We start from the raw sequence: 141,813 nt of genomic DNA, 5'->3' as shown, positions 1-141,813 counted from the left end.
AACGTTCATTTCTTTACCACCCTTTCTGGTTTGCAGTTAAATGACTGGGATTTGAAATCAATCAGGCTCCTTCTCAGAAGTTGTTCAGCACTAGTTAGGTCACGTTCCTTGTGCATAATAAGGCACTGAAACAAGTTAAGGTTAAATGGATTTTTTAATCAATACATACAGACCAAGAACCAACTCAATGTAACTATTTTTCCTTTCACACCTTCCTTTTTAGAACAATTATTGATGAGAAGCATTTCAGTAATCATTTCTTATGGCTCACATAATTTTTTCATGCTCGTTTAACAGTTATTTTATTCCACCATTTGCCTTAGGATACAAGTTCTTTGGGATAAACCCCTAAGCATAGATATTACTGGTATGTGTGCTAAAAGCAGCGTTGCCACTCAAATAGCGAAATGATAAAATGCACCAAAGGAGCTGCAGCTTCAGAAAGCGGAGTGGAAAACTTACTGCAGATTTACAACCACTGTATGGGCAAAAAGAACAAGATTTAGATCACAGGATAGAATCCCAGAATCATTGGGAAAAGCCCTCCCAGCCCATGGAGTCCAAACCATGCCTGACACCCACCTTGCCCCCAGCCCAGAGCACTGAGTGCCACAGCCAGTCCTGCCTTGGACACCTCAGGGCTGGGGACTCCAAACCTCCCTGGGCAGCCCCTGCCAGTGCCTGACCACCCTTTCCATGGAGAAATTCCTCCTGATGTCCAACCTGCCCCTCCCCTGGCACAGCTGAGGCCGTTCCCTCTCCTCCTGTCCCTGTTCCCTGGGAGTAGAGTCTGACCTGCCCCCCCCCCCAGCTCCACCCTCTATGATTATTTATTTTTAATTTAAGATTTGTTTGGAAACAACACTACATGGCACTACATTAGCACACTCTGAATTTGGTGACCACGAAATAATTAAAGGTAAAACAGGCATTGTGCTTCGAGAAGTAAAATGATTCCCAAGATGCACTTTACTTTCTTATACCCACTGCAGAGAGTTCCAACTGTGTTGATTTCCTGCCAGCAGTGCTTTTGCCATTTCAGCATCTGGAAGCCTGGCTGTTAAATAATCAATATTTATTATTAAACATGGAGAAACATTTACTAAACTTCCCTTGGAGATTTTTCCTGACATACCTTTGACATCCCTTTGTTAATGAAAACTCTCTGAACCACTCTTCAAAATTGTTCAATGTATTTGCAGAAAGAAGGGCAGGAGAAGAGACTTTTCTAGTTCCAAACATCTCAAAAATAGCCAGATACAACAAACAGTGCTCAGCAAGTAAAAAACTTTAAATTAGCATAAGACATTATGATATTACCTGTCTTAATAGTCTTATATTCTGAGGAATATCATTTGAATTCCATGGGAAAAGTCCCAGTTCTTTTATTGAGAAGCAGAGTCTCATAAGCATTTATTTTTTCCTTCCAAGGTATTCTGAGTGGTTCTGAGTTTTTTCTCTGTTCTTTGCTGTAGATTATTAAACTGTTTAAACCTTTCTTGCTGCGATCTGATATTTCTTAGCCTGGTATTAAAAGACTTGTCATTCCTTCAAATTTCACAACACGAGTGAAACATTTCATCTTTTCATCTTTTTTTCATACACAAAAAGATTTTACTTATTAAAAAGGAAAAGGATCATATTCTAGATATCTGCTATCAAGGGCAGATCAGCGACTTTTTAGTGTCACACAAATATTAATCAAAACCTGGGCTTTTGTGAAATCTTACCCCAAAACATGTTAATAGCATGTGCAATGTTCATTTCTTTTATGAAACTGGAAAAGTATGGGTTTTATAACGCTGGAAAAATATGGATTTTTCTGCACAATCAAAGGAGACACACAGAATATCCCAATGGTGTGTGCTGCTGTGAGACTCTTTTGTCTATCCAGTTAAATATTTCATTGGGTTTGGGCAAATTTTGGGCTTGATTTTAATTATAGGGAAAAAACATGCAACAGGCAGTTCTTTAACCTATGAAAAAAAACCTTTTGACTTCAGTCCAGGTTTCTCTGCTTGTATGTTGTTTATAATTATGTAAATAAAAACGACTTCCTATATACAGAGACATAAATACATATATATATCAGGAGCTAAATTTGTGATGTATGTGAGTCAGCACTTAGACTTGTTTTGTCACGTATTGCAATGCCGAGGCTCCTGAAGAATCCCATTTTTATCACTAAATAAAGGTAATTTAGATAATTAAAGTCCAGCTAGACATGTGGAATTCTTGAATAAGCTCCTTTTTTAACCAGCACCTCTCAGCCCATTGCTGTGAAGACCCTTTTCCCTCTACTTTTCCCCCCTGGCTCAGATGAAGCAGTTCAGTGCTCTGGCCTGCCAGGACATGAGCAGTGGTGGAATCCTGAGGAATTCATTGGAGATCCCATTCTATTCATGCTGAATGTGGAAGGAACCCATCAGCTAATAATCTACCTAATGTTGTGGGGTGGGAGGAAGAAACAAACTGATTCTTTGAGCTTTCTCCTGAATCGGCATCAGGAGAAGCTTCGGTGGGCAAAGATTTTTGCCATCCAGCAGAGTAAAGCTCACCCATTGTGCACATCCCCTTGGCATCAGGGACCTGCTGGGATTCCTGCAGACAAACCCTACAGAGATAACCCAGCCAAGAGCCCAGCAAACTTCCTAAATGCCTGAGTGACAGGCAAGGCTGACACCACCTCCTGACACAGGCTCTGACTCCTCTTTGCAACAGGGGAGTTTTTAAGGTGAGAAATGTGGCATTTGCTGCAAACAGCAGAGAGAGAAGGTCAGGAGTGAGTGACTGTGTATTTACTGAGAATCCAAAGGCTTCAGTAACTTCACTGAGATATGAAACTTTCAGAATTTCCCTGGCTCTGCAGTGATCAAGATAACCTGCAAGTCAGTCTTGCAGAACTATCACGAACGTTACCAGCTGAGGCAGAAAGTTTGCCCATCTCTGCTGTGCTGTGGCAGCTGATGGATTCTGAAGAAGAGGAAAATCCCTCTTGATATTTTATTTAGCTCTTAGAAGGAAATCAGTTACTCAGCTCAGTCGTGAGGGCAGAGTGTTTGCAGAGTCATCACAGAATGATTTGGGTTGGAAGGGACCTTAAATCTCATCTTGTTCCACCCTCTGCCATGGGCAGGGACACTTTCCACTAGCCCAGGTTGCTCCAAGCCCTGTCCAGCCTGGCCTGGGACACTTCCAGGGATCCAGGGGCAGCCACAGCTTCTCTGGGCAAACTGGGCACTTTGCAGTGCCCTTGTTTGCATCTGTGAGATACTTTCTTGTTTGTGAAAGGGAAGAGGAAGGATTCCAATACCCACTGATCTGCTTGGGTTCTTTGGTTGCCTTTTCATGACCATGGGATGTAAGTTTTCTTCAGCTGGCAAAGCAGGGCTGTTGGGACAGTGTAAAATCCTATCTTGAATCACAAAGCTTCAGCAAACACTCTTCCTGGATGGGGAACGTTATGACTGGAGAGGCATTTCACAGTTTTTTCAAACACTTCACTGTAGGAACATTTGTTGCCTTCTTTTCCAGTCACAAGGGTAGAATCCTGGGATTAATCATTCTTAGCCTAAATCCTCTAGTCACAGTCTCCTCCTTTAAAGCTGTGCTTCCTCAACAGTCCCAATTGATTTTGCCACAAGTAGGAAAATTTCCTTTGGGAGCTCTTGCTAATTCAAGTGACTCAAAACAGCTCGTTCAAAACAACTGTGCTGTTTATTCACCCAGAAGAACACAGGAAGGCCTTTTCCTCTGGGGTTTACATTAACTTTCCCACTTTTCTGAAAGTTTAAGCTCGTGCTTGACCCAGATACCTTGAGTTCAGAGCTGGGAGACACAGCATCTCTCCATCCATAAAATATCACTGTGCATCCCACTCTTCCCTTCTCAGTTTGGGATAGCTCTGCCTCAGAGTCTGTCATCCCTGTGAGATGAACCACAATCCATTTCCTCCAACTTGATCAAAAGTAGATTAATTTAGCATAGGGAAGTCAACAGTAGTTGAAAAAAGAAGTGGTCAGTTTTAATTTCTTATCAGGATATTTATTAGCAACCTAAATTTAGAATTAGGAGTAAGTGTAAACTGAAAAGATGTCTCAGACACAGGATTTAATCTGCTCTGATTGCTGAAATGATGTTTATTTTAGTGACGAGAAGGCAGAGGCACATGTCAGGATACTTCTCAAGTATTTTAATTAGAAGCTGCTGAAACATTTCTAGGCATTTTTATTACACCTTTGTGTAACATAAGGGCTTAGATAGAAGCCAAGATAGCAGTCTGCTCTTTGCCCAGCATTCAGAAATGTCAGGACATGTGTCCCTCTTCATTCAAGGGTCTGTGAGGCTTAGTTTGTGTTCTCTTGGGAAGTCAGGACCCCTCCCCTCTGGCAACTTCAGTTTTTCCAGTGTTTGAGTCATCTTGTCATCATCCTGTGCCATCACATCAATCCATCTCCTGCTACCATGTGGGGGGTTTGTGTCATCCTTAATATACATTCCTTGACTCCACCATTACTCTTGTTTTTTTGATTTGATTTGATTTTGAGGCCCTAAAGTGTTAAAGATGCCCAATTTCAAAGTATGACTGGCATTAGCAAGCGTAAACTCTTTATAAATGTTGTTTCTCGTAGGGGCTCCTTTTTGATGTCAAATAGATCTTACACCACCACCTGCTTTTCTTTCTCATTTTGGCTAAAATCAACATTATTTTAAAGGTAGTGCTTTTAAAGTTTGGCAGTGAAAGATGATTTTATTTTACTAATTTTTATTATTATTTTTAAATTTTAAAAAAAAAAAGTCTTTATCCTTTCTTCTGCCTTCCCCAGCCAAATCTAGTGCCAAACACAGGCAGGGAAACAGGATTTCAAATACTGTATCCAGACTTACTCTACCGAAAAAATAAATATTTTCTATTTGAAGTGGTGAATTTGTTTAACTTAACTTGATAAAAGCTAGAATTGGTGACAAGATGATTTAATACAGCCCTTGCTAACAACTTGCAGACATTACTAGTGTGTCAAAACAACATTGCTGGAGGCACTCTGGCATCGGGCTGGACTGATAACTACAATGCAGGGAAACAGCTTTTTGGCAGCCCTTTTATTCCTGACTGCTGCTGATTAAAGGGAGCTTCAGCTACTATTCCTTTTTTTTATTTTTGTCCCCTGATATTTTCACTCAGGTGCACATTTATTTTTGTTTACGGATAGAAAGGCAAACATTTGAAAATTAATACAAATACAAAAAGGCAAAGCCAGAAGCCTGTGTCTTGAGCAGATGTGAACTGGAATTTCAGGTTTAGTTTCTCTGTTACAGCCAGACTGCTGTGCCTCTGCTGGGATCTGCAGCTCAGGGATACTTTGCAGCTAAAGAATTTTTGGTTGTTTACCTTTTGCCTTTGGCCACCTCCGTCAGGAGATGTGTATATGATCAACAAGCCTAGACTTGATACAGGAATAATTATTCTTGTCATTTTAATAGATATAAAGTGACATTTGCTGATATGCATACATATAAATAGTTTTTTGGATGACGCTGGACTTGAATCTTCTTCCTTTGATTTTAGGAACCCATCGGGCTCAACCACAAATGCTATGGAAAACCTTCAGTTGTGATGTGAAATAGAAATGCCATTGAATTTTAAACTCTATTTTATCCTTTCCCAGTTCTGTTCAGTGCGTTGATAATGTCCAAGGATTTCTCCTGGAAACAAAGAATTTGAAATTGGAACTTTCCTCTTTGCTTTTCATCTTCTGTTCACAAAGGAAACCCCTTGCCTTTTAGTTTCCATGCTTTCTGTTAGGTTTGCCAATTATGACAGCATCACACATCAGAAGTGTGAGGTCGAATTTTACTCATAAAATGTGCTATTTTGGTTATTTTTTTAAAATTGTTTTGCATATCTTGTGTACAGGCAAATGCGTGAGAGAGATTTGTGTAAGGTGGGATGGGAGGTTGTGGGTTCTAGAAACTGAAGCTCGAAACTCCACGCCCTGGGATTGCTGAGAGGGGGATTTGTTTGTGTTCTTCTCTTCCCCAGCACGGCATAGACAGGTAAGCAGTAAATTTTGGGAATGTATTATGTGCTTGACATCTGTTGTTCATGGTGCTACAGCCCCTTCTCCTGGTGAGCTCCGATGGGCAATACAGACACAATGCTGTCCTACCTCTACTGGCTTCTTTGAAGTGCTGCTTTTAAAACACAACAGAACTGCTTGCTAAAACTGAGAACAGCTGCTTTTGGCCAGTGCTGTGTTTGTGTGTGTTGGGGTCCAGGTAGCTGAGCACAGGTACCCATTGCTGGTGTGACCAGGACACCCCGAGCAGCCACGGCAGGGGCAGTGTGGGTGGATCACACTGTTCTGGAGCAGCAACTGGATATTTATGTACACAAGGTGTCACTAGATACCTACCTTAGTAATCTGAATTATTTCCCAAAGCTCGTTCACAACTAACTCAGGAATGTGCATTAGACAGGTCTGTAAAACATATTAAAAATATCGCTGAGTCCTGAGCCTGTTCTGGGCCCCTCAAGACATCAAAGACATTGAGAGGCTGAGGAAGGGAACGGATGCTGGGAAGGGGCTGGAGCAGCAGGAGGGGCTGAGGGAGCTGGGGGGGCTCAGCCTGGAGAAAAGGAGGCTCAGGGGGGACCTTCTGGCTCTGCAATCCCTGACAGGAGGGGGAAGCCAGGGGTGGGTCGGGCTCTGCTCCCAGAGAACAGGGACAGGAGGAGAGGGAACGGCCTCAGCTGTGCCAGGGGAGGGGCAGGTTGGACATCAGGAGGAATTTCTCGCATGGAAAGGGTGGTCAGGCACTGGCAGGGACTGCCCAGGGAGGTTTGGAGTCCCCAGCCCTGGAGATGTCCTAGGAAGGACTGGCTGTGGCACTCAGTGCTCTGGGCTGGGGGACAAGGTTGGATTCGATGGTCTTGGAGATCTTTTCCAGCATTAATAATGCTGTGATTCTAAGATGCCTCAGTGGAGTGAAATGCAAGAAGTACTAAAAACTGATGAAGAAATGAAATCACAGAGGAAACACTGTAGATAACACGTGGCAGCTCTTATTTTGCTGTGCCTTGTTTTCAGGTGAACAGGTCTTTGTGTTTTAAATTGTAGGGACTCTAGTAATAACTGATTATATGGTTCCAGATGTTGCATCAGTAGTCATAGATTTATAGATAACTCTTCATATTGTCTAAGGGCTAAATTGTCTTCATTTTCCATTCTCATTACTATTTATATGTATGTGAAATGTCCCATCTCAACACTGCACCTCACATTTACATTCTGAAGTCTGATATACGTTGAGTTACAGAACAAAATGCAAAAGATGTGTCAGTTCTGTGGCACATAAAAAAGGAGAAGTGAAATGGGCCCTTTACTTGTACTCTTGACTTATCCATTCAAGCATTTTAACTGGCAGACTCCTTCTAATCCCCTGACAGCACCTGGAGGGGTGCTGGTAGAACACCAAAGGGATGGTGGGAGGATATGACATATGACACCAGGGCAAGATCTGAACTCAGACAAATGAAATCTGTCAGCCAGCTCCTCAAAGCCTGCCACAGTCCTTATCACTGCTTGGTTGAGCTGGCTTGATACACAGGCTTATTGTATTATTCAGCTGGTTTGATTTTCCTTTTCATGACAACCTTACCCTGGAGACCATCCATCTCCTTGCAGTGTTGGAGAGCGACTCGAACTGAATGATATTTCAATATAATTTATAATCCTGTGGTGTAAACAGAAGTGATGGTTGCTTCTAACCACTGTGAAGAATTCCAATAGGTGCATTTGGACTCCTGTTTCTTGAAGGGTCGGAAATACTTTGGATTTGGGGAATTTTTCATAGCTTGGGATTGCAGGTCTTACAGCAGGAAAGCTGTGAAACACCCTGAAAAAGGCAGGATTTTTTTCCCAATGTGCCCAGGCAGTTAATGGTGCATGTGAACAACTACAGCTGCAACAAGTTGTTTGCCAAAAAGCCAAATGGTAGTTATTATTACCTAAAGCTTAAGTTCTTAGCTTTCTGGATAATGTACTGAAGAGAAGGGCTTAGCAGAAAAAGTTGAGCTCAAGTGAAAGATCTGAAAGAAATCAGACAGGGATGTCTTCTGTAAAACAAGCATTGACTGAGGAGCTATTTCAGTTTTCACTCCTCCCATGAGCAACATCATATTTTTGTTCTGGTTACCTTTGGGTCAGGCCAATAATGATATTTCCCACAAATTTGCTCGATCCATCTTTCTTAACTACAGAGCACAAAAACAGGAGCCAGATTTACTGTTTATATAAGCTGTGGCTGCCCCATCCCTGGAAGGCCAGGTTGGACAGGGCTTGGAGCAACCTGGGATACTGGAAGGTGTCCCTGCCCATGGCAGGGGGTGGAATGAGATGGTTTTCAAGGTCCCTTCCAAGCCAAACCATTCCATGAGTCTGTGAAATAATTACAAATAAACTTTCTCGTGTGGAGCCTTGTTTAACCATAATTGGTTAAGTTTCTGTATATTTTTGAAATACACCATATAAAATTCTTCAGTGAAGCAGCCTGCAATTCAGTGTTTTATTTTTCTTTTTATTAACACAGTTACATGTGTAAAGTACAAAGAGAGGCAATGTACAAAGGCTGTAACTGAAATGGAGGTGTACAATATAGCTCAATCTTAATCCTGTTAAGTAATTCTATTTGCTGATGCAATACAAGGCAAGTCAAGAACAGACAGTCCTTTTTGTACACATGTCAAATGGCTCTATAATAATTCAAATGCTGACAACTGGCATTGTTCTCTGACTGGCAAACAAAGCAACTATTTTGGTGTTTGATCCATTTTTTTTTATTATTGTGACTGTGTAAAATGACATAGTGCATCAAACATTTACAAAAGAGAGGGGAAAAGTTTTTCTTCTGTGTTCAAATGAACTAACAAGCGCTGGCAGATTCACATTTAGCAACACCCAATCAACAAACAACATTAAAAATAAATCCCCTTACTGCCTGGCCTGGTGAGAGGTGCACTGTTTTCTGGATCCTATCACCAGCACCCCTAGGGTCTTTCCCAGTTTTCCAGCCCCTCTGTCCCATCCTGGAGCTCTACATGGGTTGTGGTGGCCCAAGGGCAGGACCCGGCACTTGGCCCTGTTGACCCTCACCCCGCTGACCTCAGCCCATGGATCCAGCCTGTCCATGTCCCTCTGCAGAGCCTTCCTGCCCTCCAGCTAAACACCCCCCTGCTCAATTTAGTGTCATCCCTGAACTCAGTGAGGGTGCCCTCAACCCCCTCATCCAGATCATCCATAAAATATTAAACAGGACCAGCCCTGGCACTGAGCCCTGGGGGACCCCCCCAGTGACCACTCCCTGGATGTGGCTCCATTCACTCCTGTGTCCCTTAAGCTCATGCTGTGATTAGAGAAAAATAATTGGCAAATTCCCTGCTTTTAAAAGAACAAAATGCTGCTAAGAGAGATTTCTGGGGAAAGGACAGTTGCTGAATGCTACAGGGAGATATTCCAGCAGCACTCACAGTAGGTTTTGCACTGACACCACTCAGGTTCGGAGAAGTTAACTCAGAGGCAAACAAGGGAGACAGATCTCTTGATTATTTGACATTTGTGTGTATTTGGATGGCAAAGCTCAGCTGTTGGTAACTGTTACGTGTTCATGCATTTGTCTGGTGAGTGTAAACCTTCTTTACAACCTTGCTTAGTTTTATGCTGGGTTTTTTTCTCAGAATACAGTCAGTCTCAGCAACAGTCAGATTTCAGGATAACTGGTTTTAGAGTTAAAATAATTAATTGGTAAAGCAGAGACAAAATCAACAGGACTCAGAGTTGCTTACAGAAGAAGATTTTGATTCAGTCTTTCCTCTTACTCTGCCTTAGATTGACTTCTTGAGCCAGCAATAAAATGTAACCTGTGTTTCATCTACCTAGAGTATGAAAATTTAACCTCTCTGTTTTCCTTTGTTTTTCAAAGGGCTCCCTGAAACAAAAACAGCTCATTTCAGATTGCAAATCAAAATAAATTAAACTTCCAAAGTTCTAGAATTGATGAGGGAGAAGTGGCAAGTTTTAGTTTTAATTTGATCTGCATCATTTTTCTTAGGTTTTATTGTCCGGTTCAGCAGTTGAATCAAAAAGTAAATTATTCAAACAGCTCTAATGATACTCTCCTTCAGAACAAAGATTAAGCCATGCTGTTCCCTGAAGGGGTACTAATAACTGTGCTGCCCAGGAATGGCAGTAAGCCTCGTAGCACATAAGCAAAAAATTAGGTATATAGTCTATATTATTAGAGAAAATAATATGTTAAAGGGACCCACCCCCTGGTTCATTTGTCTGGAGAACAAAATCTGTAGAAAAATAATTGTTTTGCTTATCAAACACAACCTGGCAAAGGGAAAGGCTATGTGTTTTGTCTTTTCCATAAAAATTCACATATCATAAAACACCTCTTGTGAGGAAAGCTGTGCCCATCTTGTCTAGGTGCATTTTGGCATGAACATTCCATCCCCATGAATAAACAGAAGCTTCCATAGCCTGGAGTGACATCATAGCAGAATATGTGTGGAATAGAGCAAATAAATCTGATTTTATCTCAGTTTTTGGGAGCATTTGGCTGCATCATTTTATTGCTATGAGAGCTTTATCTCTGAAACATATCTGAAACAGTTATATGCATGGAAAACTATCATGTGAAGGGCTGCTTTTATATAGAATAGCACCTAATTGTGGCTTTCCCGTGCCTGAAAGGAGCTGACAGGAAAGATGGAGAGAGACCATTGACAAGGGCCTGGAGTGCCAGGACAAGGGGGAATGGCTTCACACTGACAGAGGGCAGGGTTAGATGGGATATTAGGAAGAAATTCTTCCCTGTGAGGGTGGGGAGGCCCTGGCACAGGTTGCCCAGAGAAGCTGTGGCTGCCCCATCCCTGGAAGTGTCCAAGGCCAGGTTGGACGGGGCTTGGAGCAACCTGGGCTGGTGGAAGGTGTCCCTGCCCATGGCAGGGGATGGGACTGGATGGGCTTTAAGGTCCCTCCCAACCTGAATCTCCAGCCTGGGAATGCAAGAGTAGGAGAAGGATGAACAGAGCAGTGGGAAAAGGAGTTCTATAGGGGAGGGTGCAGCAGGAGGGGAACATGGGGTTGGCTGTTAGTTTGAGAGCAGAGGTGTCATACAAAGGCATGAGTGTAAACTCCTATTTCAAGGATTAATCTTCCTAAAAATAGACCAGTACTCCCACTTTGTCCTTGGTTTTGGAGTCTGGTGGAAGGGGGCCCAGCTGTGGGGGTGCATCCCCCCCTTACCCACCCATGGCAGGGAGCTGGAACAAGAGGAGCTTTAAGGTCCTTTCCAACCCCAACCGTTCTGTGACTCTGTGATTCTTGCAGAGCTTTGCTGCTTCCAGTTCTGCAGACTGGCATAAGTTATCTTGGACATGGTGGCTCCTGAGAAAGTTACACTGATAAGCAACCAACAGGCTTTCCTTCCTCCTTACCTCAGCAGAAATTCTTCTCTGTCCTCTGACATCACCAGTTAGTTCTCTCTCCTCTCTTTTCCTCATCAGATTTTAAATTCTCGAGGCAGGGATCATCCCTTTTTCCAGTGCTCCTCTCTTTTCTTCCCTTTCCTCCCCAAAACTGAGAACACTGTCAGAACATTAAAAAAAAGAAAAAGGCAAGAAAGAATGCAGCGGCAAATATTCCCTTTTCAAATAGAATCATTACCATGGCACAGCTATCCTTCAGCTACCAGCAGCTGCAAATGGAACAGGGAGATGTTAGTGTTCACTTCTACTGATCTCATTATACAAACCACTAATAAGAGCAAGGGAATACATTTGGAGAGCTTTCATGTGGTTAAAGCGACTGGGGAAATTCAGGCTTTGATATCCCCTTGTTCAGTGTATCTGCCTCACTTTGTGCCTGCCCCTCAAAAGGCAAGGCTGAAAAAATATTAGAGGATTGTTGAAAGGGATTGGAAAAATGAGAAAAGGCTCTAATTAAAAGGACAAAAATATACTTGGAAAGTGTTTCTCTGTGTTTTTAAGTTCAAAACCAGACCACCTATCCAAATCTCCTCATTAAAAGTCAGGTTCAGTTTTCATGCTGAGAGCTTGATCCCAGGTTTCTCCCCAGCCAGACAAATACTTATTACTTTGATTCCTACATTACCAAGGTGCCGAACAGCCACTGATTGCTACCTGTGTTTGGGAGCTGATGGTCTGGGCAGGCAAAAGTCAGCATCCCCACTTGTTAGATTGGCAATGAAAGCTCAGAGGTCGAGAGGTTTGCCCACAGTTGCCTGGAATGCAAGGCACAGTCCCTGTCTCTGGAATTCCATGTCACTCAATATAAACTCAAGAACTTTTCCTTCATCTTTTCTATCTTTTTTTATCTTATTTTTGATTTTCAACCCCGTGGTCTCCGTGCCTCGCTGACTCCCTCTTCTACTGGCAGGCCCACAGTGTTAGATGAGAACTATGGAAAATTTAGGATAAAAAGCAAAGTTGATATCAGCCAAAGTTTTTCTTGAGTAGCTGTGGCAGATGGTAAGGCTTGAGGAAAAAAAAAAAATGTACCAAAACCTGACAGAATTTGTGTGCAGTCCAGCAAAAGAAGTGGCAAAACCCCCAATGGCTCTGTATAATTCATTGCCTTCAGAGTATGACAGTTTATACAACATGGTGTATAAAGATGAAATGCAGCCCTTTACATTTCAGGCTGCTGGAGAAATGTATTTCCTTTAGGTTTTGTTTTCTCTCTTCATTAGAAGAGTTTGTGAAGTCCCTGCACAATTCGTTCTTGCTCTCCAGAGAATTCAGCTGCACAGTATTTCCTTCTCCAGTGTTTCCAACCTGGGGGGATGTGCTCAAATGTGACAGCAGAAGGAGATGTGTGCGTGGCCACTTTGATGGGAACTCCAAGTTATCATCATAAATAGCTGTGTGGTTCCCTTAAGAATTTAATTAGTCATTCCATTTGAATTATTCACTTGGAAAAAGATGCACTGGGTAGCTTTTAATCTAATTAGGCTATTAGCTAGCAGTAGAAGATGAACATATCTAAATAGAAGGTGAATATGATATTTCAGTCAATCAGTCTGTGAGGTAAAGCACAAAGTTTTGTAGTTCTCCCCATGTCCATTAAACCAGAGTCATCTTAAACCCAAAAAACAATCCTGGGGGTTAAGCTATGTTTTGTGGACTTTAGCTACAAGTAGCATAATTGAATGAAAAACTTTATAGGGGGCAGAATTGATCTGTATATGTAAAAATTATATATATATATATATGGAAAATATTCAGAGAGAATATATAAAAATATATTTATTTATGCACTGCCTGAAAACATCTCCTCTAAATGAAGTGCAGTTGTCAGCTCTCACATGATAAAAATAAGTACACCTGCTTGGAAATTTTGTAATGACTACAATAACAGGGCTATGTTTTAATTTCACTAAATTATTGGGAATGGATGTAAAGATTTATTTCACAGAACAAAAGCATTTAAGCAGGACTTAATATTACTGCTCTGCATCAGTGATAGTAACACTGGGACTTCAGTCTGCATTACTACAATGATTAATTAAAGGCCTTGTTCAGGATGAGTGAACATCATTATTGTTTTTAAATAGGAAAGGCAGATAACCATTACTGATTACTCCTCAATTCCCAGTCTCGCTTGTTAAAGACTAAAGAATACTAAAGCAGGTCGTATAGTTTTCAGGAAGCTGAAAACTGAGCCAAGAATAATACTGTTAATATTCAACACATACAAAGGTAAAGAGTGAGAGCTGGGTGAGCTTAAAAATTAAAGTGACAAAAATGCTGCACCGCTCTCAGTGCCAATATTGCTGCCAGTTTTAGTAATATGAAAGAAATGTAGGCTAGAGCTTTCATTTAAACAACTTTTGGTAACTGCACAACAGTTTTTAGAGTGCATTCAGCAGCAGTGTTTGAAACCTGTATATAAGCACACACAAACAACCTGGCCTAAAGAAAACACAGAAATTCTGCAATCTTAAGTGTTTTAAATACATCCATAAGAATACTGAAAGGCAAACCTGTCTGCTAATTAACTGAGGTTAAAATCTACACACGTTGTTTGATATATTTTAAATCGTTATTTAAATATATTTAAATTAATATTTTAAATAATTTAAAAATCACTGAAAAATGTTATTGTTGACTTGGCTGAAATTAGGAGTTACACCCCTAAAAAGTTTACAGTAAGGCTTTAAGTGGGTACATTAATTTTTAGGATGGATTTCTAGGGAAATATGAAAGCAGAACTGCAAATTTTTTTTTTCCAGACTCATCTTGCAGAGGACACTTTATTTTGCACGTCTGAGTGGCTGGCTTTGGTTTCCAGGTAAGAGAACAGAGAGTAGCTTTCTTAGCTCAGTCAACTGTATAAGCAGGTGCAAATTGTTCTGGCCTTACAGCACAGCAAAAAAATGTATAGAGCTTTTAATGTCATGATGCCCAGAATGGAGCTGGAAAGCAGGAAGTATTGGATGAGCACCTGGGCAATGCCAGGGATTAGAAAGGAATGTTGGGCAATGGGAGTCAAATCAGCCAAGACAAAGCTGATAGATTTAACCTTCAGGGAAATTAGAAAGCTGGGGAAACATACATTTCTGGTTGGGAGAGGCTTCATATTTCATTTTTTCATGCAAAGGGTGGTCAGGGTTTGGAAGGAGCTGCCCAGTGAAGTCCTGGATCTCTGGAGGTGTCCAAGGAAGCACTGGAGGTGGCACTCAGTGCTCTGGGCTGGGGGACAAGGTGGGGATGGGGCACAGGGTGGACTCAGTGGTCTTGGAGGTCTTTTCCAACCTCAGTGATTCTGTGGTTCTGTGCAAGTCTGTGGGGTCTTGCTCGGGCTCTGTTTTACTGAAGAAGGTATTTATTCCCTTCTTTCAGGGAAGAAATGTGGAACAGGCAATAGTCTGAGCTTTAGCAGGGCATCACATGGTTAAAGAGTGGTCAGAAAGGAAGAATAATGTCAATGCTGTGTTCTTCTCTGGCAGTTCTTTGACAACAGACCTTAAAATCTCATTGTCCAGGCTCTCAGCCTCCTTAAGTGCTCTGATTCAGTAATATAATTGTGTCCTGCTGTATCCCTTCACCTGAGTCTTGTACCATGTTCCTCCCCTGCACAGTCATGATTTCCTTGTGGCACAGAAATCCCAAATAGTGCAGGGATGGAGTGACTGTAACAGCTACAGAGGGAGTAGCCCCCAACAGCCCCTGCCCCAAAAGGAGCCCAATAAAAGCAGCTGCTTTGCTTGGCCCCAGCCATTTTTGCATTATGGAAAGGAGTAGATATTGATGAACATGCTCCTGGGAGAGTCATCTGTCCAAGACAAATCTTTCATATCACCACAACTGGCAGTACTATTCACACTTAGAGCGGTGCAGCATTGTTGTAACTTTAATTTTTAAGCTCACCCAGCTCTCTCTTTACCTTTGTACGTGTGTCCTTGTAAAGCAACAAGAGCAAGAGCACAGCTCTCCTCTCCAAGCTGCCCTCTGGGCACAGCCTCCCAGACAAATCACAAAAGCACGGGAGGTCAGAGCCATTTGTAGTTATTATAGTGTTAATTTACAGGCATCAATAAGTCAGGAAAATGCTTTCTGAATGAAGCCTTTTAAAGCACACATGGGCTGAAAAGATGAAACCTCTATTATGGGAAATGCAAGCAGGAACAACAAAGCCTCTCAAATCAGCTTTTAAACAAAGTATTTTAGAGAAGACTTTTTGGGCACGTGTTGCAAAGAACAGAAAACAACCTTTGTGGTTCACTCTGGACCATTATGTTCTGTAACCTGTCCTTCAGAAAAATATAATCAGCTTCAGCAGCTGGGTTGAAGCTCCATCATAACAGTCTCAGTGACTAAGAATTCAGATTCAAAAGGAGATGCAAGGAAACAAAAATATCATCAAAAGTCATAAGCTGACAAATAAGCAAAAAATAGGCAAGTATGAGAGAAAATGTGTTTTCTGCTGAAGAAAAGATTTCAGGCACCATAAAGTGGAAGATTCTGGTGGTAAAATGGTTCCTCTAATAGCACACCAAGAATTAAGAAGTATCTAAATCAGAGCAACTAATAGTTGATCTAAGAGAACATTTTTCAAAAGCCCCTTAGCATTTAGGACCCCACCTGGCTACTCAAAACTTGCACAAATATAACTGCAAGTGAAACCATGAAGTTGCCATTTCAGTGTTCTCTCTCCTTCCTTTAAATGGAAAAGACTTGCATCCTTCAGCAGCACTGAAGGACTAGAAAATGCACAATATGGATAAAATTCAGAAATATATCACCATAGAAGAATGGAATCTTTCAGATATCTGATGTGGTGCAGGTAAGGACATTCAGCAGCTAAGGGGTGATGTCAGAGAATGAACCACACTGTTGTTGGTTATGAGTTTGGCAGCAGATGCAGTCATCATCCAGTTCTTTTATTTAATATTAATGAAAACAGAGCTGAAACAGGATTTGATGCAAAGGGGAAAGATCAAGGTCTGCCTCCTGGCTGGGTTTTGTGGTGTGTGTCTTCCTACTGGCCTGTGAGAAAAGCTGAATTTTGACCCTTCCTCCGAGTTTCATGGGGAGTTCAATTAATTTTATGGGTTTTGTGTCTGATCTGTGGGGCCACCTCAGGAGGGCAGGGTATGACACGTGTCTCCATGTGTGGTTACTCAAAACTTCACTTAAATCCTTAAAAGGAATGTTTTTCTGCCTTTTTCTCCTCATTTGGAAGATCCACACTTAGATTCCACAACTGGTCTCTCAAGACCTCAGAGAATCAGAGAATTATGGAATCCCAGGATGGTTTGGATTGGAAGGCACCTCAAAGCCCATCCAGTCCCACCCCTGCCATGGGCAGGGACACCTTCCACCAGCCCAGGTTGCTCCAAGCCCCATCCAACCTGGCCTTGGACACTTCCAGGGATCCAGGGGCAGCCACAGCTTCTCTGGACAACCTGTGCCAGGGCCTGCCCACCCTCCCAGCCAGGAATTTCTTCCTAATAACTAATCTAATAAGGAATCTAACTAATCTAACCCTGTCAGTTTGAAGCCACTCCCTCATGTCCTATCTTTACAAGGAACACGTCTCTAATTATTTATTATACATGTCTGTAAAATCTTTATGAAAATTTGTGGTTTATGTTTGGCTTTTTATTAGAAAGGTGTAGCAGTTATATGTAAATGGGTTTTTCAGTGTCCAGTGAAGTCACTGACAGTCGTACATAGAATCAGGTTTAGTTTTCGGAGGTTTTTTTTCCTAGGTGTTTTGTCTTGAGTCTGTTCTCTGTTATGATACAGTTGTTCTTTCCAAGGTGAGTTTCATTGCCACCATAGTAGAAATTTATACAATTTGGAGAAATTTTCCGTGCTCTGCCTCCACCCCCTGAAATGTTGGTGAAGGTGATCTGTCATTCCAGGATTGTGTCGTTTGTCTCCAGCAGCATTAAAAGAAGATTTCCCATTAGACTCCAAGGTAATGCCTGGCACATACAAATCTGGTGGGTTTTTGTCTTTAGAGTAAACAAAAATCCTTTACATTTCATTATTGGAAGATTAGGACATTCAAGATTGTTTTCGTGGATTTCTTCTGCCTTTAAACAAGCTCATATTCTGTTGGCACATCAATCAATTCTATAAAGAAAACATATAAAGGTCAAAATTATCGAGCTTATACAAAGATTGAAAAGCTGGAAGCTGAAAAATGTAAATTCAAAGCCATTTAGCTCAGTGACATCAGCTGACTGTAAGGTAAATCTTTTATATATCATTTATATATAACCTGCATCTTACATATATACAATATGTATAAATCTCCAACCATATTCATCACTCCTCCCAATTTTTCCTGCTCCTAAATAAGCAGGAAATGTTTAGTGCCTTTATATCAAAATTAGTAACAAGAGATTAGTGTTTTATCATTGTCTGTTTCAGAGTGAAATACTGTATGAAAAATCACCTCTTAAATTTAAATATTTCTTCATTTCTTCCCCAAACAGCATTTTTCAGTGTTTTTGCATGAAATACTTTATTTTTTGGTAAGAGATGCATTGCAGGCTGCCCCAAGCAAGGGTTGTTTTTTCCCCCACCACTCTCTCTCTCCTTTTCCATCCTCAAGTTCTGCTAAAAGTCAATCACGCCACTCTCTGTTTTTGAAAGTTGGGCACAGAACTGAAACATCCCCCTTTTCTTCCCACCTGTAGTAAATGTTCATTCTGGAAAACCAAGCTGGAGCCGCAGACAAACAGGTTCGTTAAACGCTATTTGCACAATAATGCACCGAGAACAACTTCTTATTCTATATTTAAATTACTGTAAATTAGAGAAGAAATGGAATAAAAATATTCAGAACAGCTGCCTGAAATTGTTTCGGCTCTTCATTGAGGGTGACAAAACGAGGCGTTCGAGTCGAGGCTGCCGCGGGGGGTTCGGGCTGCGGGAAGGTTTTGTGTGCCATCAGTACCATCTTCAGGCGAGTCAGGGCACGACACGGGAATTTCCAAAAATTAAAGGCCGGAGGGTAAATCGGTCTGAAAATCATTGATTTCACCTCGTTCAGGCGTCAAGCTATGACACAGTAAGAAATTTTGTCTGAACCTACGAAAGCTTGCACGATAATAGCAGGTTTTTAAACACACGCACAGATGTGCAGCCTTAATATTCAGGGTGGGGGAAAAAGTGGGTTAATTTTCTGTTTTAAAGTACAGACCAAATGCAGACAGACTGAGGGGACAGAAGCGCAAATTAGTAGTCAGTACTCATGTATTAATTTAAAATGTCATAAAATTTACCACTGACCTCGCTGAGCAGTGAAATTCCCCACTGCAGGATGTACAGCAGCTAAGAATTTATTTGGACTTTTATGTGACTCAAAATGATGGAGAAGAAACCCATTAAGAACTGGGAAGTAAAACCACACCTGGCTGAGGAATCCCCTCAGTGTAAATTGCTGAGAGAGGACTTTGCAGCCACTTGTCCTTTCTTGATACTCTTTCCTAAACAACCAGTTGGAACTATGAGAGCTGAACAACTAAAGCAAAGTTGGTTTTCACCTGAGGCAGCCTAAATATTCTCATTTATGTTGGAAATGTTGTTGCTAACCAGGTTTTTGGACAGCACTTGGTTAATGTGGTGATTTATGCATTTTTAGAAGAATAATTGGACAATACATTAATATTGGAAAACTATCCTACCTCATTTTCCCCAGGACACACCAGGTTTAATTCTGTCAATTCAAATTTTTCAAATCAATTGCAGAATCAATTTTGTTTTCATGCTCCCTGAGAGAAAAGCCTTCTTCTACTTAAGTCTTGTTTTCTTTCTTAACACTCTGTTGTCCCTTGACTTCGCAATCTTTTTCAAGTTTCACTAAAATCAGTGTTTCAGTGCTGCTTCTAGAAACAGTCTGACCTTGCCAATCACTTCTTTGTTCTTGGATAATGTGTGGTACCTTCCAACTTCTACTTCTGACCTGCCTTTGAAATGGTCACTGGGGAGTGTTACTACAGATTTTTATCCTTCACCCCTCAAATTCAGTATTTATTATCAGTGTGTTGTATGTTTGGGACATTTAGCACTCTGTATATTAAAATGCAGTAGAGTAATTTCTGAATATCATTTTTTGAAGATTACAGTAATGGTAAAAAAGGTTGCACATAAAGCATGGTCTATTTTATCTGGCTAAGGCTGTATTTTAATGAAGAATTATGGGTATGATGGCTGTTATTGCTGTATAAAACTGCACTGTGGTTCCCAGGAGATTTAGGGAAGCTTTTCAACAGTTGGATCTTGAAGTTTTATTTTCTGTTTCAGAAAGGGAAAACTCATTTGAGGCTTTCAGGGTTCAGTGATTTTGAAATTAAGCTGCTATACAGAGCTATCACAGCACTTCTTATCCATGTGGAAGGCCAAGCCAGATGATCCAAGACAGAATTGTGTGTCTATAGGTCCCATTCCTCAAGCTCCCGGTACGTGGATTAATATGTTAGAGAGAAACTGTAGCATCACTATGAAATGCCTTTGTAAAAATATTTGCCAGCCCTCCCCACTGCCCATCTAAAGCAGTTTGGTTCCTGAAATCCTCATTCATTTTTCCTGGGCACCTGGGAACGTTCTGGAGCACTTCCATGGGAGCAGACTGGGAGTGCTTCTGCAAAGTTTTCAGGTGTCAGAGCTCTGCTGGGGGCAGATCCTGCTTCTCTTTGCTTACCCAGCTTTGTATTTGAGCTCTGCTGAGGAAGAAGAGGAATTTTGTTGTCTCTGTGATCCTCTGGAATTTGTTGGGTTTGGCAGCCTGGTAACCTGCTCTTCCCTGCTGGAACTGCTTCTCCTTCTGCAGGAATTTGGTGCAAATATTTTTAATTGGGAAAATATTAAGGATGACTATATTCTATTCATGGTTCAAATCGAGTTCTTCAGCCACACTGCAGCAGCAACTAAATGCAGTGCAGGGCAATTTTCTCTAAAACAAAGTTCTCAGAGAAGTATTGAATGCAGCAGAACTGCACTTGTAGCTCTGCACTGTGATCTGAACCTGTTCAAGTATCAGAACAGTTCAGAAAAGCCTGTCCTTTGCTTTGGGTCAGTAGAAATGAGTGCCCAGTGCTGGCTGTGCCCCAGAGCCCGTGGGAAATACATGGATAACAGTGGGAATAGCTGGACAGCAAGGGCTGTCAGAATTTATTTGCCAGCAACATTTTGTATTGCCCTGGATCACTAAGACAGCAGAGGACACATTAGAGCTCTAAGTGGCATTCTGGTTTAAACAGGGCTATAAACATGACCCTTTCTCTCAGATCTACAAAAGAATTGCCTTTGGTCAAATAAAAAGGCCTAATTTGGGTAAGGAGCCTTCTTAGATGGAAACCAGCAAAAAGAATTAAGGTGTGGACTGATGCAAACCAGGAATTTTTCTTTGCTGCTCTACATTTAAGTTTATCCAAAGTCCCCTAATTCTGGGGGACATTTATTCACTCAACAAGGATGGGGACAGGCAGTAACTTGATTCAGGGTGTCCCCAAGTGCCATCAGTGTCACACAGTTGTCTTGGGACTCCTGGACTCAAGCCTTGGCTTCGTGTTCTGAACAGGGAGAGACCATCAGAACTCCTGTAAAGGGGCAGGTGAACAATCCGGTTTAATTATCAGATCTGCTTTTATCATAAACACCGGTTTGAAGGATAACAGCTGGAGTTTAAATTTGTTGATCTGATGCTGAACATTTTCTTTATGTCAAGTTTGTCTTACAGATGATAGAAAATCACCTGCAAAGCTCTTTGAAATCACTGGAGTTTTCTGTTGATGTCAAAACTTTTTGGACCAAGCACTTGAGAGTCGAACACATTTGCACTCATTTGTGTAAAGACACACTAAATCTGTGTTAATGGATAAGCAGAGCAGATTGTGTGATAACTCTGTGGGGTTTATATCAATATATACTCCCATGACTTAACGTGTCTTTGCATTAATATAAATCTTCTTTAACAGCACTTCTAATCCAGTCATCAGGAGTTCCAGTAATGTCCAAAGACAGACAAAAAGCAGTCAGGTATCTGGCTGTGTTAGTTATATGCTTACTGCAGTCCTTGAACATGAAGGTATCTTAATTAAAACCAGCCCTAATTCAAACAAATATTCTCTGGATATATTATGAAAGCTCTGATTAATCTAGCAATGCAATGTTTGTTTAATCAAGATATTGCAGAGATACTTTTATAAAGCCTGATAAATTACACTGCAATCCAAGGTGGCAGCAGATATAGATAATAGCTACCTAAATATTCACATCCTTTTAGAAGATATGTGTATACACAAAATAGGCAGAATTGTTTACTTTTTAAAGTCACTAAAACTGTCATTTAATGCAAATGAAATAAACAAAGTTCCCAAATGCAAAACTAAATTATTTTATGAATATATATTTTTAATCATGAGAAAAAAAAACTGTCTAGACTAAAGCTCATTGTGATGAATATTATGATGATACAGAGAACAGAAGTGATGACACTTGCTATAAGTACCTTTGAAGAAATGCTGAAATTCAAAGTTTTAGTGTCATGTGCCAGGGTAGTGATTTTTTTTAATCAAACTTTTAAAATGCAGACTTGCACTTGAACTTTAACTCATTATGTGAATTTTTCAGGGCTTCTGATGCAAATATTCTGCTTTCTTTGCAGCCTGTACAATGCAGCTCTGTGGTAATTATTGCTCTTGCCCTGCCTTTTCTAATAACCCTACTGCAGTTCTGCAAAGTAAACTTAGAATAAGTGAAGACTTATCAGGAGAGTTAAGGAAAATAATTTTGCTAAGTAGCTCAGGATTCTGTCAGTCACACAACTTTTCCAGGCTGGCTTTGGAATGAGATGTGCATATTCCTGTTGTTATCTACCAACATCATTCCTGCCTGTTCTTTCTTAAGAGGAAGAAGGAACATGGAGCTGCTGGAGCGAGTCCAGAGGAGGCACCAGGATGATCAGAGGGATGGAGCAGCTCTGCTGGGAGGAAAGGCTGGGAGAGCTGGGATTGTTCAGCCTGGAGAAGAGAAGCTTTGGGGTGAGCTGACTGTGGCCTTGCAGTGCCTGAAAGTACCTGCAGGAAAGATGGAGAGACACTATTGACAAGGCAGAATGGCTTCACAGTGACAGAGGGCAGGGTTAGATGGGATATTGGGAAGAAATTGTTCCCTGTGAGGGTGGTGAGGCCCTGGCACAGGTTGGGCAGAAAAGTTGTGGCTGCCCCATCCCTGGAAGTGTCCAAGGCCAGGCTGGATGGGGCTTGGAGCAACCTGGGCTGGTGGGAGGTGTCCCTGCCCATGGCAGGGAGTGGGATGGGATGAGCTTTGAGGTGTCTTCCAACCCAAACCATCCTGTGATTCTATGGCAGGAAGTTGAAAATGGAAAATGAAGCCAAAAGCCATGAGTGATATTGGATTTGGTACCATCTTGGAAAAAAAGTCCCTTCCAGCTTTATCCAGTGTGTGATTCTGTGGTGCCACCTCCAGTGGGTGCTTTCCTACCTGTTAACAGCAGCACAGAAATAAAAGTAAATGTAGTGCCTACAATTAATGCAGGGCAATGCCACTAATGTCCATAAAAAGCCATCTGAAAATGCCTGAAATGATGGCTTTTGAAAATAACTTGCACTCCAATCACCCAACTGCAGACAGTTTTAATAAAAACATCGCTGAGCTGATATGTGGGTTGGTGGTGTTTCCATTGGATATGGTTTGCAAACCTCCTATTAATTTCCCAGCTGAAGCTGCATAGTCATTCATCTTCAGAAAAGCTATTCCAAAGATTTATGGAAGCATAATATGAAAATAAGACTAATGTATTATCTGAAAAGGGCATTAATGTTCATGGTACTCCCACCATAAATTAGAGGTCAAATGGTCATTCACATCAGAATGGGGAAGGTTCCCTCAAGCCCACTAGAATGTAATTCATGTTACCTGCATTAAGAAATGAGCCAAAGTACAGAATCCTGTGGCCTGAACCTACAAATATAATCAGAAATAACACCTCACAGAAAGACTGGAACAGAGAAAGGCAAATATACTCAAGAGAACACCTCCTGTCTTCCTCTGGGTTTGATCATTTGCAGTTAAATGCTTTTCTTGTGCTCAGCAGAGTTGGGTTAAGAATTAAGAAATGCTTTTTGGTCTGAGACAGGGGAGCAGCAAGAGTTTTTACATAGTGGCTACTAGGAATGTTTTGCATTCCTTGGAAACAACTAAAATAGAGAACACAGCTGGGAGGAGTGCCATGGTTGTAGAAATGGGATTAAGCACCCCAAATCCCAGTTAGGTGAATCACAAGAAACTCCTGAAGCAGAGTTTATTCCAGGTCTGCTGCACATGAAACAGTTGTAGTTATGCTGGGTTTATGCTTTGTAGGATGACAAGAATGAAAACACTTTGAGTGTGTGTTTTACAGGGGTGAAAAACCACCTTCCAATTTTATGACTGTTTTCCTTTGAACATTTTGAGGTTTGTTTTTGCTTTGTGGGTCCACCAAGGGAAAACTGTCCCCAGCACTACAGAAATCAAGGTGAAATGCAGCCACCAGAACAGTGACCAGCAAAGCTACAGAGTGATTGTTGGTAGGGATATTAAGGGTACCATTAAAAAATTCTATTGGTGAAGTGGCACTTGATAATAGATACCTCAATTGGAATGAGAGCCAAGAAGTCCAGGAACTTACTGAGCAGGCTTCAGTTTTCATATTTCCTGTGAGAAAAAGACCTTTATAAAGAATCTGTTAGGTGTGGGACATCCAGGGTGAGAAGTGTCAGCAACTCTCCATGGCCCTTGTATTTAAACTGAACTATTAGTTTTCTTCTTGGAAAATAAATAGTGAATAAATACTGGTTATTTTTATTTCCAGAAATTTCCTCAGAGTCCTCATCTTAATGTTCTGGAAACTTCCAGCTGGCTTTGTTCATTTGCTATAAATCCACACACAGATCCAGAGCTGTCCTGACTTAGGAGTGTTTTGTTCTAAATCCAGGACCAGTACTCGGCCAAAGTGAGCTTAGTTGATTATTCTTTTGGCTGTCACGTGGAGATGAATTCAATTTTGGAGTCAAGGAGTGACACTGGGAGCAGTGGGAGGGAACTGGGAGCACTGAAGGCAGAGTCACCTGTGCCGCGGGACAGCCCCAGGTGTGAACAATGAGGGTGATGAGGGGGTGGGGCTCCTCAGGGATCACCTGGGCTCAGGTGCCGGAGGGAGTGGCCAGGAGACCAGCCCGGTGGGATATCTGCAGGACTGATGGTGAGAGCACCTGGAGATGGAGTTTTACCCGAGGAAGGATGCCGAGGGGTGAGCTCTGTGCCGAGCGGGAGGGCAGGAGAGCGGACCAGCACCTGAGGGAAGGAGAGGTGGGCAGTGCGTGTGGGAGCAGGGAAGGGCTTTCTCCTTTCCAGTTCCTCTTCCCAGTCCCCTCCCAGTGCATCCCAATAGCAATAAAAAAAAGAAAAGGGGGAGGTTGGAAGGAAAAGTGGTTTAAATTGTGGGAAAAACCTCCTCTGCCATCACTGTCTGTGTTCAAACTGAGAGGGAACCCACCTCCCCTGCGATTTTAAATGAAGGAAAACCTGCCTTTTGTATGGTTTTAGGGGTTTCAATTGACAGGGAAGTCCTGATTTTCTGTTACTTTCAGGTTTAAATGGAAGGAGAAACCCTTGCGATGTCATTTTCTGGCTTTGAATTGAGGGTAAAATCCACATTTTCATTATCTTAAGGTTTAAGTTGAAGGGGAATCCGTGTTGTCCTGCATTTTTAAGGGTTTAAATTGAGAGGACCCTGGTTATGTGCCGTTTGGGACTTAGAGGTCGATGTGGGATGGGGGTTCAGGGGCAGATGAGGCTTTTTGGGGGGGCCTTGGAACCCTGTAAGTGAAAGACAGCCTTTTCCCCCACGGAAGAAATGCCATAGCCTCAGGTGCAGATGATGGGCTGCCCAGGGCAGAAATAACCAGTAAGACCTTCTTGCCCTGGGAGCAAGCCTGGGACACATTTCATTTTGGAGTTGGAAACCAAGCTTTGGTGGTGGTTTCTCATATGTGAGTTTATGGTTCTTTCCCTTAGGAAGGAAAGCACATTGCCCCATAACAGTGTTCCAGCATCAGTCCTTGGATATTTTCTATTTTTGAGTGGGGGAAGAAGGGTTTCATATTTCTTTTGAGTTGTGGTGTTATAGTTCCTCTCCGTGGCAAGGAAACCAATTTTGGATCCACACTTTGGGTGGTCTTGGTGTATTTAATTGTTTTTCCTAGTTTACAATGCTATTGGTTAGAGTTTTGATCCACTACAGAGGGAATGCAAAAACCAAGCTGTTGAGCTTTTTGTCCTGTTTTTTCACTACCTGAGCTGTTTGTGGTGGGGTTCAGTTTAGGATCCTGACCTTGTGAGACTGAAGGATTATGATGGAATGTAGAGCTCAAAAGGAAAGTGCAGATACCAGGGTCTGTGGTGCTCTTCAGTGGGTGCACTTGCAGGTGACCCAGCACCAGTTTGCTCCCCTGGCAATTCTGTGAGCTCTATTTTTGCAGGCTTTGTTTAATTTTGTAATTAGACTCTGCAAGAGGGGAAAAAATTATTAGTCCATATAGCTGGGAAGGAGCTCGTGTTGCTGTTTGAGTGTGGTGCAAATAAGAGCTTGCACGTGGAAGGGGTGAAGGTCAGCCAGACCTTTCCGTCCTGCCACACGTCGTTTGAGGCTGGTGACTAAAACGCTTCCACCTTCGGATCCGCACTTTGGGGGGTTGTTTTCCGTGCGGTGGATCGGGGACAGCGGGGACAGCCCGCCAGATAGCGCTGTGTGCCTGAGAGAGGCGGCAGCGCATTCTCCAAACCACCCAGCAGGACGATCCGAAGCTAAAAACACCCTGCACGGCTCTCCAGGGACACGCACGGGCACAGAAGATGCCGGTGCCTTCCCCTCGGGGCGCGGAACCCACAGCAAACCCGCCGGTGCCCCGCGTTTGCTTCTCGGCTCTGCCTGCCGCGACCTTCCCTCCATCTCACGGAGTTCAAAACTTAACCAATGTCCAGCTACAGCTGTCTCAGAGAAACGTGCCAGGACAGAGAGCTTTTGCTGACCTTCCCCCGGTGCTGGGCACACTCTTCCCGTGCAGCCTGAGACTGCTCAACACCCTTTGGTGTTGTGCTTTTTTTTCCAGCTTTAATGCACTTTTACATTTTGGCTCTCTCGCTGAGCCCAGCTCCGTGATTTTAACCTGAAAGCCAAAGGGGAGGAAACAGTTACTGGGTTTCACAGTCACATCGAAGGGTATCAACATCACCACGTGCCCCGGGGCTACCAACTTTCCTTTCAAACTACAGGTACCACCACAGACTTTCAATCTGGCAGGAATCCTGAACTAACTGTATCAAGTGTAAATAGGTGCCTGCTGAGCCAGCTGTTGTTCCCTCCACATTTAACTCGCATCCTTTGAAAAAAAACCTCGCCCCCTGTAGTTGAGTACTTCCCTGCTCAGTTGCAGGTACCACCTCCATCGTATTCTTTCCCCCTTCCAAACTTATCCACCAATTGTTCCCATACCAAAAGTCTTGGAACAAAAAGTCAGCTCTGGCCTTCGCCTTCAGCTGTCAGGTTATAAACAGCACCACACGGCCTGCTCTATGTGCTCAGCTCTGCGTACTCTCAAACACTTTCAGTCTCACAGGGCCCAGTTACAAAACTGAAAACGATCCTCAGAAAAGGTTCTGGAAGAAAGAACCGAGTGCTGGGATTCTTTTGCAGCCCATAAACTGCACAGCCAACAATGAGGCGACTGTGCAGGGTCACATCCTTCCAGCCATGAGGAGCCGGGATCCAAAACTGAACCCGTACTCTGCTCCCACGCTGCTGGTGCCAGGACAAAAAGCTCTTGGCTTTTTCCTGTGCGCTGTCCCCGCTCACAGGAACACCACGCGATGGCGATGTGGACTTGCATAAACTCCTCGGAAGAGCCTCCCTGTGTCTCGGGGTTGTGCTGTCCCTCTTGTGGCTGCGTGGTCCTGCCGAAGAGGAGGACCAACAGCAAGCGATTCCTGTGCTTTGGAATGCATCGGGCTATGTTTTCCACCTGACCGTTCAGTCAGCTGAAAAATTAGGTGGAAGGAGAAAATCCACTGAAGTCGTTCTCTTCAGTAGCTCCGTTTCCCGAGTGGTGTATCTCAACCTTTAGCCAATTTCTAGGCTTTTGTTTTTCTTACCGTGCCCCCCTCCCAGCAGTTTTATTGTGGTTTGGATGTCGGAGTTATCTAAGGATGTGATGCGTATTTTGGCAGTCACTGGCATGAGCAGGGCTGGGATTGTTTTACTTCACTGCCGTCTTGGTTCTGTTAGACAGGACGAGCTACTAATTACTTGAGCAACTACCCTAGTGAAAAAGATGGTGAGACTTTCAAAGCAATTAAACCTGGGTAGGTTCCTGCTTTGAAAAAATCAGAGAAAACTAATTACCTATAAATAAATAGATAGGGCTGCGTGTAAATACAAGGGCCGTGTTTAAAGTGTTTCTTAACGAACAGCTTTGAGTTGGAGAGAGAGTATTTAAGAACTGTGGTTTCCATCTATCGCGTTGTGTAATTCAAAGTCGGGGCTACCAACCTTTCCAGGATGAAGGTGTAGATCAATAAATACAATAGGAGATCTTACCCACGGGTCTGGGAACTCTCCAGAACATTTAGCAGAAATTCAGAAGTTGTGCTGGCTGACAAGAAGTTGTGCTGGTTGTTGCAAGCACTTTTGAAAGTCCTTGCAAATCTTTTTATCAGCGTACACTTCAGTAAGACAAAAAAAATTGTTTTATTTGGACTGAATATTTCTATGATTACCGGCAGGGACAGGAGTGTTTGTGGTGCATCTGCTTTCCTGTAACTGTTCTTTAGCCGCTAAAGTGTTGAGGAACACACCTGGTCCAGGCAGCTCGGCCTGCGAGCTGCAGATTGAGAGGTAAATTGAGATGCAGATTCAGCTGTGGGTAGGAGGAGACAAGGGGCCGAACTGCCAACTTTTGGGTAACAAAGGGTATGACGATGGGTGATGCCAGCCGGGTGGAGTGGACACAGAGACACAGCAGGAGCCCGGAATTGCCGAGCTTTTGAATAACAAAGGAGATAAAGACTTGTTACCCAGCGAGGTGGATTGACACGGAGAAGGAGCCAAAGACTTCAGAGGAAGTGCCTAAAAGCTTCTTACATATATATGTTAATGTAGGATCTATTTCTTGGGTGTTTTTTTTTTCCATCATCTATCAAGTGGGGGGTTTCCACAACGATAGTTACCTCTGTAACATCACATTCATGCTAAGGGTAAATTCTGTGGCATTTACTTGTTCCATACCTTGGATGGTGTTGGGAAAACACACCTGAAAAATGAAGCTTTAGTTGACTTATCTTGTTTGAATTTAACTACAAACAAACAAACCAACCAACCCATGAAAAATAGCCTGTCAATTGTGCTTTACATTTTTACTTGATTCCCACTTCCTGAGTCTTTAACTTTTTGACAGCTGGTCTGAGAACCTGCAGATAGAGCTGCTCTGGTGTTATGTGATATCTGTGCTTTCTGTGGTGCTGTTGATAAGGGCTGTGTTGTTCTTTCCACAGTGCCATCAAAAGCATCTTGACACTGTCGCTGCTAAATTTTGCCACCTTCATAACTGAAAAGTTCCTCCTATGTATTTTGGGTAATTTCCATGCAGAAAACAACACTATAACATCCTAGCAAACAATGAAAACAGCTTTGCTGGACACTGTAATCTCTCTTAGAAGTCTTTTTTTATTATATATATTTAATGTTTTCAAGTACTAAAGGGCTGCAAAAATAACACACCAGTAAGAACATAACAATTTAGCAAGAATATGTATCTGCCAAACTAAATTGAGTCTGCTTCAACCAGTACAGCACTTAAAAGCAACCTGGTAGGAAGGAAACATTTCATGTGGCAACTTCTTCTGCTGGAACAACTTCCAAAAGCATCTGGAGGTGCATAGTGATGGGATCTGAGGAAAAAGGTTCTTGTTAGAGGCTTTACAAGAGAACAATATCTCATTTCAGACTATTAAGTGAGAAAATTACCCTTCCAAGTAGTTGTCTTTTTTTATTCCTATTTCAAACTTTAAAAATAACAGGTGGGGAATATAAACAGCCTTAAGATCCAAGCTACAGCATTTCAGGTTTCCAAACTTGCTCTTATTAGAGTACAATGCTTTTAATTGCATAAGTGCATTATAATTAATAATCCCAGGGGAAGGGAGAGACAGCTGATGGATTGTTTGAATGTCTGCAGAACTCCTGATCCTGTTCCATTCAGCCATTTCCAATTAACCTCTTACCTGTGTATCCTGTCTTCCTTGAGATAATTACAAGGAGTTTCTTTGGAGACTACACAAAAAAATCAGTTTATAACAGTCACTGGGTTCTTGCAGCTTTCACTGTACTCAGCACTGTGATTATTTTTTTATCTTAATGCTGTTAATGTTTACTTTAGTAAGTATAATAAAAACTAAGTGTTTGGTGGCAGAATTTATGTCTGCTAATCTCTAGCTAATGGCTAAAGCAGCGTTTTGAAAAACAAACAAAAAACTAACTTTGCAGATGAAATAGTTCTGTTAAGTTTAAAATTCAGTTTCTTTGTGCTACTACAATTCTTTTTTTGTGAATTAAATTTAATTTCTTCTCAAGTCAGAGCTTTCTTTCACAGGAAGGAGTAAAATAGAGCCTTCAGTAAAGCTCAATACACGTTTGGGAAATTGCTTCCCTTCCCAGGACCAGACAAGGAGCTTCATCAAAGTAATTAACCTTGAGCTTAGAAAACATTCTCTTGAGTTCTGGAGCTGCCTGCCTGAGGGATGTACTTACTTGATATTTTCTGGGCCCAGCTGAATTTAAAATGAACAAAAAGTGCATAAACTATAAGTCCACTGAGGATAAATAAAATACAGTACAAATAGGCCAGTTCAGGGGCGCTGATGATTGGTGCCAACACCAGGACAATGGAGACCAGAGTCACTATGACGGGAATGATGATGGGCACCTGCAAGGACAGAACACACAGTCACTTCTCCACTCCTTTGCTGGTCTGGCACAAGTTGCCTGTATGAAATAAATATTCTCATTGCCTCATGCATTTTATTTTTTCCTTTTAAAATGTCAGGAGTCAGATGGGGGTGATTGAAAGAGTAGCAAGAATATGGATGGAGAAAACTCTTCTGCTAATTTGCTGAGATCTCTTTGTCAATATTGCAAATTGCAGTGCAAAAATGGGCATTTTAATGAGTCTGGGACCAAACCCCAGTGGAATGACCAAGGCTCTTATCTGGGATAATCTTGCAGTGTAGTCTGCAGACTGCAGGTTCCCATTCCCAGAAATTTGGCTCGTGCCCTGTGGTTTGTGCAAGTGAAAATCAGCATTATGCACTCTTTTCTCAGTCCTAGTGCATAACTACAGGTAAATGGCTACACTTCAGCTGAGGGGAGAAAAAAAACCAGGGAGTCTGCCCGAGGATGCTGTTTAAATATCCAGATGATTAGGATGAGTTCATCTACAGCATTTTTAGGAATGGAGGAAAAGCCACATGGAATGATGAGCTTACCCTGATAGGCCTTTCAAGGTGCTTCCTTGTAAACCTCATGACAATGAGTGCAAACACGGTCAGACCATAAAATATCCAGACGGCGAAACTGAAATAATTTATGAGCGTTTCGATGTCACCAGGGATAATATAAATAATAGCAATGGCCCCCTAAAAAGGAAAACAAAAATTAGTGTAGTCTATTGTAGAACAAGGCTGAATTTTACTTATGTGCTATTACAGGTGCTTAGTGTTCCAAAGTGTGAATGGTTTTGCTTTAACACTTGAGTGTGAGGGTCTTGCAGCAACTTTAAAGGCTGTGAGCCCGTCCTGTCAGCACATGGTTATTCTGTGTGCAGTCTTCTTCCAATTTAATTCAAGAGACTTATGATTTCTATGCATTGATCTGTTTTATTGTTGACTGCTTATCTTGAAGTGAAGATACTAAATGTGTGTTAAGGTTTTTAATGTTCCTGGGATTTGAATATATCTTGTTATGCCCTGAAGATAAATGGGTAAAATAAAAACCCCCAAGATGCTCTGGATTTATTTTTAAACGCGTTTACAGACTGGAATCTGCTTTAGTGAGATGTAAGTGCATTCCTACATGGAGGAAACAGGGTGGGGAGGAATTTTTGTTGGTAATTTCTCTGTGCTCAGAATATAAACTTACATAAAACATGATGGCAGGGGCTGGTGTTAAGCGTTTAACACTGATGTAAGACAACAGCTTCAGCATGTGCCCCTCCCGGCCTGCAACATAAACAAGTCTGACAAAAGAAAAGCAAGGAGATGTCGTTAGTGTGGCACCCCGATTTTAAGTGGTATTACTGAAAAATAGGTGAGTACCATTCATTTTCAGGATTTGGTTTATTGTGTGGCTACAATCTGGCTATAATTCTGTCAGTATTTTCTTTTTAAGTAGTTTTGCAGTGGTTTGAAGTAAGGGAAATGGCTGGTATTAAAGCAGTGAGCTAGAAACTGATTCTTAACCAGTATTAAAATAGTAAACTTGAAACTAATTTCAGAATCATTAGTTTTCACATTTAATAGAAAATTATTTGGTGGAAACGTTACTTACTGTGTCCCTTTTAATTAAGTAATTCCTTTTTCATTTGCTTCTTATCAAAAAGCTACCTCGACAGCCTTTTGTCACAAAATGGTTTTTACAGCTCTATTGCTTTCAGCTGGATTTGAAATTTTAAAATATTTGTAATAGTAAATGGAAACATTGAACAACTGATAGAAAGGAATAGCTTCTCATTTCAGTTTCCTTTATCTTTACTGGTGTGGTCACGTTCTTACTTGTAATTTTTAACTGTTTGATTCTCAGCTTAAAAACTGATGAGAGGTGAGAAAAGCCTTCTGTACTGTACCTGCTTTGAATTAAGAATGGGACCTTATTTTCTAATTTGTGAAACCTGACTAGCCACTGTTTCTTTCTGAAAACTAAACAATACAGCTAGAGTTACAGGTACTTTTAAATTACATTTTGTATAATGTGGATGGGAAGAATGTCATTATGTGTGTGGGTACATAAATGCGAATATAACTTTTTCCATCCTTCAAAAACTGTCCTTTTGTTATAAGTTAGTATAAGAATTTAGACAACTCCATTCCAATTAAACATTGATAAATTTATTAAGCAAGCGATAATAAAGCAAAACAGCGCTGGGTGGCCTGGAGGGCAGTGCCCTGCCGAAGCACACACCGAAATGAAGTCAGTGTCTCTTTTTATACACGTTGGTGGTTGTTAAGTACATGTTAAGTGGTGTCTGGCATTGGCTTTTCGGATGTAAATTTGTTTGTTGCTTGAGTTCGGTGTCTGGGTAAGTGGTAGTCTGGTATTTGTCAGAGATGAAAAGGTGCAGTTCTTATCAGTTGTGTATTGACACTTGCTTGATTAGCAAGCTGTCTGTGAAACTCCTCTTGTTTAATTACAACAGAAAGTTTCTGAGTCCCTCATACACATAACATTTTATGAACAAAATTAACCCTTCTATTACACTTTGAAGATATTTAGAATGGGAACTTACCTGCCTGCAGTAAAACAGGTCCCATTGGCAGATCCAATTGTAGAAAACACCACAAAGAGAGGAACTATCCACGAGGCTGGATAAAGGACCCTGTCTCCAAATGTCTGGGTTATGGGAGGAAAATGAGTCACTTTTGTCATTTTAATAACCTATACTTAGATATATTTTTATATATATATAGTGTGTGTATATATATTATATATAATATAGTTAGGTATATTATATATATAGTGTATGTGTATATACTATATATATAACATAGTTAGGTATATTATATATATAAATACACACCTTTACTTTAGGTGTATTCAGTAATGTTGGAGCCTCTCTGTAAGTGAAGTAAATGGGTATCTATGCTACCAATAAAAACAGGTTGTATATTTTGTGTAGCTGTTAAAGAATGCTTTGCCAAATGAAGACCTGGATTAACTGATGGAGCACTCTGTAAAATGGAGTGGAGTACTGTTGGTATGATGTTTAAGAGGCAGCACCTGCAGGAAACACTGGAAGACACTGAGCCCGGGGGGAGCCAAGGAAGAACAAACTCCCTCTGGTCCTTCACTACACGGAGCTTTCACCTGTGCCGTGGTGTGTGAGTGGTTGCTGCAGGATAGATTAGATCTCATCTAGGTACGTTGCTCTACTGCAAATGAGTTTGAATTTAAATGTTTTTGACAGGAAGATTATGGGGGTTTGGGGAGGGGGGGTAGTTAATTTTTTTTTATTTTTAGTAAGTCAGGTATAAAAAGAGCTTTGTTTTTGTACAGCTCTGACATCAGTGCTGTTACAGCTGTAGAGACCCCTCTGTCCTCTTGCTCAGTGCCAGGTCTGAGACACTGTTAGTTTAGTCTGATGAGCTCAATGCTAGAGGATAGTTTTGTTCAGATTGTAAATTTAATGGTGTGCTGAAGGGGACCGGTTCTTAAACAAGATATAATTTGATACGTGCACTGCTGTACCTCCTGCTGCAAACAAGATACTGGAATGCACAGAAGATCTGAATTTTAAAAGCTTTCACTTTTAAATATTTCAGCATTAGTGTACTTCACTCTGCTAGGCTGTATTTTGTGTGCTTGTCACATACTCTTTGTTTTCCCCAAAAACTAACAATTGCTGCATGACCTCAACAGCTGTTTCACAGACAGGTGTCCTGTGGAAAATTTACTGAGTGGAACTGAGGGGACAGGTGTATTTTTTTAAGATTTCAGAAATATGCCACCTTTAAATTTACATAGAATAGCACATGTCTTGCAATGATGTAAAAATTGTATCTTTCAGATTTGTTAAGGGGGGGGGATGGAAACCAACAAAAAGAATAAGGTGGAAGTGAATTATGGCCTATTTGCTGTTATCTCCAGAACAACAAACTTTGATCTACTGTCATTTGGCATGTGCCTCCTCCTCAGAAATACTGGAAACGCTGAAAAGGGCAAAGCAACTGTCAGATGTTATTTCTCTTTCCATCTCTGTGATGCCTGTGGGGAGCCCCCTGAGCTGTAGTGTTTACAAACCCTTAGCTGAAAGCTGCGTTATTTTGCTCCCTTTTTCTTTTTTTTCCCCACTGGGATATGACAGAACTACTGTTGGAATTAAACATCACTGAAATCTTAAAGAAATGACAGTAGATAACGGGGCAGGGGGGACGAAAAGGTGACACTGATGGCTTGGACTGAAATGAAGTGTAGCTTAAGAAGAATTCCAGGTTCCTAAGGAGGAATTCCAAGATTTGCACGATTTGCACGCAGCCTTCTTGAGATGCTCTATCACCAAATAAAGTGGCTTACCACAGCAACTGCCTGGGACTGCAGGAGTTCTGTCGAAGTCATGACGGTGAAATAGGAGACGTTTATCAGAACGTAACAAACTGTAACCAAGGGGATCCCAATAATTATAGAGAGTGGTAGGTTTCTAAAGAATGCAAAAGTAAGACCCCATCAGCATTGCTGTATCACTGCTACAGTTGTCATAGTAAACTGTGGACTCCTTCTTTACCATATGTGCTCTTTAGGTGTATTTATTTTTTTTTTTTTTTAATACAGAGCTATGGAAATCAGGATTATAAAAATACACATTTATGCAGAAACACAAAGGCTGTAATACATGCAAATTAGCTGTGTCTGTTAGTGCTCAAACCTTGAATAACCTCTGCTTTGTTAAAAAAAAAACAACTCTAAGTATATGCTTGCTTGTAGAAAAATATTAAGTGTTTGAATTTTGCCAATAACAAAAGCGTTTTCATACCTGTAAGGATTTTTAAGTTCTTCTGTGATGTAATTGAGTTGATTCCTGGAAGGAAAAACATTCATATTTTAGCAGTCTGTTGTTTAAATACTTCTATACTAATAGGTCAGGTATTATTTCATGTTCTTGCTTTTTTCCTTTTCAGTTAAAAAAAAAAACAACAGACCACTATAACCAATCTTTTTAAGTGAGAAAACTGAAGGACAAAACCTATGGGAGCTTCTCATCCAAATGCCAGCCTCTTGATTCACCATCTCTGTCCCCCTTATCTCTGAGATTTTGGGATATTGGATAAAATATCCCCAAGTAATGAAAGGGACATTTGGCAGAAATTTCAGATTTACAAGGTTGCCTTTTAACTTCAAGCTTTACAGTGTCTGAGTCTTTGTAAATAATTTTTACCAGAACATGTAGGCCAGATTGAAACAAGATTTTTAGTCCTTCACTCTAAAAATGTCAAGAGATGGTTTTTTACAGTTCAAAAGGCAAATTTTCAAATGTTAGTACCTGGTGTTACATATGCAAATATGTAACAAATTTTATATATATATATATAACAAATATTTAGGCCCCCAGCTTCTGTGGCCCTTAAAAAGTCCATACAAATGTCTGAATTAGCAGACTTACATGCCTGAGTTGAGGCACTCCAGCTTGGAAATAGAACCTGGAAGAGTCATCTATTTAAAAATAAATTCAGTTTTGAAAGCTTTTAATTGGGACTTGCTTTGGTGTAACTCAAGATATATATATAAGTCTATAGTATAATATATATATATAAATATACATAAGATATATGTAAATATATGTATTCCTTCCAAAATACAGACCTATATGGAAACTTTTGCAGCTTGAACATTTAAGAATAGCATTGATGGATTTGTGCCTACAGAGCCCTGGGCCAACTGACATTCCCTAAGAAAAAATCTGGAAGTTGGACCTTATGACTTCAGATACAATGTTCTATGTGCTCTTGTACTAATCAAACACCACTACATATTTCCCAAAAAGCAGAATTTGATGGGGTAACCTGTAGGGAAAGCTATTTTACCTGAGACAGTGGAACTAAATTGGGTTATATTTTCCTCATTACCACAACATGAAGTATAAAGCAGTAGGTCCTTTCAGGATCCAGAATAATTTCTTTCCCTAATAAAGAACCAATAACAGGGGGTGGAGTGTTTGGGGGGGTTTAACCAATGGTGTTGTTTACCCAAAATTCATCATGAGATTCTTAATAAGAAGTCAGATGTTAACTTTTCCAGAGTTCAACAGGGAGAGAGTAAACTGGTTAAAGGCTGGTCAACCATAACTTCAAGGTTAGTAAAGACTGCTTACCATCCATCATATGCCCAGAGTCCATTGTAAAATGCCAGACTGATAGAGCTGATAGAAATTTTACTGTCCTTGAAAGAATCTTTGAAGTTTTCAGTTTTTCCTGCAGATAAGATGTAGATTACTGGTCAGTGTTGAAACTAATTCTTGTAATCCCCATCAGATGAAGAAATATTCCATTATCTTTGTCATGTTTTTAAACTTCTCACTGTTAGCATCAACTAATACCTTTTGTTATTAATTGATCTGGAGTGTTGCAGTTCCCACCCAACTCCCTTCTCTAAAAGAAACCACCAAGAGATGCAGAACTAAAACCCTGAATAAAGAGATTTGGGGCTGTGCCACTTCCACTAGCGGGGAATTTGTTAGTGCTCATAGCAGAAGCTAAATGAACTTTTTCAAGGAATGTATGTTTGATTACCTTGTGCAAGGAGAACAATGCCACTTACAATAATGATTGTGACAATGATCATTTTAGCAGCCGTGAGAAAATTCTGGAGGTAACTCCCCAGCTTCACACTCAGTGAATTCACAATGGTAATTACCACTGCAAGAGATAAAATGAGGAATTTTTGCATTCAATTTGTCGGAATTGAGAGCAAGGTTGCCTTTTTAACCCTAAACACACCCCCTCCCCTTAAATGCTGTACTGCTTTTTCCTCACTCTCTGCCTATGTTATATAGAGTTTTTAACACACTGTGTTTGGATAATAGTGGAGAAATATTGCAAAATAGTGGAGAAAAACACTTCTGTGAATTAGATTTTGATACCACCTTGGACAAAAAATACATTGAAGCATTCTGATAAGTACAGACATAGCTTATTATTTCTCCCTTTTCTGCTAGAGCTAAGCATTCATTCTACAGCTGTACCTATCTTAATAAAGAATAAAAAAGTCCTTGTAGTGGGAACAAACCATTTTTAAACCTACCCTTTTTCTATGTTGTTGGTGTGCCTTTAAAAAGAAGGGCTCTTACCGATGGCTGCTGCTGCGAGACACTTGATGACAGCCTTGGGGGGATCACAGCCCGGGAAAAAAGGAGCCGAGGCGTATTCTGCGAAGCTGAGACAAATGATGGCGAAGGAGCTGGGCTTGGTCACCAGCAAACTCGTCCAGGAAAACAGAAAGGCTGGAATGGGGCCAAAGGCCTCCATGAGGTAAGGATATTCTCCTCCAGATTTCGTGATCATCGTGCCGAGCTCGGCAAAGCAAAGGGCACCTGAGACACGGGAAAAGCGGGTTGAGGTCGTGCCCTTTTCAGCCTGGTACTGGCTAGAACACACGGTCACTTTTTAATAGGTAGAAAAAAGTTAAGGAAAGTGATATCTACAGTGCATCATCAACCTCTTCGTGTTCCTGGATATTTTATTGTATGTGCACAATCAAATTTTAATTACTTGTGAGCAATTGGAAAAAACACCTTGGAATTAACAAGGTACAGTCCAAAAATTCCCATTGCTGGTGTTTTAAGACTTGGCCAAACCCAGCACAAACCTTCTCATTTCATATCAAATTTCTGTTTAAGAAACCAACACTGTAAGAAGCATTTAAGTGAGAACTGCCCTGGCTGACATTCCTTTGGGAAACTTGGAAAAAGCAGACTTGCTGCACAGTTTTGAAGTAACTCATCTGCTAAGCTCAACATTACAGTACAGGGACACTTCCAGATCTACTGCTGTATCTGGCATCTTGCACTAAGGTTTTTCTGTATGCTGTGTCCCCTGATACAATGTTCAATGTTTTCCTTCTTGAAATATCTGGAGGTGCTTAGAGCTAAATTTTCAGATAATAGAATTAGAATTACACAAGTAGAAAACTTGCAGAAGGACCCAGTTTGCTGCCAGGAAATGTCACATTTTGCCAATGATTTAAGTAGAAGAATATTCTCTATTAGAGTCAGTGGATTAGGCCAGCAAAACTAAAACTTGATTTCAAAATAAATTGAGAGTGTGATATGCAATTTTAAAAACTTAATTTATCTTTTATAAGCAGCATATTTTAAATTTATGGCCCAGTGCTTCTATGCATATCTACATCAGTATTTCATTGATTTTAGCTAATCTGTGAAAGCAGAGCAGTCTGCAGAAGCAGTAAGTACAAAGATTTAGGCAAAGATTCAGATTCTTTGTTGACTCCTTTACCTAACGTGGCCAGAACTCCACAGGCTGCCCAGATGGTTAAACAAGGACCCACAGCTTCAACATTGGCAAGGACTGATTTTGGAGAAACAAAGATACCTGACCCAATAATGGTCCCCACAATCATACAGATTCCACTGATGAGGCCCACCTGGAGATGAAACGAGACGTTTTGTGTAAGTAATTTCTAGTTCAGTATCATAGAACTACAATAATTGTCATTACTGGCTTATTTTTATCAGTTTTTAATGTATAGGTTCTAGAAAGAAATTCATTAAACTCTTTTATGAAGTTTCACTTTTCTTTCCAGGATGCCTGTGAACCTTGTGCTGTTTTCAAACCTCTGCTGTTTTTAAAACTGCACCTACTTGTATTTTGCCTACCTGTTTATTTCCTTTATTAAACTGCCTTTTGCATTACATGAGTCTCAAATCAAACCTTGTACAGGTGAACTTCCCCTTTCCTCTCTGACTAAACACCAGAAATTCTTTTATGAGCACTTGATGAATTCTGAATTTTCTAAGCTTCAGAAATTGTCTTTTATGGGTGGAGTCCATTATTTGTCGTTGAGCAGTTGTTTTCTTCTCCTTGCTTTAACTATTTGTGCACAGGAATTATCTCCATGTGATGGGTGGTGATAAGATCGTGTTCTCCTGACCTTGTCAGTGACCCACATGTTACCTGAAACAACTGAAATTTGAGGCATGTCCTGCTAAAACAAGTGCCAGGCACTTATTTTTTCCTGGCATTATGGCTACTCTAATAGCATCAGTATTTTTTTCCAGTCTTGGCACCAAACTAAAACCACATAAAGACTCTTTTTGCAGGTTTCTTAAATTTAAAGAGGAATTCCAACCCCTCCTGAGAGCAGGTGACACAAATGTTGTCTAAAGCGTCTCTAATCTTCTGGAGGAGACAGATTTCCACCTGTCTTTGACTACCAGTGCCTATTTCATGGCTGTAGGCATTAAGAAACATTCAGAAACAATGAACTGAACAACCCACTGCAACCCCTGAGAACTACAGGTGGAAAAAAAAAATAAAGAAGTAAAGTTTATGAAGTGTCTCAGTTGACCAACTTCGAGTTATTTTTCTATCTGACAACTTCAAAGACTTAAAAACATATTGTCAGTTTTCTATTGGTTTGTATCAGAGCTTTTTAACTACAGTAATTAGCGGTTTCTGAAAATGTCAACCAAGCAGTTGAGTTATTAGCACATCACTGCTAAACTGGGACGCAGTTGTGAGCTTTGTGCACAAATACCCACTTCTGCCTCCCTCTGCCAGCCCCTCACACACGGACCGAAGAGGGAAAAGAAAAAGCTTTGCCTGTTTCTGTAGGTTCGTCTTTTGGGGTTCATGACTCTGAATGGACTTTGTGTCCTCTCTTCCTTTGTCCTCTCCTTTTCTTTTCTTCAAGCCTTCTTCACCCATTTGGTTTTTCTGGTTGAAATCTCTGAGGAAATAAAACCAAAATCTCAGCTCCAGCACAAACAACTTGAGTTTGGCTGATGTATGTGGGTCCAAAATACTGTAGGTAAGATATTGCTGGAATAATTAAAAATAAATTAAAAAAAGGCACACACTCAGAGGCAAAAGGACTTTCATCCAACCACCACTTGCTGTGGGTTTTCCTCATACCCACCTGGCAGGGAATGCCTGTGTCGGGTTACATTCAGCTTCCAGGATATCCTCACTGGAACGATCGAGCTTTTATAGCCAGTTCTTCTCCCTTGGAATTCCTCCAGCGGTCCAGTCAGATTTTATCTTTCTCCCAAAAGCCAGTCTGCTTTCTTCTTATCTAGGAGACCTTCTTTCTGATCTTCATTAAATTAGGCCCTGTCTCAGTTCCTTGGAGGGTAAAGCGAGCACAAGTATCTGCTAAAGCAAGTGTGGGCTGCTGCAATTGTCTAATCAGCAGCTCTTTGCCTTAAGACTCTCCATCTTCTCCGTGTTGAGCCAGAGTGGGTGTCTTCCACTCAGTGTTTTGTCCTGTTTAGAATTAGAATGTAAACAGTTTGTTTTCAAATTTAAACTCGTGATTTGGTTTGGGTTTTTTTCCCTCGAGGATTTTGATTGTTTGCCCTTGTAATTGCCTAAAATACAATCTGAGATAGCGAAGGAAATGCATCAGGTCAGGTCCTGAGTCTCAAAAAGTGGATTCAGTCTTAAGTCTCTTCTCTCCTAAGACCCTACAACTATAATTATTAGAATCTGAATGTTGAAGATCATTTTGTAGATATACAGACAGTAATGTTTAGGCAACTTAAGTTGGGGAGTTTTTGCAAATTAAGTAGTAATTGGCTACAAAAGCTGTAGCATTTTAAATTGACAGAACACCTATCTCAGTATTGTTGGTCCTCAGAAACATTTGGGTTATAAACACATCTAGTTTGTTTGGAATCAAAGATTTTTTTTTTTTAAATCATAATAAATCTAACTTTAAGATTAAACCTATGATAGAAAATTGCCCACGTGAGGAACGCAGAGCTTGGGTCATTGAAATTCATTACAGCTTTGTGCCCAACTTCTCTCTTTAAAGTCATGTGTTTAGACAGTTTCAATGACCACCTTTAGCAATTCTTGGGTTTGCTTACCTGATTTATGTATATTTGGTTGGTGTCACTCGGGTCCAGGAATCTTTGTCTCGGATGTTTCTCCCGTTAGATTTCCCAGCCAGTGACACACAGCAAGGCACGTCCAAGTCTGAAACCAGAATATGCAGAAGCAGCAGTAGATTAAGTACAAAGGTTATAAAAGATAATCATTAAACTCATTCTCGGCCAAGAAGCTTTGAGATAGGAACCTCAGATAAACCGACAGCCAATTAGTTTATCTTTAAAAAAAAAGAAGAACCATCTTTGTTCCGTTTGTGAGAATGTTTGTCCAGTGCCTAAGGAGTGTATTACAGAGTGAGAGTGAACCATCGTTTGGAGAGTTTGTTTTGATGATCCTTACAGCGAGCAGTTGCTAATTTAGAAATGCTTTGGAAAGGTAACCTTGAAGTAATTGTCCTTTTATGGGTGCATTAAAACCATCTGTCCAGATGTTGGTTGCATCCTATAAAAATAGTTGATGTTTTTATCTTGAGACGTGAGCAGAAATGTTTTTCATTAACCTGAGGCAGCTGAGTGGGCACCTTGTGTTCCCTTTGCTTGCAGTTACAATTGTTTTCCGTTGTTGTAAATATTTAAAAATCTCTGCTTTAGTGACCAATGCCATTCTCTATTTCCATACAGCAGTATATCCAGGACAAAAAGTATTGTTATCCTTCACTCTGGAATAAGGGAACTTCTTCGAGCTAGTCACCCCTAAAATACTTGCAAAACAACCGCTTAATTGTGTTAATCATTTGTTTTTAGCAATGTAGTTGTACACAGAGCTCCTTTGCTGCGTGACATTCAAATCACTGAGTCCTGATCCGCCCCCCCGAACTGACTTTTTTCAATTAACACCTACTGTTAAAAGCTAAAAGGTGTTGTGATATTGGTCGCTGATGCTGATATTTGTTATCTTGTTAACAGGTAGCACAGGGCTGCAAATAAGACCAAACAAAACTATCCCGAGAGTGATTTGACAGTTGTTTTGCTCACTTTTTTTTTTTTTAGCCTGTTTAAGCACACAGGGTTGATCAACAGGAGTTCCCTCTGCTGTGATGATGTAAATCTGTGACTAAAAATGAACTCTGAGAACATGTGAACTGCTTGTTTATATTTGCCGTGTTTTGTGGTGGTTGGGTCAGACTCTGCTGGGAATGTCTTTCTCCAAAACTGAGGCTGCAAAGTGAAGTCAGTACTGAAAAAAATCTCAGAGGTGTATTTTTTAGTCACTGTCTTTTTCTTGTCTTTGGTAGGTTTTTTTGTTTTATTTTATTGTGTTTGTTTTGTTTTGTTTAATTCTCATAAAAATAGGGTTAAGCTACAAGAGAAGCTCTTCCATCTCAAATAACTTTATGTCAAATAACCACATGAGAAATGGTCAGAAAAAAGTTCTTTTTTCCTCCTTGCAGATAAAGAGAATAAAACATGTTAAAATCACAGTCTTACTACAAACATATGAAAAGGCAGGTATTTATTTATTTTCTGTATCTTTTAAGGACTTTTACAGTGTTTTTCGTTGTAATTCTGACATAGGGTTAAATAAGCCAATGTTTTCATATCCTTCCATGTCAGCTCCCTCGTTTGGGGTTGGATATTAAGTCATGTACTTCCTTTTGTGTTCTCTACAGCTGATAATTTTGAAACGAAGATTTATAATCTTCTTATAACTCCTGAAATGCCACACAGAGACTACTGAAATAGTTAATGTGAAATTAAAAAAAGAAGGGGGGGGGGGTCGGGTCATATTATTGGGATGACTTTGAGCTCAAAATGAAGCATCAACTCTACCCTGGAATTTCCAGACCAAGGAAAAGAGGAAAAAGCACATATGTAATTTTGATCAGAAGATAATGAGGTATATCATCTTCAATGCTGTGTTTTGCTTAGGATTTCTTTTTTATTTGGTGTAATGATCTTTGATTTTTTTGTGCAGTTGTTTCAGTTTTCTTTTCTTTCTGCATCAGATCTTTTCCACTTGGTTCCTTCAGATACAGTAGGGGCAACATTGAAAATACGGTGTTTGAGTTTTTGCCTAAGCAGCTGGCTCCTTGAGCCAGCCTGGAATGTGCATCTGGAGAGTTCCCACCTGTTCAAAGAGGTGTCTGAAGTCTCTGCAATGACCTGACCTCAACTAGTCTGTGTTTCCTTATAAAATAGGGAAGCATTTTCATTTATGGTCCAGGTTCGGTTTAGGGGTTAATCTTTTGGGAATGCCGTAAATTTATTAAAGGAGCTGCAATTCCACCAGCAATCCTTCTTTACCTCAGCCACTGAAGATAAAAATAAACACTGATTTCAAGGATTCCAATGTCATTTTCTTCAGGGACAAGAGAAATGGCATTTTACAGCCGTGGGAAAAGACTCCTTCCCTCTCAAACAGGTACACAGATGTAGGGATAAGTTCAAATTCCAAGGGACTACAGAGGCAAACACTCCGGGGGCTGCTCCTATTTAAACACTGTAGTTTGAACCTTTTCAAATGCTATTTACCAATTAAATCGTAAAAAGTAATTTTCAACTTTAATTCAGGAAACGGCAAGGGCACACACTTTTGTTATCAATAGGCACTAATAATAAAGGTTAATGTTTGTCAGGCTTGGTATTTATTGCTTTAAAGCACCTTCTGCTTTGACCAGTACTAAAGCAAAAGAGGATCATCCTATCCAGCAGCTTTTAATTGTAGCTTAGCAGTATCTCAGAAGGGATACTTTCCATTATAACCTTGCCTCTTCATCAGAGCACCATCAGAGCATTGGTTACCTTGCATTTGCTCATTTTCCCTACTTAGCTCTTGGTTATAGTCTAGTTGGTTTTGTCTCCGTGACAAATAGGGTTTCTGAAAAGATTTTCAGGTTTGCTAAAGGTTTTGTATTAGACCTGCACAGTCTTTCGTCTAAAGGCAGATTTTTGTTTCTCTTTTTAAGCAGAGTTGTTCAGAGGCTCTTGATAAACTTCTAAAGGCTGGGTATGGTTTTCTATCCACCAGGTCACAAAAAAATCAAGGAGTCTCTTCTTAAGGATGTTCTGAAGGAGTTTTAATGGCATCTGAAGAAAATTAGGTTGAGTATGTCATGCTGGTTTGCTTCAAAGATTTCAGTTTTCACCAGTGTCTCAAAGCCTGATCAGTCAGTGATTCCTCAAATGCACAGCCAGCTCTCACCTTTTTCCCTTTGAGGAACCAGGCCTGGCTTTGATCTCCTTTTTGAGTCCAAAACTCAGGTTGCATTTCACTGGCCTTTCACTAAGGAGGGATTTCCAGATAACACTGGTTTTGGAAGAGCATCTGCATCTGTCCTGTGCCCACCTCCAGCTGAGGAAGGAAGCAGTGATTACTCAAGCACTCTGTAGAGATTGTGATTTCTGTGCTACTTTTGAAGCCTCATTTTATTTTAACCAAATCCAGACATTTGAGGTATAAAACAATTTTATTTGCTAAAATATATATCCGTTTCATATCTGAACACGTGCTTATACAGGTATGTTGTAATAAGTTTAGTACAGGGGAAAAAACCATTCAGGGCTAAAAAGAATCTGGAGAGCTCACTCGCTGAGAAATCATATTTTTAGAGGTAAAAAAGCCTTTAAAGTGCATCTGCTTTTCTAGATTCAAGCAGGTTAACACTGTGGAATTTTTACCATACTGATTTACGTTAAATTTGTGGAGAAGGATGAGTGCTTGGAGCTCTCCTAAAATACAAGAGTTAGGCCTGGCCAACTGAGGATTTGTTGTCCTGGGAGAAAAGCTCTTAGAACTCCTGATGTGCAGTGCCAGGATGAATTTCTCATGGTGAAGAAGTCTTAGGAGGGTCTCTCTTTTGAGTTGTTGAACAATTTTCTGGCCTGGAAGATACCAGCACCTTTCTGGCTTGAAATTAAAGAGGTAGGGAGAAAGAAAACAGTTGGGTTTAAATGACTTGTTAATGGGTAGGGGGAAGTTTACTAGAAACTGGAAAATGGTAAGGTAAGGATGCCCCAATTCCCTGCCTGTGTTGCAGTTTGGGGGGGTTTCTGGAGGCTCACTCCCGGTCGCTTTGTGAAGGTTTCCAGGGCTGAGATCACCCCCCCTCCGCCCGTCCCTGGTGGCAGGGACAGGCGGCGGAGGTCCCTATGCCAGGAGACAGATGGTGCCCACCGGCACGAACTCCGCCCACGAAATCGGTAAAGGATTTCAAATTCCCTTTAAAATATAAACAGGGGGAACGATAACAGCTCCCTCCCCCTCCACCATTGACTAATCCTGTCTCTGCGATGCCGGGGGAGGAGAGATGTTTTGAACAGTGGTGCCGGCTCAGCAGAGCGCCCGGCGATTGAACTGTGCCACGATGCCGACCCCTGTGACCCAGGGGGCCGAGGGAGCTGCAAGCATCGACACAGCAGCAGTGGCTGAGAAGCGCCACTGAGATACTGAGAGCACAGCGTGGTGCGAACTTAGGGTAGCAGCAGAGACTGCACGCGAAACACGTGTGCCCAACATGGAAAAACAACATTTTCCAAGTGCCCGCCGCGTCTCCGCCGGACGGAGAGAGCCGAGCGAGGACCGCGGAGGCAGCGGCGGTCGTTGAAGATGCACCAGAAGCCTCCACTGGAGTGGCCCCCTCCTCCGCCCCAAGGACTTCTCTTCGCCCCCTGCCGCAGGAAGAGGAGGCAGAGGCTGCGGCCCCCGGGATGTGAGCTGGGCTCTGCCGCCTGCTCCGTGCCCGTCCCGTCGCCTGCTTCTCTGCCCCACGCCTGAATCGCGTACCTCCGCTCCACACACCGAGAGACCGCCGAGAGACCACCCACCCCCTGCCGCCCGCCCACCCCCCAACCCTTTTTCCTCAATTTTTTTTCTTTACAGTATAACTTCAGGGTACCCAAACCAGTTTTTCCCCTTTACTGTTCATATGTTAATTACCGAATTGCTTCACTTTTACAGTTCTCTACCAGGCACACCCGTGACCAGCAAAAGAAAGAAAACCCAACAACCCCCCCACCCCACCCCTTTAAAAAAAAAAAAAAAAAAAAAAGGGGGGGGAGGGGAAGGAAAAGAAGTAAGCAGCTAAGCCGCAGCGAAGCACAGATAACCTTGCAGTTTTTAACAACTACTTCAGGTCTTTCTTTAAATGTGATGTTGTCTTATAATGTAAACAATTTCGAGAGTATTTGTAGCAGTTTTCAAAAACAATGACAAATTTTCCTTCAGCACCTTTCTGGCTTCAAATTAAAGAGGTAGGGAGAAAGAAAACAGTTGGGTTTAAATGACTTGTTAATGGGTAGGGAGAAGTTTACTAGAAACTGGAAAATGGTAAGGTAAGGATGCCCCAATTCCCTGCCTGCTCACAGTACACTGGAACACACCTTAATTTGGCCGCTGAGTGTCTGAGTCCCCCTCGTATTTATACAGCAACTGAAGCACAGCAAATGAGATGCTCTGCTCTGCCAGTGGAGTAAGAAGTAATGCTGAAATATTTTAACAGTAGTTGGCAAATGCATAGGAAGTGCTGAGGTTTACTCAGACTCTCAGTGGTTTTGGAAAGGTGGTAGCAATGCTTATTTTTTGGATATATAATCACATAATTTAATCATTTAATCCAAACGTTTTTCTAGGGAAAATTATGGTCAGTTATCATGGAGGGAATACGCTCTGTACATTCAGCACTGAAACTTTATTGTGAAATCCAGAAATCCTGAACTGTTTTCTCAGTTTCTTGGTAGGCATAGAAGAACACTGCATGTTTTGATGTTGTCTTGTGAAAAGAAGCTGGAACTACTTCATGGGCTCAATTTACAGATGGGAAGATGCTGTAACTGGAAGGCAGGTGGAATATATGGGAATCAGGACGATCTGTCATCTGTAGTCAAGGGCAAACAGCAAGCTGCTGATGTCAGGTGGGTAACAGAAAACGATCATCTGGCATGGGTAGAGCTTTTGTAGTAGGATAAGACAGTAATAATTTCTTTAGTGTAGTATCTATGAAACAAGGCAAAGCCATGATTTAAAAATCTCATTAAGTTCTGGGGGTTTAAGGCAGAGTTCTCTTCAATACCTGTGTAGCAAAATTCCAACCCATTCACACTTGAACGTGTTTTGAAAGTCTTGCTTCTAGTTCTGAGGAATTACCAACATGACAGTTTTTCCGCATGAAGCTGCTTATTTTTACAAACCCTTGAGAAAAATTCAAAAGGACAATTAAAACCAGATGAGAATATGTAAATAATTTCCATGTGCAGTTCTGAGGTTGTATGTTCATACTCAGAGATGTTTATATCAAAAAATACGACACAAGAGGCTTCACTTTCAGAATCTGCCTTCAAAAAGATGCCTTGTTGGGTGCTCTCTCAGGGTCCCTGTAAGCACAGCTGCAAATTGGAGCTTGTGTGGAAACCAGGGGGTTGTATTGCCTGTGTCTGACTTCTGAAGAGGTATTTCACACCTGCCATGTCAAATCAGTTTTTATAAAATTCAAGGAAGAGAGGAGACAGAACTGGTTTAGCAACAGACCGTTCCCCTGACAACTTCTCATATTAACAAAGTTATTTAAGGCTGTGCTTAAAAATAGTTTCTGGATGTTATTTTGAGGCACAGAGTCCTAAAATAATCAAGTTGAGAAAGCCAGGGGAATGAAAGGCTTTGAAGGTGGAGTTCTTGTTAAGTTCTCTGGGTGTAGACCTTAAGATAGTGGTGCAGTGAGATAATAGTTCTGACAGACAGTGCCTGAATGACTCTGGGTGCTGAAGTTCTCTCTTGATGAGCTGGTGAGGTTGTTGCACTTGTTTTATTCCTGTCAAAGGAGCCTGGTTCTGAAAGCCCGACACCCACCCATCCCTGAACATCGAGGTGTGATAGGAGAGGAGCTGCTCTCCCCACCCTGACCTGAATAACGCTGTTCTGCTGAGTCATGGCCTTACCCCGAAGGAAAGCACCACAGGAACCTTTCTGGACACAAACACTACGTGTTCCTTTCGCTATTTAACTTGGGTTTCTGCTCTTTTCCTTAACTCTGATCAAAGCCAATGAAATTCTTCATTATTTCTAATATTATACAACTATGAGAGTTTATAGGTGTTTTGTACAGCTACAGTTTCCTGGTACCATTTAGGTTTTGTTATGAAAATGAAGCAAAACCAAAAAGCTGATCCAGCAAGTTGTATGAAATGGCTTTATTTTGAATTTACATATTAATAGATAGTACTACAAAGTTGATGTGCAATATTGTGAAAAATCAACAATTATGAAAGCTCAGACAAACAGGCATCAATAATCTAAAGGCTGACACTGCTGCAGAGAATAGAAAAAAAGTGCTTTTGAAGTGGAATGAACAAGACAATCTGGAGAACTGCATCCTGTGCTGGTAACTCATCCCCCTGGCAAAACTCCAGCAGCAGCTTCCCAGCACCTGGGCTCCTGTAAATCTGGGGAGTGGACAGCTGTGGATTCAGGCTCCTGTAAATCTGGGGAGTGGACAGCTGTGGATTCAGGCCCCACCAGTTGTCAGGAGGATGCTTCAGTCTTGGCTGCTCCAGAGTCAAATTTTACCCTGTTAACTGGTTACTTGTCTTTTCACGTTAACTTAAAGCTGGATCACATTTTGTCTCAACAAGGAATAGCCTTTTCTTCAAATATCAAAGTAATATTTCAGGCTAGATTTGTCTTTGTTATGACCTTAAAAATCCAGTCATTTTGAAGGGGGGAAATGTTCCATCATATCTTGTGTTGCTGAAAAAGTCAAATTCAGGCACTGAGTTCTCTTTCTGGGATGAGATGCTGATTCTTCTCACTGAGATTCATCTTGAAATTCATTTTTAGTAGGGGATGAAGTTTTCACATCACAATAGCTAAAATCACGTCTGTAAACGAGGTCCTTCTGAGAGCTTTCATCAAAGTGTGGCTCCTGAGCTGTGAGAGCATTCCACGTGGTGTTCTTCCTCAGGGAATTATGTAAGAGTTCTCTCATTCTCTTGTTCTCTTTGATTGTGGATTCCCAAATGATTTCAAGATCCCCTTCTGCTTTCCTAGGGGAAAAAAACCAAAGAGAAATCCTAATTTTAACAATGTTTCAGCAGTACAGAATTACAGGATGTGGATAAGCAAATTAGAAAATGGCCTGTATTTAAGTGCTTGAAATTACCTGATTAAAATTCATGCCTATTTTGCTTTTGAAAAAGCCCATTAAATGTAATGCTAGAGAGGATGTGACCAGAAAAGAAACACTTGGATCCATGTAACAAGTTGGATCAAGTCTCAGCTAATGCTTCCTTGTGGCAGCCAAACAAAGGTGGTGTAAACCAGGAGGGGAGACAAAGGATAGTCCTTAAGGCACTGCAACCTCACAGCTCATTTCTCTGATGCCCAAGCATAAATGAAGAAATTATTTCCTATCTTTCTCAAGGAAAAGGTTATTTTTTAAGCATGGAAGCACAGGCTTTTTAGCAGGTTATATTAGGTCAAGATTAAGCTCTTGGATTTCCTCTGACACACTTCCAGTATGTATCAAAGTACAAAAAAATAAGAATATCAAGATAATTCTCCCTAATAACAGGCTCTAAAAATGAGAAACAAATCAATGCACAACATAAATGTGCTGAGAGCCCTTTGTGATTGATCACCCTGAGAATGAAGTGGTGAAAAGTGGCCCAGACACAGAACCTAGCCCACTCTGTGTTGCACCTTCTGACTTGATACACAGATGGAAGAAGAAAAAAAAAGCCTTGTAGAGAAGGGCTTTAGATTATTCTTGCATTTATTGCTTGGAATGAACTTTTGGTGGTAGAGGAGATCAGTGACCATTGAAAAAGCAATTAAAGCAAAAGGTAGCAGCTGAAAGCAGTACAGGTGCTAAAAGTAACCTAAGAATTTGCCCAAGAATGTGAGAGGCCACAATTAATGAGTTGGAGCTTTTCATTTCTGCCAAGTTGCTAAAAAGCTGTGGAGAAGCAACCTATCAGTTTTAAAACACCAAAACTGTAGATGACTTTGCTCTCACAAAGTATATTTCCCCTTGAGATGGGATGAGAGGGACTAATACAGGGTGCTCATTTTCAGTTCAAGTGATTGTAGAAAACAAATTAGTTCAAAGAGACTAGTTTTGAAAGTGTCCACATGGTTTAAATTACTTGAGTAGCAAGGAAACAGATGCATTCAGAGATGGTGATGTATCTGAACTTAAATAAGTAAAAATAAAAATTCCCTTCAAATCCAACCTAGCCAAAATGTAAGGCTCTGTATCTTGTTGAGAGTAAACAAAATGCCAGTGCTGTACTGATTGATGTTTGAGGATGAAAAAGTTAACAGAAGCAGGTTCTGAAAGCAGATTCCCCTTTACAAAAGACAGAGCTTTCTGCCCTCACCGAACTAAATTAATTCAGCCTTAATTTCATATTTGGGCTGCCAGCTCAAGAATTAATTTTCATCTCTCCTGTAAGAGTTTATTTAAATATTCCTTCTAACAAAGATCAACAATTTTTATCATGGTTCCAATATGACATGTCACCCCACAGGTAAGGCAGCTCCTCTCCCTGGCCTGTGCTCAGCTGCAGAGCTTTTCTGCTGTTGACCCTCTCCCAAGGACAGTCTGAGGCACTTTCACACCTGCATTTTCCATCCAAAGCACAGCAGCTCTAACTATCTCCAAGGACTGTTTCTCTGCAGAAGACTTAGGAAATAAACTCTGACCTAGAAAACTCCTAATGGTAAGTGGCCTGTGAAATATGCCTGGCAGTGTTTATGACCCTGTTTTTCTACCCAGGACTGCATCATCAGCTTTGTTTGTATCTCCAAGGTGCAGGGCAGCTTATTGAAGGGAAGGTACATGATAATGATGACTCTGAGCATTTCTTAGTAAGACAGATTCAAAAGGAAACAAACCTTTAGTGTAATCACGAGATTCCTTTCATTTCCTACCATTCTGACAAATGGGGAGGAGTGTGGATGGGCAAGAGTTCAGCCTTTAGCAGAAGATGCTGTTAAACAAACTAACACACATCTTGATTTATAGAACCCCCTCAAATCATCAAAGATTAGGCTCAGACTGATACTCTTCTTAAGAAGAATTCTTGAGAACAGCAGTTCCTGCCTGTGCCTCCCTCACCTCTGCTGCTCCAGCACTTCAGCCAGGGTGTCCTGCTTGTCTTGCAGCAGACGCTGGAGGTGCTTCATCTCCTGCTCATACTGAGCAGCCTTCCCGGCAAATTCCTTCTCCTGCTCACTCATCCTCAGACTGATATCCCCAAGCTTCCCAGCTGCTTTCTTTTTATACACCTGTAAGGAGTAAAGATTATAGGAAAAATGGGATTATAGGAGAAATATAAGGACAAGTTACTACCAGCAAAAGAAACAGCTGGAGACACTGATTTGCAGTTTAATTTTACATCAGTTCTGCCCTGCTTAAATATGTCAGGTGGGCTGCATTATGGATTTTTTAACCTTTTTGTTAATTTGGATGTACTAAACTTCATTTTGTTCTGTATATAAAACCAGTGTGTACAGTGAATACCAAGCTATATGTTTGTCTCATGAATGAACAGAATTAGCTGCAAAAAAGGGTGTATTTCCCAAGATGCAAAGCTACACATTACAGCACCTGTTGATTACCACTTGTCCAACAGTCATATTTAGCAGTACATACCAAGAAAAAGTGTTTATGTTTTGATGGTTGTTCAATATTAATACTAAGAGGAAGGAAAAGAATAGCTTTGTCTTTTTAAACTGGCTTGCTGCTTCACAGAATAGTCCTTCTGTTCAGTGAGGCACGAGGGATTTTTTTGTTTAATGGCCATAATAACCAAATCTATTGGTCCCATCTCAAAAATAAGAAATCATTTTTATACAGAATTATTTTGCTTTCTGAAATTACATCCCCATTAAATTGCAAGAGCACACAAGGAACTGAAAACTATGGCTTGGGTATTGTTACAATTGTCTGGATGCTGCTGCTCTTGACAGAAACCCAAACCAGTATTAGCTTTTTTCCTCATGATTACAAGCAGAATGCTAAAACTGTTATTTTGTCTGCAGAATGTGGCATTTCCTACAGGCTATAGGACAGAGTTTGGGGATGGAAGCACCTCCTTTAATAAAACTGTAAACTATTTAATAGTGAGGCTTTGAAAATACTGCTATTTATGTCTTGGTAATACAAAGTTTTACCTAAGGTGCTAAGCACTAAGGTTTTATTTTCATCTGAATCAGAGCAGAAAGACTGAGTCTGCCTTTTGGAGGAATTAAAAAAAAAAAAAAAAAAAAGGGCATTTTTAGGTATATGCTGTATATAAGGCTATCTAATCCCTTCCACAAACTGTTTCCTTTTTAGCTCTTGTAAAATGTGTCATGGAGTTTATTTTTCTAGAGCTCATAGGATAATAATAAATAATAATATTTACCTAGAACATTAGTAATTCAATATTTAAGGATGATTTACACGGAGGGGAGGGGTTTTCCCAGCTTTTTCCCTGCCAGTTCTAATTAAAGAATTAGAAGCCTGCAAGTTAACCAGTCACATCCTTCAGCTATTTAGATTCCCAGAGAAGTCTCCAAAATGCAGAGTTAGGTGCTTGCACTGAAATGCCAGACAAGTCCCTTCTGAGCAGCAGGTTGCTCAGAGCCAACTGAGCACAACTTCCCCCTCTGCCATTACATTCTCCAGCTTTCCTCACGTCCAAGAGGGACCTGAAATGCCCTTTCCATGTCAGGTGCCCATAATTAATAACTTCAGAGAATTTCTTATCACAGCAAAGGCCGATAAAGCAGCCGGTAGTGTTGGTGAATCCCCGGTCATTGACCTCCCAGCTGCAGGGAGTGTTTTAAGGTGAGTGTTGTGTTTTTTAAGCTGCACTCTGCCTGAGATGGTTCAAGCCATCTGGCTCCTCATCTCCCACAGCTGCCTCTCGTGGCTCTGCTCCTCCTTTGCCAAGTGAAGCCCTGTGTAGAGGTTGCAGAATCTGTGGGGCACTAAGGGCAAAAGTGCATCATCATCTTCTGGCCCGAAACCAGACGTGAGGGATCCCCAGTTCTGATCTGCTCCTAAGGGTGGATTACAACAACATCTACAGAAAATGCAGCCTGGGCAGGTCTGGGTGCACTGGCACAAGCAGCTGCTGGCACTCACAGATCCTTCCCTTTGAGTTGTTCCAGATAAGCCATTAATGATCTCGGAGGTGAAGTAGGTAACAGTAAACTGGCTGGTGGAGATAACACCACCGGGAAGAGGGTGATAACACGGAGCTGGAAGTGTTTTCCTCTAAAGCCAGAAAGGCCCAAGGTCATGGCATCAAGTGTAGAGTAAGCAAGATGAGGAATGGTCACGGATGCAGCTGCTGGTACCGAAAAGGATATAATTGACACTCTTCTAACTCATTTTTGGGAGGTGTACTCCTGGGCACCACAGCTCTGTTACACCTCGAGTATTGAACTACAAACTGGCAGATAATTCTGACAGCAGAGCCCACAAAACATTATTTCTACAAGCACAGGCTGCTGGCTATGGTACATGTAATGATCTGATCGTTTGTTGAGGCAACAAAGCTATTTTCTGTCAATATGTTGTTGTTTTTCTCCAATCCTTTACCAGCAAAATTGGTATTGTCCATTCCAAAAGACAGCAAAGGGCCATCTGAAGGAATGGTCCCTAAAAAGTGCTATAATTCTCACAGAATACCCCTGTAATGGGAACACTGATGAAATTTTTACTGTGTGCTACAGAACATTGCCAACTGTCTCCCATGGCACCTAAAAATACTTTAATTAAGATCATTGACAGTTATCTTCAGGGCTGTGTAAAAAATCATGTATGGAAGCAAGGGGAGGAAATTCCTTGTTAGTAGTAGATGATGAACACTGTTTGTACCTATAACCTTCCCAGTACAACTGGACTGTGACAGATGAAAAGTGACAGCCTATATATTCAGAAGATTTAGTGAAAGTTTTGTCAGACAGTACTGTGGTGTTTGTTAATAGGAAAAAAAAATCCCACACAAACAAAAGATATCTGGTGTGTTAAGGGTTTGTTTTCAGTTTCTTGAAACCTCCACTCTGTCCCAATGAAAAGAATGTGATTAAAATGTAGAAAATTTTGAATTCAAAAGCCAACAAAATCAATGTTAATAGTCCAGGGAAAAGTTCAGCTGTTGTATGATGTGCTGCAGTAAATAAGCTTCCTTATTCCTACATGTTATCCTGCCTGATAATTTAAAAATCTGGGAAAAAAGTAGTCCATCTTTAGGACTGAAAAAATGATGGGAGCAGTTTCTTATGTGGCTGCATGACAAAAACAGCAACGCTCCATGAATTTTCCAGGGCCCCACAATGCAGAAATCTCCAGTCTAACAAAGGAGAAGGAATACTCTGGACTGAAAAGCCTCGTGTGCAGCGAGAATTAAATAAACCCACAGCCTCCTGCCTTCAGACCCAAAGCACCTTTCTCTCAAAGTCCAGATTAGTGTTGATAGGAAGACAGTGAAGGAGCACTGGTGACAGAACAGTCACCCTCAAAGGTGCTGGCCTAAGCAACTGATTTCCAGGAACACGGAGCACGCAGTGCAACAGGGACACACAGTTCCTCCATCATAAGGAAGTGGTAAGAACAAACCTTTATTGCTTTCTCTTCACCAATAACAATTTTGTACTCTAAGTGCAATATGTAGCAAGATGGGAGGGAGAAAAATGAAGGCTGAAGTAGTAGAAGTTGCATGAAAATGAGGGCAGTTACAGAAGGTCTCTTCAGTATAAAGATTGTTTCTCCCCACTTTTACTAAAGCCTCATGACTAACAAAACTATTATCAAACAGAGATTCAAAATCCATGAACAATTTATTATCATCTGAATTCTTTTACTGACAGTGTGCCTGATTTAAAGATGAGTTACACTTGCAGAGAAGGAGAGGAAAAGGTGCCTGATGATGAACTAGAAGGCAAAATCTGTTATCAGAGATTTACTGTTCACAGCCATAAACCCAAAATCTTGGATTGACTTTACAGAATTTGTACCAGATGTTTGACTAAAATACTCCACATAAGAGACAGATCTGTGGTCACTGTCCCTTCTGACAGATGTTTCTGTGTTCACTGTCCCTTTTGCCTCCAAGAGACAGAAGTCGAAGGACTGGCCCATGACATTATATCCAAGCTCATCTTAAAAGACAAAACAGCACGGAATTCTGACTCTAAAGAAGTAGTTTGAACACCAGAAAAACTGGCTTCCTCAAATTCTTCCCATGGATCATCAAGCTGCTGGGTAATCACAATTATGGAAGTGAAATTATGGAATTACAGAAGTTAAATTCCAGTACAAAGAGAGTCCCCAAAGAAGCCCAGGCAAAGGATTCCTCAGATTATCACAGCATAACCTTTATGGACTGTTAAAAATCCATATGTTATGCCATGTATGTATTTTTTGTTAAAGCACAAGAACTTGTGAGAACACTGACAAAATTGTAACAAAGTATTGTGTTTTTTCTTTTCCTAAAAGGATGGTGGTTACTGTCACCTGATCCTGAAGTTACAAATGGTTTTAGAGACCACCATCTCATTAACTGTGAATAGAACAGCTATTTGAAGGTTATTGTTTAAGAAAACAAAATCCTGTTTATATCTAATCCATTATCACTGTTTTTAAAACCCGATGGAGACCAGAAATGCTCAGTGTATCACTGTTAAAAGAAAACCAAGTTCCATTTACAAGCTATAGTTTTTGAGTCAGATATTTTCTGATGTCCAAGGGAAATAAAGTTGCGTGAACTGTTCTGCTCTACAGTTGTTGAATCCTAGAGGACCAACTCAAGAACAGTTTTTAAGCAAGATTTAATATTTTCCATGATTCAATATGCCTGAAAAATTCCCTGACATAAGCCAAAGTACATACAAGTAGAAATGAAGGTAAAATTGTTTTCAGAATTAAAATACCGAAGTAAATTTTGTTTCCTTAACATAGTTCCTGAGTAAAAATTATTTATTTTGTATTCAACTTAATGCTCTACTACTACTCTCTAAATTTCCTGTGGTTGTACTGATGACCTACAAAATGTTTTGCACAGTGAATGACTCTGTAAAGTTTGTTTGCAGTGATTGCTAAATCCCAAACTAAAAATGGGTATTTAAAAGAGAATAACTTTAAATTCACTACATAATTTAAGCATACACAGTTTAAAATACATAATAAAGCTGTGTATACAAATATTGACACGGGTTTGAGGTTTATTTTAGCAATAACCTGTTGTTTAGCTTTAAAGATTTTCACAGTGATTTTGTCTTTCATAACAGATCTGCCAGACCTTGATTTAATTCGAGCCTTCACAACGGAAAAGAAAAAACCACAAGATTTTATTAATTTTATTAATTTCCTTTCTTCAAAAGCCTCACTGAAAAGGAAGAACTCTGGACCAGAAGACCAGACCTACTTTTACGTGCAAGGCACAGATGAGCTGAGATCAGAGGGAAGGGATCCAAAGGGAACTGAAGTGGCAGCTTTTGGAATGACCTCTGGCCGTAGGTGTGTGATGTGTGTCAGGTGCAGAAGGTTCGTCCCACACGGCCTTCCTTCCTTCCTTCCCTCTAATAACGTTTGCTGGGACGGGAAAAGAAGTCCCAGAAAAATCTTTTGAGACACACTAAGTGCATCAGAGCTGCAAGTTTTGGCTGAGCTGCTTCCTGATGCGACACGAGGCAACAAACTCAGCAAAAGGGAAATGGGAGTAAATCTGGTTGTGCCTAAAAAGCAGAAAAAAAGTCTAGTTGTGTCTAAAAAGTAGATTCACGCTGTAGGCACTTTGAAGTAACTCAGAGCTGTAGGCTGGAAGCTTTTCTCTCCTCACACCCTGAGGACTCCATGCTTCAGTCCATATGATATAATCTGTATTTCTTATCTTGTATCTGGAGGAAATAGCTGCAGGTGGCTGAAAGCCAAGGCACAATAACCTTTGGTGAGATAAGAAATAGCTAACACTCACATTATCAATGCCTGTGTCACCCTGGCAGGAAAATGAATGTGTCTTAAGTAGTATTATCACTGGAGACAGATTACACCTAAATAGCTCAGAAGAGGTTTATCCTGAAACTCAAGATACAGGGCAGTTACCCAACATGCGATTTCCTGAAGCAGCAAAGAAATAAATTATACCAGCTTTTAGCAAAGTTCACTTAATACAATAACCAAAGAGAACATGACATCTGTAGGTGTTGTGTGACTGTTTAAGCTCTCTGCTTTACTGACAAAAATAAAGAAAGAAAAGGTTTTGCAAGTAGATTAGTCTTACTTTTGTTAATTGAAACATCTGTATTTAAGAACTTTATTTACAGACTTTTTTTCTGATTTCCATTAATAATTGATGGCTTAAGGATTTTTTAAAATCTGGTTTTGCACTTTAAATTTGCAAGTAAATGTTCTTAATTTTATGCAAACCTCTTCTCTGTCCCTTAGATACAGATCAATAAGATTGCATAAAATCTGTATTTAACAAGAATATGAGCCACTGTCTTTGTAGGGAAGATAGACATGAATGAGGGTGAAAAATGCTAAAAACATTTTATGGCTGTATTAGCTCAATTAGATAACTCTTTTAGGGTAAAGTTTCATGCATTTAGATATTTCATGAAGGATTTCTTACAAATTCAAGCTATTCTTCACCTTACTGCCCTTTACACTTCCAATTTAGTTTATTCTCTTTGTTGCTGATTTCTGTGCTGTGTTGATCCTTGCAAGGACAGTGCAGAAGGAACTGGTCTCCACTGACACAGGGGTGGTGCACATTTGTGTCATTTCATGCAGCAAAGGCAGGGTAGCTCTTGACTTGAAAAGTGTAACTCTCTCCTTTAGGGTAAACTGAACAAACTTGACTTCACACAAAACAGCTTTTTAAAGTAATATATACAGTACTTTCTATATATACAAACCAATATACCAGGTCTCTTTTTCTTATTCTTTTTTTAAGATGACAGTACAAGCAATTATGGCAGCACCAAAGATGTTTCAGATTTATATAATGCTGTTATACTGCAATGACACACTGTGCTTTGCATTTGTTTGAAGATTTGCAAAGATAACCTAGAATGTATTCTCTAACCAGGCTGCATGTTTGAACACCCTCTGAGTTTCTAAACCTCCCACCCTGTGGCCATATGAAGGCACCTGATGGTAACTGTACACTGAGATATGTTTTTCATTCCTTCAAATGGAACTGGAATGGACTTCAGGCTGAAGCATTAGTACAGCCTCAAAAAAGTGTGACTGGGGTCACACTACAGAGCAAAACTGAGATACAAATAATCTTTAATTGTTTTTGCAACTAGTCCTTGGTTCTGCAGGTGTGTGCTCTGGCAGACATGCAGTGTATGAGCACAACTGAAGAAGATACTTGTGCAAACTACAGTGATGATCTATTTTGCTTTTTAAAAACATTTTAAGGTCATCTAACATAAATCTTCCACAAAAACACTGACACAAATTAACTGTTGACTTTTCTCACCAGAAAACCCCAAACACAATAAATATTCAGCTTAGCAACACTGCTTACCTTAACTTTCTCTTCTAGTTTTCCTAAGCGTAGACTGCCTTCTACCATTCTATTGAGAGCACCCTGCTTCTCATTTTCCAAACATCTGGCCTGCAACCACACAGTAGATACATAATATAAATTATGTTAGGGCAGACAAAAGACTGAGCAAGACACAGTAATTCCATTTTATACTCCCACAGTCTGAAGAACCAACATGGAAAACGAGTCCTTTTATATTTTATATATTATTCTTTATTTACTATTCTTTAATGGCTGATTAATAATTTGTCAACTGACTGTGAATACTGTGAAACAGTATTATTCTGAAAGGATACTAATACTGTAAACTTAACCTATTCTGTGTATTTTTCTACAGAGAAATGTTTGTAGGGATCCAATTTTTCACTGTTTCATAGGCACTACATTCCCAGATATAAAACAAAAATGCATGAGGTATGAACAGTGAAATCACTTTAAAACTGTAAGAGACTTCAGTTGTTAAATCCACTGAAAGCACTCAAAAGAGAAGGAAGCAGCTTTTGGACTCAGCAATGTCTGAGCACCTTGAACTACCCATATCACTGCAGAGACATCTCCCTTCCCAGAAGTCCCAATTACCTGGCCCTGCTGGAGTCTGAACTTCATGTTCAGTAGGTACAGTTTGATTTACTGTGAGGCAGCTGAATCATACAATGCAATACAAGAATAATTTTGACAGCTGCTGACTCAAGATTTTTTTTTAACCCTCAGTAAGTAAGAATATAGGCTTAATTTTTTTAGTGCTGTACTATTCTGCTGTCCCTGTTCTTCTGGATGAAATGTGCATAAAATGAATTTCAATGATTTAATTCAATGAATGAATTAAAAAAGAGTAAGACAAGGGTTAACAGCTGAAGCTGAACTGAGTAAATAAACCAGACATTACTGAATTTTGAGGGGGGAATGATACCACATTTTAAACTTTATGTGATAACCAGTAGTGGTTCTTCAGAATCATTAGGGTCTATCTCTAACTTTTTGGGGTTTTTTGTTTGTTTTCTAGGCCTTCCCATTAGACAACCTTATGAGAGTACCTGCTACAAGAAACTTGCAGTTCAACTTCCTGGCAAGGTTCAGCAATTAAAAGTAGGAACAGGTTGTTCTGATTCAGCTTTATGAGGGAGCAAAGTAAACTGAGTATTTTGAAGTTTTACTGATAGTGGCAAAATTAGTCTGACTATATCTCTGCTGTCAGCCCAGACACAGTGGATTCATTAAAAAACCAAGACCTGGGCAATCTAAGTCACAAATTGAGATCCAAGAATCAATTACAACAATTCCTAGGAGACATCTGTGCCCAGTGTTAAAACCCTGAAGCCCAGTTTGTGCTGGACAAGGATTTGAGTTGGGTCACCATAGCCCCTCTTCCAGAATTAGGAATTAACTGCTCTTTTTACCCAATCCTGATGACAACCTTTGTCTGCTACTTGACCGACAGAAGAAAAAGAAGCTTTAACAAAGTTCTGAGAAACAGTTTCAGGACCAATTTGAAGACAGAGTACCAATACATTAAATTGAAATTGTTTCCAAGATTTTGCAAAGGAAATAAAATGTGCTTATGAAAAGCCCAGTAACATCCACGCCAGACACTTCCACTAAACAGCAGTTGCTCCCAAACTCTCAGTGAGCCTGTTAAAATGACTGCTAACCAATAAAATGCAACACCATCCACGTGCATCCACAGGAGAAGGTCCATAGAGGCCATTTCAAAGATAGTACTTTACCTTTAGATTCAGAGACTTGTATTAAAATTTTAAGATTGCAAGCTATTTTTACATACATGTAGCTCAACACCAATCTCTAAAATTAGGTTTTAAAAAGTCTTTTAAGCTTGATATATGACACTGCAATCCCTAATGCTCATGTGAATTCAGGCTGTTATGTTAATTCCAGAAATAAGGGTACTTGCTTTTAGCCTCTCTTCTAGAAAAAAATCTTTTGCTGCTCCCACCCTAATTGGCTCAGTCTACTTAAATAGCTAAATCCTTAAACTGAAATTATAGCTTTCTTTTTTGATAATTCAGGTGAACAGCAAGTTGTGCCCGTAGGATGATAATTGTGTGAAATAATAATTAAGCGATATTAATTATTTCAAGGTAATTACCAAAGATACAAGTTGATCACGTTCCTGAGCTATCTTCTCCACCAGACCAATAAGGTTTGTTAGGTAATAATGACCTACAACTTCTTTTTCTGTCACTTCCTCCAGCTGCACTTGTAAAATACCTATTTTCTTCTTTAGTCGCCTATAAAATGAACAGATTGGGAATTAATAATGGAATTAAAAACTTGCATCACGCGCAAATCAACATGTACAACTCTCAAACAATCAAACATACTGCTAGAAATCCACTGGCTCCCAATATTTGCAGTGCCAAAAGTACCACGCCCCACTTTTTGGGGCTGTTTTTCTTTACAATATGTTGTCTGAATAACAGAACAATGATTCAAAAGAACAGTCTGTGCAATGGCTACAAGCTCATATTTCTTAAGAAATAAAACAATAATATTGGGTTTATTTTTTAAAGTACTGTGAGCCCATCTCTGAACCATCTGGCTGCATGAGGAGGTTTGCAAATAGTGTAAGGCCTGATTTTCAGTACACAAATGATTCATTGCTATAGCTAACTACTACTCACACTGTTAACTACTACAGGAAAGAAATATTCTTAATGTGCCTGTAGACACAGAAAAGAGAGCAAGAAAACATGCAAAACTCAGCAAAACTTTGGATGTGGCAAAGTTTTGGATGTGGCAAAGATACGTTTAGGAAACATGTAAAAAACACTCATTATGGGAAGCCAGACAATTTCTGCTGTTATTTTTAGGAAGACAAGTATTTCTAAACAAGAAAATGAGACTGGTGTGTGACCTGTTTGTCTTCTGTGTCATTTCCATTTCGGTTTGCAGGTCCTTGTAGTCAGCCATGCAGCTCTTTTTCTCCAGGAGCAGTTTCTTGTGCTCAGCTTGCAGCGATGCCACCCTTCCCTTCAGCCCTTCCACCTCACAGCGCCTCCTCTCCTGCTCCTCCTGTAACCGCCTGCAAAACCCAACAGCAGGGACAGGGCTCAGGTACAGCCCTAACTCACTGAAAACCTAAATTACAGCAAGATTACCCTCTTAAAGGGGTGAAAAAGATACACTGAGAATGCTTAATTTTCAGTGGTGACATCAGACAGGTATTACGTTCTCAAATCGTGAATGATTTAAATAACTCATTCTGACTGCACTTTACTTAAATTATAAAGCTACGGAGCCCAAATGTATTCCTTTTTTTTTTTTTCTTTTTTTTCTCCAAAGACATTACTAGCAATGCCAAATACAAGGTCTGAGAACTTCACAGGACACAAAACAGCGCTACCCAAAGGCTTGGAAGCAAACAAATTTACAGGATGTCTTCAGAGAAACATCACTGTGCAGGCAGTGCATGGCAGCACTTCAGAGTTGTGCTGTTTCCTGGTGTTTCTGCATTGTAAAGACTGGAAGAAACTCAGAACACCCAGTTTAGAGTTTCAGGATCCTTTCGACATGTTCCCAAAGAGGGGAACAAAAGAATGAGAATATTTAATTTATAGGATTTATAGAAATAAATAGTTTTGACAAAAATGATATTTTTAATGCCTCCTCTTCTACTATTTAAAACACAATGAGTACAATTAGCAGGACATACTCTGTGGTAGGAACACTCCTGCCCATGTTTCTAGATCTGGGATATCCTTTGGTAAATTAAAATATCCCTAAAAACCAAGACAGTATTTTTTAAACGCTTCTTTCCCTTTCTTTGTACTTTGGTAGTTGCCTTCCTGGATTACCAGCAGAAGGTTCCAGTGGCCTCCTACCTCCAGAGTGCAGCTCTGTTCACGTCCATGCTTTGCAGAATTGTTTCTCCAAGCACCACATGGAAAGCCATACCTGTTTAAATCATTCACCAAAGCCAAGTGCTGCTCTGCTGCTATTCTGCTCTCCACTTGGGCTTTCAGCTCTTCACAGGTAGAACACAAAGCTTTTAATTGCTTCTGGTACTCTGCTATCTCTTCTTCCTGGCTCTGTTTCTTCCCTTCTAAGATTACTATCTGTTTGGTCAACTTTGAAGCTTTTGGGAGGGAAAAAACCAAAATCAGCTGGGTATAAGAGAACTAATTCAATCACCTAGTGAAACTGCAACTAAACCATTACTGTGTTAATACCTGGTTGTGCATAGCAACAGTGGATTTGTCAGTTTGTTTGTATTTTGTTTGGATTTTATTTTTTGCTGTCTCAAGCAACTTGTTTCGGTAAAGTGCTGAAGCTTCAAGACTGCTTCTTTTCAGAGCTATAGGATCACTGAAACATCATTTTACTCTTAAAAATTCTGATTCAGTTTAAAGTGCTCTTAAATTACAAAAATTAATTTTTATATATTAACAACTCTTGTCACTTTTTCAGAAGTCAAAATGGAGTATGTTGTTCAGTGGCAATAGGTGATAATGACATTCTTTTCAGTCTCAGTTCACACCCAGAGCTTGATCTCATATTAATGTCACCCACATTCAGCAATGTTTTTTAGGTACATAGAAAGTTGCAAAAAAACCCCCAACCAAACAAAACCAACACCTCCCAAAAATGACAACAACAGAAATCAAACAAAAAAACCCCAAACCTGCAGTGGTGTAGTTGAAATGAATGGCAACTCAAGCACTTTACCTTCTTGAATGTGCTGTCTGTGACTGTCTTTTGCTTTAGCTTGTTGGATTTTGAGCTGCTCCATCAACAATCCATTTTCTTCCAAGACCAGCTTGGCCTGAGTTTGCAGCTGCTGCCTGCAATGATAACCAGCTTGTAAATAAAATATAATGCAAATGTTAGCTTATGTCCCCAATGACATTCAACAGTGTAAAAAGCATATTTGCACCTTTTTAAAGACTAAGTGAAAACCCTCATTGGAAGCAATATCAGAACCTAAGGTAAGCTTACTGGTGACATGAACTCGCAACCATCAAAAAGTAATTTATTTTAAATAATGTTTAAAGCCTTTGAGTGATAAAAGCAGTATGTGTGCATTAGGAGTGCAGCATCAGAGAATGGATAAGGTTTGAGGCACTTCCAACCTCAGGAGGTCATCTTGGAGAACAGCATTGTAACCAGTAACTGAAGCAGATTTGTTTTCAAAACATGTGATAAAATCTTGGATAGCATTTGGATTTACTTGGCTTTGATCCCTAGAAAAACACTGCCAGTGAGCTTTATGAGCCTGTGAGGAAGATGGGCATTTAAAATGAACTCTCCTGAGCAGAGAACTCAACCCTCTGCTTTTTAACTTGTATTAATTCAGCTTTTTAGAAAAGCAATATCAGTCCTTCTGATGTTAAAAAAGTTGTTCCAGTAAGAGCTTAAAAAGTTGAGAGTTTAGCCAAAGTGTGTTTTGAAATTTGTGGACAGCACTGTTCATCAAGGCAATCGTGACCCTACCACCCCTTCAACAAAACAATTTGCTTAAAGGGAAAAAAATCTTTCACTTAAAATCTGTGATCTTCAAAGTTTGCACACAATAAGCAAAAGAATTAGTAACTTTTAAATTAATTTCCAGTAATGTAACTTGCCATTCTGTAGAGGTAATAAAGTTATTTTTATTTAATCGCTCATGCAGGTCTTCATTCTCCTTCACCAACTCTTCAACTCGTGCTTTAAAATTCTTCATATCCTCCTGCAAGACAAAGGATTTCACATAACATTCTTTAGAGGTAAGTATTTTTGTTGATGTAATTTTTTTGTTTGTAATGTAGTTTTTACATCAACAAAAATCTTTGTAAGCCTACATGTTTCTAATTCCTGACTTAATAGCATATTATCTCTCTACTCACTCATCTCTAATTCAGATGAGCATATTTGATTTCTAAATTGTTTCATCAGTCTAGTAATATCTGATTAAAAGAATGCTGATATTTGATTTGTGCCACATTTTTGCAAGTTGTAGATCCTTAAAATATGCATTTAAAAAACTGAATTCTGGATATTGCTAGATGACACTACACATTTTCAGAAGGAATGGCATGGATTTGAATATGGTAGGACAAGACAGGGAATTTACAGTAGTAAAATCCTTGGTGTTTTCTGCCCATTTTATGGTTTAATTTTTTGAAAGAAATAAATTTATTTTTAAAGCCTAGGAAAGTTCTGCTTTCATACCCACAAGCAGGTGGAAGAGCAGCTCTACAGAGCATTAAATCCCTATTATGGATGACAATGGCAAATTCTTTCTATCACTGTGTTTATAATTTACTCTGTTCTTAGAGCCCATCTTACACCTCTCAGTGGAGTGGCCACTTCTAAAGCTGAACAGGCTGACAAAAAACAGCAAGTCAAGAAGGATAAGACACAATAACCATGCATGGAAAATTAAAACAAAGTCACTTCAAATTTTAGGCAGAAAACAGCATTGACAAATCCCTTCAAAAAAATTTCAGCCATTTATTTCCACTTTAGTGCATATTTTAAATGGCAACTTGCCTCATGTTCAAGAATAAAATCTTCCTTTTCTCTTATTCTGTCTTCATAAGCCAACAGAAGAGGTGACAAATACTTCATATCCAACTTAAAGAAAATGAAGAAAAAAATCAATAAATACAAATTAATTACACACAATAATCTTATCTGTATTTTTTACTTCTCCTGCTATAGACTGCTATAGTTTTAAAAGCTGTGAAGGGTTTTCATTTATGACTTGGACACTACATTGGCACACTTCACTAAAAAGCAGCTCTAACAGCAGAGTGTGGATGCAAACGAATACAAACCAAAACTGAACCACTCCAGTGAATACCACTTGTAAAAAAAGTACCCCAGATTCATTAGTAAGTGGGAAAGGAATTTTTACATTCTCAAACCTGCATTTTTAATACTAAATAATATGTGGTTATTGGCTATTATGGCTAGAACAACAGAGCAGGAGCATTTTCCTGTACAATACAGTTCTGAAAAACAACGAGGAAGGAAAATGTAAGATCTGATCAGCATTTCAAGGAGAAATTCTTTCACCTATTACAAATGCATTCAATCTCACAGACTATTTGCCTTCTTGCCAGAAATTCAGAGGCTACTAGTGGAGCCATGACCATTCCCTACCACGAGAATCACTGAAATGTTCTATTTTCTTTTAGTATCATCTTAAAAATAATAACAGCAGGAGATTAACAATTAAGGAGATTAACAATTCAGGAGATTAACAATTAAGCAGTAGACCTTGGAAGACCTTGAAGCAAACTACGTGCTAGACAATGGTAAGTGAAGAAGGTACTTCTGACTCTCAGGCCACCAGCACTTGTCAGCAGTTCCAGCTCTGTGCCTGTGCAGTCTGCAGTTTACTGCACATTCTGCAAAGTTCTGCCCCACATCTTTTCATGCAACAAAAAAAGGATATTCTACTTGTATTTATATAGAATATTTATTATATTCTATTAGTTTGTGATAGTTCAGCAGAGGAAGTAAATAATATCCTGATTATTTCGTTTCCAGTAAAGAAATTCTACAACTTTACTTAGAAAGGAATAAGCACAGAAGGGAAAATATTATTTGACTTACCAGCCATGGTGGTGGTGGTCCTTTCATGGGTAAGCTTTTCAGCTTTACATGCTAGAGCAGATTTTTGAAAACATACTGACATTATTTCCTGCTTTTTGAAGCACCAACAACTACCCACTGCAGTCACAACAAAGCTGATGTTTCTAATTACAGGTGTTCTATGTTTAATACACACTCAAAGTCAACAAAACTGGAAGTTCAGTATCTTACTAATACAGGAGAATAATACTGACTTCTTCAAGTCAGACTTAATGATAAATGCTTATTTTAAATTTCAGGAAAGGCCTGTGCAATTTGTAGACTTTGCAACAAACTTGGAGAAAGTAAAACCCTCAAAGATGAAATAACAATGGGACGTTTCAGTAGAAACTGCCTTTATAACCAAGACTCTCACCTCTTCTTGGGACAGTGACCTGAATTTAGTTTGATAGCGGCTTAATTCTACATTTAAACGATGGACCACCATTTTCAAAGCATCATTTTCATCTACCAGTTCTTGTGCTTGTTGCCTGAGAGAAAGTAATTCTGTTGCCTCCTCTGTTAAAACAAATATCCAACAAGAAAGTTCAATCAAAACTCAAGAAATGTTCACAGCAATTTGTTAATTGTAATGCAAAAAAAAAAATAATTTCAATAAGCTAGAATAATAAGAGAACTTCTCTCAAAATACTGTTATGGAACAATCCCGTGAAAAATTACTAATAAAAAACCCAACCACCAAGTAATTTTTTTCATGGTTATATAAGTATTCCTTGACAAAATTTCTACAAATATAGAAAATACTGTTTGGAAACTACTTCTGCACAGATACTTGCCTAAATCAATGACTTTAAAGCTACTACTACAGGAACAGGTTGTAAGAAATCAGAAAAATCAAACCAGATAGCTACAGAATGGCTCTTGGGTTTCTCCCACCTTCTCTGGGTGAGTTCTCTGCAGCTTCTTTAAGTCTTCTGTTTTCTTGTTCTTTAAGTCTTCTGTTTTCTTGTTCTTCAAGTTTTCTGTTTTCTTGTTCTTTAACTCTTCTGTTTTCTTGTTCTAGTTTCTTCAGCTGTAACTGCTGTTCTTCCATTTGCTGCTTTGTTCCCTCCAGCTGCTGCAGCACAGCCTGGTATGCCTTGCTCAGGGCCCAGTTTTCTTGTTTTAGTTCTCTGAACTTTTCTTTAGTCAGATTTTCCCGTGCTTGCCTTGCCCGAACAGACACGTCTGCAATGCCACAGCCCAAGGGATGTCAGTTATATTCAGACTAGAACATGAGTTTCAGCAAATTACAACCCATTTTTTCTAATATCAGCATTATGTATGAGTGGTACTTTATAAGATATAAATCGGCTCGTGGCTCCCAAAAGATAAGACCAGAAAGAATTAAAAAAGTAGATTTGGAGAGAGCTGTGGAGTGGCTGCAAGATCCCACCTTTTCTCTCAGACACTGAAGACATTCCCTCTTTAATTGGGAAAGAAAGTGTCAGCAGATCTCTCTCTCTCAAGCATCAGGGGTTAAAGAGATGAGACAAAAATGTTCACTGCATGGACCAGTCAGTCTTCCTGATCCCTCCTTATTTTAATCACCTTTACAATGAAAGCTGTACCTTCCTCCCCACTGAACAGTTTCAATGATCTGTTACTGAAGTTACTTGACAATCCTTACAAAAGTAAAATTTTAGATTATCTGCAAAACTGTGGATATATTGTTGCATCAGTGACAGTGGCTCACAATTGCAGGTTTTCCTTTCCATCTGTGTGGGATGAACAGCTGACCTATTAAAATGAATTTTAGCCTTGCCAGTATAACCTAACAGCACATAACCATCAGTGTAACTCAGCACAGGAAAATACTTTCACACACACACACATAAATACAGGCAGAAAAATGTGGTTTTATATAAAAATGCCTATTATTAAAGTGAAGATGTGTGGTAAATGCATAGAAGCATCCAAAGTACCTGGGGATGGTGGAGGTTTTTCACGTATCAGATTGTCAGCTAAAGGTTTTTCCTCCTAGCAGAGAAATAAAAAATGAGACAATTTGCTTTAACAGTCACCCTGCCTGAAGTTCTCTGAACAGCAGCACTGTTGGAGAACTTAAGAAACAAAACTTTAGAAGGAGTTTCTTTCATATCAACAAAATTTAAGGCTGGATTCACTGCTGATAACACACAACTTCTCACTGATCTTGACATAATTTTGTCACTTATCCCTGCCTTCAGTCACTTGTGGACATTTGAAACTGTCGCTATTATTTTTAGTCATCAGAAATGTACACTTCTCTAAGTATTTTTTTTTTTATGGCTGGCATAAAAGTCCCATAAACTTAAAGGTTCTTGACCAAACAGGATGGATACTGTTCCCACTAAAATAAGACTTTAGACTAATCATTTATGATATGAACTTGAACTGTCAATCCCTAACTAGGTATCAGCAAAGAAATTTAAATGGAAAATGTTCTTCAAAGCTGAAGAATTTTGTTCTTGTTTTGCTGAAAAAAAAAAAAAAAAGGTATCTATTTTTACATTTCTGGAAGGTTCTTCCAATAGGAAAGAACTCCAGACTCATTTAAACCATTTAAACCAACTTGAGGAGAACATGATTCCCTAGTGGCAATAAATTAATTTTCTTTTAAGTGACTGCAAACTAACAGCTCTTTATGACACCCTGTTTTCCAAAATACATCATAAATCAACCTCTGTCTAAGTCTTACCTTTAAGTTCAGGTCAAGATGTTGATCTTCTGCTAAAGAAAAACAGATCTTTCAGTCAACAGAACCAAGATCTATTTGTAACTACAAAAATGATTTGTAATTATTTGTAAGTAAGCAGGCACACATATGATACACTGCAAATACATGTAAGGAAGTCCTCCCCAAACCACAAATGAGCTCACTGACTTTCCACTATCCCTTTCATGGTGTGTCAGGACCCTGATGCGAGACCTTCCTTTCCCTCACTCTCTGTAGGTGCAAGTGGGGCAGAAATGATGCTGCATTGGTGGCTTCCATCATCATTTTAGAATTTGACTAAAGGACAAGTGAAGTGTTTTCACTGATTTCACTGGGCTTGAATCCTATTGCAGTTCTGAGCAAAGCAAGTGCAATTCTGGCAGCTTCCAAAACCTGCAGCACTTACTATGTGGAAGAGGGATTGGAACTGGTGTTCTAATATCCTGTTCTTTTCAGTTCAATGCCTTCATTTCCCAAATGCTTTTATCAAAGCAACCCATCCTTTCTGGATATTATTCTCTATGAAACTTTTCAAATTACTCCACTGAAACAATACTGAAAAAAACACTGGGATCCAGCATGAATAACACTTAGAAAGAGAACATTTTTTTCAAAACAGACTCAATTCTGCTTTCTCTTTTCCATCCAATAGCTACAGAGTGTTGCCATCCACTCTAAAAACTGCATGTTCCAGCTCTGGAACTAATTCTCACCTCCCAGTTTCCTGATTTTAAAAGAACAGACAAGACAATTATGCAATAGAACTGTGACACAAATAGATCGGTCCTGCTGTATTGTTATAACTTTTTCTCCATAATATTGTATTGCTCCAAGAAAACAGTTTAATGGCAGGTCCAGTTACAAACCAAATGTCCCTGATCTAATTAAATTACTTCTTGAAAAAGAGTTATTTGTGAAGCTTAACAATTCAGAGCTTAGGGTGATAACCTGAGCCTGATGAGCAGGGTAATTTCTCTCTTTAGAAACATCCTCTGTGATCTGATGTACAGTTTTAAGGCCCAGACCTTAAAAGACAGCAATAATGGTACAACTTCTACAGAAAGGATAAATAACACTTCTATCATGTCATTTGATTATTAAAAAGCCCAGAAGTTTTTAACTGATGGTTTTCAGTCATGGCATTTTTTCCATACAAGGAAAATGACTGATTAAAAATGTTTTCCTCTATCTCCAGCTTTTTTTTTTAACATTGGTAGTTTCTGTAGTTCCTAATTTTTCCCAGTTTTTGAGCACAGTAAGACTCCAAATTTCCAGAGCATAAATTGGATTGATTCACTGGATTTATAGTAGAGAATGACTGTACTAGACAAGACAGAGTTCACAAAACTTTTCCCCCTCCTCTTTTTACAAGGGCTGATAGTGGATATTTAGGAAGTCACTCCACAGTGAATACAGACCAATCTTCCCTCTTTATGCATCCTTTTAATGTTCTGTAACTACTTTAAATTATTGTTAAGTAAATAGCAGCATTTTTAATTGCTCTTTTAAAAAAGGGATATACCATTATCGCATAGTATTACATTTATTTTATTCAAAAATTACTTTCCCTATGGTATATGGCATTTTGAAGTAAAAGTAAGTTTTATTTACCTTCTATTTCCAAACTTGATTTATCCACCACCATCTGAGACTCAGTTTCATGGGAAGGAACCTCTTTCTCATCAGTGTTAGAGGTGGGAGATGGTAGAAACTCTTCCTATGGAGAAACAAGACAAGCCTATTTAAATCATGGTATCAGTGTTAAAATAGCCCTTGTGCCTTGACATCTCTCTGAATCCTTGGTCTACAACTGTCCCTTCTCCTAGGGGTGTTTTTTGGTTTCTTACAATACATACCACAAGTCCAAAATGTAAAAGATTGATGGTTCTACTTCCCTAGTGTTGGGGTTTTTATTGAAGAGGCTTTTTATTGCCTCTTTCCTACTCAGGTACCTCTTCCTGTCTGTTAAATTTTTGTATAATTTTGGACTGAACTTTAAACGTGCCTTAGGAGTACTGAGCTGTGCATTGCTGGTTAAGACAATCCAAAATTATAACATAGAAACATTTATCTCATTTGATTCCCAATCTCCCTGTCTCTATGTGGTCTGTGCTCATTAGCACAACACTGAAACATTAACTAAGCTTTCACCATTTAAGAGTCAAGTGCTTTGAACAAATCATCTGCTCTGTAAGTACCATGGCAACATAAATTATTGGGCATTTTACAAAGCTAAATTGTGCATTATAATTATATACAATACCAGCGTTTTCCTACTAAGAAAAGGCTCCTATAATCAGATACAGGGAATCTGTGAGAACCAACAAACCTCACTCATGTAAGAGTAAAGGAATCACAAAAAGAAGCATGTGAAATAAATATTGAATAAATGCCTGAAGAATAAGAAGAGAACATAAAGCATTAGAAACATTTAACACGTGCATTAACATATTAAAACATTAATACATTTTAAAATTCTACCTTTTTATTTTTACAGGGAACAGCATAAACAGCATTTGTGCTAAAGCTTTCTTCCCTCTTCTCATTACTCTGACAGCTGGACTCTGCCTCTTTATCAGCATCTGAGACAAAGGTATCCATGTCCTCATCTTCACCATAGTGGCCTGATGTTTCCAGGGACTGTACAGGAGATCTGTCACTACCATCAAGTTTCCAGGTGGACCTGCAGGTAAAAAGCAATTTAATGCCACTTTCAACTCTGCTGCTCATTCTTCAAACAAAAACAACCTAGTAAAGTAGAACCATCAGTTCTTACAAAGTACACCACAAGTCCAAACAACTGACAAACATCTAAACTAGGAATCTAGCCTATGTGTGTGCTCTAAAACAGACAATTAACACTGGAACTACCTGATCCTCTCTATCTTAAAGAAAATGCCACATTAGAGAGAGAAGGTTGCTAATTCTACCACAAGGTTACATCTGTCATGTAACTGTAACATCTGCCATGGGTCATTTAACTCAGTTAATCACATTGGGTAGAAACAATTTATGGTTTTACTTCTGACTGCTGTACAATCCAAGCCTGCCTCTCTGAAGACTCTATGCATGACATCACTTCACAAGAAATGGCACAAGGATCGTGGACACTTCAGACCCAATTTATGATGCGGTGAGAAGAAAGCAGGAGTTTGCTGTAACTCCTTGGTAAAACCGTATCACTGGCAGGTTCTGTGTCCAACCTGAGCTATCAAACCAGAAGTGTACACTACCCTGTTCTGAGCTGGGTCACTGTTGCATAGGGTTCAAAGCCTTCCTGTTCCACAGAGGTGGAATCACTTTCGGAGAGGGATCTCTGCCGAGGCTGAGGAATAGCAACAGTGCGCCCTGTGAGTGCTGTGGCAAGGATTGCTGCTGCCAGGGCAGACCTGCAGGAGAACAGAGAAAAACAATGAAGCAATGCTGGTGTGCTCTTGTGCCCTCCACACCTGATATATTTTCCTTTGCAAAATGTCTTCACTATTTAAGCAAAGCAAAGTGTTCACAGTTAACGAGCATAAAATGCCACTGAATGCCCACGGGACTGGTTGTGAACTATGAACACCCACAGGAAAGCACAAAACGGGGCAAGCTATTGTAATGCAGCTTTCCAAGAGTAAAGCACAATACCTCCTGGTTTTCCCAAATCACATGCATGAAAATCATGGAATATTCTGAGTTACTTTCCTAAAATTCACATCAACCATTGACAGCATTTAGCATTCACTTTAGTCGAAAAGGTGTTCCAAGTCCTGCTACTTTGTCTCTATTCCCCACTCTGATCCTTCTACTGGTGACTCTGAAGTTGTTAATAAATGTTGGCACACTGCAAACCAGGACAAGTAAACAGAAGTCCCTATTTGTGGGACACTGTGGAGTATGGAAAAGGATATGATGAAGAGGAAAAACTAGTAGGAGCTAAGGTTAAAGCAGAGAAATGGTGAGGACTCTAAAAGGAAAGAAAACAACTGGAGGTCAAAAAGGAAGAAGAAATGAACCAGGATTAAGGAGGAATGTTACAGACACTAGAAAGACCATGGAAAACAACCAAACCTGAACTAAACATGGAGAAAATATAGACTAAAAACTGTAATAAACTACAACTTAGAAGAAAAAGAGATTTATATTTTTCTCCATTTGACTTGCCTTTATTGCTACATCCAATCCAATGGATTATGCCAGGTTTTTAAGTCCCTGTCATGGGACTTAAAAGAAGCCAAACCATAACATTTAGTTTATGGTTTTCTAGTGAGCTAAAATTTCCTGACTCACAGCACTAGTGTTGCTGCACAGTCTACTGTGGCAGCCAAATTAAAAATTACCCTAACTGTAAACAGTCCATTTGTCTTTAATTGACGCACATAAGTTCTATATTCTTAATGGTTATTACCCTAAATATTTAGCACACTCAGGAGTGGAAGAAAAATTCAAAAAGAGGGGAAGCAACCCACTTAAAAATATATTTGTTTTGTGAAATGCTTTGCACAAATACTGCAGAAAGGACATGTGATTCTTTTAATCATGCACTTCTAGTAGGTTATAGCATACTTGAGGAAGGGAAAAAAAACAAACACCAAAAACATCAGAACATACCTGGGCCTTTCTGGAGAAGGGTTTGGACTACGAGGGGGAGGGGTGCGGGGAACTGCAGGTTTAGGAGCTATGGTGGCAGCAGGGACCAGGCCATGAGCTATGTGTTTCTAAACAATTTAAAATAAAATTAGTTGACAAAGTGACTTTTCAGGATCACCACAAAAAAAAAAAAAAAAAGAAAAAACCACACAGAACTGAACGTGCACAAAAACCGACAATGGAAAATAATAAAGAGGAAGAGCAATGACATGCAATTAATGCAAACTGAGGGCTTGAAATGGTTCCAATTTAACTTTTTAACATGTATGAACAGCTGCTAATGGAGGTTAGAAACGGAATTTACGTGAGAACCACGAATGGAGGTTTTCTACCCACTATGGCACAGTATGCAAAAGCAGAATTTTAACAGAATCATTTTTTCCTGTAGAAAAACTGGACTAGAAAATAACTTCTTTCAAAATATTTGAATGCTGCTTCAGAGTGACAATATTAGTCCATTTCTTCTAGAGTCTGTCAGTCAGAAGTAACCCTCAGCCACAGCAGCATGAGATGGACAAATAACCCTGTCTCTAAGAGTCTTGCAGTCAAAGGTTCAACCTGAATTAGAAAAGACCTAATGAATGTTTTAGCAGCAAACACAGTAACTTTTTTAAAAAGGGATAATATTAAATACCAGCTCAGAAAAAGTGGAACCAGAGTTCCCTGCAAAGAATGGAATCATGTAATAGCTGAGGTTGGAAGGGAGTTCACATCTTGTGTATCCCCAACCTGGTCCAGTGTTAAATCCCCTCACAGTATTTTATTTATCATGTTTAAGTTGACTTGTCTGTGTTTGAATTGGTGCTCATTGCCTCTTGTCCTGTCTCTAGGCATCAGAATAGATGAGGCCATAATAAAATCCATCACCTTTGGATGGAGTAAAACAGGCCACGTTCCTGCTATTTCTTCTACAGAGATTTCTTTTGCTTCCCAAATTATTCTTTAATTTACTTCTCTAACTGGGGAATGAAGAGGCAAAATGGGACATACTTCTGTCCTCACAGGAAGGCACATCGAATAACTAAATGGTGCATTACAAAGATTGCATTTTTATTCAGCCTTATCTTGCAAATGCACCGCTCCTGAACTCTGCAGGTCTGTCTGGGACACGCCGGTTTGTTTGCTAAAGGCTGCTGACTGGAGATATCTCACTGTGATCACCAGGGAACACAGCCGAGCTAAGAGTAGAAAGCGTGGCAACAACAGAGGATCGATACTTTAATTCCAGTAACAAGAGTTCAATCACTTCAAGCGCACTGGGAGATAACTCTGCTGGCAACCCTGCAACCTTCGGCTGCCCTGAGCTCTCATTACATTAATTTACTGTTAATAAGACGCCAGCACGCTCTCCTGTAGTTTGTAATGGTAACACAGCAGTGGCTGCAGTTAGAAGAGTGTTTTCCTGGGAGAGAAGGCAGGTCCCGGTGTTTGCTGCCACTCGCACAGCTGCGCGATCTGCCCACCATGAGCAGCTCTGCAACACTGCTCCAACTGGAACCACCGATGCGTTAACGTCACCGGCCACAGGAGAGTCTGCCGGGTTCTTTTAACAGCAAATTAACGCCGTAACTTGCATCAGTTGACTTTAGAGCAGTGAATGTGCGCTTCGAGGATCGCGCTGGGAGAGAGGGAGCGGCACTGCCGGCCCGGGGGTCAGACACTGGAGAGGCTAGGCAGGGCTGGGACTGGCGGAGAGGAGCGCCCCAGGCTCCGGACACCTTCCTGTCTTTGCCTGGCGTTTATTCCCCCCCGATTTTCACCGCGGTCAAACCGCTCAGCGCTCCCCGGCACCGCCCGCCTTCCCCGGGGGTCCCGCCCGCACACGGGCTGCTGCCCCCGCTCCCGGCGATGCCCCGAGCGATACTCACGAAGGGGCCGGGGCGGCCTCTCCTGAACAGGAACGACATCGGGACGGGACAGGACGGGACGGGACAGACGGACCCGGCCCCGCCGCCCCACGGGCACCGCCCCGAACGCTTCAGCCCCGCCACCCGCCCGGCAACAACGGCGCGGCGGATTGGCTGCGGGCCCGCGCGCCGCCAATCGCAGCGCGCCGTGCTCAGCCCGTTGCCAGGGGCGAGCGGCCCCGCCGGGCATGAGGGGCGGCGGGGGGGGGAGCCCCGGGGCGGGGAGGGAGCTCCAGGGCAGTGCCGGAGCCCAGGGCAGTGCCGGGCAGGTGAGCGCTGGGACGCGGGGAGGGTCCGGCTCCTCCTCGGTGTCTGTGCGCGGGTCTGTGGCCGGGGAGATGATTCTGCCTGGGGAGGCCGCGCCTCGAGTGCTGTGTCCAGTTCTGGGCTCCTCAGTTTGGGAAGGAGGGGCTGGAGCGGGTCCAGAGAAGGGCGACGAGGCTGCGGAAAGGTCTGGGTGCTGGGAGGAGCAGCTGAGGGAGCTGGGGGGGCTCAGCCTGGAGAAAAGGAGGCTCAGGGGGGACCTTGGCGCTCTCTGCAAGTCCCTGACAGGAGGGGGAGCCGGGAGATTCGGGCTCTGCTCCCGGGAAGCAGCAGGAGGACAAGAGGGCACAGCTTTAAACTGCCCCAGGGGAGGTTTAGGTTGAACATCAGGAAGAGGTTCTTTAAAGAGCAAGTGATCAGACATTGGAAGGGGCTGCCCAGGGAAGGGGTGGAGTCCCCGTCCCAGGGGGTGTTTAGGAACAAACTGGATGTGGCATCAGTGCCATGGGCTGGGTGACAGGGTGGGGTCACAGGGTGGACTCGCTGATCTCAGAGGTCTTTTCCAGCCTGGTTGGTTCTGTGGCTCTGTGTTTGCAGCAGTACTGTCTTGTCTGTGGTGTCTCCTCAAATCATGCCTTGATCTCCCACACTCCCGGTTGCCCCCGAAGTCAGAACAGTACATAAACCTGGCAAACCTGACAATAATCTCTTCCAGCAACTCCCTTCTAATAATGTGTCTGGAGACTCCCACCAGCTGTGGCTGGAGGTGCCTCTGGAGTCAGCTTTGCAATTCCAGCAGACTTTATCCCAGGGGGGTGGATGAAGGCATGGGAGAGGCAATGTGGGGTTTTCCACCATCCCTGTGTTTGAATTCAGACATTTTTTCAGACTTAGTGGTAAAGCTGGAAGTGGAATTTGCAAGTCAGCAGCCTGTGTTCAAGTGATCAGAGCTGCTGACTGGTTTTGATATGCTAACCAAACTCTAAGGAGTCTTGGGGAAGGACATAAGTGTCTCTTCCAGAACGTATCTTAAGTTATGGTTAAAATGTATAAGTTTGGAACAGGTTTGTAAAATGTGTTACTGTCCTTTCCACGTTTCTTTCTAGAGTGTAACTGCTCCTGGAGTAAAGACCTGAAGGGAGGCCTGATGACAACAAAAGCAAACTCCACTGTGACAGCAGGATCTGTCGTTGTCCCTTATGGGCATGTGATCGGAAATGAGAAGTGGAGAGGGTCAGAGGTAGCCCAAAAGCTACAAGGTAAGCACAAACAAATTGGAAGAGGACACACAGTTCAGGCAAAGCATTACCTGAATGGCTGGAATATGCTTTACTCTCTGCCTGACTGTCCCAGATTTGTGGTAGAGTTTTTAGCAGGCTGAAGGATCCTGTCACATACCTGTGTGATCAGCTCTGTCGTGTTCTCATGGCTGCAGAGCACTGGAGAGAAGCAGCAGAATCTGCTGCTGTGGGGCTTTGTGGATGTTCACCTGCACTGGACTCCCTTGAATTTACATGGATACTGAACCTGTGCTGTCATCTCTTGGCACAGCAAGCTAAACCAGGATGATCCTTGCAGGAAAGCATGTGGCATTTCTGTTCAAGCTCAGAGTTTACTGAGCAGCTACAGCACTTACAAACCTGTAGTGCTGTTAATTGGCATTACCACAGGACATCACACAGTGCTTTGGATTGCTTGTCTCAATTTTACTTAATTTTACTTAAGGAGAAGAAAGGCTTTTACAGAATATAAAGTTCACTGTGAAGTCACAAGGATTACTGACACATCAGGAAGGTTGTGCTGTGCAGAAGTTGTTATAATTGTTATAATAATAGCATATATACTCTCTATAAAAATATAGTATTTCTATAATATATACATATTTTGTTTATGTATTATATATTAACATATATTTATAGCATATATATAGTAAATAATTATAATAGTAATTGTTATATATATCAGTAATTGTATATTTTTAACCACTATATTTTTTTCTTACAACAATTGCACACCTTAAGGGAAAGTCAGACTCATCTTTGAAGATGGCTTGGGACTGGTGGACTTTCATCTTTCCAACAGAACTTGCATTTTATATATTTCTGAAGCAGATTTGGTTGCAGGGGATGAATACAAACGAAGAGTGGTGAGGTTTAGAAATGTAAGTGCTAAATAAAAAGGTTTCAATTGATATTTGTTTATTCTGTGCTTCTGAAAACATTCTCCTTGTGTTATTTTTACATTCTAGTGGAGCTAAACTTTTAAGATAGTATCCACCTGAAAACTGAGTAATTCTGAAGCTGTGTGATGGTGCTGCATTAAACTTCAGGAATGTTCTACAACTTCTGTTCTCCCTCTGATTTGCCATCAGGCAGCTCCTACTTGAAAGAATTTCAGCCTGTTATGTTGCATCAGCTTGTCATTAACAAGGCCTTTTCTTCTTTTTGCCCTTTCAATACAGGCCAGCAATCTCAGGGGACTTGTAATTGTAGAGAAAACCCAGATAAGCGGTCAGTACTTCTCAGCAGTACAAAAACTTGTTGTACTCGAACTTGGAATGGTGTTGCTTCCTGTGGCAAATCAAGGAGAAGCAGCTCAGCTCATTGTTCAGCTGGTGAGTGTCTGTGTCACTGGGCAAATATTATAAAAATATGGGAGGTGTGGGAAAGCTCTCGATCCTCACTCATTTCAGGAAGAATACCTGGGATCTTAAAGGAGCACAACACTGAATGTAAGGAATAAATCTGCAACAGTGATATGGGAGTGTAGCTCAGAGGGAAGAGGGCTTCTTTGGGAACAAAAAAAACCAAGGAAAAAAGGTCAAACAACGTGATCCTGGATTCTTTTCATGTGATCTTGCACTGAAGGGCCACTGGATAACATTAGACAAACCTCACTTAAGTTCTTTGTCAAAGCCAACTGGAGATTTTGCTCTCTCTAAGGCTAAGGAAACCGTTCTTAGATTGTTTAGCCTTTCTCTGCATCAAAAAGGGGACAAAAATCATTGTTTTCATTTATGGTTGCTATGAAGAAACCATTCCCTACTGAAACTTTGTGAAGTGCATCAAAATAAGGGCACACAGCTAAGCAGGGAGCTCGTTCCTAAAGCGTCCTGCTGATTGCCCTGAGCTGCTTTGCCGTGACAGAACCGGCGTTGAGGGCTGGAAGCAGAGCTGCTGCTCGCTCGGCTCACGGCTGTGTTTGGCTGCAGGTGCGGGAGCAGAGCCGGGATCAGAGCTCCAACCCCTTCCTGCGCAAGCAGCGACCTCAGCTGGCGGAGCCAGCGCTGCTCCAGACAGCGCAGCACATCCCGGGCGTGGGGAAAACGAAAGCTCTGCTCCTGCTGCAGCATTTCGGCAGCATCCACCGGCTTTGTAACGCATCCATCGGCGAGCTGGAGCGAGTGGTTGGACAAGCGGCAGCGCAGCAAATTCATTCCTTTCTCTGTTCCTGACACGCTATTTTGCAAACAAAGACTTTTTGTATGTTTTTTTTTCTTGTGAATAATAAAATTTGGGTTTTAATAATCATGTATTACGGTAGTTTTTATAATCGTGGCTGGCAACAGCTGGAGGGTGCTGGCTAATTGTTACAAGTATTCCTGTGGTCTGAGCAAGAACATAAGGCACACACTCATTGCCCTGCAAGTTAAGGTAGCTGTTGGTGACCACTCAGGGTAGGATGAGTCTTTATTTAGCTGACAGAAAGTTTTGACTTGAATTGAGGGGTGCTTTAAATTTAAAAAGACCCTCACCCCAACCTTTCCTCAAGGACTAAAGACAGGAAGGGGAAGGCAGTTAATGATGTAGCTGAGAGGGAAAATATCTGCAAGAGGACTGGAATAGTGGATTGAGAGAAATGAAGAGCTGGAAGGGGCATTCATGTGACTTTGCTAAAGACTTTGGAGAACAATTTCAGTAAATCTCTGTATCTGACCACCGCTGGCTGGGTGTGTAAAGCAACTCAACTACAAGTACAGGTGAAGAGTAACTGCTAAGTTTTTTATGTAACCTTTACAAGGAAACTCTATAAATATATTTATACTCTTTGTTAGGAAGCCAGTTCCTTCTTAAGTTCCTGTACTGTCCAATATAAACTTTCTTTAAAGTGTCTTAGATATTTGTAAGCCAAATCACAGAAACACAAGATACAGCATCAGTAGATAGCAAAAACCTGTAAATTATGCTGCATCATCCAAACTGTAGCAGAATCAAAAAGCTACTATTAAGTGACAGCATCTGATTTTTATTCTTAAATAAATGTCATCAAGATATTTACACCTACTACATAAGAAACTAAAAATAAGTGACAACTTCCAAGTTTACACCAAGATGCAAACTCTCCCCTCATTCAAGTTTTGAGTATCAAACAGCATATATCTACTCTGTAGATGGCAATGTTAACTAACACTACAGTGTTAGCAATTTTCAGTTAATTTAGAACACAGAAGAATCTCAAAGAAATGCTCACCAGTTATTTTTTGTCTCCCTCCTTACTATAATATGTATAGCTGCTCATGAATTTTGCCAAGGGCAGAAAGATTTGATGCGACAGTAAATAAATATTCTGCCACTTACACAGGCACTCTTCATCACTGCAACTTATATACTCTTGATTATTATACTATAATATGTCCATTTTGAGATTTGTTTCACAGTTAATCCACTTTATCAAGACTAATAAGACACAAGTCTCAAGGTAAGTAGATTAAATAATGTCATTTGGAATAAAGCCTGTTTTTAACATTTGCATCAGCAGGCATTTAAAATGTATCCTAGAAAAAGAGCAGAGTACAAGCCTTTTGGAGTTCAAAGACATTTTAAATTTTAAGCCTTCTAATTCTCTTCCAGAATTAAATTATCTATTCAGCAGAACACACCTCGTCTGCATAAAAACCACAATGCTGTGGCACCAACCCTTGGCACAAGGTTAGTTTGTCTGAATAACATCGTTCTCTCTCATTTGTGGTTTAAGATAATTCTTTAGTGTTAAGTGACTCTAAACTTTCAGAGCAAAATCATCCTTTAATGTGTCCCCTATTGTTTTGCATGCAGCATCAAGTCTGTAATAAATAACTCCCATCTAGCATAGTCATTAAAAATTAGTCACGATAACTGTATTTTGAAATTCCAAAGGAATCCAGTCCTCACGTAAGCAGTTCTATCCTCTACATCTTCTTATTGCATACCTCCCAAACTGCTTCATTCTGCCCTTCAAATACTTCGGTTTTACAGTCCTTGCCAGGCTCTGACCTTCACAAGTGTCTCCACGCACAGGCAAATGAAGTCCCACGGTACTTGTCTGAGTTTGTACACACATACATAAAGATAAAATCGATTTTTATCGAGATAAAGCTGATTTTTATGTACATTTTAAACAGAAGCGTCACGTTGACAGATCCTTCCGGAAGACTCAGTACAATGAGCTCTCCGTGTTCAGAAGCGTGAAGGGTAAAAGCTTCTTCTTGGTCTGAGAACTCCCCGCCACAGCCGAAGGCAGGCAGAGGGTGCTCGCAGCTTTCTGTCTGTTTTTAGTTCCCCAGCTTAGAAAAGGGAGTTTCAGCGGGGCTTTCTTGGTCTGATCCATTTTATCCTCGTCCATGGCTAAGCAGATTAAAGAGTACGTCTTCTGCATTCCCACGGAGTACGTCGCGCTCTTGCTGTGCTGCAGGAAGAAGGGGAGCATTGTGAGAGGCAGCCACCCAAAGTGGGTCAGAATTTGCCAGCACAAAGGGTCAGTGTGCAGGCAGCTCTGCAGGGCAGCCAGCGTGCCAGGCTCATGGCATTGTGTGCTCCCGGGGTTTGGCACACAGGGACCCAAGGGTATCCTCTGCACAGCAGACAGGAACTTGGGAATCTTTCCATGGGTTGTTAGGCATTTAGGGTGACTGTGTAATATGTACCCTGGCCTCCCTACAAAGCTGAAGTATGTGGCTCTTGCACAGATCCGAAGGGAATATTTTGCTGTCTCTGGACAGGTTCCATGGTGATCCCAACTACGACAACAAGAGCTGCTGTAGGATATTCTTTTGGGATACCTGAAAGGCACAGCCTTCTGTATCTTATCTTAGCTGTGCCCTGGAGCAACCTGGTTATATTCCAGCCTTTTGTTTCCAGCTGCAGCTTGGAATGGCAGGTGTGTAATTCCTTATTTTCAATAAGGAAAACCAACTTCTTAAACAAAATAAGAAAGCCTAACAGCAGTCAGGGCACCTTGAGGGCTTCTGAGGCAACACTGCTTCAGTGCCTGGGTTTGCCAGGGAATGTCAGGAACATGAAGCAGTGGATTTAGCTGAACTACAGGTTCTTTCAGACACCAACTAAGTTATTTCGAGCTTAACATTTTTAAATCTTGTGATGATCTTCCCTCAGTCTAAAACTTCCACAGCAGTTCAGCGACTGGCTAGGCAGTTAAAGTCCTCCCAAATAAAAAATAAATACATTAATCCATGATCTAATACACAACTCACAGAGCCTTTACGTTGACAGTGCACAGAAAATAAACATGTGGTCTTGGATGTTCTATTTCATCCATAATTGTTTCCCTGTGGCTTTTCCAAAGCTGAACAGGGTAATACTTTCATCCTCTGCCACAAGTTAGAGGAAATAAACTGTGCCTTGAAATTTGTAATGCAATTAATCTAGAGTAGCTCCACTACAAAAAACGCCACCACCCAACCATTCCTATGCACACAGACTACTTTGGCTTGTCAAGGCACGATGATTTAAACAGATTGTTTAAAACTGAACACTTGCCTGAAGGCTTTAAATATTCCCTGGCAGAGTGGGATATCTGACTGCATGAAAGTCAACGTTAATCAGGGACTGAAGGCAGGCAAGTAAAAAAAACTCCCACATCTCCAGTCTGCAAAACATATTTGCCTCATGACATACCAAAGATGCTGCTGTATCCTGGCAACTGATAACCTGGATCTCCAGGGGCTGCTCTCCCACGCTCCTCAGTTTTTCCAGCACCTCATTCACTCCGAGCCACTTGCAATCCACTCCGCCGACTGAAACAATGTAGTCACCTTCTTTCAGGCCCATCGACTGTCAAAACATTGTGCACAGGTTATTATCTGCAATTTTGAGATGCATAAAACGTTTCTGTCATGGTGTAGTATCTGCCCTAAAGGCACTGCCCTCTCAGATGCTACAAACCCATTGTCTGGCCAGACTTGTGCACCTTTTTCAAGAACACAAACTACTTATTGAGTTACCATTGATAAATGTGATTCTGTTATACTCAAATGTTGGCTCTTCTTACATCCTTTTTGCTTTTCTCCTTAAGGAAATGAACCCTGGTTTTTGCTGCCCTATCACTGCCCATGACATATTTTCTGCCCTGTTTACTTCATTGTTCTTATTTGTCCTTCTGTGGTTGCTTCTGCCTTTTCTAGAGCTAAACTGTGCTCATCACTGCATGCTGCTTTATCCCTTTGGATTTTCCCCTGAAAGAACAGCATGTTACCAGCCAATAAAATGTTCTTTTCCCTCTTTCCTTGGGCACACACTACCTTCCTGATCCTCATCCTCATCCTTGTTGCTACTTTTTAAAGCATTTATCCCTTCGAATTAAACAGGGAGTGACGATTGCTTTTCTTATTTGTGACTTTTTAACTATGAAGACTGAACAGAGGAAGAAATCAACTCTAGTTTCATGTGATGTCAGGGATACTCTAACTTAATCTACAGTGTATATAGCACTGAAAATGTGTTCAGATGATATGAATTGACAATTCTAATGTGCAGAACTCAGTGAATACTCCACACACCAGTATGAACAAGTTAAAGTTACATTTAAGGTGTATGGCTACGGCAGTCTGCACAGAAACTGCCAATATTGCCCCAAAGTACTTACTGCTGCAGGACAAAGTGGATCCAGACAATAAATCTGTACTGGTGAACCCCCTTTGAGATGGAATCCGAGCTCTCCTGCTCCCTGGGGGATGCGAATGGTACGTGGAGCCGTCCACCTCTGCTTGGCTGAGAACACAGTCAGGGGGCCCTGCAGGGAACACAGCAGGCACAGCATGGGTCACTGCTACTCCTAAGGAAGCATTTCTATTAAATTATAATGCTTTAAAGCTCATCTTGCATAGATTTTTCTCAGGTTAACTTCCAGCTACTCCCCCTGCAGTGCTAAGTCCTGCTTTATGGCTGTTCAGGTGATACTTCACACAGGGTGAGATAATCACAACTGCCAAGCTGCTCCAGGATCTCTGAAGATGTGCAGCAGGTTCTGAGATCCTGTATTACTGATTCATGTTCTGATCCCAACCATAACTCCCAATTCCTTTTGCTCACAAAGCCCCCTGACAGCCTGGCTGTGTCCCGTGCATGTCACACAGCCTGCAGTCCATCTCCAAGCACCACCAGCTTCTCCCCACCTTTATAAGTTGTGTGCAATTATTTATTAAGACTTCATGGGATTTTCTGAAGGTTATCAAGACTGAATGCCATGCAAGCCATATAGAAATGTCACTCTTTATTCCTTGCTAGTCTCAAGTTGACTTGTACCTCCAAAGCTAGGAATGATCTCTCCAAAAACTTCAGCAAAAAACCAGTAACTACAGGATCATCTTTTCAGGCTAAAATACTTGTGTCCCTTTCCTCACATGAGAGTGAATTTATCTATTATTATGCTATCCAAATGGCAGAGGTTGGTCAGCATTAGCATGTCACATACCAGCTTGTGAAAGAAGTCTTTAACTTTCACCTTGGAAAACTGAGGAGCGATTGTTTCTATTTTATGCTCTGTTTTGGCTAAAACAAAAAGAAAACAAAATTAATTTTCTCTCAGCTATTAGTTAAAAGACATTAAAGTTTATTTTTCTTGCACTCCAAGCTAGATAGAAATTTCTCCTAAATTCTTGCCAGGCTGTAGGAAAACCTCACTTTGGTGGAAATTTGTAAGACAAATATCTGAATCGCCTTAAAAATATCTTCAGACCTCATAGTAGCAACACAGGAAACTTAAAAAAAATCCACCCAAACAAAACTGTGCTATTCCCCTCTTTATTTTTCTTTAAAGCCAGCACTCATACTTTCCTACTGCTTCCAAAGAGGAAAAAGCTGTATGAGCTGGACTAAGGTAGAAAGAAACAATAGCAGTCAAATTGAGTCAAAAAGAGTTGTGCCTCATGAAACAGCTACTAGTTTTCCCCCATATGATTTTAACTTTTAAAACTTCCCCATTTTTTCTAGTTCTCGAGACAGTCACCAAAAAAAGCTGAGTTCTACCTAACCACCAACTGTCATCTACCCCAGAAAACAGTGTTGCCTGAGGCAAACACTGTAAAACAGCTGTAACAAAATTTACTTCTCTGTGATTGAGGAAACACGTGAGGAATCTGAACTCTACAAATGTACAGCATATACATAACATATGCATTATTTATGTTATGCACGGATGCATATATATCTAATCAAAGGCATTACTGCCATTCCTAAGGAAGCATTTCTACTGCTTTCAGTTATGATGCTTTAAGGCATAACTTTTACTCAGGTTAACTTCCAGCTACTCCCCCTGAAGTGCTAAGTCCTATTTTATGGCTGTTCAGGTGATACTTCACACAGAGTGGGATCAACACAACTGCAAGCTGTTGCAGGATCTCTGAAGGGGTGCAGAACCTTTTGGCTGCAGCACACGGAATCATGTTCGTGTATGGTTAGGTATCCTCTGCCCACTTACGGAGGATATCTGGAGCCTGGATTAGGCTCAGGAAGTCATCTTCTGTCTCCTGCTGAGCATATTTGAGCAGTGAACGCTTGTGTGCAGCTGTCAGCACCTCCTGGAGGACGTCGATGTTCCGAAGCTTTTTGCACAGCCCGCAGACCCTCAGAGCTTCCTCGTGGTAAACGATGGCCTGGCGTAGATGAGCCTTCCCTGCAAACAGCACAAACCACAGGCTGTCACCCACAGACAAGAAACACGAAGTACTTTTCAAATGGCAGAGAGCACCTGTGTGAAACTGGCAGTTACCTAATTGTTTTCTCCTAACTTTGTCCTTCAGAACAGCCAGAGCCATCAGTCCTTCGGGCATGTGGTCGTAGAGCTGGGACAAGGCCTTCTCCTGCTGGTCCTCATCATCACCAGGCTGCACTGCAACAATGGACACAGAGCATCAACCACTACCCAGCTCCTGCTCCCCTCTTCCTTCAGCTGTATTGTAGAGGTACTCCTACATTCCCTTCAGTTTTTTTAATGCATATTGATAGGAATTTCAAGTTTTTAGGAACTTTATCAGTTTCATCATCTTGATCACTTGTGTATCAATAGGTGAATAATACTTATATGCCAGAATATGTGGATAGAAATGGAACTGTTTAGCAGGATATAATGGATACAATTTACCTTTTCTTTCTGCCAAAGTTGGTTTATTGAACTTTCACATTCGTCTGTAAAAGACAACAGAGCATGGCCTCTTTTTTTGGGGAAAATTTAGTGTTTTGAGTGGGAAAATTTAACATATGAACACAATTCAACATTTATTGAAGCACCAAAGTTGCTGTCCTACTCACAGACCAAATTATAACTGTTGCTGTGTTTATTACTGTTATTCCTGTGAACATACAAAGGAAGTATGATTCTTACATTCATGGTCACACAGAATGGTGGCAGTGAAATAATGTGCCAGAGCTTTGTAATGGTCCGACTTTATTTGTGCCAGCTTAGACCAGGAATAGGGAATGTTCTCTTTCACTGGCTCCTGATTCATTGCAGCGTTAACCAGCATGTAAACCTCTCCCACCTGAAATAAAGCACAGAATCGGAGTGTGAGAATTTAACATTAGCTATTAGGTGCTCAACTAAGGGATATCATATTCAGCCTTAAGATAACTTCATGTGCAATCACATCAAAGAAGGGAAAAAATATGGTTGGAAAGGATTGGAAATAGGTTCTGAAAAAACCTGAAATTCCATCTCTGATTTTTCCCTTACAAGAAAGGTAATTCTATTTTGTACCCAAACAGATGGACTGAGTCAGTAAATCTGTGTGGGTTCAGAGTTAAATAAAAATACCATCCAATAAAGTGGTTTTAATTTGTAAATATATCTGATTGAGTTAATCCAGTTGAGAAAAAGGGTGAAGCATATTACTTATACAGTGAATTTGTGCTTCACTTTGAAACTGTGGGGTCATACCTAGCCTTAAGTTTGTGTGGTCTGGTTAAAACCTGGATACTGTTCTTTATACAGAGGATATAAAAGTTTTCCAAGCAGTGAATTCTGGTTTAATGGATCAGACTACTCCAACTGACAGAACCAAAAGATCTTTCCCCAGCAGCTGATCAATCCTACAGGTAACTCAGGGAGACTTTGCAGGCTTGGTTGGAAAGGCTTTGCCTGTTTATCTAGTGTGGAATCAGCTAATCTGCTGCTCTGAAATGACTCAGGTCTGATGGCAGACCCAATTTTTGGGAGGTACCTCCAAGTATGAGCACTCCCTTCTGGACCTGCTTTGTTTTCTGGCAGGCCCCAAAAACAGCTCTGGCTCTGTTCATCACGGTCCTTCCCTCAGTTACAATTCAGATGTTCTTCTGGACTCAAGCTTTTTAGGTTTGCTGGGAAACAAGACAGGGTGTGTTCAATACTTGACAGGGAACCACACAAACAACCTCAGCCTCTTGTGTGTAGTCCTGTGGACAAAATTTGTACTGTTTGCAAGAGGAACACAAATAGCTTGTTAAAAACCCTTCAGTAAATTTACTGCCTGAGTGCCTCAGCATATTTCTGTTAAACTCCATGGATTATGAATTAAAAACTGTAACAGTTCAAAAACAATGTTTAAATAGCAGCTATTCACATTTTAATCTTCTGAAAGGTTGTGATTCTCACTGGAGCTGTCCCTTGTTATTTTTAATAAATGCTTAACGTTCAACAAATTCTGTTAATACTCCTAGAAGCTGTAGCTAGTAACACAGTACTGTAAACAGTTATTTTTAAGACTAGATTTAAAGTCCCATATTTCACCTTGGCAACTTCCTGTGTCATTTTTGCAAGTGTGAAAAACTCGTTGCGTATTCCAGAGAGCCCAATCTGCTCAAAAACACACTCTTGAGCCTGTGCAAGCATCATTTTCACCAGAACATTCAGCATGGCTGGGCTCATGTCATAACTTGGGGTGTGAGTAAAGGTCTCCTTTAAGTAGTTCAGGACTCCTGAAATCACAAAAATGGTTTTGTGAGCATCACAGAGAGAGAAACAAATGAACTTAATTATCACGTGCCATAATAATGAGGATTGAAAGCATAACTTCTAGTATGGCACTACAGCAATCTGCAGGGGGTCTTGGTGTACATGGAACTCAAGTGACCTACAGGTTTTGCTTTGCATTTCCATCAATCATCCCCAGCCACAGCTCTCAAAACCACAGTTCAGAGGAGCAACAGAAACTACAAGTTTTGAGGGCGCTGCCTCCAGCTTTGTTTGGAGCAGTTCTTGTGATGGACCATAACACTGGATGTGACTTGTGTCTGGGGGTGGGAGGCAGGGCTTATACAGGGAAGAGAAATAAATCTGCATAGCTATAAAGAGGAGACAGCAGGATGGAAGGAAAAAACACAAGCGTATCAACTTATTTATAGATCTCCCTTTCAGATGCTGCTCAGTGCATTGTGAGCCCCAGTGAAAGCTCCATTCCACACCCCTAAATGAACTAAATAAACTGTATTTATATTTAATAGGGTAAAAATAACATTCTTCTCTAGACACTTTGTTCCACCAAAATGTAATTTCTATTATTTATCAAATTTAAAACAAACACTAAGTGCAGTGCAAATATTGAGTAACGGGTTCACTGATGGAAGCACAACCTTCATTGTGCATGTCATCCAACTGGTTTAGTGAGTTCTACCACCCTGCTAATTGCTGATAATCCTGCAAAAGTGTAACAATAAGACCTCTGCCTTTTAAGTGTCCCAGCTTCTGTAACTTCCTTCTTGCCACCACACTCAGTTCTGGCCACGTTGTACTGCATTTTCCTACTAACAGTTTCTGTGGGTTTTAATTTTCCATGTTACACTTTCACCTTAATTTTTAATATGCCCTTGCAGAAATTTGAATTATGGCCATCTTAACCTTTTTGCACTGAAAAAACTACGCCAGGTGCCTCCCAAGTACTGATGGAGTGCCCTCCTGCAAGGAACTGAAAGCACAGGGGGGAAAAAATATACTTTTCTTTATTGTTGTTCTTATCATATTTCTGCTCACGCAGAGAGCTTTGCTGAGCACTAACTCGGTGCAATACCTTAGTTCAGCACTGAGAAACAGTCAATACAAGCTCTGTATCATGTCCCTGCCAACATAATGAGGTGTCACGGAGCCGTGCACAGGTACAATGAAATGCCTCCTGAGCACGTTGCTCTGGGGCCCTGCAAAGGTCCTGTGGGAGCAAAGAACACCTTTCCAGTCTGGAATTCATTCTGTTCTGCAAACATGTTAAAGTGAAAAGCAGTGATTTTTTTTTTTATTTTATTATTATTATTATTATCAACAAAATGGAAGACGCAGCAATAAAATGGAAGAAATTGCCCAGTTGTTGAAATGTCCTTCAAGGTTGAAAGAGAATTTACTTTAAGTATACATGAAGAAATGCTGTATTTTTTTTTTTTTTTATAGCTCTGTATTCAAAACAGGGGGTTCATGACAATTCAACTTGTGGTGCACAGTTTGTAGCTGTTTCCACCCATACAGAGGAAGCCAATAGCTACAGATTGTTAGTGCAGAAATAAATCTTACAGTACCTACTAATTACACAGGACATGTCTTCCAGCATTATGTGTAGCACAGATGATACTTCAAAAACAATTTAGAAAACCTATTTAAAAAGCCCCAACCAAAGAAAAGCTTTTATAACATGTTAGTTCCAGGGATATGATTCCCTTTATTAGAATTTCTATTTTTCCTTGCATAGGACAGAGATTCATTATTTTGAACCTGTTTGCCTTTGGAATCTCTGGAAAATAGGTAGCCAACTTCCAGTGAGTTCCAACTTTCACTGAAGAGTGCAGGAAGAATAATTTTTGAGACCCCCATCTGGAAAACTAGGTTTTAAGGCTTTTTATGAAACATTTAAATTGCCTCTTGGACAGATGTGACACCCCTGTGCTCTCAGGCAGAAGTTACACTGGTGCAAAAAGGACTGAACAACAAAGCAGTTAATGCAGGGCTATAACCTGGACCTTTGAACTGCAGCTCACAAATCACCAACCACAGGATTCACTGGTTTTATCTACATGTTCAGACTACAGCTGGAGACTGCAGATCAAGACTTAAAGCTTGATCTGAGCTCTTCACTTGGCTTCTTGAATTCCTCTATTCCTCCTCATGTTGTGTAATGAAGTCAGTAGGAAATGCAGCCATCTGTATGACATCAGAATGCGATCAGGAACACTGGCATAAAGACCTTCCCCAGTATTTTCAAATGTGTACCTGCAGCTTTCTGAAAAGCATCAACAGCATTTTCAAGTCCAGCCTGGGTCTGGCGGTTGCACCTTGTTCCAATCTGGGTGTAGAGAGCTCCAATGTTGAATAAAATACTGGCCTTCTCAAGAAACAGGTTTTGCTGGCACACTGGGACACCTGTGAAGGAGTCATACCTTGGGAAGCAAACACCAGAAGTGGGAAGGTCAGCAGAGCCCATTGAAACAACAGGTCATCTCATTCTGTTTTTCTGAGAGAGGAGTGGAATTCTTAAGAACTGTTCTGCTACAGTGAAAATGAAGATGAATAGAAACACCATGATGTACTGCAGGACAATGCACACGCTGCAAGCCAGAGAACAGCTCTGTTGGACTCAGCAGGTCTTACAGCAGCACCTCCAAAAGGCTGTTATATCTAACCCAGAAGTGCCTGTAAAACATCCCAGAGGCCGAGAGGAGGAAGTGCCCACGTGTGCTGCTGTGTTCTCCTACTCAGATGTCACCAAAGACCAACTGCTGGCATGTTTAGATTCTCCACTGCTGGTGGTTAACGTTTCTATTTGCAGCTATGACTAGAAATTTAACAGTTCCTCCTGACCACATGGTAGTCATCTTTTTTCATCACAAAAAACTTTGAATTCAGAGTCAAATCTTGCTCACGGGTGTAGTAAATATTCCCCTGTAACAAATTAAGTCACTCCTTTCTCTCTTGTGGCCCAAATGGTCTTCTTAACAAACTGAAGGAGGAGAATTAAGGTCTGGCCCATTCCTCATCCAGAAGGTTTGGAGTTCAGGAAACACCTGTAGCTGTCCAAAATGATTATTTTTTCCCTTTTTCCCTTGTGCTAGCCTGTAGCCCAAATCCTCATCTATCCAGTGGTTTCACTCTAAGTGTCAAAGGGGTGTATTATCCTCAGGTTTACACTTAACTCCACAAAAAGCTGACAACACCCACTGCAGGGAGTCAGGGAGAGACACACACACTGACAGGCTTCAAATTCAGCACAAGACAGTTAATGATTAGCACTGTTCTGAGAAAAAAAAAAATTACCAAAGAGAAACATGAACTACACACTTACCACGTAAATAAAATTCCCATGTGCCTGGTGGGCGGGAAAAATCTGCTTTCTACATAACCAAGTTGCAGGAAATAGCTGATCAACATCTCAACGCCGGCCTCGTCTCGGCTGGGGGTGCGGCAGGCCTTGAAACACAGCAGAGCAAAATCAGGTGTGTTCTGGGGACTGAAACCCAGGGATAAAGCTCTGCTTCCTCTGGACTTGGGCAGAGCCCAGAAATGTGTGGAATCTGAGAACAGCAAACCTAAGGCCACGTGGATGCATTCCAAATAAGAGTTTTTCAGCTGCACAGAACCTCTAAGAAAGCAAACAGCACCTGTTTGGCAAGTCTCAGAGTTAATGAAATAAAGACTGTAGGTATTCTATGATAGCTGCAGTGATCACCTATGTTTTTAGTGTAATACAGGAAACAAACAATAGTTAGAAATAGCCACCATCCTGCTACAATATTTTGCCAGATTAATTCACTTCAGCATTCTTCTTGGTAAACTAAAAATACTTTAAAGTCAAACAAAAGAAGTAGGCAATACAAATCTCAAATTTACAAGATTTACAAAGCTTTATCACTTTGCATAGCTTCATCTTTTCCTTCACTTTTTCTTTGCTCAGGTTGTAAAGCTCTTGGACAATGGAGATTCATGTTCCATATCTCAGAAATGAAGTCAGAAAGAACATGAAAATTAAAAAGTGGCCTATTCTGTTTCCATACAAATGTTATTATTTGCAACTGTAGACTAAAAGACCTCATAGCATGCCGTACTGGAACTTACCTGTCTCAGATCCATGAGATCTGCTATTTCATCCTCATACTCAGAACTGTCTTCACTATAATGTTCCAGAATAAAGTCCTAAAAAAAGGTAAAAAATTGGAATATCTAAAATTAACTTATTTTTTCCTGCAGCTGCAACCAGTACAAAGAGACAGTAGAACTAATAATTTGATTTGATATCTGAGACAAGAAACTTCACTCTGATGTAAAGGAACCAAACACCTGTTACATCAACACCAGTAGGTTTTAAAACAACAACACTTGGTGACTTTGAAAGGGGCAAACCAAAAGTGTTACCTAAAATGACAGGGGAATCAAGTGACCATAAAAACTCATTAACAGGAACAGACTGTCAAATTTTTGTCAGATATATTAGGGCAATTCCAAGTTGGTTCATCACTGCATTATGTCCAGTAAAACCTTCAGTACTATTTCCTTTTACACCTAAATCGGTAATCAATGCTCTTAATTAAAACAAAAAACCATGGGAGGAATTTTTCTTCTCTTTGGTTTAACTCCACTGTCTCCAAAGCAGAATTTCTAATAACATTTTCTGCCTCCTCGTCCTAGTTAGAAAGGAGCAGTGACCCAAACAATTGGCAATGAATTTTTAAACACGTTATGATCTTGGGTTTAGGGTAAAACAAAAAAATAATTTGCACATACGTTACTTCTGCTTCTTTAAGACAAATCTGAAATGGAAGTTATTCCTGTTAGCTGTTCATTCTGAGATGTGTGTGTGAAATTTACCTTGAGGGGGAGTGTAAAATCTACTTCTTTGGTTTCCTTCAGGCCAAGAGGTACCAAGGGAATACTGAAAGTCTCTCTGTGGAAAAAAAGAAAAGGCAAAAATACTCAGAAATATTTGTTTTCTCTTTGTCTGTTTTAATTACTTTGGTTTATTTGATGACAGCAAGTTTGTACACTGATGTGTGTTGAGGGAAAAGTACATTGTTTAACATTTATATTCCTTCCTGCCCAAGAAAATCTGCTTAATGGCCTGTGACTTTTTAAGAAGAGAGTAAAGAAAGCTACTTGCCTGAGCTTTTTTTATTTTTCCCCATTTAAACCTATTTTTCCTTCAAGGAAAGAAAAGGAGACTCTCACTGCAATTTAGCTCCACAGTTGCCAGGAGATCTGCCCCAGTAAGGGCTATGGTAATTATCAGGAGTTCTAATCAGTATTTTCCATGCTGCCAATGGTTTCATGTGTAGAAGTGATGTGTGTGTCTAATGCAGGGGAAAACAGGGCCAAAGTACCCCAACTGTTACAGGGAAAGGTCTAGGAATAAGAAATCCAAGAACTCCTCAGTTCCAATGCTAAATGTTAACCTGTAGAATATCAAAAGGCAATAAGGATGAGAACTGTGACTTAAAGATCAGAACTGCTTCCAGATATGCAGAGTTTGAGTAGGTTTAACAGATCAGTGTCAAGCAATTTGAAGGTTTATTTTTTTTGTGTTTTGTGAAAGCAACTGTTTGACTGCCTAATCACTATTCCACTACCAGCTACAAAGTCCCACAGTTATTTATGGTCTTATCAAAAACCAGTTTTTCTACTGGTGAAAATTCCTTCCTGGGAAGGTGGGAGTAGGAAGGGAGTTTCCTCAGCAGGGGAAGGGTCCTTCATGATCCAGAAAGTGGCTCAGAGCCAAAACACCACTGCAGGTAGTGCAAATGGGCTGGTTTCTACTGAGGCTTTTAGAAGAAACCTCAACACTTTTGCTACAGATTATATCAAAGCTTTCTGCCCAAAAAGGAAGTGAGACACATGCAAAAGAAATCCTAATGCCCTGATTTAGCGAATTCTGGTGTCACCCCCAGTCCCTGCAGAGCAGCATTTGTCATTCCAAAGAATCGAATGTTTATTTTTAACACAGCTGAGGCGTCACACCCATGCAGCCAACAACGTCATGGGAGCTCTGAGCAGTCAGGGAGGTGATCCTGGATTTCCAGAGCCGAGGAGAGGCACTGTCACACTTCCCAATAAGTGAATTATTTTAGCTTTTGGAACACAAAAAGCATTTAGAACTTAGACTGAACAGCATCACAGAGGTAAAATACCTGCAAAACAGCCTGGGGAAGCAGGATCAGCAGAGAATAACAAGCATTCTGCTGTCCAGCCTCAAGGCTTCTGCCTGCCTTGGGGTCTGACCTCCTGCTCACCCTGCACTGAGAACCCAAGTATTTTTAATATTCCTTAGCTGGAAGAAGGAATAGAAGTTGTGGAGTCCTGCTCTCATTTCCACAGCCGTAACTTTAATAGTGCTCTCTGTGTTCATATGCATATATGAAGACCAGTAAAATCTTAAACAAACAAACCCACCAAACCTCAAAAAAAAACCAACCAAAAACTCAAACATACAAACCCACAAAACAACAACAACAACAACACACACTCACACACACACAAAAAAAAACAACCAAAAACCACACAAAATAAAAACAAAGCCACACACACACACACAAAAAACCACAACATTTTTGCATCGAATAGTTGTCAAAGTTTGCCACGGGGGAGTGAAGGGCAGGAAGTTTAGCACAGGTTTCTTTTGGAGAAAAACTAAACATAGATATTTTTCATCAAGCCAGCACTCACAATTGAAAGCTGCCCCACTGGGAATGGGCTCAGTCAGTCCCTCTACAACAGGAATTCCTTGTAATCCACCTGGAAGTTACCACCTAACTGAAGACAGCACCAAGAGGGACCCAGACCTGCAGCATGCAGGCAATGAATACTCTTTAACTTGGAAGTTTTATCTTTGAGGAATCCATTGCAATTTAAAAAAAAAAAAAGAAATCAGTGTAATCTTGGAAAAATCCAATTTCATCTACTCAGTGCCACATGTTTCCAGTCCAGCCCCGAGAGCTTTCAGCTCTCCCCCCTTCAGAGGAGCTCCATATCTAAGGATTGGTGGCACATGCCTTGCCCAAGTGAAAGGCAAATATGCAGACTAACCTTTAGTCAACAAATCTCCCATCAAGTGCGTTCCCTTCCTATCGAGCTCCTGTTCTGTCACGTGGTTATTGTCCAACATTCACGCTCCCCTAGAAACAATTTTGTTTCCAAGGGTAAACAGAGGACCTGTTAATAATTGAGGGACTTGGCTTTATACTTACTCTGCATTTTGATAAACTTCCACTGAGATGTTAAGTCCTTCCAATTCCTCCTTCAAGATCTGCAGGTCTGAGTTTACAAAACTGAGTTCCAGCAGAACCTGCTCCCGTACTTTGTTGTTGGTGGTTGCTCTGCAGAAAGAAACATAAAATTTTTTTATTGCTGAGGAAAAGGTTTCCCACAAGGTTGGCTGACCCCTTGTCAGCATTCTCAACATTTTTAAGATTTTTTTTTTTTATCTCCATTAAGAGATGGTACAAGATCTCACATTTCAGAATTTATTAGTATTTTCTGTCAAGAGAGTGCCTGGGATAGTTTCCAGATAACAGCACACACCACAGAAGGTTTGCTAAATTTTGTGTGTGATTAAGGGTCAGGCATATTTTCAGATACATTCATCAACAAAACTAAAGCATTAAACAGAATCACTATCCTATTTCCAGATTATATGTTTGTTTTTTCTAAAAGAAGACAAGAGGGTGGAGGTGGGAGTGGTCAGGAGACATTTTTTCAACAGATACTTCCCCCCCTTTATAAATTCAATCAAGATCTGTTGAGCCTTCTGATCTTAAGAATAAAAGAACAGTTACTACAGAAAGATCTACTAGAAGAAAGATATTTCTTTTTAATACCAGACAACTTTCTCTATAATTTGATTTTGTTGGATGTAAATGATTTTTGTTTCTTGTTTCCTTTGCCATTTATGTATTTAAATGCCAACATTGTGAACTGCTGGCACAGTGGATGGTAACATCCAGCCCTCCCCCCACTGAGCTTTTCTGTGTATTCATATCACAATTTCTAACCTGACTCTCCATACAGAGCATTTATGAGAATGCTACTCTTTCCAAGAGACTTAAACCATCCATATTTATAACCACAGGTATGAGTTTAAAACAAAAGGTCTTGATCTGTATCCACAGATAGAGACATTATACCCTTAGATTCCAAATCTTAGACAATAACAAACTTATTTTAAACATGTAGCATTTTACATTTATCTTTCAGACAAAATTCACCTTCATAAATATTTAGGAACAACCACCTCATAAATCTAGGCTGTACTTGGAACATTCCTGCAGTTTTACAGAGCACCTTGGTGAAGAACTGGGCCAAAATTTTAAGTTTGCATTCCCTATTATAAATGAGTTATCTGCAAATTTTCTATGCTGTACTTTATTGAATACCTTGGATTGCTTAAATCAAGCAATGTTAATTTTTATTGCCATCATAAGCCAAACTTGACACAAACACAGGGGTGGAGTGGATCCTTCTCAGTAAAGACAGCACCAATAAATAATAAATATAAACAAATACATAACAAATAATATCTAAAAATAAATAAATGGACAAGCCTTGATGCTATTTATTTTTTTAAGCATTTTAATTATGGCATATTAAGGCTCTATGTTTAGTCTGGCTTACCATTCTCCAGAGGAGGGATTCTAATGCTCCCTCCAGGTTCACCTTCTCTGTTGGCTCTCTTGCTATAACATCTGTGTAAGTTTAGAGTTCATTTTATTCCCTTTTTGGGTTTTTTTTGCACTGTAGACATTCTTTATAATGACAACCAGCAAAAGGCAATGTGATATCGCTGAGCTCCACATTACTCTACTCTGAATTCAGTTTTAAATCAGATTTTCCAGAACAAAAGACAATGAAAAGGAGAGGGCAACTTTCAGAAATTATGAAAACAAAAGTCTTTGCACTACATGGATCATTTGCTTCAAGCCTAGCGTTTACTTTCAGCCAAAAGTAAAGAAACCTGCATTTCCAGCTTTTTCCCCAAGTCCTACTGTAGAAGGCTCCTTGTGGACAGCAATTGTTTCTTTTCTTTTAGAACTTGATGAAATTCAAATAGAGTCTGAAAACCTAAAGCTTGTTTATGGTTTCCCTTAGGACTCTGTAAATACACCCAGCCACGGGAACTTTCTATTTTTAAAATTTCTTCTTTCAAAGAACTAGCAAGTTTTAACAGTCCAACAGGTCTAAATTCACCTTAGATTTCTAAAAACTTATTCCTTAAGTCTGATCCTCTTTTCTTAAGTAGGCTTAGTTCCCACTCTTGTAAACAGCAACTTCACTATTTCAGCAGTTAATATTGGCATCAGAAGCTGAACTTTAGGACAGCTTTAGGTTCCCAGTGTCACATTTGACACTGCTCATCTCTTTAGCCCTCACAAAACACTCCTCTCCTGAGCTGAGGAGCAAAACCATTAACTGAGTGAGCAGTGTCCAGTTTCTAACTCAGTTATAACGATTTTGCTAAGCATACAAAAGGTAGCAAAAGACCATAAGTCTTACTCCTCAATCAATTATCCAGAAAACAAAACAAAATTAAGTCAGTCCTAGGCTAAAACTACCTAAATTTTCTACCAGTCCCCTCGTTTGCAAGAGAGGAGACAAAGGCAAAGGGCAACCTATTAATTAATGGCAGGTTTAAGAAAACTGAATTTACCCAAGCATTTTCACTTCTGTAAGAATACTTCCTAGATTTGGTTCTTGAAGAGCCATTGCTGCTCCAGTTGAGCAGAGGAACAGACTCTTCAGGAGACTATTGCAGATGAGAATTGAGGAAATTCCCAGTTCTTCTGTGTAACAGGGGGATGGACTGGCTGTTGGAAAGCTACAGGACTGTTTGCCACGGAATTAATCACAGGATGTAACAACACAAGGCTACTCCTGTGGGGGCAGCCAGATGAGGAACCACATCCTTAAAAAATAAATCGGTGGACAAAATACAATAGGTGAAGAGCAGAATCTCCTCCAGTTGCCTCCAGCTTAAGGAGAATTTGGTGGCAGCTGTAACCCAGTTCAAAGTACAGGTTTGCTACCCTGCTACTCCTGTATCGTTACTTTATGGAATTAAGGAGGCAACCGATGGTCCTCTCAGGGAACTGAAGGATCTTGGGAAAAGCAACAGCACGGGGGCACTTTGATTTGATTTGAGGGGTAAAAGGACTCATTACAACATTCAGGAAAGGTTCTCTTGCCATCATCACCAGCAATAAAGCTGCACAAAGAGAGCCACCCGAGACACTGCAACAAAGCAGCGCTGAAAGGGCACTTAAAAGCAGGTAACGACCCTGTAGAGTTTCAGCTTGAACTTAAACTTCAGGGAGATTCACAAAGCACCCATCAGCGATCGATGCAGTGTATTAGGCAGACCGGGGAAAAGAAACTGCTAAGAGACTTTTACAAAATTAAAAGAATATCTTTTTAAAAGTGTTGCTTGGAAGAGAATTAGGAAGCCACGACGTTTACCTTAAAAGATTCTCAGCACCAGCTCTCATTCTGACTGCTCTTAAGATCTGCTGGTTCAGGACGGCTCTTTGATTCTGCAGTTTGCTTCGTCCAGTCTCGGCAAGAGGATTGCATCCCTGGAATTGAGAAAACAAGTGTTTTGTTGCTGTTGGAAGGCACTTCAGAGGGAGTAACAGTGAATTTAAAGGAACACTAATGGCATAGGCTCTGTATGAATATAAATTAACTACAATGACATCAATGACAGTGTTCCTTATCTCAAACTTGTTCATTAAAAGAGACACCATGACCACAGTATTTACCATTAAAATCCAGACAAAAAATATTTGTCTTAAAGCTTAAGTACAGGTGTGAGACAGTCGGTTCTCCCCTAAAAAAAACATTTTCAGGGTATTTTGAAAACACAACCAAATTTGGCAGAATGTTATTAAGTTTCTACAGATTTCATAAAAAAGCAGTACCTGGCAAGGTAGGAACTCCCATCAAAACTTCTGCTTACCCCTTGCAGAAGATCAGAGTTCCATCCTGGCATATATGCAGCCTTGAAATACAACTCTGTCCAAACCAGGCTTTGGTTGCATCACTGCTCACGGTTTTAAGAACTTTCAAAGGATCTCAAGGATCTCTGCCCTTTCCTTCTGGTGCTCAGACCTTCAGCACAACTCCCACCCCTCCTTCCCGAGGTTCCTCCCTTTCCATCTCAAGCTCATGAAAATAGAACTTTACAGGGTGAGATGATGATTTTACCTTCAGACACTCATCAAGAGGGATTCCCTTAAGAAGTAAAGTGTGAAATCCAGAGTTCCCACACTGCTCTGGTGTGTGTGCACACCTTACACAAGCACAAGGCTCAAACTACCGAAACCTGTGTTTGAGCAGGACTGAAGCATTGTATTCTGGTGAGCAGTGATAAGCTAAAACTGCTACAGATTAATAGGACTGCATGTTTATCTTTTTTTTTTTTTTTAAGGGAAACACAATCTAACACCTTTTAAAATAGGGGAGAAGCTTCCCTTCCACACCTTTATTCTTTGCCTCTGCCACCCCTTTTAAAAAACTATGAAATAGCTTTGAATATTAATCCTCAGAGCCAGCCAGCACACCCCTGCAGCCTTAACTGCTAATTCTGAAGCAACTATTTGCTTTTTATTGGTTTTATAACCACTCAGTTTTAAAGGTTTACCCTTAAATAAAGCATGGCCTTTAGAGTGGCCTCACTGGGTATCAGTACAAAGCTTATCAGTCCTGGTTGTGCATTACACAAGAGAGAGGCTCAGATCTCTCTTCTCTCAACTCCTCCAGCCACTAAATGCACTATTTTGAACATCTCCCTCTTGGTTTTGACTATAAAAACTCAATTTTGATATAAGAGCATTTAAAAGTCTCTCAACGAGCTCTGATTATGAGTGGCCAAGCAGTGACACACGAGCGTAGCAAAAGCAAGTATTTAAATAGAACATGAAATTCTAATTATCTGCGTGAAGTTCAGTGATTTGGGTTGCCAAGTGAAAGCAAACTGACTCAACAATAGAGAAATGAGCTGATCAAACCAGGTTACACCAGTTGGACTGAGAAAACACCCAATACTGTTAATTTTAAATCTCTGGTTTGAAAAGTCTGCGATAAATAGGTAAAATGACAGGAAGTTTATGCAAACATCTTCAAAAGTGCCATCTGACAGATAACCTGAGAAAAACACACCACATTAAATTACTGATATTGCAGAAATGTTTCTGCATTGAAATACCACTTGCAGCAAAGCCCACACTTGGGAGTGCAGTGGATCCTCTCTTTGCCAAGAAACCACTCACAGCAAGCACAACACAGAGCAGGTGAACTTCTTACTGGTGGGGACATGCACAGGGAGCAAACTCCTTCATCTGAGATTAAAAGCAGTCCTTTACCAAATACTTTATGCTCCTTTACATACCTTTCTACACAGAGACATGCACAAAGTTGCTTTCTGCTCTCAGTCTGTTCCTTTTCCTGGGGTGCAACCATTTTTCCTACTTTGCTGTTTCTTCATTTTGTGTTGTGTAATCTTTTCTGCTACTGGTATTCAAACCCTTATCTCCTTCCATTCTACCCATGCCATTTTTCATTTGAACCCCACCAATTCTTTCCTCTTGCTCTTTGCATTCATTTGGAATACTTGATTCTCATCCCAGGCCTGTCATCTCCATAGTCCTGCACAGCTATTTTCTTCCAACTTCTTTCTTGACCATTCAGTCCAAGCATCCTTCTTAAACATAACCTTGCCCTGCCCTTTTTTTCATTTTTTTCTCTAAAGCTGCAGCTTCCTTTTACAACTCCCTGCCCTTCCTGTGTGCCAATTATGTTTGATGACATCATTCTAACGCTTTTTTACAGCTCTACTTCTGGAAATTTTTCAGGAGGATCAACTGCCTGACTCCCCAGCCCATGAAGCTGCTGCAAGTGGGTTCAGCTCTTCATTTTAGTGAACCTTTGATTCAGCTCCAGCCCAGAAGTCAAACAAGCTCCTATTGAACAGTGAGTGCAAAATGGCAACGATCCTAAACTCTGTGCAGAGAGAAAAAGAGTCAGAGAAGTTTCCCTGCATTTCAGGTTCAGGAATAATCTCTGTATGAAGCTTTATTGCAAGAAGAGCCCTGGGCCCTAAGAGGACAAGGCACTTTTTTGGAAAAAGTTGCTTTTTACATCTCCTCCACAGGGGATGAGGACACTCAGCTAGTCTGTGTTCATTTACAGGCCTAAACTCTTTATTGTCATCAGGCTGCCACAAAACTGATGGATAGAGGACAGTGAAATCATAAATATCTGGAAAAAAAACCCCAAACCAGAACCATGGGAAATACACAATCTGAAAAAGATACCCCCTTGTGTAAAGCACAAGTTCTGTGTAACAAAAAGTCATTTTGCTGCCAGGTTCAATCAAGTGCTTTATTTTGTTTTCCTCCATGCAGAAGATCCCTTTCCCAGACAGCATTTCTATCTGGTTCACATTTAGACAATCCCAAGAATGTTAACATTCAGTTCATTACAATAAATGGAAGCCAAACTTCCCAGTGGTTTCCACACCTGCTGTTTTATTTCTTGTCAACAGGATACTGGATGCTTCATTTAATTACTGTTTATTACTTTGCCAAGCCAAGCAAACCTGGAGAGTAAACTGGATTTTATCCTGGTTCATACACTATCAGTAAAATTCTTAATTAAACAGCAACAAAAGAATGGTTATTACAAAGCAAGTTGTAAAAATGATCAAGGAGTATGGCTGAAACTTTCACTGCATAAAGGAGCCTTAAAATCCTGCAGTCTAAGGGGTTTAGCCGGTACCTTTGTGCTTTTCCAAGTTCCTAAACTCTAGGCCTCGGGAAAATTACCCACCACAGGGGGAAGACAGTATGGGTCTGTGAAAAATATGGGTCCTGAATAAAGAAACAGTTGTATTATAATTTGGATGTCAGGAAGCTCCTTCTTCAAGAAAATGTCAGAAACCCAGTCGTGACGGACACAAAACTCATGCCTCTGACAAACAGTGAGTAACAGCAGCAAGTATCTGACATTAGCATAAATATTATTTACCAAGTAGTGGTTTGAACTTGGAAGGTGAGTCACTGTCTGAAGGTGACACAGAGTTGAAACTGGGTGTGTTTCCTTGCTTAAAAGAGAGCATTCCTTTCCAGCCAGAGCAACCTGTGCTGCTTGGTAAGCCCGGCAGTGGATGCAAATGGTCCTGCCCTGCAGTCATTTACACATGTATGTAGAGAATTTATGTGCAAAACTTGTGTGGCTGTAACAGCAACTGCAGCAAACACCATGATTCACACCAGTATTTCTAGGGCTGAGCCCAAATCCTGCTAAATTGCTATTTCCTTACCTTCTTCCAGGGCTATAATTAACGTTTCTTTTTGCATATTCCTCCTGGTACAATTTTGAAAAATTTAGCTGTATGCTGTAAATCTTTCAGAAGCACAAGTTTTATTTGAGGGTTTTATTGTTGTGTTTGGTGGGTTTTCTGTGTTTATGGTTTTATTTTTAAAGAAGAAAGAGAAGATGTGGTCTTCTAGAGCCTAATCTACTTGTACCCTGGACAAGTATTTTACAGTTTTAAGTGCCCGGTCCAAAAGATTAATATAAAGTTAAAGAACTGATTATTGTATTAAATTCCAAAGATTTATTTCCCATACAATACTCCATCCTGTCACACCACTCACAGAGCGAAATTAAAATTAATATTTCATCAGAGACATCTGTCTCTTGGCTAAGCAAGTTTCAGGTGATTCTTCATTTCATATGAAGGGCCACTTTCTGTTTTAGGTTTCATGAATTTGTATATAGTGAGTGGACATGGGGTGACAGGTGTTTGCATCATTGTAATGTTGTTTCTGTCCTGCCAGACAAGCAGAAAGAGAACAAATAGGCAAATAAATATTCCTGTGTCAATGCTAGTGGTGATGGTTGCCTGGCTACCAATGACTTAGAGAGAACCCCAGGAGCTAAACCACAGTGGAAGGACAGGAGTAGCAGGTTGGTAAACTGATACATCACCCACAGATGGGGGATGCCCTGCAGAAGGAACCCCGAAAGTTAAGACAGAGAGTTAATGAGGGAAGTGCTGATTCACAAGCTGGTTTCCATACCTATCATTTCCAGCCTGGTGCTTCACTCCTGGAGTTGCTTGCTTGCTGATTTGAGCTTCTGCCCTGGCATGGGGGACTAATACATAGTCTGTCTTTCTGAATTCTTTCTGAATCACCAGCTTGGTCTAGATGATGAATATCTAGCCTCAGATGGAACCAAAGCCTTGAGAAAGGGAAGAGATAAGAAAGCGGCATCTTCCTTCAACTGAACAGAGTCTAAAGCTTCACTAAGGCAGCTGTCCTACTGCTCTGCCCCCACAGAGCACAGTGCACTGCCATCCAAAACAACCAAACTGAGGCCAGAATGCTTTGTGTTGAGCCAGAACACACTGCAGAAAAGGTACCCTTGGAAAATGAGCTTTTTCTTACCATTTATTGCAACTTCCTGACTGATGTGGGAAATTAAGAGAATTTGTGGTCAGTGTAAGGCATTACAAAGCAGTAAGGTGAGAAAATACAGCAGAAGGAACTTGCTAGATGTCTCTCCTTGCTCCTACCCACCCAAAAAACCAACCAACCAAAACAGGCAGGCACAGCCCCACTAACAGATCATCACTGGGTCCCGTTGCTGAGTGAGTGCTACGTTATAAATATCACGAGTTCTGGACGTGGATGTGTTTCAGGGATATTTACTTTGTGAAAACTTCCTGGTCAAGTAGGGTGGTTGCTGTGATGGAAAAGGAGGAAAAACAGAAGGGGAGAACAGCTTGGAAATGAAAGCTGTTTCTCTCACAAGAATTCAAAGGTAACTAAAGGTAACTAGGAAGAGGTCTGAGAGGCCAAGCAATCCACAGAACCAAGGCAGGCTTAAAGAATAACTTCCCCTTAGGTGGGAGAAGCACCTGGCATAAGCAAAGCAGCCACAAGGACTGACCTGCTTTAATCAGTCTTGGCCTGTTGAAAAATCCTTCCCATCTAAATGTCTCGCTCTACTTTTAAAACAGATTGTTCTTTGCTCTTATCATTAGTTTTGTCATTATTTTCAAAGGGAAAAAAGACTGGGGGCAGAATTTGGATGAATGTGCGGGATATGCATGGCTGATCCTGCCAGTAACAGTGAAAGAATGTGGAACTGCACACAGAGGAGGTCAAGGTACGAGGCTGCTGGTCCCAGAGCACAGGTACAGTTTGCCCTGGCAATGTACACTGAATTAAGTTACCCACGTGGATGGCCAAGATAAACTGAACAGCAGCAGAACCAGTTTTCTGGTGACTTATCTTCACAGAAACTGAAAAGTTCCAGGCAGAAGCTCCATCTCCTTTTGGATGGAAAGTAAGGTGCTTCTTCCACTTTGCCATATCCTCTTCAGGATACCAGCAAGGATATTTTTTGGGGTTTGCCTCTTTTGCTTTTAAAAGTAAAATGTTTCTCACGACTTTTGTTGCAGCTGATCAAATGGTTTAAGAGGGTTGTTTTAGAGGGGAGATGTAAGAGAAAGGGAGTAGGGGCAACAGTGACAGAGATAGGTGTACCCTGTGTGTCTCCACAGGGAACCTCCTTAAAATTAGATGATAAAAAACCCAACCAAACAAACAAGCAAACAAAAAAAAAAGAAAACAACATCAAGAGCAACACAAGCATCTGAGACAGCTCAAAGCATCTTACAGGTTTCAGGAAAATCTCATTTCACCTATATAGATTGCAGGCCTTTGCCACAGAGATAATGGAAAGAGGTGGGGCAAGAGGAAGAGGGAAAAGTTTCTCTGGAGCAGCTCTGACATCACTGGAAGGGAATGGGAAGGGCAAGCCTGAGAAAGGCTGAAGGGGACTGCAGTAGCTGCTACCCATCATATCTCAGACTCACCTGGCAGAGTCACTTTCCAGTGACAAGAGAAGCTAAAGCAGCAAACACAATTATTCATCTGTTTGCCCATTTTTGGCACTTCACATAGAGCGGTTCATGCTTTTACAGGGCCCATTCCCTACACTAAAAAAAATAATACTTGTTTGGTGCCTTTTTATTTTAAGTAAATAAGTTGGTTTACATGCTGCATCTTGGGGATGCTGAGCCTTGCCTTCTGATATGCTGTATTTAAAACTTCAAAAAGCACAGTACACAAAAGGGCACTATAGGGACTGTGAGCATACTTCCCATAGTCATCCATTCATGAAAAGAGTCCAAAACAAATGGATCCTGTATGAACCGCTCCATTTTTCTCAATTATAAAATTTCATTGTGCACAATATTCTTAGAAAGCATGGAAGGCAACCTCGTTGTGTAAATAGTGCTTGGAAGCCTTTTTGTGAGCAGGACTGATGCAAAGTGTTTTCACCTTGCTCCACAGCTCACAGAATGAAAAGGTCAGCTAAGTATTTTGACCTAAAAATACAAGGACTAACCTTGGAAATTGAGGTGATTCTGCACCAACAGAAGTGGTAAAACAACCCTCAGATCCTTTCAGGAAAAGAAAAAGTGGTGCCATTTAAAAAGGGAGGGGAAGGTGACAGACCCAGGGACACCCATTAACAGCTCCCTCACCAGTCTCAGTTAACTGAGGTCACCCAGCACACCATTCACACGGACACGTGAGGACTGAGGATATTGTGTCCAAAGTGCCTCCTTGGGTTTGCAGCTTCCAGGAATGGGTTTTTTGTGGTTGAGGGTTTTTTTGGTGTTTTGTGTGGTTTTCTTCCCCCCTTCACCTAGAACTACCGAGTCAGAAAGAAAGCTTTAACCTTTGAGACCACTCAGCTAATGGATAACAGGGAATACTGGTTTCTGCTTACTTTTAGGGACAGAAGACTTTGAGCATCTGGCCTAATCTGAAGTTTGTAACTTTATTAAAGACACTTATGAGCTGGTTGAACCTTTCAGAGATCTGAGGGAAGAATGTTTCACTGCAATGCTGGCTCGCTCAGATTTTATCAGATTCCTATCCATTTTCTACTGCTTTAAGACATAAGTAATGAAAAGTGGGCAAGATTCTCACGATTAGGCAGAAAATTGATTTAACAGTATTTTCATGTGTGAGGAAAAACTTCATTCCTGTCCAATGGGCTTTACACTCATCTAATGCTGTTTCAGTGACCTTAACTATAACATGTAACAATTTAATTTAAAATAAACTTTAGCAAGTTTGAGTGTAGAAGACATACTCCTCTTATGACCTGAGGCACAACCTGGCTACTAAACTTCAGTTAGTCCTTATCAGCAAAAACAAACAGGTGGAAGAGTTGATTTATCTAACTTAAGTTCACGAAAAGTCAGCTTTTTTACTAACATGCCTCAAGGCAGCATATGAGTGTAGAAAACATAGCTATGAAAACTAAGTAATTACAGCTTTGCCACACTTCATGATTTCCTGCCATGGACTAGTAAGAAAGAAGTGATTTACTCACCAAGTATTACAGTAGAATTACGCAAATGGAGAAGCCAGACAAATTTGGTCAGAGTTTTGTTTCAGTCTGTCTAGTTATTTACCAGGTGGTGTTGATTCCTTGCAGCACGGCTGGCACGGGTAAAACTTGGCTCTTTTCAGGCGCAAACAGTTCCTCTGCTAAAGGGCAATATTGTTGCTTAAGCTCCTGCAGGCTTATGAATTTGGTAAATAATTGGGGAAAAGAACAGCCCGTAAAGACGCCAACGAAGCAAAGCACCTGTGCCTCCCTGCCATGTAATCCAGGTGGTTGCTAATGTGCGTCGTGGGGATGTTTTTATGCAGACGTGAGCAGCAACAAACTGAAGTATACAGCTTTTTTTTGTTTTCCTTCCTTCCACAGAACGGACATTTCATGGTCTCCGATCCAGAATCTACACAAAAACCCCCGTGTACCTACACCCCGGCTTGAAACAAAAGTTACAGGCTCTGAGAACTTCAAAACAGAGAGAGGAGGCCGAATCAAAGCTCTCCGAAAGCGGCTCTTACTGCCCTTTACCTCCGGTGAAGTTCATAACTGCCCACAGGGCTGCATTGCAGGCGATACTTAACCATAATTACTGTTGTGCCGAAAGAACTCGGGTGCAGGTTATGGCATAAGCCGCCCACTCAGTCTGAAGAGTAATTAGGGCAGATGTTCATTAAGAACTTCCTAACGAGTCTGTTAACTTACTCCAGTAAACTTTCTTACAGGTACGTAAGGCAATTCACTAGAGAGCGAGAGAGGAGACGCAGTGAGGAGCGAACAGGGAAGAGCGCGGGGTGGGGGGAGAAAGAAGACGGACAAGTGGAATTTCACTTGTTTTACAAAGCTACGAGCGCTCCTGTTCCTCGGGGTGACGCCCAGCTCGGGAGCAGGGAAGGGCTGCCCAGGATCCTGCGGAGCGCCCCGAGAGCTCCAGGCGCACCCCCGAGGAGCCGGAGCCCAGCTCCGGGCACGGCCCCCAGGGACACAACCCCTGTCCCCAGCCCGGGACAGGTCCCCACCTCGCCTCCCTCCCCCGTGGCCCCCCAGGGCTGCTCCCCGCTGCCGAGGGTCGGGGCCCGCGATGCTCCGCCGGGACGAAGCAGATGGTGAGCGACGGAGCGGGGAGCGCCAGCCCCGGGACACCTTCTGGGGGAGCCCCCCCGGGCACGGAGCCCACCGCCGCGCTGCTCACCTTGCGAAAGTAGCCGTCCTCGGCCGGCTCTGCCGCCGGGCAGCCGCGGGGCGGGAGGGTGTCTGTCATCTCCGGGCTGGCTGTGCCTCCTCCGCCGCTGCCACTCGAGCGCTGCTCCGCCGAGCCCGACCCTGCGGAACAGCCGCGGCTGCCGCGGGCACCGCCCGGCCCCACCCCCGCCGGGGCGGGGAGGAACCGCCCCGCCCCGAAACGCTGCCCCTGCAGCGGCCCCGGCGAGCTTCGGGGGGTGATTGTTCGGCTGCTCCCCGCGCTGGGAGTCCCGGCGGGGCGGCCGAGGTTCCCCCCTCCCCTTCTCTCCCTTCCCCCATTTTCGCTCCTCCGTGCGGGGACTGGCGGTGTCTGTGGCGGACTGAGAGCGGGGCTCGGCGATGGTTCTGATGCCTTCGGATCGTTTTAGGCAAGAGCTCTGCTCGCTCCTCCCCGGCAGCGCTCCGCCGGAGCGTGTCCGAGCCTGGCCGGCCGCCCCTCCGCTCCCCCTGCAGAGCCTGGAGACAGGTCTGGCCCCCCGGGAATCTTGGGGCCGCTCTGGGGGACGCGGTTCCCCGCGGGTGCTGCCCCTCGGTGCGGGCTCCTTGCCCCGAGAGAGGCGCTGCCGGAGCCGGCGGTGCCTCGGATCACCAGGGTGATGCCTGCGGGGCCACATCGCGGGCTTTGGGATGCTGCGGACCTGCCGGCTCGGTTCTAGGGCTGTCTCTGTCTTGGCGGGGCCCGGCCACCCGCCCCCCGATCTGTGGGGCAGGAGCCCGGCAGAGCTGCCGGAGCTGCGGTTGCTCCGGGCCCCCGATAAGGGCAGCGGTATCTCCGTGCAAGGCAGGGCTGGCCCCGCTCCGGGGAACTGCTGTGGGATCGACCTCAGCGTTGCCAAAACCCGCAGTGTCCGCGCTGGGGACAGACCTCCTGCCTGAAACGCTCCGTTGTGTAACCGGTTTCGCAAATGTTACTGGACACTTGTGTGAGGAATTTGCCAATATTGGTCCCTATTCCCAGCCCTGCCCAACCTGCAGAGCTAGATGGGCATTCAGCACTGAAAGGTGCAATACTTTCAATGCAATACTTTCAAACTTGGCTTCTTCCCCACGCCACCCCTCTTCATTTTTTATCTTTTTTTATCTTTCTTAGAATTACAGCCTAGTTGTGTCACGCGAAAAATCTGCAGAGACAACATTTCTTTATCAAACGAAAAAATATCATCGGAATTACATCTTTAACAGAAACGTTCTTTGAAAACGCCGGTGTCTCCAGCGAGTTATGCAGAGCAGGCCGATTAAACTGTGTCTGCTGCATAGTTTTGAACAAGAAGACTAGAGTCAGCAACTCAGAAATTGGGATCCAAAGATCTGCTGTCTTGAAATCAGCTGAATTTTGTTCCTTGCGATTTCATCCACTCTCACCTCAGTACTTTGCTTTTTCCAATAATCCAAAAAATATTTGGGTGAATGTATGAAAATGTACGTTAAACAGAAACAAGTAAAAGAAAGAACGTTGTTTAACTTGCTCCAGTTTCTGATTTGAGGGTGTAAAAAATGGTTTCAATTATTTTCATGATATTAGGAAATGGATAAAGGGCACTTCATCGTGACTGCATTAGGACTGAGACCGTATTTCTTAAATAAGTTTTATCTGCATACAGTGAATATGGGTTTTTTTGCAAAAGGCACACACTCACTGTATGGTCTCAGTAGGGCTGAGATGTGTAATGACTGGGTAGGAGTGCTCTCTGACCTTGGAATGTAAATTGCAGCTTAGAACATTCCAAAACCTGATTTACCCTCAAAAAAAAAACCCCATTTCCCTGCTCTTCTGACCATCTTGTCTCCAGTAGGTTTTTGGTTGCCATTAGAATTCCTAAATAGAGCTGGATTTATACCACAAACTTTCTCAGTTTCTCATGATTACTTGCATCAGAAGGTTTAGTTGCAGCATTGTAAAGGCTGGGAAATGCAACATAGAAATGTGGAGTAATGCCCTTAGAAAATGGGATATATAAACACAGACGTTTGGTTGGTATTTATCTTTAAAAATAGATTAAATTCAGTGATCTGGTGCACTGGGCATGGCGCTATCTGTAAGAAAGCATCAAATTTGCCTCCAAAGAATATCAGTATGTTGTGCCTGAAGTGTTGCATTTGAAAGCAATGAATCTTATCTCTGCATCAGATCCCTCTCTCTGTTCTGTAGTACTGGGTGCTCTCTGGTTTTGTGTATTTTCCCAGATAAACCAGCCAGGTGATCTGGACCAAGGCCATGCTGGAAACAGGCACAGAATGGCAGAGCTTGAGTCGTCCCAGATTCTGTCCCACAATAGTAAAGGCAAGAGGGAGCAGAATCGGGACCAGAATCTGGACAGCGTTACCACAGTATAAATATGTCCATATTTTTAATGTTTGTTCTTCTCCTCCACCTTGAAAAAATATATGCCTATATGAAATCTTGTCAATAGGATGTCTCAAGGTGGGTTCTGAAAATTCCAGTTCTTAATGAGCAAATGTTTGTCTGCTGTAGGGAAGTATTAGGTGAGGAGAAAGGAAAAGGACCCATAGGTTGAATTTTCCCCCCCACACACACTCAAGTCTTGCAGGGAGGAAAAAAAAAAGAGATTACAAATGGCAAAAACAGGGCATGGGAAACAGTAGTAACATTTACAGGATGGAGTAGGAGATTTCCTTACTGGAACGAAAACGGTATAAAAACTTGGTATCAACGGCTTTGGATGGCCTCAATATGATTTGCTACAGGTGCAGCATTTCACTGCTGCTTTTTCACCTTAACAGTGTGAGGCACATATAAACTGCAGCTGTATCTTCACTGAAAAAAAACCAAAAGACTTTTGCTGCTGAATAGCAAATATGCCTTGCCTATTTCACTGTGAATTCACACTGGGAAAAAGACATTGCAGTTTCAGTGGGAATTAAGAATGTAAGACCAAACAGGGGCAAAATCATCACCACTTTTCCCAGCTAATGCCTTGCCTTTGACTGAGATCCATAGATAAAAATCTGTGTACTTAAGGACAATACGTGTTACCTCTCCCTTTTTTTTTTTTTTTTTTTTTTTTTTGGTGTGGTGAGGTTTTGGTGTTTTGCGTGTTTTTTTTTTTTTGGTATTTTTGTTGTTGGGTTTTTTTTGTTCATTGTTTTTAAAAAATGAAAATTAACACTTAGTAGAAGCTGAAGCAGTGCCTCGGGGTCTGTACTCCAGGTGACTGTTTTGTCAACTGATACAGCAGCCCTGTGCTGGCAGGAGGAATATTCAGGGGAACATTCCCATTGAATGCAAGATAAGGCAGAGGTGAAGTCAAGCCGGTTGTTATTCAAAACAAAAAATGCGGTATGTTTATACTTCCTGTACTTAGGTTTTCGGGTTTTTTTTCTTTAGTGTGATTTAAAAAACCCTATAAATGAATCAGGTTTTTTTGCTTCCTTTTACATATCAATTATACCAATTTTAATCTGAAGTTCCAGTGACTTGCATAACTTCAATCAACAAGAAGTTATGTATTTGAAGAAGTGGTTTTAAAGAATGTAACAAAAGGCTTAGGAAGACACTTCTATGGCTGAGCGTCTTGATGAAGTAATGCAGAACCAGATGTTCAAAATGTCTTGGAAAACTAAACTCCGAAGTCCACCTATGGCTTAAGAGCTCAATTTCAGCCTTACGTGCACTGGCGAGTGTGTGAGCTGTAATTCAAAATTACTGTGGGTTTTTCTCACCAGACAAATTTCTGTAAAAACAGTATTTTAAAACTAAGTTATTCAGATCTAACTAACATTTTAGGTTCATTACAATTAAAGACATTTGAGTTATTCTCTTATTTAACAGCTACAAATAGCAGTTGTCATTTGGTTTAACAACTGTTAAAAAACAGAGAGACTTTACCGTGGAGAAGGAAATACCACTGGGATGCAAAAGTAATTCTAATCCGATAGAAACCTTAAAGGGGAAAAAAAAAAAAAGCTTCAAGATTTGATTACCCCAACTCTTTGAGCCTATCAGACAAGACACTCCTAATATTTTCTGTTAACATGGTGCAAAAAAGGCCTGTGTGTTAAATCGAAGTCACCTGGAATTGAGTATTCAGAAACTATTATTTCCTAAACAAAGAGAAACAGCAACTGTGTTAACAACTCATTTGTCACTGTCTGTTCTAGCTAAGTGCTTAGCAGTTAGTAATGGTGAGAAAAGATAATACACGTAGATGTGTGTCTGTGGGATCCACTCTATTGTTTCTAAGAGAATTAGAGACCAAAATGAAACAGAGTACTCCCTATTTACATGGAACCGTGTAAATATTTCCTATTGAAACCTGAAACCACATGAAACTCTGCTAGTTTCGCCTTGAGAGAAACCAGTTCTATTTCACAAACAGAAATACTGGGTTAGGGAACACTCAGCTAAACTTGCAGAATACTTATCTGCTGAGAGTAGGAATCGCTCAAGACTGTGTTTTGATTTATTTTCAAGGATTTCAAAGAAACTGGTGATATTTGCTGACAAAAGTTGCGGGTGGATGGTATCCTCAGCACAAGCGAAGTGGCTTTGGTTTTGTTTTGGGGAGGCGGGGAGTTGCATTGGTTTGGGGGTTGTTTGTTGATTTGTTTTAAACATTTTGTATCCTGCTTTTAGTGAATCTGAGTACTGAGGTCAAATGTAAGCTTGAGAAACCAAATTAATAAAAATCGACAAAGGAGTTTCTCACGGGCAACACTGGAAATTAAAATCCAAATTTTGAACGCTTGGGTCCTAGCGGGTCATACCAGTCTTTGTACAAAACATACTCAGTAAAAGTTTCTCTTGCCATGCAGGATTTCCCAAGGAGGTGCAGAGACACCTGAAAGCGTTCAGGGATGAAGCTCTTTGACGGAAGGCTTGAACCTTCTTTGAGAACTTTTTGTCTGTAGTTTTGAGACCTCTGCCCTGATTTCTGTGCACATTCTTCTTGAATAGCTCGTAAAACAACGCGGTAAGGCAGATTTTGGGGGTGGCGGTCTCGGGGATGGGAAAGTGCCGGAGATGGTGGTGCCAGGGTCGAAGTTGCCGGGGATGGGGATCCCGCGGGGGGCGGTCCCGGGGCACTGAGAGGTCCTGGGGATAGGAGTCCCAGGTTTGGGGGATCCCGGCGGTTCCGGAGTTTGGGAGTTGAAATCCCGAGGATGGGAATCCCGGGGGTGGCGGGTACCGGGGGTGGAGATCCTGGGCGTGGCGGTCCCGGGGTTGGGGCTGCCGGGGATGGGGATCCCGGGATGGGATCCCTGGTTGGGGTTCCCGGGATGGGGATATCGGGATGGGATCCCTGGTTGGGGTTTCCCCGGTTGGGGTTTCCCTGGTTGGGGTATCTCGGGATGGGATCCCTGGTTGGGGTTCCCCCGTTGGGGTTTCCCGGGATGGGATCCCTTGTTGGGGTTCCCCCGTTGGGGTTTCCCGGGATGGGATCCCTGGTTGGTGTTCCCGGGATGGGATCCCTGGTTGAGGTTTCCCAGGATGGGGATCCCGGGCTGGGATCCCCAGTTGGTGTTTCCCGGGATGGGGATATCGGGATGGGATCCCAGGTTGGGGTTTCCCGGGATGGGATCCCCGGTTGGGGTTCCCTGGTTGGGGTTTCCCGGGATGTGGATCCCGGGATGGGATCCCCGGTTGGGTTTCCCGGGATGGGATCCCTGGTTGGGGTTTCCCGGGATGGGATCCCTGGTTGGGGTTTCCTGGGATGGGATCCCTGGTTGGGGTTTCCCTGGTTGGGGTTTCCCTGGTTGGGGATCCCAGGATGGGGATCTCGGGATGGGATCCCCGGTTGGGGTTTCCCTGGTTGGGTATCCCGGGATGGGATCCCTGGTTGGGGTTTCCCCCGTTGGGGTTTCCCTGGTTGAGTATCTCTGTATGGGATCCCCGGTTGGGTATCCCGGGATGGGATCCCTGGTTGGGTTTCCCTGGTTGGGGTTCCCCCGTTGGGGTTTCCCTGGTTGGGGTTCCCCCGTTGGGGTTTCCCGGGCTGGGATCCCTGGTTGGGGTTTCCCTCGTTGGGGTTCCCGGGATGGGATCCCTGGTTGAGGTTTCCCGGGATGGGGATATCGGGATGGGATCCCCGGTTGGGTTTCCCGGGATGGGATCCCCGTTGGGGTTTCCCGGGATGGGATCCCTGGGTTGGGGTTTCCCGGGATGGGGATATCGGGATGGGATCCCTGGTTGGGGTTCCCCGGATGGGGTTTCCCGGGATGGGGATATCGGGATGGGATCCCTGGTTGGGGTTCCCGGGATGGGGATATCGGGATGGGATCCCTGGTTGGTGTTTCCTGGGATGGGATCCCTGGTTGGGGTTTCCCGGCCGGGGTTCCCGCCCGGCCCGCTGGCCCCGCCCCCCGCCCGTGACGCCGCCGTGCCCCGCGCGGCCACCGTCGGTCAAGATGGCGGCGGGCAGCGACAGCGAGGAGGAGGAGGACCTGGTGAGCTACGGAGCGGCGCTGCAGCCCCTGCAGGAGGGTAAGGACCCTCCCCGCCCCGCCCGACCTTGGGGCAGGCCCTGCGGAGCGGCCCCGCGGTAGGCGCTGGAGTCCCGCACGGCCCGGGCCGGTTCGCGGCCTTGGCTGTGGGAGCTGTGGCGTGTGGGCCCCGCGCAGACACACCTGCCCTTCTCCCCCTGCCTCTCCTTTCTCCCCTGCCTCTCCTGCCCTTCCTCCCCCTGCCCCGGCAGCCGTGGTGAACTGCAAAAACGTCTGGCTCGGCCTGGGGACGGAGCGGGGAAAGGCCCCGCGGGCACCACCCCGGCTGTGCGGGGCTGAGCTGGGCTGTCCCTGCCCTGCGTGGGGCTGGGGGCCAGCCTGTCCTTCTGTGCTTTCCCTAAGCCTCAAAAAGAGAGGAGAAAATAGAGTTCGAGTGTAACGCTTCAGGTGCACGCAGTTGTCCTATTAGGACCGTTCTATGCCTATATTCGTATATTCACCTTATATATTCGTGTATTCACTAGTCCAAGGACTTATGTATGGCCGTGACTCCCAAGTCTGTGCTGCTTTATGCAAGAAGTACTGTTTAGAAAGTGTAAATGGTCATATCAAAGTCTGTAGCTTTGGTGGTTCATTTCAGTTTTGGACACATCTGGTGTGTAGTTTCTCAAGCAGTTACTGAAGTGATGGAATCCTGCCAGGGGTCTTGCATGCCAAGAAACTAAATGTCCTTTCACAGGAAAAGAACACTGTTCAGAACTCATCAGAGTTAAGGGGTTTGATGTGAACACAGTGCCTTTCCTTTGGCACTGTGCATCAGCAGTGTATGCAGATGGTTAAAGTGGGGGGGAAATAGATGTGAACTGATGCTTTCCACTTCAGGGTGGCCACTGCTTGATCCAGTTCTTACCTGCGAGGAAGAAGCAGCTTCTGGAGGGAGTGGAAGGTCCCTTCTTCATGCAGTGTTGTGTCTCATCTTGTGGTGTGTTTGGCTGTAGGTGAGCGGATTAAGAAGCCGGTTCCTCTTCAAGAGCAGACGGTTAAGGATGCAAAGGGGCGATATCAGCGTTTCCACGGGGCCTTTACTGGGGGCTTTTCTGCTGGTTACTTCAACACCGTGGGCACAAAGGAAGGTTGGATGTTTTTCTGTCTGAATTGTTTTCAAATACTGTGCTGCCTTAAGCACCTTACTTAAGCATTTACCTTCCTTAAAGGATGGACGCCCTCAGCTTTTGTCTCCTCACGGCAGAAGAGAGCAGACAGAACCACTCTTGGACCAGAAGACTTCATGGATGAGGAGGTAAATTTAGAAAGGAATAGAAGACTTTTGTAAATGCTTTCCATGACAGCAGGTTTTTCAGGCGATAAAATCTTCTGAGGAACTCTAATAGCAAAAATTGAAGTAGCTTTAAAAGGGCTTCTTGTGTGCAGTGTTACACTGCTGGGTCATAAAGACTGTTTCGTAGGTTCACTTAAGAAGCTCCTGTAATGTCAAAAATTAAACCAGAACTCAACCCTTTCACTCTATCAGAAAAGGCAAATACTTCTGAAACTGTTTAAAATATGTCCATTCAGGTTATTTAAAAAAACCCTGTCTAAATGGTTGAAGAAAATTAGCCAATATGAAGGTCACGTCCCTTTCCTTTAGTATTACAGTAAGGAAGAACTTGAGGGGTGTTTAATTTTATTTTTTTTTTTTGCATTTTGTGTGTATTTTCCAGGATCTTAGTGAATTTGGGATAGCACCGAAAGATATCACAACCACAGATGATTTTGCATCCAAAACTAAAGACAGAATAAAAGAGAAAGCCAGACAGATTGCAGGAGTAGTTGCTGCCATTCCAGGAACCACTGCATTCGATGATCTGATAGGACCCTCAAAGTAAGTGAATTTACATAAAGATTGGCCAAACAATTCCTTTCACTTGGAAGTGTTGTGTTGGTTAGAGAAGTAACTTTTGACCACAGCAATCTGCAGAAGAGACTGGAAGATCTGCAGTGTTGCACTTCCTAAGTGACCTCCAGCTGGATTTCTGTTTTGAATGTGCAGACCTGTACCAGGTAAACATTTACAACTGGCATGCGGTGTGTGTGCAAATGTTGGTACATTCATACGGGGTTTTAGCTGGGGCATAAAGACAGAAGTTCAAATGTTGTGTATGTACATGGTTGATCAATACATAGTAAAAGTATTGTTTGAAGTAATTCTGGGGTTTGTTTCCTTTTGTTTTCTTCTTAGAATAACAGTTGGAGTTGAACTCTTACGAAAAATGGGCTGGAAAGAAGGACAAGGAATTGGACCACGAGTCAAAAGAAAGCCATGCAGGCAGAAACCTGGTAAGTTCAGGGAAGTTCCTGAGCTCCTTGGTAGGAAGTTAACATTCATAGACAGATTAGAAGGTTAACTTTAAAACCTCCTTTTATTAATTTAATATGATGCTCTGATGTCTCTTACAGATCCTACAGTGAAAATATATGGTTGTGCTTTACCACCTGGACTGTCTGAGGGTTCTGAGGTATTGAACAGGCAAAAGTTGTTTGTTGACTTATGTAAGAATGTGTGTTAAATAAAAAACTCCTAAAACTTCTTTTTATGTCTTTGAACAGGATTTTAAAATGTGCTTTCAAATCTTCTTAAAAGCATTCATACTCACCCTGCTTAATGTGGAGAAAGGTTTTAGTGCAACTAAATTTCCTCTTAAGCAGGTGTAATTCATATATCATTTAGGAATTGCAGATGTTCCTAGGCTCGTGTAAACTGAATAGTGTAAAAGCACAGCACTTTTAATAATATTTGCTCCTGGAAACGTTTATTTTGTCCAAGGAGGAAGAGGATGAATACCAGCCAGAGAATGTGACCTTTGCCCCAAAAGATGTCATGCCTGTAGATTTGACTCCTAAAGAGAACGTCCATGGCCTTGGCTATAAGGGTTTGGATCCCTCACAAGCCTTGTTTGGTGTGTCTGGCAGAGAACACCTGAATCTTTTCACAGCTGGTTCTGAAGAGACAAGCAACTTGCTTGGGGATCTGAGACACAGTAAAGGAAGAAAACTGGGTATTACAGGTCAGGTAAGGACAATTGTTAATGCCTTTTATTATTAGTGCAGTAAAATATAAACAAATTTGGGAGGGGGTTAAGTGAAAAGCTCCTTATTGTTGTAGGGTTATTGTAAGAAATCTTAAGTGTAGTTTGACAGCAGGATTTCTTTAAAACTTGTTTTGAAGATGTGGAAAAATCCTTAGAACTTTCAAATACCTTCACTTACCAATATTGTTAAAGACAACTATGAAAAATACCTGACTCTGAGTAGCTGCATGGAGAAAAGTCTGGTGTTACTTGGCTTAGAGAAAGTTAACATTCAGTATTTTTTTAGTTTACATTTTTTGGTCTGTTTTACTTTCAGTAATCTCTTAGCTAGAGAGGTTTGGTGTTGCTCCATGCTGTTTGTAGTTCTTATCTAGAGGCACGATGAGTTTACATTCCTGGGAATTCTCCTTGCTTAATTTCCATGCCAACTGACAATTTTTTTTTTCCTTCTGAGAACTTAACCTGGTCTTAGTCAGATTGTAAATGTTATTTTGTGGAATTAGTCTGCTGTCCTCATCCTGTACAGATCAAACTTGCTTGCCAGGGGAATGGAATATGTTTACTTTTGTGTTCAGTGAGGGGGGGGTTTTTTTCCACCTCACTTCTTGGGGTGAAGCTGGACATTCTTCCCAGTGTGTGTGTGTGTATATATATTTATATGTATACATTTCACATCTTATACAGGTGAGTAGATATCCATGTAGATGTGTTCTGTTATGTGACTTTAAAGTATTTTTACACTTCTGAGCTTTCATTTGTATTTAAATATATTTTAGGCTTTTGGCGTGGGAGCTCTGGAGGAAGAAGACGATGATATTTATGCAACTGATACCCTGTCAAAATATGATACAGTTCTGAAAGATGAGGAACCTGGGGATGGCTTGTATGGCTGGACAGCACCAAAGCAATATAAATCCAAAAAAAGTAAGAACTGTGGGTCTATCTAAACACCTAGTGTAATTTGGGGAAAAAATAGCATCATGTAGTCTCTATTTGCCAGATATTTTAGTTTTCAGCCTTGATATCTGAAACTTCAACTAGTCTTCCTTCCATATTTTTTTTTTTGCCTAACATACATGTTTTAAATATTGACCAACTCTGTGGTCACTTTGTAGGGCCTGAAAGAGACTTTAAATATATAGGCAAAATCTTGGATGGTTTTTCCTTGGCATCAAAATCATCAATTCCAATCAAGGTAAGCAGATAGTTATATTTTTTATATTAATAACATCAAGAAATTATCGTGTAAGCTGTGTGGATTTTACTGCTGCTCTGTGTTTTCTCTGTTCTTAGAAATGAGTGTTCTGGTCAGCAGTAAAGATTGATGAGTGAGCAAAATTATAGCACTGGGGGCTGTTCAATAGAAACCTAAAATTTGTCAGATTCCTTAAGCAATTTTAACTTTGCCTGTGACATTGGCTTTGAACAAATGCCTCCCACACTTTGTACTGTTATTTGCCATGAAGTTGGAGGAATGGTTTAATCTGACTTGAAAATAAAAAACTTGCATCTTTTGCTCCTGGATCTTTCAGATGCAACGTTCAGTTCTCTGGAAAAATCAGGCCTCATGGTCTGTCCACTTTGCTTTTTGGTGACAGGTTTATTTGTTAGTCCTGTTCTCAGGTTTGCATCGTTTATGCCATAAATATTTGCATAAATTAGGATGACAGACAGAACTGCATGACATGGTTCCCTTTCTAAGGAAGAATGTTGGTGTGGTGTATGAAATTGCACTGTGTAGGGAGCACAGGGATAACCTCTGAAGTAACAACCTGAATGAGGAATATGGGGGAAAAGCATTTTGAAAGACATCAAAATACACTAAGCACACCAATACTCAGTAGTACAATTAATTGATTAAATCATGTGACTTTAGTTCTTAAAAAAAAAAAAATCTAAAAAAAAGGCAATACCAGGAGCATTTTCTCAAACAAAAGCAGTGCAGATTAAGACTCCTGTTAAGTTTTTTATTGCATGATGTGCTTGTTTTCTTATTTTTTCATAGTCATTACATACTGTCAGGATTTGTTCCCAGAGTTTGTATTACAGTGCCGCTTCCTGACTGGGCCTATGAGAATCAGCAGCTTGTAGTGTGTAAATTGAGGAATTTTTAGGATGGAAGCTGAGGAATTTTTAGGTTGGGCTGCCTTTTTCTGAAACACGTTTTGCAAGTGTTCCATACAAAGTTCTCTCCCTGAGTGGATTTATTTTGTTCTGTGGCCCCAAAGATTTACCCACCACCTCACCTGCCCCGAAATTACAGACCAGTTCATTACTTCCGACCTGTGATAGCAGCTGGGCAAGAAAACTCCCGTTTGCAGAAGGCACTGGAGGAATCCACTGGGAAGCTGGGGAGTGATCCAGCACAGCAGAGCAGGCACGCTTTGGATGCAGCTCAGAGGAGGGAACTGCTGGGAGAGACTGGGCTGAAAGGTACCACCTTTGCTTGGCTTTGTCTGACAGGAAAAGCTGGCCTTGAACACTTACTTTCTGATACAAACATAACCAAATCTAGTTCCCATAGCTGGAATACCATTCCAGTGCTCTGTTTCATCACAGCACTGGCATTGTTGGCATAGCTGGCTGTATTTTCATTTGCTTAAATATTTGGTCTGTGTTTCGTTGTGCTTGGTTGGGTTTTCCCGTGGCCTTTTGTGAATGTAGGAGGCTCTGAGGATTTTTTTCCTGTAAAATGAGGTTTCACTGAAATACATTCAAATGTGTAGCTGTGCCTCACATTTGTATGTACAATTGTGAACTTTATAAAGTTATATGTAAATATGTGGTAAATGGCATAAAAGATATAATAGTGGCCACATTTTTATCTGTCATCTCTGCAATTTTATTTTTTATTTCTGCTTAAGAGCATTTTCTCTGAATGTGTACCCATAGTGGAAGAAATAATTCTAGGAGTTTTTAATTTCTATTTATCTTTTACTGCTTTTTTTCTGCTTTAGGTCCAGCTCCTTCTGTTTTGGAATATCTGTCTGAGAAGGATAGAGAAAGACTCAGAGAAGTGAAACAAGCATCTGAACAACAAATGAAAGCAAAACCAGTGGCTCAGCAGCCCCAAAACAGATTCCAGGCAGCCCCCCCAGAGGATGCTGCTCCCAAATGGCAAATGCTGCTGGAGGGGCAGTTGGCAAATGCTGGTTCCAGTGACTTCAAACCATTTGCAAGAAATCCAGAAAAACAAAAAAGATACGAAAATTTTGTGAAAAGTCTTAAACAAGGAGAAAAAGGTAAAACATTTCTTGATTTTAATTATTTTCCTTTTTTTTTCCCCCTTCTTTTTTTTATTCCAGTGCATTATATGTCCACTGTGAGTTCTCTTCCTGAATTCCACAGCATCTCTCCCTCTATTTCTTTTCAGGGCCAATGTTAAAAGAAATTTTTACTGATATTTTGTCCTTTTGATCTCAGGAAAACGGCTCAGTAATTTAATTGCCAGCAAGTCTTGATTTTTAGGCATTACATTTGCCAAGAAAGACTGCAGCTTTGGTCAGTAGAATAAGCATTTTCATCCAGTTTGTTCCTCTTTAAGGAGTAAAACTCTTTCTGTCTCCTTTCATTTTGTTTAGATTTTTGCTGTTAAATGGTACTGTGGTGCATCTTAAATTAAACCAGGGGCTTACAGTGCCTTGTGGTGAGTTGTCCAGTGCTGTGATTTTTCTGTAAGGTGTAGAAAGCTGAAGTGGATCTAGGGAGTTCCTCAGCAGCCTGTGAATCTAGACTACCTTAAAATTAAAAACAAACAAACAAAAAACAAACAAAAACACCAACAAAACGGGGTTGGTTTGGTTTTCAAATTTTTAAGTACAAAGGGGTCATTGGAGAAGAAGAAAATGGGCACCAGCAAAATGTCACAGAGGAAAGCATTTAGGGACAGATAGAAAACCTGGTTTTGTTATTTTAATTGTGGTTTGGTTTTTGGTTTGGGTTTTTTTCTTTAAATAGTCCTTTTAATTCGATCAAAAAATCATTTCCTGGTTAGTAGCTTCCTCTGGCTACCACAGTGGGACAGGTTACTTGAGCTTTGAACCCCAAGTTCCTTTGTTCAGGACTGGGATTTTCCCTGTGTAAAATTGAGTACCCTCAGTTATGACTCTATTATGCTGTAAATGCCTCCCTAGTAATAATGATGAAAATGCAGGAATATTTAAATACCTGGAATGATTAAAGTTCTGTTTTCCTGTAAGAGGGATTGTTTGGCTGGTGTTATTTCCTCTTCCTTCTGGGAGAAAAAGTGAACCTGTTGCTGTAAACAGGGTCTGTATGGTTTATATAAAAACCTGCGTCCAAACTCTGTGTTTATCAGTGGGCACTTTATATTCCAGGAAGCCTCTTAAAGTTCCCAAAGCCTAGCCAGGCTTAGTCCTTGTTTAACTCTGTTCTGTGGCTTAGTTATTTGATAAATCTTTGCATTATACTTTTGTTTTTAAACACATTAAATATTCTGAACATTTCTTAGAGGGCAGTGATTAAGGAGTTAGGTTTACGAGCAAAATTATTCAAAATATCTATTTTGCATTTGGCAAATGCTATCTTGAAAAGCTGCCTCCATTTATCAAGGATTAACACAGTTGAGAATAAACTGTCCTTAAGCTAAATACTCATTTAATACTCGCAAGGATGTTTGCTTATGATGTGATTGTTTCAGAGGTGTTGGAGCTCAGTAACTGTGACCCTGCTGAGCATTTCTCTCCTGCTCTCACAGCAGATGCCCTGGAGCGTTTTTTAGACCCCAACATGACAGAATGGGAGCGGGGCAGGGAGCAGGAGGAGTTTGTCCGTGCTGCCATGTTCTACAGATCCTCCAGTTCCACGCTCTCCTCCAGGTTCACTCGGGCCAAGTACGAAGATGACGTTGACAAAGTCGAAGTTCCTCGAGACCAAGAGGTACCTGCTGTTCTCTTGGATACCTTGGAGCTGCAGTTGCTGCCTCAACCCTCAATTTCTCCTTCTTTAAAACCCTTTTGTGGATTTGTCACTGTTTTGTTGCCCTTCTGTTCAAACATTCCAGCATCAAAAGATGCTGCTCATCTTTTGAAAACACTCACTGCATCCAGAAAAGTGTTTTGTTGAACAGCCCTTAATTATTATGTTTGTCTTGTTTCAAGTCTTATTAATAGTTCAGTAAGTTGTGCCTTCTTTAGCAGCTGTAAATGTTTGCCTTTTTCAGAATGATATCGATGATAAGGAAACTGCTGTGAAGATGAAGATGTTTGGCAAACTCACAAGAGACAAGTTTGAGTGGCACCCTGACAAGCTGCTGTGTAAAAGATTTAATGTTCGTGATCCTTATCCTGAGTAAGATGATTGAGATTTATATTTTTATATTGGGAAATTCTGAGGTTTTTGTTTGCTGGTGGAAAATCTGCCTTGGTGTTTTCTTCTTGTGTCATAATGTGATGCAGAACTGCCAATATTTTTATTTGCATCATGAAACATGGGGACAAAACAGCATGCATTTTAAGGACTGCTGTAGGTCTTTCAGCTTGCTGTAGATAATTTGAGGCCTTTTCTGTGCTGAAAACAATAATCAACAAACGTTTTTATTTCCCTCTAGTTCTTCCATAGTTGGTTTACCAAAAGTGAAAAGAGACAAGTATTCTGTGTTTAACTTCTTAACTGTCCCTGAGCCCACCACGTCTGCAACTCCAACAACAAACAAACAAATCCAAGAGAGTAACAGCCACAACAGTAAGTTTGTTGTTACTTTATTAACTTAGCTATAAACAAGATAGTAGTACAGAAAGAGCATCTTTTTTTAGTTTACAAAAAAAAACAAACTTTTTTTAATTAAAAACCCTAAATAAAGAAACTGAAAAAAGTTTCAGTAACATAAAAACCTAAGTTAGTGATATAATGCTAATCTCTTTTACCTAGAAGATCTTTATAGGTCAAATATTCATTAGAAAGATTTAAAAAACGTCAAACTGAAGAAGAAGCAGAGTAATTTAAAATCAAACAGGCTGTGAAATGCAGGATAATTTGGCATGCAACTGATTTGAATGTTTTGAATGTTTTTAGAACCAAAGAAACCTTCAAGGTGGGATATGTCGGATAAAGAGAAGGAGAAGAGAGATTCTATCAGTGAATTCATTAGCCTTGCTAGATCAAAAGCTGATGTTCAGCAGCAGCCACCAGTGCCAGCTCCAGAAAAATGTGCAACTGGGCCAAGTGAAACTCTTCCCACTGAGGTGAGTTTACAGGGTTTGGACCTTGACAACCCAGAAATAAGATTGGATAATACATGAATTGATTTCCTACAGATCACTTTGCTCAAGAGCCAACTCAAGAGCAGGGGCATGAGATTGTACTTGGAAGAATTTTGAGGTTATAACTCTGAGATGTAAAATGTTTGCAGCTCACAAGGACAGCAGGTTTGACTGTACTTGAAGTAGCAGCTTCAGAGGAGAAAAAATGTATCTCAGCAGACTGGGAACTAAATTCAGTCACCCTCACTCTGCTCACAGGCAGAATGGAGGAGGGTGCATATTTTGGGGAGAAAGGTGATGTTTTCCTTTTGCTTAAATTTATTATTATATAATTGAAGTTTGAAATAATGAGTTAGATCCCCAAATATTGCAAATTCTGTTTTCAACTGTGTAGCACAAAGTGCACTCCCAGGTCCAGGACGCTGGCTTAGTTTCGCAGCACTTCACATCTGCACTATTTTGGTTCCTAAGGTCGTGCGTTTCACAGCTATTGTGACATCTGTAAATGCCTGTAAATGCCTGCCAGCATGTTTGAAGTTGTTCCTTCCCAGAGAGGGACTGTTAGTTCCTTTAGTGTTTAACTGCAGGTTGTTGTGGTGCTGTTCAGCAGGGAGCTAATGAAAGAAAGGATCAGGAGGAAGAAAGCAAACGACCACCCATGGACTTATTCAAGGCCATCTTTGTGAGTTCCTCAGATGAAAAATCATCTTCCTCTGAAGAAGAGAGTGATGAGGAGCAGCAACCAACTACTTCAGTAACAGAGTCAGAAACCACCCAGCAAGTTGATAAACAAACAGACAGTTCTTCCTCTGGGGTACAAGGTAGTCCCTAATGGATGTTCATTTTTATGCAACATAAAATAAAAACCTTGCAAAAGGTTGGTTTATGACTCACATACTCTAGGACTGCACTCCTGTGCAGATCATCTGGAATTGGTGGAGCTGGGCATGTAGAAAATCCAAATAATGCAGCACAGAATAAGGCCTTGCATGTTATCCTGTTATTTGTGCTGCCATTTGTCTTGTGTAGGTTTTACAAGCAAAGTGCCCAATGCAATATGCTTGTTAAACAGTGAGGGGGAGGAAAACATCTAGTGCTAGAGCACACTGAAAATGGAAATACTTTGTTCATTTCCTGTCACAGCTGGTTCTATTAACATTTAACTTTTAGCCTTTATTAATTTATGCATCTTGTGGAGTTTTTTATTAGTTCTAAGTAGTGGAAAAATATTTCTGTGTTAAAAAATAGAAGCAAACAAATGCACTGGTATTAATTAATAATCGTGTAGTGTAACAGGCAAATTTTGATTTAAAGGGAAAAAAACCCCACAGTATGTTGACATGTTTCAGAATTCCAGTAATCCAATTGGCCAGAGCATCCTTCAGCACTTCCTGGAAAAAGTGTTTTCTTCTGTTCCTTTCAAATATAGGATTCTTTGGCTTTTTTCACAGAGAGTGTGGCTGCTGCAGCTGATCCTGGCACTTCTTCATTGTCTACTTCAAAGCAGGAGCTGGATGCAGCAGAGGAATTTGGACCAAAGCTGCCTCCAGCTTTTTCTTCTGGTAGGTTCTGTAAGCTTTCTAGAAGTGTAAATTCTGCACATTTAATGGCATAATTCAAACACCAAGGCATTTAATTACAACAGGATTTTTAGACATTTCATTTCCATTTGAAAGCTTAGGAGTTTTGTTTGTTTGTTTTAACTATCCTGTTAGGTTAAAAGTAATACAGAATGTAATAATCAAATTACTTTTTTTGTCCTTTTTTTCTTTTTTTTTACTGTTTATGCATTTGCTTTGTGCTTTAGGTGCTGCTTGGCAAACAGTGGTGCCAGCAAGCTCTCCTGGGTCCAGCAGGAAAGAAAAGCATAGGAAAACAAGAGAGAAGCACAAGGCAAAGAAAGAACATAAACGTAAAAAAGAAAAGGTATTTCATGTAAATAAACTGACCTGCCAGTCCACATTTTTTATTCTTTATACCAGGTTGCAGGGAATACATAATACTGGGACTAGAATTTAAGCACCAGAATTCCTGGGATGTTTTGGAACCGAGGAAGTTGTCCCACTGCGATGCTGCTTTTTCCGTGTATACGACTTGGCTACAGACACAGCAGTGTGGGTGGTTTCAGGCTGTGTGCTGAAGGTGTCAGGCACGTTCTGGGAACTGCATTATAGTCATGAAACTTGCATTTTGTAGGGAGTTGAGTGCTTAGGTGAAATGCAGGGTCTTGGTTTGTATTTTCTTCAGCTCAGTCTGAGTAGTGGAAAAGAGTGATTGGTCATTGCTCTGTTTCAGTCAGGCTTGGAGACTTCACTGAAATCAACTTTTTTCTGTTGTCGACTTCCGGGAAAATCCAAGTCTTTCACAAGGAAATAAGGGACTATTTATCTTCTTTTTACAGAAAAAGAAACATAAGAAGCAGAAAAACAAAGGAAAACACAAGAATAAAAAATCAGAAAAAGAAAGCAGCTCAGACACTACCGAGAGCAGTGACAGCAGTGATATGGATACCACAGGCCTGTCACCCAAAGAACTTCTAAGAAGGTAAATAGAAAGGTCACTTAAACACTTGCAAATTTTGCAGTGAGTAACCAAAACATCAGTTTATGAGTTGTTAAATACTGCTGACTTCAGTGAGGAAAGATTACAGATGTTAGACATCCTAATATAGGGAGTAATTAATTTTAGGATAGGAACCTCTTCAGGTAAATGGCACTAAGTAGAGAGCCCTGTTGGTTAGTGGACATTATCATTAAAGATGGCTGATATTTTTGGAAGGTATTTTGAATTGGAATTACAAATTGAACAAGTGCAGGTGGGGATGTTGCATGTTACTGTTCAGAGTGACCTTTCTCTTTTTCTTTCTCCCTTCTAGATTAAAACAACTTCAGTATTGAAGAAGCCTCTTGCTTTCCTCAGTACTGTGGGACTTGATCTCCAATGTTTGATCTCCTCCATGATGGTAGATCAGTGGTGTATAATGTGAAGCACTAGAGATACAGTATTCATATTGAATTTCTTTGAAAGTAAATGTGCTTATGTTTATTTTGTGAATGTTTCATGTGTTCAAAATGTATGGATTATAGAGCATTGAAAAGACCCCTTTCTGGGCAGCATAATCTGAAATACCGCAGGCTCTGTTTTAATTCATTAAACAAAGCATTTTAATAAACTTTAATGTTGTTAAATGAGTTTTGTATGGTAATAATCTTGTATGCCTAGGACCTCTAAAGTGCTGGAGAGTAAGTTTCAGTCTGAGTTAAGTTAAAAACCAAGGCAATGTAAAATCTGTATTGGGTGCAAGTATTTTTAATGAAGCTAAAGCAGAATTTCAAGTTGCAGTTTTGCAGTCTCAGGCTGTGTTTGGGGTTATTTTTAACTGTCCAAATTGTATATAGCATTTATTATAGCAGCTGTAAACCACTGAACTCTCATGGAATAGGCTGGGTTGGAAGGGATTCATCAGGATCATCGAGTTTGACTCCTGGCCCTGTGCAGGACAGTTGTATCATTTTGACACAAATTACTAAGGCTGATGAGCTACAAGATTAATACTGTGATTAAAATCTGCCTTATTTTATGTAGTACAAAGAAAACTATTTATACCTTTTCAAAATACCTTTGACAAAATTTGTAACAGTCTTGTCTAAAACGTGTGGTCTAAGAGTTTGATGCCCTTAGATGGACCAGAATCAAGGAAACAAGTGTTTAAAAGACTTAAGAGAGACTTGAGAGGAAGAAGAATTGACAAAACAAACCAAACCAAACCTCCAGAAAAACAAAAATACAATCCATATCCATCGACATCTTTTTTTCTCGACCAGATTTGGTAAATCTGCTCCAAGGTAGTCCCAGGGAAAGAATGAGAGCTTTGCTCAGGCAAGTGGAACTTCAGGTATATTCTCTTCTGGTTCCTGCTTTCCTACTCCCCCTCATGGACTAAGCTGTCAAAAATAATCTCAAGGAAAACTCTTCCTAAACGTTGCTCTGTTCCTTTCCAGCTTGCATTTACAGTTCTGAGAGGACACAGTGATCCTGTGAGCTCCTGCCGTTCTTGCTTTGAGGACACAAAAATACTTTCGTGCTCTTATGCAGTGAAACTCTGCAAGTGTTACGAACACAACAAATTAAAGAGAAAATCTGAAAGCTGAAATCAAACAAGGAGTGTTACACGGGCGTGAAGATTGAATCATCAGAGAGCCTCCTGGAGATTTTTGCTGAAGTTTAAGAACAGCAGCTGTAAATGCTTTTGCAGTCACAGATAAATAGAACTATTTCATGCTCCTGACATGTTCCTTGACATTAGAGTGACTCTTTTAAGCACGTGTAGCATACACTGAATCAGAGCTCCAGCTCATTAATATTTTAAATCTGAAGGTTGATACACAAAGCTTGCTCTTTTTCTCCTGGAAGTTCCCGTTTCTGACTTGTTTATGTGTGGGATTCTTCGTGGAGAAAGATAAAGCAGGGATCAGACAGTTGTTACCAGCACGACCGTGGTGTTTTCATCCTTGTCACTGCCTTTTTCCTTTTATTTCAGTCTCAACTGAACATCTCTTTTCTTGCTCTGTAAAGTTTTGTTTAGTTTGCTGGGATTTCCTTAAAATTCCAACCACTCTGGGCAAAGCAATGGCTAGGTCTGAATAGGGGAAGTGTCGAGATTCCAGGTGATCAAATCTAAATTAATTAAGTCTGTAAGAAGGCTTGGAGTGATACAGGTATGTGTTATGCAAGCAAATGACAATGTATCTGTGCTAGGTAGATTGCAGGTGTCGAGCTCTGATGTACATTAAGCAGTCATGACTTCATCTAAGAATTGGTAATGAGTCACAGTAGTGCCTTAATGTCATACAAATTCAAATAATTTATAAAGTACCTAAAATATTGGCTTCTTGCTGTGCAGTAGGTTTTTACCACAACCCAACCTTTTCCAGGCATAATGGAAAAGCCCCAAATGTGCCAGAAGTCCAGGCAATGCTCAGGTTATCCAAGATCTGTGGGTTGCCAGCTCAAAGAAACCAGGAAGTCCAGAATGAAAAAAGTCCCAGCTTTCAATAAGGAGTTCCAAAGCAAACAGACATGTGGCAGTCTTAAGCAAATATTATAGATAGGAGATATAAAAGTAACTCTCTCAGGGTGTTAGTCATGACATTTACAGTTTAATAACTGTCACTTTGACAGTGCCAAACCTTTTTTTTCGTCTCCAAGGCGGCTGTAGTGATTGGGATATCAGTGAAGCTTTCAATCCTGTCTCTCCCAGGATCCTTCTGGACAAACTGGCCATGCCCACAGCTGGATAAACACACCCTGTGGGGGGTGAGCAGTTGGCTCAGGGGTCGGGCACAGAGGGTGACAGTGACCGGGGTGACATCACACTGTCACCTGTCACTAGGGGGGTTCCACAGGGCCAGGGAGGGGATTGTCCCCTCTGCTCTGCCCTGGGGCGGCCTCACCTCAACATTGGGGCACTTTGGGGGGACACAATGGAAGGGAGAGATTGAGCCATTGGAGAGTGTCCAAAGGAGGGACACGGAGATGGGGAAGGGCCTGGATTTGGAGCCGTGTGAGGACACTGAGGGCACTTGGTGTGTTCAGCTGGAGCAGAGGAGACTGAGGGGAGACCTCCCTGCAGTTACTGTAAGTAAACTGTAATTAAAACCTGAAAATAAGAAGATAATCCATTATTTTTTTTTAAAGTACAGTAAATCCATGAGTGTTCATTTTGTTGGAAAGGCTGTAACGTGCCACTTGCCTGAAGTGTCTAATTTCTGTTTAAGGAATTTTTGTAGTCTTTATCTAAGATTTATTCAACACTTGGTGAGCAATACTTATTTTTCAGAATCCATCTAAAAGTGTTTGCCTGATTATTGGGGACTTTCTGATAGCAAGAATTATGGAAGATGTATTAAGACATTAATTTCCTCCCCTGCAGAAACCACTGAAGTCATTTTAGAATTCAGGAGAGTGTGGTGGACTTGATCTCGGGTGGCTGGGCCAGCCCTGAGAATTTCACTTTGGGGTTCTCTTTTTTCCCCTTTGAAAGAGCAGATATCAAACAGCTGAGTGCACTGAGAACACATTTGAAGTTCCTCTTGACAGCAAACAGCATCTCTGTGGAGTGAGAGTCCACAAATCTTTGGGAAAACAAAGATTAATAGCACATTCAGCAGACAAAGGCTGGGTAAGTCTAGAAGGGCAGTTTTGACTGCAAGACTTTTGTGACTCATAAAATATAGAACAAGAACACACAGTAGCTTTGATCTGGGTTGGGTTTTTTTATCTTTTATCTTAGAAACATTCCTAATGATTCTGGTGTCAGTTAGTACACTGACACACACACAGAAAATAAGTGAAAAAGTGAAAAATAAATTTACTTTCAAGTTTTGTCTGTTATTAGGAGCTGCCAAGTGAGCAGGAGAGCTCCTTGCAGTCAAAGTCCTGGTGAGGAAGCAGCTCTAGATCTGAGACTTGATGTTGAGAAAGGGCAGTAGTGGTCAGAAGTACAAGATTTTGTTCTCATATTGAAGACACATGAAAGAACACATAATAAAGGGAGTTTAAGATTTCAGACAGATTCTGAAACCTCTTGGTACTTACACAGACAAAACCTGATTGAAATAATTGGGTTAATCATGGAAATAGAGGATGGTTTATCTAGAGGAAGGTAGGATGAGCGATCCTGTGATACTTTGAAATGTTGAGTTACTCTGCTGAATTAAACTGGAATCTTTCTGGCATCATAAATGCATGTTGGAATACTCTGATAGATTAAAGCCTCTTTTAGGGCAAAGGACTTTTTAAATTCTGCTTCTGAGTTACACAGGGCTGGAAGTCTCTCTTTGCCATGTGTTCTGAAGGAGATAAATAAATACATGTCATTTGTATAAAAGAACAACACTGAATTAGCCAAAGTTCAGGGGTTGGTTTGTCAGTGAGATTTATCCCTTCAGAGAAGTTCTCTTCTGTCTGTAACGTTTCTCAGTATTCTGTGGCCTTTCCACTGAGCCTGTCTCATCAAAAAAAGAAGAAATGCATCTTGATCCAGTGTCAATCTGTGGACATAATAATTAAAATAACTGCAGCATATATTAACATTTGGTTAAGTAGGTCATGCAGTGCCTCCAGGGATACTATTTCTTCCATATTTTGTCACTAAGTCATAGATTAAATCAATTTTTATCAGACTGTGGTCTTAACTGATTAGTTTTTTGATCACTGAGTAGTACACATGCCACACTGCCTATGGCAACTGTGTTTATTTTGAAAAATTGCTGAACAGCAGTTAAAGGTAAAATAGCTTTGTGAACAGCCCTGGACACCACTTTCCAATCCAAAATGCTGCCAGTTCATAAACTTTGTGTGGTATTTTGCTTGAAGTGTTTCTGTTTAGGAGCAGAGAGTTTGTTGGTTACAGAATTTACACACATATGGAAAAAATAAAGAGTTTTTAGTAATATAGCTGTATTTTTAGTTGTTAGAATGTTAGAATGTCATCAAATTTCTCAGATGAAATATATAAAAGTGACAGCTTATGAACTTGCTAAAAATAAGAAGCCAAAATGGTACTAAAATGTTTCTCACATCTAGTGACTTCCAATATAAATATTACTTTAGATATTTGGGAATATTTTAATAAAACCATGCGAGGGAAAAATTTTTGAGCCCCATTCATTGGAAACCTGCCAGTTTTGGTAAACTTTATTGAACAGCTTTGGTGTCTAATGGAGCTTTGTGTTTGTGCAGGGCAGGGTTTGTGGTAGAGGGTTACCCAGCAACATAACCACTGAAAACCAAAAAGAACCCACTGACAAGAACACTTTCATTAAAGACATCATAAGGGCTTTAGATTTATTCTAATGTTAGAAGTAATTAAATGTATTGTAATGATGTAATTGACTGCTTGCACTGCAGGTCATGTACATGACATTTTCATTATTACTTTCTCACTGAAATATAGATAATCCCCTTTTCAGCTGAGCTGTGAGCTAATTGTTGCTGTAGCCCTTAAGAATCTGTTCTGAATTGATGGATGTGAGGATGTCAAATCATTGTCAGGATTAAATGTTGCCGTGTATTTTTTAAATATCTCCTTTTCAGCGACAACATCAATTTGCTGTTTTCATTAATGTAATTTTTAGAGTGGTAACATCAACATGTGGTAACACTCTCAAGGCTCGGGATATGGGAACAGGAAAAATACTTGTAGGTATCCTTTGGCTGCATCTGGCAGGAGGTACAACTGCAAAGCTCTTATTTATTGCTTTGTTATTGATAAACAAGGAAACACAACATTCTTTGTTGGCACAATAAAATACAGTTAGTGTAAATAGGCTTGATTTTGGTCCCAGTTTTGGTGCTGCTAATTGTTTGATCTCAGGTAAGTCTGAACGTATCTCCCTCTTTTCTAGATATAAATGGGTATGATACCAACAGTGTCAGAAGAGACATTTAAGATTGATTAAATTAACATTATAAGATTTGAACAGGGTGGCCTTGTCCAGTGTCTAAGTTTATTACTAATGCAAAAATAGAAAAAATTGTATATAAAGACATCCATCAGCTTTTATCAAAACAGAGGACTAAGACTTTGATTTGGGTAATTAGTGCTCAGAGTGACAGGGAAGTGGCCCAAGCACTTTTCCAGGTGGACAGTTCTGTAAATGAGGCAGCTCTTTCATGTCTAGTTATCCCTTTTTAGAGCTGGGCTTGCTTTTCCTTCTATATTCACAGTAATAGTACCCAGAAGCTGGGGTGGTAATAGCTGGATTTATATAAAAAAGTCCAATTCTCATTAATGTTTTCTGAGCCATCGTGATTTTATTTTTTGCAAATAACTCCTATTGTATTATGATACCTTTAATTAATTTCTTATTTTAGTGGAAATGATCTGACAGACTTGAGCTAATGATCAGACATGGGCCAAAGAGAAGGATTAACAGCATTTGTAAAGTTATGTGTATGTATTTTGCAGATATCAATTTCAGAGAATTCAAGCCCTGTCTAGATTTGCAGTGCTGGGTCTTTGTGCAGTGTGACCATTCACTGTCCCTGGCAGTCCCAGTCTTACCCCCAGATTGTCACGTGTAAAGTCTCATCTTAGCACAGGAGGCTGTGCCTCCCAAACATTACCTTAAATGTAAGCTGACCTACCCTGCAGAGTCTAACACTGCTGCTCCAAATGTCCCAGCTCACAGCAATCCCTGCAGCTAACTTGGGTTCCCATAAGAAAAGAAGGCATCTGTTTAAATGTTGATATCTCTGTAACTATGGAGAATTCCAGTTCTGGTTTCTGTGCTTTGGTATGATTATATTCTGGGCTCCTAACTAAATTTAAAAACATGTTTTAAAGATTCTGCTACAAACCCCATGTCTTATGTACGTGTGTTTGACTACTCTGTGCTGGAAGAATAGATGTTTATCTTGTCATTGTATTTCTGAGGTGTGGCATTTGCCTACCAAAATGACACTGTGCCTTCCTAAGCTGTAGGAATTTTATCTGTTAATACCGTTCACGTTTGGGCAGCCTCCCAGCTGGAGTAAATAATTAATGTTGTATTTTAACTTGTTTCTATTCTTAAGCCAACTGAATGCTGTTAACCTCAAACCAGCTGTGCTGCTGTTGTCAGAATGAGGGTATCCAACACAGCTGCTTGGCCTGGCCTGCTTCCAGAACGGGGTTCTTTCCCTTAAAATGGGGGGAAGCCACTCTCTCTTCCCACAGCTCTTCCCTCCATTCATTCTCACACAGTCAACAACCTCAATTTTTTTTTTTTTTTAAGGTACTGAGCCAACTCTCTTTTAACATTTCCTCATTAAATTGTTAAAAAAGTAGAAAATACCTGTGCTTAAATGGAGCTTAAACCCAGAGAAGCTGTGTGGCTGTGGTTGTGCCTGCTGCTTGCCAGGGATGGGAAAAGCTGATGCTTTCAGGGAAGCATGAACTTCCCAGCAGCATTTTAACTTGAGAGGACAAGAAGCAGTCAGGTAAGAATTTTCTGACTGCTTTTCACAATGGGTGTATGGTACAAATAGCTGTTTTTGCTATCCTGAAAATAATATAGGTTTTTTTTCCTGGTGATACAGTTAAATTTTGCTTTAGTGTAGGGTCAGAGGGGCTGGTGACAGATGCTGTGATCAGGAAAAACAAGAAACTGAGAGAAACTATTTATGAGAACATGTGGGACAGGACGAGGGGGAATGCCTTTGAAATGAAAGAGAGTAGCTTTAGATTAGATATTAGAAACCAAAATTGTTCCCTGTGAGGGCGGGCAGGCCCTGGCACAGGTTGCCCAGAGAAGCTGTGGCTGCCTCATCCCTGGAAGTGTCCAAGGCCAGGTTGGACGGGGCTTGGAGCACCCTGGGCTGGTGGAAGGTGTCCCTGCCCATGGCAGGGGGTGGAATTGAATGGTCTTTAAGGTCCCTTCCAACCCATTCTATGATTCTGTGAAGGTAGTCATGAATTGCTGATGTGGTTTTGGGATCCAACTTCTAAATAAAAGTGAAAACAGGTTTAGTTTCTGCTCTTTTTTTTTTTTTTTTTGATGAAGTTGAACAGTGATCAAGTTGCAATCAGTATTTACCTCAAGGAATTACGGTAGAGTTTTAAAAAGAATTTTTTTTAAGTATGTTCAGTTCTTATTTTAAAATGTGTGGGCAGTTTCAGATTGCTACAGATTGTTTCCAAAGACATGGTGTGTAATTATGAGAGAGTTTTAGCTCTCATACTGGCAGTGCTCATCTGAGATAAGATTCTATCCTTATGGAAATAATGTCAATCCCTCTTTTGGTAACATGCAATATGGCATCTCTTTGTTGGGATTCTACTTTGAGATTGTGGAATATTGAAGAGATGGATCATATACCTTCAGTGACAGAAACCAGACAAGCAAGAGGCTCAAAACTTGTTCAGTTCTATCCCTTTGTTGTTTAACCACACATCATACTCTATGCAGAAAGGGATTTTCAGTGTTAAAGGAAAGCTGGCAGATTTCTAGTCTGAAAACACAGATTGGTTGCATTTTTCTCTCTGCAGAAATTGTCAAATACTTTTTTGGGAGTGGAATGTAGTAGTAACAGTCCTTTTTAAATAGCGCTTTTTGGCAAGGACATCAATTTTCATATACAGGTGCATTTTTGTTTTTAGAAATATTTTGGCTTTCTACACCTGGTGCTCCTGCAGAGCAATAGGCCTCTTCTACAAGAGCATTACTAAATCAAGGCAGGTAATAGTCATGTGCTCCTGGACATAAATCAGCTTATAAGAATTCTGAGGAGTTTTTTGAAGCTGAGGTTATGTATTCTGATTTCTAAAACATGAATTCTAAAGAGGTGTCAGGAAGGAAAGAACATTAAGCTTAATGCTATTGAAACATGCTTTTTATTACAGTGCCTCAATTTGTTTGGGTAGGGGATTTACAAGATCTTTTGTCTGTTTTCCTCCTTGTCAGTCCCCATTAAGTGAAACTGCATGAAAAATAACTTCTTTTTCTTATATTTCTCTAATATTTTTTTATCAGGCTTTCTTGTTGAATAGCAGGTATTGAAAAGCAGTGAGCAGCTTTTTAAGATTTTAAATAAGTCTCATAAATGTGTCAGCAGTGAAAATGTGTACGTTCCTAAAAGTATCAATAAACAGAAATTCTGAGAATATGTTTAATATTTGGGTGCATTGTTTGGGTGCATTCTGACAATACTTCAAGTATAGCAATTAGAAAAAATGTCCAACTTTTTTTTGTAAACGGTTTCATGACTAGTTAATTAGAAATCAAATTATGTTGACTGTGATAGAAGTGGTTTAGTATTTAATCTAATATTATTGTTATGTATCCATTTTAGTGTAGGGTTTGTTTGTTTGTCTGATTGGTTTTTGTTTGTTTGTTTGTTTTTTCTATGCATCTGCTTTGGTCAGATAATAGTCAGGTAAAAAAGAGTAAAGCCCCAAACTGCCAAGACAGAACAGTTAAAAACTGGATACCCATCAAGCCACCCAAAAAGTAAATTATGATACTGTATTGGCTCAAAAAAAAAATAAAATCAGAATTCACATAAAATATGGTTTTATTCTGGAAAAAGACTGAACCATTTGGCACAGAAATGAATTTAGGGCAGGAGGATCTGTGTCAAGTTTAGCACGGCGGACTCAGGGATCTCAAAAATCAGGTGATGTGTGTGAGCGTGTAAAGCTGTGCCTGCATGAGTGAACTCATGCACATCTGGTACAAATGGTTGGCTTACATGCCATCCTTTGTTACATTTACACCAGAATTTAAGAAATATTTCTTATGGCTGCAATAAAGTGACTCTGAAAGAGTATCCAACTGTACCTTCTGTCATCTGCCTTCTCCAGTGAGAAAAAATTTGCCATTGCCACCTTCTGTTTCTCCTGATTTTTGAATTAATCTGGTGGTCTTGGGACTGTACAGCTGTATATATAATAGACATATAAAGTTCAGACTTAGCCCTAACCTTGCTCTACCCACAGTATTCTGTATGAAGAATAATAAACCACATTGCACTAATCCATTTAATAGCTGCATGGATGTATCAGGTGAAGAATAAAATCCCCAGGAGTAGAAATATGACTTGTGCTGCATGATGCTTAGAGAATAAAACTGCTTGCTTGTCCTTTGGGAACCTTTAAACAATTTTAAATGAATACACCATTTCAATCTTGCCAAAGAAAATACATTTCTATGCAAATTATTGGCAGGTTTCCTTTTGTTCTTTGGATGACCCAGTCCTTCTTTACAAGGACAAACAGGAATCTTTGCTGGCAGTGGACACCAGGAAGAGTTCTTTCAGGAAAACCATGAATAAGACCATGAACTTGTGTCCAACTTGTTGTCATACCCCTTAAAAAAATTTGGAAAAGGAGCTTTCAGGCACTGAGAGTAAGTCCATAGTCTGGCATGATGCAGCATAAATGAATTCTGTGTAATAAAGGCTCCCTCCAGCAAGGACTGTGGGCAGCAGTCCTTTATTAGGAGCAGCCCTGAGAGGATTATATCTATTCAGCATACATGAGAATACCAATTAGTAAAAGATTTAGTGTTTCAAAATATTTGGAAGCCTTATTCCTAAAAATAGTGTTTTCAACCTTTCCAGCATTTCTTTCTGAAGGGAACTTAAACTGGAGAAAATATTTGGGACTGGGCATGTGGCAGCCTGGAATGCAGTTAAGCTGTGGAATACAAAGAGATCTTAGTAGGTAGATTATTTTTTTTTTCCTTCCTTGTTTAAATTATGTGAAGGTTAAATGAAAGTTATTACTAGGGCATACTATTTTTGTACAGATTTATGGCTTTGAATAAGTATTAGGTGGTAAATGGTGTTATTTTCCAGCAATGTTTCACCTCTTTACTCCTTAATTAATTTTTTTTTGGTTTTTTTACAGAGGCTAAAAGAAAATGCTATGTCTATGCTCCTCATGTTTTGTTTTGGTTTTTTTTTAAACAGATCACATAAAATATGCATATTTTATAGATGAATTAAATTTGGCTTTAATGTTGTTAGTAATACAGAAATAACTTCTGTGCTTTAGAAGAGATTAGTCCAAGAATAATTAATCTTATATTAGAATTGAAAGTGTTCTTTCTTTCTTTCTCCTCTCAGCTTGAAAAATCAAAACTCCAATGTTGCCCACTGAAAGATGAAAAAAGACAGCAGTAGCTTTTTAGAGGCCTGGTTCCTTTTGCATCGGTGGTGTGAGCAGGTTGGAAGTTTTCTTTTGAATGAATACTCTATGAAACAAATAAAAAAAAAAAACACAAAGGAAGATGAATTCTTACATTCTGGTTTTAATAAAAACCAGCAAGTTTTACTTATTTCTGGTTTCTGTTGGTTACCATCACCTGTGTAGTGTCTGAGTACCATGTGAGTCCAGCTCGTTTCCAGCCCTGCCCTGCTCTCACCTGCAGCAGTAGGTTCACGTCTGTGTGCAGGGGAGGTTTGGTGGAGAACGTGGTAATTATGGACAATTCATGAGCAGCAGATTTATCTGCCTATTTTTCCTGGCTTTTGTGCCACTGCAGTTTGAGTAATTTCCCAGTCCCTGCTCTTAGGTACCTGATGAGAAAGCTGTAAGGCTGTTTTGGACTAAGCCAAGGGTGGCTGATCTCCTCTGGGAATTATTTGGAGAGTAACACCTGTAATTTGGCTGTAAATATGCCTTGGATGCCTGTTAGATTGCCACAGCAATTTCTCTGCTTTGCAGGTTCTGATTACACTCCAGCTGAGTAATTATGGAATCACAGAATGGCCTGGGCTGGAAGGTACCTTAAAGACCATTTAATTCCACCCCCTGCTACGGGCAGGGACACCTTCCACCAGCCCAGGGTGCTCCAAGCCCCGTCCAACCTGGCCTTGGACACTTCCAGGGATGGGGCAGCCACAGCTTCTCTGGGCAACCTGTGCCAGGGCCTGCCCACCCTCCCAGGGAACAATTTTGGTTCCTAATATCTAATCTAAACTGACTCTTTTTCATTTTGAAGGCATTCCCCCTTGTCCTATCACTCGTGTAAATACTCTGTCAGTTTTTATTGCAGGCTCCCTTCAGGGACTGGAAGGCCACAGGTCTGTTCCTGGCGGGATCCTTCCCGATGCCCTCTGGGTTATGGGCTGGCTCTGATGTTGGGGTTTAGAAATGTAATGAGAACTGATAGTATTTACAACATAGAAACTACAGATAGCTGAGCGAAGTGATTTAAAGATAAAACAATGAGACAGCGAACCAGGAAACACCCAGTTACTTTTTAACCAGGTGCATTGTCCGAAGGAGTTCACAAGGCATTATTTAAAACTTTGGGGGGCGCTTCAGACAGAAAGACCACTGAGGACCTCTGATGAAGACCCTCAGAGACCTTGTAAGGACCTGCCTATAAGCTGGGAAATGTCACGAATATGTAACGGCAACGTGGGAAACGAAAAATGAATAATCGTGTGATGTGACATAGGAGCTGTATCGAAAATACCTCGGCGTGCAGCTCGGTGAAACGACAGCCAGCACACCAGGTGCTGATTAAAGAGTGCCTGCTTTCTAAACCTCTCATATTGAGTCTCGGGAGGTTTGAGAGCAGCTTTTGGGCACAGCTCGTGTGCGGTGCCGCCCTGGCACTGCCCGGTGTGGGGTGCCCTCCTTCCCCCGCGGACACCGGGCTGGCTCCTGGGATGGGCTCGCCGGGAGCAGCAAAGCTTGCGTGGGGCATGAACCATTCCTACCGGTTTCCCCGGCTATTCAGCTCGCGTGAACACGCGTTTGTTCCGACCCTCCGTCGGGGTGTGTGTATATGTGTGTGTGTGTGTATATGTGTGTGTGTGTGTGTGTGTGTGTGTGTGTGTGTGTGTGTGTGTGTGCGGTCACAGGGCACGCAGCGGGGCCGTGCGGGTTCACGCTGCGGTTTCGCTTCCTCCTCCAAAAGGCCGACATTGACGCGTCTTTCCCGTGCGGTCTTGGCGTGTTTTGTGCCACGGCAAAGGCTGTCTGTCTGTCTGTCTGTCTGTCTGTCTGTCTGTCAGTCTGTCGGTGGGTCGGTCCGTCCGCGGCCGTTCCCCCCTCCCCGCCCCACCGAGCGGTGTTGGGGCCGCGGCGCCGCCTCGTCCACCGCCCGGCGCCGTGGCTTAGTTGGTTAAAGCGCCTGTCTAGTAAACAGGAGATCCTGGGTTCGAATCCCAGCGGTGCCTGAGCGGCGGGAGTCGTTCCTTTTTATCCCCGGCAGCTGTTTTATCAGCACGGGACGGGGCCGATCCGCGGGGTCAGAGCTGGGATGAACACGTCAGAGTGATGGAACCGAACAGAAGTTTAAATGCCAGTAGAGAGAGCGTCGTTTAGTCATTTGCCTTTGAAACTTTGTGATAAAGTCAGCGGTATCGGTTCTTGAGCAGTAGCTGTTTGGGTTCTCTCTGTGGATGTCACATGTCGGTAATTTAACCGTGATTTTCATGAACGGTTCCTAAAATGCACCATGTTTTCTCAATCGTTACTCATGTTTCCCTTAGTTTTCTAGCTTGTGTGGGCAAGGAGGAAATACATGAGACACGAATTCCCAAAGAATTCAGGAGCCTCTGGGTTGTTGTTCATGCATAGTCTGCAAACAAATCCCCATGTCAGTCATACAGTGCTGTCTCAAGCTCAGCAAAAAGAGTTTCAGCTTAGAAAAGCAGAGTTTTTAATGATTAAACATGTTGCATTTATGTATTCAGTGGTTGTTTATATATATATACATATATACCTACCTCTGACTTGCTCTTTTATGATCTAAGCACAAAACATGGAAAAAAATACAAGCCCAGAGAACTTGGTCAGGTGGCTCCAGTTCTGCCCAGAACCATCTTTACTGATTTTCATGTGACCTTCTCATTTGTTATAAGTTGAAAATGAAGTCTTGTCCTGAATTAGCCCAATAAAACACTTTCCATCTGGAATAGAAAAGATCGTGGTGCTGGGCTTTTATGAAAGCCTTGAAAATTAACTTGGGATGAATAAATAAAGTATCTTTTACGTGTGTAATTGGAAGAGAGATTTGTGTTCTAGCAGCTTTTCATGCTTTATCCTAATAGTGGTGAATTTACTGAGGTGAGAAAGAGAGGAACAAGGAATCTGCCTGTATATTAAAATGTTTCCTCTTGTTGACTAATAGCACCTACATCACTGGAAAATATGTTCTAATGAGAATATTAATTTTTTCATTAGGAGACTAAACTGTTGAAATAACACTGTTTTATAGAACCCTGATTGGGCCAAGTGACTACTAAAGAGTCTTCTGAAGTCCAGAAATTAAATTTTGAGAGGTGTCAGCTTAGATTTTAGCTTTGTTCTCAGCTGCTGCTGCTAAAGGTTTTCTCTTTTGGTGTCTGACACGATGTGAACATTTAATAAATGAGTTGCATGTGTAAGGTGGTGGAAAATATGATATATTGCCACACTTTATTTGACTTAATCACAGTAGACACAGTACCTCGAAGGAGCTGTGGGGTAATAAATTTAAGTTGTCCTGGTAGGTATATTTTTAATAAGCTTTTACTTTAGACAGTTGCCAAAACTCCAGGATCTGTAGCTGTTATTGATTTATAGCTGAATTAGGAGCACAAAACTAACCTGTTCTTAAGAATCAGCTGCTGAGATTCTGTCAAGGCACTATGGAAGAATAGCATGTGAAGTAATATCTCAACAGCTTAGCATTTATATAAAAATATGACGTGGTGAAATAAAAAGCCAGTGTCTGGCATCTTAAAGGATTCTCAAAGTGACACAACCACTCCAGAAGATCTTTAACTCCCATGCTGGTGTGACCAATAATTTTCTCAGGAGTTCCATTACTGTGAAATTGTATCCACAGCTTATCCCAATAATGGTTAAATATTACTTCAGGAGCATCTGGAGTCAAAGTGAATCAGACTGGAGCTGCACCTGGCCCAGTGTGCTCTGTGTAAGCCCGGCCAGCAGCACAGACCCAGGGCAGAACGGGGCAACCGTGCAGTGATGCTGTGCCAGAACATCCCACCGGCCCCTGGGCATTTCCAGATGGGGGCTGGAACTCTCACATGCAGACCTGATCAAGTTTAATTTCTCATCTCTCCGTGGCTGTGGAGAGGAAAAAGCGAAGTGACTCCCACAGGCAGATTGTGCACGTTGGAGAGATCTTTTATCACGAGGGCAGCTGCCTGAAGAAGGGAAGCATTAGAGGCTGTCAAATATTTACTGGCTGTTTATTGTGACAGTGGCTGTAGGCTCAGGGGAAGATGTCTCCAGTTTGCCTGTGAGCTGGCATCGCTGCCAGCATGTCATTCACCAGGATCTGGGTGAAAACATTTGATAAAAACATCAAGTGAAGCCCCATTGCCTGTTAACCCCAGTTTGTAGGGCTGCTCTCCTGTGATGTGTCATGCCTCGACAGGCATGTCCAGCTACATGTGTCATGCCTGTATAATGTGATGTATGTGTCATGAAAGGATTTGCCAGATGTCAGCTCTGAACTTTGAGGAGTGAGGGAACTGTTTGGGATACTGCAGTCAGCAGTTATTCCCTTGCTGCTTGCAGAAAATACTGATAGAGATGGTTTAATTTGTCAGCAATTTGCAGATATGACACCTGCTGCTTGTGGGCTGGTTGGAAGGTTTTCATTATCTGTTCTTACAAAGTCAGCAGTGACATCACAGTGTCTGACTGATAAGAAAGTGGTGAGAAGTCC

The 141,813-nt window shown here is 41.1% G+C and overlaps 5 protein-coding genes and 1 non-coding gene across 10 annotated transcripts; 3 read left to right on the top strand and 3 right to left on the bottom strand.

Annotated features, from left to right (window-relative positions):
- Positions 1–29,353: 29,353 nt before the first annotated feature.
- On the bottom strand, positions 29,354–41,575 carry SLC7A9 (solute carrier family 7 member 9). Of its 2 annotated transcripts, XM_050311183.1 has the most exons (14): positions 41,467–41,575; positions 40,515–40,861; positions 40,199–40,325; positions 38,873–39,020; positions 37,708–37,950; positions 37,151–37,276; positions 36,733–36,832; positions 35,398–35,442; positions 34,941–35,064; positions 33,157–33,260; positions 31,794–31,890; positions 31,142–31,291; positions 30,408–30,582; positions 29,354–29,548 (listed from the first exon to the last, which is right to left on the bottom strand). In XM_050311183.1, exons 3-14 carry the CDS (start codon positions 40,301–40,303, stop codon positions 29,484–29,486), a joined length of 1,482 nt encoding a protein of 493 aa, XP_050167140.1. In that variant the 5' UTR covers positions 40,304–40,325; positions 40,515–40,861; positions 41,467–41,575; the 3' UTR covers positions 29,354–29,483. The 2 variants fall into 2 exon arrangements, with proteins under 2 accessions (XP_050167140.1, XP_050167141.1); XM_050311184.1 differs by lacking the exons at positions 38,873–39,020; positions 40,515–40,861; positions 41,467–41,575 and having other exon boundaries at positions 40,199–40,323.
- Positions 41,576–48,590: 7,015 nt separating this feature from the next.
- CEP89 (centrosomal protein 89) lies at positions 48,591–75,798 on the bottom strand. 2 transcript variants are annotated; one of them, XM_050311492.1, is made up of 19 exons: positions 75,745–75,798; positions 73,838–73,944; positions 72,478–72,633; positions 71,726–71,927; positions 70,856–70,961; positions 69,227–69,258; positions 68,472–68,526; positions 67,444–67,734; positions 66,923–67,065; positions 66,529–66,579; positions 65,458–65,541; positions 64,547–64,654; positions 63,655–63,766; positions 62,884–63,064; positions 61,844–62,011; positions 61,076–61,217; positions 58,951–59,040; positions 51,537–51,706; positions 48,591–49,461 (listed from the first exon to the last, which is right to left on the bottom strand). In XM_050311492.1, exons 1-19 carry the CDS (start codon positions 75,781–75,783, stop codon positions 49,224–49,226), a joined length of 2,475 nt encoding a protein of 824 aa, XP_050167449.1. In that variant the 5' UTR covers positions 75,784–75,798; the 3' UTR covers positions 48,591–49,223. The 2 variants fall into 2 exon arrangements, with proteins under 2 accessions (XP_050167449.1, XP_050167450.1); XM_050311493.1 differs by having other exon boundaries at positions 69,227–69,255.
- Positions 75,799–76,006: 208 nt separating this feature from the next.
- FAAP24 (FA core complex associated protein 24) lies at positions 76,007–79,571 on the top strand. The gene is made up of 5 exons (XM_050311420.1): positions 76,007–76,052; positions 77,154–77,306; positions 78,069–78,208; positions 78,509–78,661; positions 79,259–79,571. Exons 2-5 carry the CDS (start codon positions 77,195–77,197, stop codon positions 79,499–79,501), a joined length of 648 nt encoding a protein of 215 aa, XP_050167377.1. The 5' UTR covers positions 76,007–76,052; positions 77,154–77,194; the 3' UTR covers positions 79,502–79,571.
- Positions 79,572–80,276: 705 nt separating this feature from the next.
- Positions 80,277–108,029, bottom strand: RHPN2 (rhophilin Rho GTPase binding protein 2). The gene is made up of 15 exons (XM_050311419.1): positions 107,867–108,029; positions 98,704–98,819; positions 95,442–95,570; positions 93,073–93,148; positions 92,323–92,400; positions 91,553–91,677; positions 90,484–90,650; positions 88,024–88,211; positions 86,644–86,800; positions 86,032–86,151; positions 85,741–85,935; positions 84,736–84,812; positions 83,908–84,054; positions 82,941–83,096; positions 80,277–81,711 (listed from the first exon to the last, which is right to left on the bottom strand). The coding sequence occupies exons 1-15, from the start codon at positions 107,933–107,935 to the stop codon at positions 81,460–81,462; spliced, it is 2,052 nt and encodes a 683-aa protein (XP_050167376.1). The 5' UTR covers positions 107,936–108,029; the 3' UTR covers positions 80,277–81,459.
- A 6,235-nt stretch (positions 108,030–114,264) lies between these two features.
- GPATCH1 (G-patch domain containing 1) lies at positions 114,265–126,820 on the top strand. 3 transcript variants are annotated; one of them, XM_050311463.1, is made up of 20 exons: positions 114,265–114,358; positions 115,317–115,451; positions 115,533–115,618; positions 116,040–116,200; positions 116,558–116,655; positions 116,776–116,834; positions 117,143–117,388; positions 118,184–118,331; positions 118,523–118,602; positions 119,636–119,840; positions 120,365–120,649; positions 122,128–122,306; positions 122,590–122,717; positions 122,977–123,110; positions 123,441–123,610; positions 124,236–124,449; positions 125,080–125,190; positions 125,436–125,554; positions 126,030–126,172; positions 126,504–126,820. In XM_050311463.1, the coding sequence occupies exons 1-20, from the start codon at positions 114,283–114,285 to the stop codon at positions 126,523–126,525; spliced, it is 2,799 nt and encodes a 932-aa protein (XP_050167420.1). In that variant the 5' UTR covers positions 114,265–114,282; the 3' UTR covers positions 126,526–126,820. The 3 variants fall into 3 exon arrangements, with proteins under 3 accessions (XP_050167420.1, XP_050167421.1, XP_050167419.1); XM_050311464.1 differs by having other exon boundaries at positions 122,125–122,306; positions 124,239–124,449; XM_050311462.1 differs by having other exon boundaries at positions 122,125–122,306.
- A 12,412-nt stretch (positions 126,821–139,232) lies between these two features.
- TRNAT-AGU (transfer RNA threonine (anticodon AGU)) lies at positions 139,233–139,306 on the top strand. Its single transcript has one exon. It is a non-coding gene; the product is annotated as a tRNA-Thr (tRNA).
- Positions 139,307–141,813: the final 2,507 nt, after the last annotated feature.

This window comes from Myiozetetes cayanensis, unplaced genomic scaffold, assembly GCF_022539395.1.
Source record: "Myiozetetes cayanensis isolate MyiCay16 unplaced genomic scaffold, myiCay2020 scf16, whole genome shotgun sequence".
Taxonomy (NCBI): Eukaryota; Metazoa; Chordata; class Aves; order Passeriformes; family Tyrannidae; genus Myiozetetes; species Myiozetetes cayanensis.
The sequence above is the reverse complement of the archived record's forward strand: the minus strand, read 5'-3'. Positions and strand labels throughout refer to the sequence as shown.

Coding starts and splice junctions, on each gene's coding strand:
- CEP89 (XM_050311492.1), bottom strand. CDS start 75,783: ATGTCGTTCCTGTTCAGGAGAGGCCGCCCCGGCCCCTTC. Junction 59,041..61,075: donor GTGATCAACTTGTATCTTTG/GTAATTACCTTG, acceptor GTGTGGTTGCAG/GCCAGATGTTTGGAAAATGA. Junction 51,707..58,950: donor AACTAGAAGAGAAAGTTAAG/GTAAGCAGTGTT, acceptor TACTCCTTACAG/GTGTATAAAAAGAAAGCAGC.
- SLC7A9 (XM_050311183.1), bottom strand. CDS start 40,303: ATGGGTGAAGAAGGCTTGAAGAAAAGAAAAGGAGAGGACAAAGGAAGA. Junction 31,292..31,793: donor CCCCTGCCATCATGTTTTAT/GTAAGTTTATAT, acceptor TTTCCTTTTTAG/GGGGCCATTGCTATTATTTA. Junction 29,549..30,407: donor CTGGGCCCAGAAAATATCAA/GTAAGTACATCC, acceptor CTTTTTCCTCAG/ATCCCATCACTATGCACCTC.
- RHPN2 (XM_050311419.1), bottom strand. CDS start 107,935: ATGACAGACACCCTCCCGCCCCGCGGCTGCCCGGCGGCAGAGCCGGCC. Junction 95,571..98,703: donor GGTGCTGAGAATCTTTTAAG/GTAAACGTCGTG, acceptor TTCTTTCTGCAG/AGCAACCACCAACAACAAAG. Junction 92,401..93,072: donor ATTTTACACTCCCCCTCAAG/GTAAATTTCACA, acceptor ACCTTTTTTTAG/GACTTTATTCTGGAACATTA.
- GPATCH1 (XM_050311462.1), top strand. CDS start 114,283: ATGGCGGCGGGCAGCGACAGCGAGGAGGAGGAGGACCTGGTGAGCTAC. Junction 116,656..116,775: donor GCCATGCAGGCAGAAACCTG/GTAAGTTCAGGG, acceptor TGTCTCTTACAG/ATCCTACAGTGAAAATATAT. Junction 125,555..126,029: donor ATAAACGTAAAAAAGAAAAG/GTATTTCATGTA, acceptor TTCTTTTTACAG/AAAAAGAAACATAAGAAGCA.
- FAAP24 (XM_050311420.1), top strand. CDS start 77,195: ATGACAACAAAAGCAAACTCCACTGTGACAGCAGGATCTGTCGTTGTC. Junction 77,307..78,068: donor GGTAGCCCAAAAGCTACAAG/GTAAGCACAAAC, acceptor GCACACCTTAAG/GGAAAGTCAGACTCATCTTT. Junction 78,209..78,508: donor GAGTGGTGAGGTTTAGAAAT/GTAAGTGCTAAA, acceptor CTTTCAATACAG/GCCAGCAATCTCAGGGGACT.